At 40.5% G+C, this 144179-nt stretch overlaps 2 protein-coding genes across 9 annotated transcripts; one reads left to right on the top strand and one right to left on the bottom strand.

Annotated features, from left to right (window-relative positions):
* Positions 1-18689: 18689 nt before the first annotated feature.
* On the top strand, positions 18690-54681 carry Cyp3a62 (cytochrome P450, family 3, subfamily a, polypeptide 62). Of its 2 annotated transcripts, XM_087577611.1 has the most exons (14): positions 18690-19016; positions 24979-25072; positions 27571-27623; positions 35875-35974; positions 37631-37744; positions 37943-38031; positions 40948-41096; positions 43907-44034; positions 44586-44652; positions 47255-47415; positions 48249-48323; positions 49590-49816; positions 52811-52973; positions 54394-54681. In XM_087577611.1, the coding sequence occupies exons 1-14, from the start codon at positions 18946-18948 to the stop codon at positions 54469-54471; spliced, it is 1569 nt and encodes a 522-aa protein (XP_087433737.1). In that variant the 5' UTR covers positions 18690-18945; the 3' UTR covers positions 54472-54681.
* LOC148002227 (uncharacterized) lies at positions 44048-98997 on the bottom strand. 7 transcript variants are annotated; one of them, XM_087579672.1, is made up of 7 exons: positions 98495-98997; positions 95697-96303; positions 94577-94660; positions 84833-84896; positions 50415-50571; positions 49757-49809; positions 44048-47430 (listed from the first exon to the last, which is right to left on the bottom strand). In XM_087579672.1, exons 1-2 carry the CDS (start codon positions 98825-98827, stop codon positions 96091-96093), a joined length of 546 nt encoding a protein of 181 aa, XP_087435798.1. In that variant the 5' UTR covers positions 98828-98997; the 3' UTR covers positions 44048-47430; positions 49757-49809; positions 50415-50571; positions 84833-84896; positions 94577-94660; positions 95697-96090. The 7 variants fall into 7 exon arrangements, with proteins under 7 accessions (XP_087435798.1, XP_087435803.1, XP_087435800.1 ...); XM_087579677.1 differs by lacking the exon at positions 95697-96303 and having other exon boundaries at positions 47308-47541; XM_087579674.1 differs by lacking the exons at positions 44048-47430; positions 49757-49809; positions 50415-50571 and having other exon boundaries at positions 84865-84896; positions 96029-96303.
* Between the last annotated feature and the right edge of the window lie 45182 nt (positions 98998-144179).

Genomic DNA, 144179 nt, shown 5'->3' on the forward strand with positions numbered 1-144179 from the left:
ATATGGTGTCACAAAATATAGGAGATGGAATTGCTGGATGTGGAGGGAAAACAGAAGCCACCTGGGTCTAGAAGAGAGAAGAACTTCTTCACACACACACACACACACACACACACACACACACACACACACACACATTTTAAGCTTGCCAGCCTCTACCCTATTCTTTATTTTGCTTGCCAAGAAAACAATTAGACTGTAAAACTGTGACTGAAGCTTGATCTTGGCTCCAATTTTCCAAAGAGCCCTCTTGAACTATCTCCAAAGAAGGATGTCTCAGACTTCTTCACAGCAAGAGGCATGGCTTTGGAAATATCATATAGGGTAAGAGAGCTGTCCAGGACAACAGCTGAGGGGTAAGTGGAAAGACTCATGGTCTCCTTCCTCTTTAATCGGCTGTTTAAACCAGGTCCTTAGGTGACACTAATACTGACACTGGAGGACCCAGGAGGCAGTCTAGTAAAAAAGAAAATGTAAATATTCTTCAAAGGTAATAGGAACAGAAGAAGGAAGAGCAAGGAAAATCTAGGAATGAAAAGTCTAATGCGGCACCTGAAGCTGAATGGCTCCCACAGCTCTCTGTATGCAAATTCTGAGGAGGAGAGAGTTGGGCTCTCAGAACTCCAGACAATCCTGAGAGCTCAGAAGAGACAACTACTTCTGCTCATATTCCTGGCCCAAAAGGAACCCACCTAATACACTCTGTGCTCTCTGGGCACAGGAACCTAGGAGCAGTCAGGGGCAGGACACTTACAGTTTCTCCCTGCTCCCAGAGCTTAAGGCCAGTAGCCCAGAGGGTTGACAACACTAACTTTTCTGCTCCTATCCCACCTGAAACCCGCAGGACACAAACCCAGGATCAGTCTGGAACAGGACCATTCCATGGTCTGCTTGCATCCACAACTGATCCTGTGACACAGCTCCCACAGGGAGAGTGCCATTCTCCAGGAGTGCTGGCACACAAGCTTACAGGAGGGTCAAGTCACTCTCAGAGACAGCAAGACAAGCTAAAACCAGAGACAACCTGATACCTATAGGAAAGTGCAGGAACCTGAGCAACAGAAACCAACACTATTTGGCAATTTCCACCTGGCAGAGCCCAGGTCTCTCAGCAAAGCAAATACTAAATATCCTAACACACCGGAAAAGCAAGATTTGGATTTAGAAATCACATATCATGATGATGATAGAGGACTTAAAGAAGGGCATAAAAAACTCTCTTAAAGAAATACAGGACAACACAGGTAAAAAAATAAACTGGAAACACAAAAATCCTTTAAAGAGTTACATAAAATCACAACCATACAGGTGAAGGAATTGAACAAAACCATGCAGGATTGAAATATGGAAATATTAACAATAAAGAAAGTACAAAGTGAGACAACACCAGAAATAGAAAACCTAAGAAAGAGATCAGGACTGGAAGAAACAGCATCACCAACAGAATACAAGAAATAGAAGAGAAAATCTCAGGGGCAGAAGATACCATAGAAAACATTGACAAAACCATCAAAGAAAATGAAAATGCAAAAAGGTCTAAACTCAAAAATTTCAGGAAATCCATGACACAATGAGAAGATTAAGCCTAAGGATAATAAGGATAGAGGAGAGGAAGTACTCCCAATGTAGAGGACCAGTAAACATCTTCAACAAAATCATAGAAGAAAACTTCCCTAACCTAAAGAAAGAAATGCCCATAAACATACAAGAAGCCTACAGAACTCCAAATAGATTGGACCAGAAAAGAAACTCCTCCCATAACATAATAGTCAAAACACCAAATGCACAAAACAAAGAAAGAATATTAAAAACAGTAAGGGAAAAAGGTCAAGTAACATATAAAGGCAGACCTATCAGAATTACACCAGATATCTCACTAGAGACTATGAAAACAAGAAGATTCTGGACAGATGTTATACAGACCCTACGAGAACAAAAATGCCAGACTAGGCTACTATATCCAGCAAAACTCTCAATTAACATAGATGGAGAAACCAAGTTATTCAATGACAAAACCAAATCTACACAATTTCTTTCCACAAATCCAGCACTACAAAAGAGATTGAAATGTTGAACACAGAAAGGGAAACTACACCCTAGAAAAAAGGAGAGTGGGGTGTTGAAATCTCCTACTATTATTATGTGAGGTGCAATGTATGCTTTGAGCATTAGTAAAGTTTCTATTGTGAATGTAGTTCCCCTTGCATTTTATAACATAGATATTCAGGATTCATCTTGATCGTCTTTTCCTTTGATAAATATGAAGTGTGCTTCCTTATCCTTTTTTTAAAACTTTTGGCTGAAAGTTGAATTTATTTGATATTTCAATGGCTTCTGCAGCTTGTTTTATGGAATAATTTGCTTGGCAAATTGTTTTCCAGCCTTTTATTCTGAGGTAGTATCTGTCTTTGTCACTGAGATGTGTTTCCTGTATGCAGCAAAATGCTGGGTACTCTTTACGTATCCAGTCTGTTGGTCTATGTCTTTTTATCGAGGAATAGAGTCCATTGCTGTTAAGGGATATTAAGGAATAGTGATTGTTGTTTTCTGTTATTTTTTGTTGTTAGAGGTGGAATTATGTTTGTGTGTCTCTCTTCTTTTGGTTTTGTTGCAAGAGGACTAAGGCTGGTTTTCAATAACTACAAAATGTCAGAAAGCCCACATACACTTGGAAGTTGAACAACGTTATCTTCCTTGATAACTTGGTCAAGTAAAACAGAAAGAAAATAAAGACTTTTTAGAATTTAATGAAAATGAAGGCATAACATACCCAAACTTATGGGACACAATAAAAGCAGTGCTAAGAGGAAAACTCATAGCTATGAGTGCCTCAGAAAAGAAACTGGAGAGAGCATACATTTGAAGCTTGCCAACACAGCTAAAAGTTCTAGAACAAAAAGAAACAAATGCACCCAATTGGAGTAGACTGCAGGAAATAATCAAACTCAGGTTTGAAATCAACCTAGTGGGAACAAAAAGAACTATACAAAGAATCAACAAAGTCAGAAGCTGGTTCGTTGAGAAAATCAATATGATAGGTTAAACCCTTACTCAGACTAACCAGATGGCACAGAGACAGTATGCAAATTAACAAAATCAGAAATGAAAAGGGAGACATAACAACAGAATCTGAGAGAATTCAAAATTCTTCAGATGCTATTACAAAAGCCTGTATTAAACAAAACTGGAAAATCTGGATGGAATGGTCAATTTTCTAGACAGATGACACATACCAAAGTTAAATTAGGATCACATAAACCATCTAAACAGTTCCATAAGTCCTAACCAAAAAAATAATAAAAAAGCCCAGGACAAATGGGTTTTGTGCTGAATTCTAACAGACCTTAATAAAAGACCCCATACCAATACTGTCCAAACTATTCCACAAAATAGAAAAAGAAGGAACATTGCCCAATTCCTTCTATGAAGCCACAATTATGCTTATAACTAAAACACACACACACACACACACACACACACACACACACACACACACACACACACAAACTGAACCAAGAAAGAGATCTTTAGACCATTTTCCCTTATGAATATTGATGGAAAACTTCTCAACAAAATTCTTGCAAACCCAATCGAAGAACACATAAAAACAATCATCCATCATGATCAAGAAGGCTTCATCCTTCATCAGGAATTCAAGGCCAATACCTAAATATAGTAGAAGCAGTATATGGCAAACCTGTAGCCAACATGGAAAAAAAGGCAACGAAGAGAACCTTGAAGCAATCCCACTAAAATAAGGGAGTAGACAAGGCTGCCCACTCTCTCACTATTTATTCAATATAGTACTCAAAGTCCTAGTCAAAGCAATCAGACAACAAAAGGAGGTCAAAGGGAAACAAATTGGAAAGGAAGAAGTCAAAATATCACTTTTTGGAAGGTATGGTAGTATTTTTAAGTGACCCCAAAAGTTCCACCTGAGAACTACTTAGCCTGATAAACAACTTCAGCAAAGTGGCTGGGTATAAAATTAACTCAAACTAATTGGTAGCCCTCCTTTACTCAAAGGAAAAACAGGCTGAGAAAGACATTAGGGAAAGGACACCATTTTACAATAGTCACAAATAACATAAAATACCTCTTTGTGACTCTAACCAAGCAAGTGAAAGACCTGTCTGTATGACAAGAACTTCAAGTCTCGGAAGAAAAAAATTGAAGAAAATCTCAGAAGATGGAAAGACCTCCCATGCTCATAGACTGGCAGGATTAATACAGTAAAAATGGCCATCTTGCCAAAAACAATCTACAGATTCAATGCAATCCCCATCAATTTCCAACTCAATTCTTCATAGAGTTAGAAAGAGCAACTTGCAAATTCATTTGGAATAACAAAAGCCCAGAATAGTGGAAACTATCCTAAACAAGAAAAAAACTTCTGGGGAAATCACCATTCCTGACCTCCAGTAATACTACCTCCAGTAGTATTTCAGAGCAATAGTGATGTGAACTGTATGATAATGGTACAGAGACAAGTAGGTAGATTAGTAGAATAGAAGTAAAGACTCAGATGAATCCACACACCTATGGTCACTTGATCTTTGACAAAGGTGTTAAAACTATCCAGTGCAAAAAAAGATAGCCTTTTCAACAAATGGTGCTGGTTCAACTGGAAGTCAGCATGTAGAAGAATGTAAAGCAATCCATTCTTTTTGCTCTGTACAAAGCTTAAGTCCAAGTGGATCAAGGATCTCCACATAATACCAGATATGCTCAAATTAACAGAAGAAAAAGTGGGTAAGTGCCTCAAACACACTGGGGAAACTTTCCTGAATAGAACACCAATGGTGTTCTGATATAAGATCAAGAATTGACAAATGCAACCCCACAAAATTGCAAAGCTTCTGTAAGGCAAAGGACACTGTCATTAGAACAAAATGGCAACCAAGAGACTGGGAAAAGATCTTTACCAATCTAACATCTGATGGAGGGCTAATATCCAAAATATACAAAGAACTCAACGAGTTTGACTTCAGACAGCCAAATAACCCTATTAAAATGAGATTCAGAGCCAAACAAAGAATTCTCAGCTGAGAAATTTTGAATGGCCAAGAAACACCTAAAGAAATGTTCAACACCCTTAGTCATCAGGGAAATGCTAATCAAATCAACCCTGAGATTCCACCTCAGACCAGTCAGAATGGCTAAGATAAAAAGCTCAGGTAACAGCAGATGGTGGAGAGAATGTGGAGAAAGAGGAACACTCCTCCATTATCGGTGGGAGGGTAAGCTGACACAACCACTCTGGAAATCAATCTGGTGATTCCTCAGAGAATTGGACATAGTACTACCTGAGGGGCCAGCCATACCACTCCAAGGGTATATACCCAAAATATGTCCCAACATATAACAAAGACACATCCTCCACTATGTTCATAGCAGCCTTATTTATAATAGCAAGAAGCTGGAAAGAACCCAGATGCTGTTTAAGAGAAGAATAGATGCAGAAAATGTGGTACATCTACACAATGGAGTAAAACTCAGCTATCAAAAACAATGTCTTCATGAAATTCATAGGCAAATGGATGGAACTAGAAAATACTATCCTGAGAGAGGTAACCCAATCACAAAAAGCACACATGATATGCACTCACTGATAAGTGGATATTAGCTCAAAACATACAACCCTTAGATATCATGAAGGTCTAGAAGGATGAACAAAGTGCGGATGCCTCAGTCCTTCTTAAAATGGAGAGCAGAAATATTCATAGGAGAAAATATGGAGACAAAGTTTGGAGCAGAGACTGAAGGAACGCCACTCAGAGCCTGCCCTATCTGGGGATTGAGCCCATATATAAGTCACCGAACCCAATCACTATTCGGGATGCCAAGAAGTGCATGCTGAGAGGAGCCTGATATAGCTGCCTCCTGAGAGGCTTCACTAGAGCATGGCAAATACAGAGGCAAATGCTAGCAGCAAACCATTGAACAGAGAACAGATTTCCCATTGGGGGAGTTAGAGAAAGGCTTTAAGGAGCCGAAAGGGCTTGCAACCCCATAAGAACAATAATATCAACTAACCAAAGCTCCCAGGGACTAAACCACTACCCAAAGAGTACACATGGACAGACACATGGCTCCAGCTGCATATATAGCAGAGGATATCCTTGTTGGGTACCAGTGGGTGAAGCCCTTGTTCCTGACAAGGCTGGAACATCCCACACCCCGTTGTCAGGGAATGTTATAACAAGGAGGATGAAAGCGGTGTTTGGGGGAGTGGGAACATCCTTATAGAAGATTGTGAAGGGGGATGGGATATGGGACTTATGGATGGGAAAACGGAAAAGGAAATGACATTTGAAATGTAAATAAAAAAATCCAAGAAATAAAGGGAAAAAAGAATTCTGAAAATGAGTAGACTTTCTGTATTCTATATGCCAGAGAAACAGAGTATAACTTTATGTGGTGACAGTCAAGGTGGATCGTTGTTGCCATGTCATTCACTTTGAAGATATCTTCAGAAAATAACCTAACATTTTGCCTATCATTTTAAATTCTTAAAAGTGAATATCTTGCTTCATCAACATATACATTTTAGGGGTGGTCTTGTATGTTCCAATAGTTGTGACAAATCTCCTGCCCAAATGTCCATAGTCATCTTGTAATTCATAACATTCAATCATTATAAATTAGTGTTCATACTCCTATTTGTAATCTATAACACTTACTTGAGGAATTGTTGTACTTGACTGAAATAATGTTTTACCCTTTCTGCTTTCATTTAATGTTTATTTTATCAGGTTTTGATATTCTTATGACATATGTCCAAAACCCAGAATTAAATTTTAAATAGTGCGGTCATTAGTCCTTTGGTTACAACTATGAAGTTGTTCAAATTAAGGGTCTTTTCTTTATTGAAATAATATAACGTAGTAGTTTCTTCATGGTTCTTCCATTTGGTTTGTAGCTCCACATCTAAAGTGTAAAGTTATAGTCTGTAGTAACTTAAAAATCACACAAAAGAAATCTTTTCTCTGTGTGGGAGAGCTAGACATAAAAATATTACCTACAGGATTGGAAAATGAAATGTTTTTTTTTTTCTCTAAGAATGGAACAAAGCAAAAGGTAAGTGGAAGGACGGGACGTGAAAGGACATTCAGGATGTTTGCAAAGTTTTTTTTAAAGATTTATTCATTTATTATATATAAGTCCACTGTAACTGTCTTTAGATACACACGAGGTAGAGACCAGGGCATCAGATCTCTTTACAGATGGTTGTGAGCCACCATGGGTTGCTGGGAATTGAACTCAGGACCTCTGGAAGAGCAGACGGTGCTCTTAACCACTGAGCCATCTCTCCAGCCCTGCAAAGTTTATAAGGAATAATGCAATGTATTTTCTACATAAAACATCTATAATAATAATATTCCTCTGTATATACTTAGACAACCTATAGCAAAGTTTTCTATCTGAACTGACGGTTTTCCTCTGAATACTCACAGGCCACCTAACATAAATCCTCTCCTCTCCTGAGGAGCATTTTGTTGAGTCGTTCATCAGGGATGTCCAAGAAACTCACTAAGGACCAGAAATTAAACCACTGTTTGTGATGGAGAGGAGAATCCACAAAGTGTAAGCTTATGAGGAAATACTTTAAGCAATTGCAAGAATTTATAATGCAATTTGAAAAAAGCTAGCATTAACTAAAAGAATAACACAAACTCATTTTTCTGCATTATAATTTCTAAGATAATTCTCATCACCCTATCTATTCTTGTTCTGATTTTTACAATTTTTAAATAAAAATATAAGGCAATTTAATTTCTATTTAAACTCTGATATATTAATAGTTAAATATAAGTATGACACAACAAAGAATATGATATAAAGTCCTTAGCACTAATAAGAGTTCATAATATAGACACAAAATATAAAATATAAAAATTTCTGTCTTTTAGAAAGAATTGTATCTTTTTTCTAAGTTACACAAGCAACTATTTGCTGAAAACTGTTAACAGCAACCCAAACATATCACTTAATAGTGACTTTTTCTGCTAATGGGAAATAACAAAAATTAGTGTGTTAAAACCTGAAAATCTCTTCCACAACTCTGGAACACAGATTCAAACTCAATGTCTCTCAGAGTCCGCTTGTTCATTGAGCTTCTGAGAGTCAAATGTTTGAATTCTCATCATCTCTGATTAATGGATTCTCCATGGTCATACCATGATAGGGTCTTTTCCACCACATCGTTTCCCTCTAAAGATCTTATCCAGACTACCTCAGCAATCTATCTATTCCAAACAGGAATCACAAACTATCCAGACGTAAAAACTTATTGGATCTTTTGGGAAGATACATATCTAATGTCAGTAATAATTGTCCTCAAAATAAGGGAAGTACGAGTCATTGTTAAGATCGGTAAATTTTTCTGTTATTTTCATAAGAAAATCTTCTTCTCTATATATCCAGAAGTTGTACATTGGATGTTTGTGGCAGAGCTCAGCTTAGGGACTGTAACCTACATGCCCCTTTGTCACTTGGGTTGTATAAACAAGTTGAAGAAAAGATTTCTATCACACCAATGAATTCTCTGAGCTAGGGCTGAGGTATTAGGCATATGTATTCCTGTGAAATCCTTCAAAAATTTAACTTAGAAATGTATATTCCCCTGCTCATGTCAACTTCATGTAAAATACTGTTAAATAATAAGAAGGGGTGGACCATACAAACAATATATTTTTTGGAAAAATGGAAGAGTTAAATACATCATGTTGAAAGTAAAGTATAAAAATAAGACAAAGTTTTTTCTATAGATGTATAGAAGAATCAAGATTGTATATTATATGAATAATTCACCATAGAAAAGATAACACAATACCACAATGAGTCAGATTTCAGAATGTAAGGGGCCAATATTGTCTAGGGATTGATATCAAACTGCTTTACTTTTAATTCAAGAATTCACAACACCAGTTTCTCATAAGGGAAACAGGAAATATTTTGGAATATATGAATATGTGATTGATATATTGTTATGAACACATATATGATTGATAAAATTGATATGATTCCTCAAGGATATGGGCAAGTTATGAATGCATAGGCAATGATCAATAATCAATTTGCGATGACAGGGTGTCCCACTAATATATCAGGCATTGAAGAAGACACCAGAAATCAGACACATTAATGGGAAAGTTGTTAAATATAATAGGGGAGAGGGGTATTTTAAGGATATGAGAAGGGTGAGAAGATGGGGAGGAGAATGTAGAAAATGTTTGTCTTAGTCAAGATAGTACAAGCTTTCTAATCATTTATAGGCAAATTAAAGAAAAAAGTAATGTTAAGGCACAGACAGATTATCTCAAGATCTTTAATATACATCACTATGTCTAAGATATTTCTCGTGTCTGTATCTATTTTGTACTGGTTTCCAAAATCTTCGAACTTTAATGAAATTGCAAGAGGTTTTAATTTCTATATTTATGCTGACTTATGAACTCATAGTTATATATCTATATGAAAGAACAAAGGGTAAAATATGAAGCCTTAATGCTTTTATAAATTTCCACATAACATACACAAATATAGAAGAATAATAAAATTATCCCATCCTATAATAACATTGTAAGGGTCATTTTGATTTATAGGACTTTTAACAGCCCATGAATTTTTGTAAACAGTGCCTTGTTCCTGTAATTTTTAAATAAATGAATCAAGTATGAGTGTTTTAAAATAAATATGAGAACTATATTTTCCACAATTCTGCAACAAAAGATATTGAAACATAGGATTTTATTGGGCTTACTAGTGCTGTGGACTTCAACTGGCGATGATTCTAACCATACAAGGTCCAGTAATATAGACCTATTCCATACTGATCCTCTCATCTAACAAACCATTTTCACTCAAGAGTAATTGATTTCTGGCCTTAGAAATTCATTAGAGCCTTTTCCCAGACCCAAATCCAGAGTCACTTATGACCTTCCTTAAGATAATAAGATGATGGTATCTGACAGTCAATATAAATGTGTTTGTTCCTTTCAAAATTGTTCCTAAACACACAGCATGTGTATATTTTATGTGTGTGGCAGTGCTCAGGATAGGAGCTAAATGCAAAACTCACCCTTTTCACTTAGTTTATGCAAATCAGGACAAGGAATGTTCTTCACATACTATAAAACCTATGTCAAATCATGGCTGATCTTTTAGACATATGTGATCATATAAAATGCTTAAAATTTAAATGTGACACCCAGAGTGGGCCTTCCCTTTCTCTGATATTGGGTTGTAAAGTGAATAAATAAATACATTAAAAAATTTAAACGTGCAATCATGGAATTGTGCCCTATTCAGATTTAACTTCATTTACAGTACTCTAAACTAGCATGTGATCTGTGAAGTATAGAAGCTTTTAGGTTGTTTGGGAAAATGCAAGGTTTTAATTAAATACTTTTCAATGAAAGAAACACAAAAATACAGGATAAGGCCGCCTGTGTAGTTACAACAAATGAAAGATTCACCATTGAATAGTAGACATAATAGCATAATAGGTCACAGTTCAGAATTAAATGGGAAAACTAATTTAAGCATTGATCTAAAGTCATTGATTTGGTAATCATGAATTCAGTGTATTATATTTCCAGGAGTAATTCAAAACGAGTTTTTGAATATAGGGATACATTGAAGAAATACTGATTTGCAGCATGCATAATTCTTTAAGAAAGTGTTTTAAGATTCCTCTGGGCCATTGGAAGATAAGACTGGCATAGGAAATAGCTTTAGAAAGTAGGATATCCTACTGATTTATACTTGTTCATTTCTGTCTTTAATATTTTCTGCAGGTTTTCCATCTCAAATTCTATTACACCCTGTGTCTGAATACACTTGTACAATCTCAAGCCATTTTTGCATGTAACTACTAATGTTTGGGCATGTCTTCTCAAGAGAACTTATCCCAGAGGTCTTGCTGACTGTATCCTGGATAAAATCCCAGGTTACGCAGTTAAAGAAGATCCACAGATATATCTGGAAGCTTGTTTTTAATCTTGAATACATGATCTCAGATGTATCAGGGAAGAAAATTTTCTAGAATTCTCAGTAGACTAGAAGAGCCTCACCTAAAAATATATGTGATTAGAGTGATGACTTCACTCACCAACAATATGACAAGTACTTAAGCTCGTAAACATTTTAGCTGTATATATAGCTCATGAAAACTTTCATATCCACATCCCGTGCTTACACTGCAGTGGGCACTTCTATTTTATGATGTTTTCTTGGCTATTTAGCTACTGTATCTTCGAGTCTGGTTTTTTTTTTTTTTGTGTGTGCCATTTGAGTAATCCTTGGTGCCCTTTTTATGGACAAAAGAATCGATACAGGGATGGAAACATGGTGATTGCTGCATTTATTCCTAATTTTGAATTTTCTCTCCTCTTTCATATTGCTTATTATGATGGTGATGATGATAATTCTAGTTTCAAGCTGTAAGTTGTTTTAAAAATTATTCATATTCGGGATTCAGTTTTCATTGTCCTCAAGTCAGTTTGGATGCATATCAATGTAACTTTTATTCCCCCCCCCCCCCAAAAAAGGCTTTCCTCTGTTGTAGAAACATAATTGTTTTTCAAATGTATCCTCATGATTAACCATTTTTTTTTCTCAAGGAAAGAAGAGGTGCTTGCTTTTATCTCATTACACTTTTGACACTCTGAAACTATCTTGCTCTGTTTGACTTTAGCTGTTATTGGTGGACTGTTGTATTTCATAGCACAATCTAGTTGATGTTGATTTAAGAGGAGGAAGGTCAGAATTTGGAGTTGCGAGTAATTTTATTACAATGCTTTCAAAAGACTCACAATTTTTATTTATGTTAGAGAATTTGTAGATTATGCTCTTTTTGCAACATTTCCCCCATTCTTTCTTGTTTCCAAGCATTTGTATACTGGTACAGATGAGATCAGAAAGAAAAGTTGATGCTGATAGTGGTCATTAAGGATTGTTTGTCAGTTTAATTGAACACAATCCACTATATAAACAAACGGAAAGATAGAAATCACATGATCATTTCATTAGATGCTGAGCAAGCATTTGACAAAATTCAGCACTCCTTCATGATAAAAGTCCTGGAAAGAACAGGAATTCAAGGCCCTTATATAAACAGAGTAAAAGCCATATACAGCAAACCAGTAGTTGAAATTAAACTAAATGGAGAGAAACTTGGAGCAATCCCACTAAAATCAGAGACTAGACAAGGCTGCCCATTCTCTCCCTACTTACTCAATATAGTTCTTGAAGTTCTAGCCAGAGCAATCAGACAACAAAAGGAGATCAAAGGGATACAGATTAGAAAAGAAGAAGTCAATATCACTATTTGCAGATGATATGATAGTATATTTAAGTGATCCCAAAAGTTCCACCAGAGAGCTACTAAACCTGATAAACACCTTCAGCAAGGTGGCGGGGTATAAAATTAACTCAAATAAATCAGTAGCCTTCCTCTACACAAAAGAGAAACAAGCCAAGAACGAAATTAGGGAAACGACACCCTTCATAACAGTCTCAAATAATATAAAATACCACGGTGTGATTTTAACCAAATGAGTGAAAGATCTGTATGATAAGAACTTCAAGTCTCTGAAGAAAGAAATTGAAGAAGATCTCAGAACATGGAAAAATATCCCATGCTCATGGATTGGCAGGATTAAAATAGTAAAAATGGCCATTTTATAAAAAGCGATCTACAGATTCAATGCAATCCCCATCAAAATACCAATCCAATTCTTCAAAGAGTTAGACAGAACAATTTGCAAATTGATCTGGAATAACAAAAAACCCAGGATAGCTAAAGCTATCCTCAACAATAAAAGGACTTCAGGGGGAATCACTATCCCTGAACTCAAGCAGTATTACAGAGCAATAGTGATAAAAACTGCATGGTATTGGGACAGAGACAGACAGATAGACCAGTGGAATAGAATTGAAGACCAAGAAATGAACCCACACACCTATGGGCACTTGATTTTTGACAAAGGAGTCGAAACCATCCAATGGAAATAAGATAGCATCTTCAGCAAATGTTGCTGGTTCAACTGGAGGTCAGCATGTAGAAGAATACAGATCAATTCATGCTTATCACCCTGTACAAAGCTTAAGTCCAAGTGGATCAAGGACCTCCACATCAAACCAGATACACTCAAACTAATAGAAGAAAAAGTGGAGAAGAGTCTCGAATACATAGGCACTGGAGAAAATTTCCTGAACAAAACACCAATGGCTTATGCTCTAAGATCAAGAATCGACAAATAGGATCTCATAAAACTGCAAAGCTTCTGTAAGGCAAAGGACACTGTTTGGAGAAAATGGCAACCAACATATTGGAAAAAGATCTTTACCAATCCTACAACTGATAGAGGCCTTATATCCAAAATATACAAAGAACTCAAGAAGTTAGACCGCAGGGAGACAAATAACCCGATTAAAGAATGGGGTTCAGAGGTAAACAAAGAATTCACAGCTGAAGAATGCTGAATGGCTGACAAACACCTAAAGAAAAGTTCAAAATCTTTAGTCATAAGGGAAATGCAAATCAAAAGAACCCTGAGATTTCACCTCACACCAGTGAGAATGGCTAAGATCAAAAACTCAGGTGACAGCAAATGCTGGTGAGGGTGTGGAGAAAAAGGAACATTCCTCCATTGTTGGTGGGATTGCAGACTGGTACAACCATTCTGGAAATCAGTCTGGAGGTTCCTCAGAAAATTGGACATTGAACTGACCGAAGATCCAGCTATACCTCTCTTGGGCATATACTCAAAAGATGCCCAACATATAACAAAGAGACAAGCTCCACTATGTTCATAGCAGCCTTATTTATAATAGCCAGAAGCTGGAAAGAACCCAGATGCCCTTCAGTAGAGGAATGGATACAGAAAATGTGGTATATCTACACAATATCTACTCAGCTATCAAAAACAATGACTTTATGAAATTCATAGGCAAATGGATGGAACTGGAAAATATCAACCTGAGTGAGGTAACCCAATCACCGAAAAGCACACATGGTATGCACTCATTGATAAGTGGCTATTAGCCCAAATGCTTGAATTACCCTAGATGCACAGAACACATGAAAGTCAAGAAGGGTGACCGAAATGCGAATGCTTCACTCCTTCTTTAAAAGGGGAACAAGAATACTCTTGGGAGGTAATACAAAGGCAAAGTTTAGAACAGAGGCAGAAGGAACATCCCTTCAGAGCCTGCCCCACCTTTGGCCCATACATATACAGCCACCAAACTAGATAAGGTGGATGAAGCAAAGAAGTGCAGGTAGACAGGATCCAGATGTAGATCTCTCCTGAGAGACACAGCCAGAATACAGCAAATACATAGGCGAATGCCATCATTAAACCCCTGAACTGAGAATGGGACCCCCGTTGAAGGAATCTGAGAAAGGACTGAAAGAGATTGAAGGGGCTTGAGACCCCATATGAACAACATGCCAACCAACCAGAGCTTCCACGGACTAAGCCACTACCCAAAGACTATACATGGACTGACCCTGGGCTCCAACCTCATAGGTAGCAATGAATAGCCTAGTAAGGGCACCAGTGGAAGGGGAATCTCTTGGTCCTGTCAAGACCGAACCCCCAGTGAATGTGATTGTTGCGGGGAGGGCAGTAATGGGGGGAGGATGGGGAAGGGAACACCCATGCAGAAGGGGAGGGGGAGTGGTTAGGGGGATGTTGGCCAGGAAACTGGGAAAGGGAATAATAATCGAAATGTAAAAAAAGAAACACCCGAGTTAATAAAGATGAAAAAGAAAAGCCAAGTGAAAAACAGAAAATAGTTTTTAACAAAACCATGGAAGAAAAATTCCCCTATCTAAATGAATCAACAAGAGCTGAAAAATGAACTAGAGAACCAATGAACTAATGAATTGAGAAAATGAATTGAGAGACAAACCCTTAGCAAAACGAATGAAAGAGCACAGAGACAATATCGAAATTAACAAAATCAAATTGGAAAAGGAGACAGCTTGTGTTGTTGAGGAAATGGAGAAAGAGGAATACTTCTCCACTGCTGGTGGGATTGCAAACTGGTATCAATCTGGAGAATATTCAGAAAATTGGAAATAGATCTACCTGAATATCCAGCTGTACTTCTTTTGGGAAAATACACAAAAGATGCCCCACCATAACACAGGGGCACATGCTCCACTATGTTCATAGTGGCCTTATCTGTGATAGCCAGAAGCTAGAAACAATCCAGATGTCTCATAATAGAAGAATGGATACAGAAAATGTAGTTCATTTACGTAAAGAAATACTCCTCAGCTATTAAGAATGATAACATTATAAGTTTTGCAGGCAAATGGATGGAAAATATCATCCTGAGTGAGGTAACTCAGACCCAAAAGGACATGAATCGTATGTACTCACTGATAAGTGGATATTAGCCAATAAAAAGTACAGAATAGTTGGGATACACTCCACAGAATTTAAGGTTAACAAGCAGAAAGGTTCAAGTGAAGATGCTTCAATTCCACTTGAGAGAGAGAAGACAACAATCACAGGAAGCAGAGGCAGGAACCTGGGTGGTAGAGGGGACAGAGAGGGGAAAAGGGAAATATGATCTGGTATGGGGGGAGAGACAGGACAAAAAGCCCGAGGACCAGCAGAATGAATAGAAATATGCAACCTTGAGTGTGGAAGGGGGGGCCCTCTAAAAAGCACCAGAAACTTGGGAGGTGACAGACTCTCAGGACTCAAAGGGAGGGACTTCTTCACTTAGATGAAATGGGGAGAGAGAGCCCCTAGAGTCCACCTTCAGTAGAAAGGCAGGGCATCAAGTGGAGGGATAGGGTTACCATCTCACGGTCAAAAACTCTGACCCAGTATTATTCCTGTCTAAAAGAAATGCAGGAACAAAAATGGAGAAGAGACTGAGGGAAACATGATCCAGTGACTGGACAACTTGGGATCCATCTCAAGGGGAGGTTCCATATCCTGACACTATTACTGATACTGTGTTGTGTTTACAGACAAGAGCCTAGCATGGCTGTCCTCTGAGAGTCCCAAGCAGCAGCTGACTGAAAGAGATTCAGATACTTACACTCAACCCTTGGACTATAGTCAGAGAACCCTGTGGTTGAATTAGTGGAAGCCTGGAAGAATCCGGGGAGGAGAGCAAGCCCGTAGTCCAACAGACTCAAGTAACCCAGACTTCTGAGATCTCTCAGACACTGAATTACCTACCAAGCACCATAAAGGTGCAGGTCTGAGGCCCAGGATACATATACAGCCAATTACTGCCTGATCTCAGTGGAAGAAGATGCACCTAACCCTCATGAGACTTGAGACCTCAGGGAGCCGGAAGGCCTTGCATGGGGTGGGACATCCTCTTGGAGACAGGGAAAGGAAGAAGGAATAGGATGAGGAACTGTGAGAGGGTAGAGCGAGTAGGATTAGGGCAACAGTTGGATTGTTTCAGATATATTGCCTGTATTAACTCTGAGAATTCCATATATACATATAGTGTACTTTTACATCTTAACCAAGTTCTTCTCCACATTATACATGGAGGCTTCCCTTTCCCTCGAAGATTAGGGAATAGCATTTTTAATGCGATGTGCTTTTCTTTCTAATGATCTTTCCTATTAAAGTCTAATCACAGTATCAAGGCCCTTTTCCCTAAAATTCCTCATTCCTAAAAGGTCAGCTTCCTTTAAGAATAAACACAACTCCTGTTCCAAGGTAAAAGAAACCAATAAAACAGTGAAAGTGAGATGACTGACATTAACAGTTAGGAACACTTGCAGAGGACCTGAGTTTGGTTCCCTTTATCCAAATTGGGGCTCGTTGTAACAGCATACCATGATTGGAGTCATTTGTGAGCTTAATTCTTACTTTACTGATATCTAAAAGTGAACTTTAATTTTAAAAATTTTTTAGGAAGACAAAACAATAAGCACATCAACATACATGAAGATTTTATGTTGTATGGATAGCTTTAGTTTAAAGTATTATCACCTTGTCTCTACTTGCAAAATAAAATCTGGCTGTTCCTGGACTGTGTTCTCTGCCAGTCTGTGAGTCATCTGTTTACTCCATGTATTCACAGAAAGCCATCAAGTGCAGACAGTGCGTGCAGACAAGAGTACAAAGGTTATTTGGATAAACCTCCAGTGTATTCATCTATGCCTGCAATTCAGTTATTTGTGTTCATGTCTTTTGATATGTTCATGTGTTTAAGATATTACTTTGTAGAACAAACATCACAAAAATCACGCCTCCTTATATAACCCTTGCTAGACTAAGACCTCTTGCTCTGAAACTGTACATGGCCCTGGCTAGGCTTTGGTCTCAAGAAATGACTAGACTCCTTTTACCCAGATGGTCTAGAGGCCTCCCAGTAAGTACAACAGGACAAACTGATATTACACCTCATTATGGGAGGTGTAATCAACAAAATTAAGTGTTTCAGAGTAAAATCTGTTTCTTCCAGAAATATTCTATATATTGATATATGTATGTTTGTATGTCTATTCCATGTGTAACTGTGTGTGTGTGTGTATGTGTGTGTGTATGTGTGTGTGTGTGAGAGAGAGAGAGAATGTGTGTGTGTGTGTGTGTGTGTGTGTGAATGTACATGAATGTGACTCTATGTAAAGACCCAGAGTTATAGTCAAGTATCTTTCTTTGTTTATTCTCCATCTTTATCCCTGCATTTCTTGTAGAAAGGACAAACTTTGAGTCAAAAGTTATATGGTGTCCTTATCACATTCACTCGGGGTTGCCTGGGTACAGAAGGAGAAGGGCAACTTTCTCAAAGCATTTTGCCAATGACTAGAAACATAAAACATAGTAGCGAAAGCCAGATATACCCTGCATAAGCTTATGACCTGGTAACAAAAACACATTAATAAACCAATAATGTTCTTGAAAAGAGAAAAATAAAATTGTTTCCTAGACATAATAAAGGCTTTTCAGGGGACTAATTACCTCTATCTTTTCATGAAGTTAGTGAGGAAGGATTTTATCAGATATAATCTTAAAACCCAGAAGGATGGATTGGAAGGATGAATAAGAATCCTCTCTGAGAGAAAGGACTGGAAGAGCTTGAAGGGGCTCGAGACCCCATATGAACAACAATGCCAAGCAACCAGAGCTTCCAGGGACTAAGCCACTACCCAAAGACTATACATGGACTGACCCTGGGCTCCGACCTCATAGGTAGCAATGAATATCCTAGTAAGAGCACCAGTGGAAGGGGAAGCTCTTGGTCCTGTCAAGACCGAACCCCCAGTGAATGTGATTGTTGCGGGGAGGGCAGTAATGGGGGAGGATGGGGAGGGGAACACCCATAAAGAAGGGGAGTGGGAGGGGTTAGGGGGATGTTGGCCTGGAAACCGGGAAAGGGAATAACATTCGAAATGTAAATAAGAAATATTCAAGTTAATAAAGAAAAAAAGGAAAAAAAAAAGAATCCTCTCTGAGGCAGAGGATATTGTAGGCAGAGGGAAGTGAATGAAAGGTGGAGCTCACTTGGATAAACTTCCAGTATTGCAAAATGAAAACAGCCCTGGGCAAAAGGACAGACTAGAGGAAGTCAACGGCAATAACTTCACTGGAGTTTCTGATAAGAAGCAACAACCTTTGGATCCAATGATAACACAGATCATATTTTCTTCCTTGATATTTATACCAAATGAATCCAAATATCACAGTGGGCACATCCATGATTCTCTGCAAGCTGCTGAGGTGGAGAAGGCACTGAACTCTTGGAACTGTAGGTTTGCCCTGGTAGTGTTTCTACTAAACGTAAAACCAGCCCCACCCCCTTTTCCAGTATTTAAGCACTGAAGGCTCCCTGCCTTGAATCACAGCTGGGCAGGGAGGGAGCTCGGCAAGCTCAGCCATAAAGTTGCAGCACACACAGCTAAGAATAAAGGACAAAGGAGAGACTTGATTAAAGAAAGCAGCAATGGACCTGATCCCAAACATTTCCTTGGAAACCTGGATGCTCCTGGCTACCATCCTCGTGCTCCTGTATCTGTGAGTGAATTGCCAAGGTTCCTCATCTTAGTGATCAGGACTTAGGGGATGTGGATCAGACAATCTTTCCTTTACTTGTTTGAAAAATCCAAAGGGAAAATGAAGGGGACATTAACAATGAGTCAAAAGATGTAAGAAGTTGTTTTTGATATTATGCAAATCCCTCCTAGGGAATAAGTATACATTCCACTTCTACTAAAATTCACATTTTGTCAGTAGGAGGATTGAGTTGACCACGGTTACTTTTTCCTCAGATTAACTACCCAGTGCTCAGTGAAGCAGATTGCAAATAACTGGTCATTGTGTTTGATGGGAGGCTTCCTCTGCAAAGTCTCAGGATTGTTGGTACTGTGGGGATGGGAAGAACTTTTGTGCTGTTTTCACCTCTGTTTTCTCTGATGCAGGAGACATAGAGTGTTGCTCCATGGGCTAGTTTCTGCTCCATTTTCTCACCTCTAGGACCACTGATACAATGCCCCTAGTATATTACATTTAGTCATTTCATTTTTGTGTTTTGCCTGAATGTATGCATGTATGTATACTACATGTGTGCTTGGTGCCCATTGAGGTCAGCAGAGACCATTGTATCCCTCAAAATTGGAGTTACAAATGACTGTGGGCCACCATGTGGATGCTGGAGAATGAATCCTAGTCCTCTATAAGAGCAAGAAGTGCTCTTAAGCACTAAGCCACTCTCTAGTCTCCCTAAATGATGAATTTTTAGAGCAAACAGGACCTGATGTTGATTCTTTCTATTCACCATTTCCTGTCTAATCCCCTAGCCTCAGGATAGGGAGTTACACCTCCCCTGCTATGGATTCTGTTGGCCATCCTCAAATGACAGGCACTCTGAAGCAATTTGGATTTTAAATATTTTCCTTCTAAGTTCCACTGAAAGCATCAGTCAAAACATCTATTTCAGTACGTCCTTCCTTCCCATGTTAGGATGTCTTCATAATGATGTATGGGAAGCAAAAGGTTATCCTGTGTTCCAGGTTAACAAGTGTGGCCACCTAGGACAACTCATTCTCGTGCCTTTGTGAGTTTGCATGCGTACGTGTGTGTGTGTGTGTGTGTGTGTGTGTGTGTGTGTGTGTGTGTGTGTGTACACCTTTGAATAGTAGATGCTCTCCCTCACCAAACACTTCAAATTTGACTCCTGACATCATTTTACATTAGTAAAAGATAAACATGGTAATATGAAAATAGAAATCTCTCAAATGAAAATCAACAAGATAGACAAACCCTTAGCCAGACTAACCAGAGGACACAGAGAGTGCGTCCAAATTAACAAAATCAGAAATGAAAAGAGAGACATAACTACAGATTCAGAGGAAATTCAAAAAATCATCAGATCTTACTATAAAAGCCTATATTCAACAAAACTTGAAAATCTGGAGGAAATGGACAATTTCCTAGACAGATACCAGGTACCGAAGTTAAATCAGGGACAGATAAACCAGTTAAACAACCCCATAACTCCTAAGGAAATAGAAGCAGTCATTAAAGGTCTCCCAACCAAAAAGAGCCCAGGTCCAGACGGGTTTAGTGCAGAATTCTATCAGACCTTCATAGAAGACCTCATACCAATACTATCCAAACTATTCCACAAAATTGAAACAGATGGAGCACTACCGAATTCCTTCTATGAAGCCACAATTACTCTTATACCTAAACCACACAAAGACCCAACAAAGAAAGAGAACTTCAGACCAATTTCGCTTATGAATAATGACGCAAAAATACTCAATAAAATTCTGGCAAACCGAATCCGAGAGCACATCAAAACAATCATCCACCATGATCAAGTAGGCTTCATGCCAGGCATGCAGGGATGGTTTAATATACGGAAAACCATCAATGTGATCCATTATATAAACAAACTGAAAGAACAAAACCACATGATCATTTCATTAGATGCTGAGAAAGCATTTGACAAAAATTCAACACCCCTTCATGATAAAAGTCCTGGAAAGAATAGGAATTCAAGGCCCATACCTAAACATAGTAAAAGCCATATACAGCAAACCAGTTGCTAACATTAAACTAAATGGAGAGAAACTTGAAGCAATCCCACTAAAATCAGGGACTAGACAAGGCTGCCCTCTCTCTCCCTACTTATTCAATATAGTTCCTGAAGTTCTAGCCAGAGCAATCAGACAACAAAAGGAGGTCAAGGGGATACAGATCGGAAAAGAGGAAGTCAAAATATCACTATTTGCAGATGATATGATAGTATATTTAAGTGATCCCAAAAGTTCCACCAGAGAACTACTAAAGCTGATAAACCACTTCAGGAAAGAGGCTGGGTATAAAATTAGCTCAAATAAATCAGTAGCCTTCCTATACCCAAAAGAGAAACAAGCCGAGAAAGAAATTAGGGAAACGGCACCCTTCATAATAGACCCAAATAATATAAAGTACCTCGGTGTGACTTTAACCAAGCAAGTAAACGATCTGTACAATAAGAACTTCAAGCCTCTGAAGAAAGAAATTGAAGAAGACCTCAGAAGATGGAAAGATCTCCCATGCTCATGGATTGGCAGGATTAATATAGTAAAAATGGCCATTTTACCAAAAGCGATCTACAGATTCAATGCAATCCCCATCAAAATACCAATCCAATTCTTCAAAGAGTTAGACAGAACAATTTGCAAATTGATCTGGAATAACAAAAAACCCAGGATAGCTAAAACTATCCTCAACAATAAAAGGACTTCCGGGGGAATCACTATCCCTGAACTCAAGCAGTATTACAGAGCAATAGTGATAAAAACTGCATGGTATTGGTACAGAGACAGACAGATAGACCAATGGAACAGAATTGAAGACCCAGAAATGAACCCACACACCTATGGGCACTTGATTTTTGACAAAGGAGCCCAAACCATCAAATGGAAAAAAGATAGCATTTTCAGCAAATGGTGCTGGTTCAACTGGAGGTCAGCATGTAGAAGAATGCAGATCGATCCATGCTTATCACCCTGTACAAAGCTTAAGTCCAAGTGGATCAAGGACCTCCACATCAAACCAGATACACTCAAACTAATAGAAGAAAAACTAGGGAAGCATCTGGAACACATGGGCACTGGAAAAAATTTCCTGAACAAAACACCAATGGCTTATGCTCTAAGATCAAGAATCGACAAATGGGATCTCATAAAACTGCAAAGCTTCTGTAAGGTAAGGACACTGTGGTTAGGACAAAATGGCAACCAACAGATTGGGAAAAGATATTTACCAATCCTACAACAGATAGAGGCCTTATATCCAAAATATACAAAGAACTCAAGAAGTTAGACCGCAGGGAGACAAATAACCCGATTAAAGAATGGGGTTCAGAGCTAAACAAAGAATTCACAGCTGAGGAATGCCGAATGGCTGAGAAACACCTAAAGAAATGTTCAACATCTTTAGTCATAAGGGAAATGCAAATCAAAACAACCCTGAGATTTCACCTCATACCAGTGAGAATGGCTAAGATCAAAAACTCAGGTGACAGCAGATGCTGGCGAGGATGCAGAGAAAGAGGAACACTCCTGCATTGTTGGTGGGATTGCAGACTGGTACAACCATTCTGGAAATCAGTCTGGAGGTTCCTCAGAAAATTGGACATTGAACTACCTGAGGATCCAGCTATACCTCTCTTGGGCATATACCCAAAAGATGCCCCAACATATAAAAAAGACACGTGCTCCACTATGTTCATCGCAGCCTTATTTATAGTAGCCAGAAGCTGGAAAGAACCCAGATGCCCTTCAACAGAGGAATGGATACAGAGAATGTGATACATCTACACAATGGAATATTACTCAGCTATCAAAAACAATGACTTTATGAAATTCGTAGGCAAATGGTTGGAACTGGCAAATATCATCCTGAGTGAGGTAACCCAACCACAGAAAAACACACATGGTATGCACTCATTGATAAGTGGCTATTAGCCCAAATGCTTGAATTACCCTAGATGCCTAGAACACATGAAACTCAAGACGGATGATCAAAATGTGAATGCTTCACTCCTTCTTTAAAAGGGGAACAAGAATACCCTTGGCAGGGAATAGAGAGGCAAAGATTAAAACAGACACAGGAGGAACACCCATTCAGAGCCTGCCCCACATGTGGCCCATACATATACAGCCACCCAATTAGACAAGATGAATGAAGCAAAGAAGTGCAGGCCGACAGGAGCCAGATGTAGATCTCTCCTGAGAGACACAGCCAGAATACTGCAAATACAGAGGCGAATGCCAGCAGCAAACCACTGAACTGAGAATAGGACCCCCATTGAAGGAATCAGAGAAAGAACTGGAAGAGCTTGAAGGGGCTCGAGACCCCATATGAACAACAATGCCAAGCAACCAGAGCTTCCAGGGACTAAGCCACTACCTAAAGACTATACATGGACTGACCCTGGACTCTGACCTCATAGGTAGCAATGAATATCCTAGTAAGAGCACCAGTGGAAGGGGAAGCCCTGAGTCCTGCTAAGACTGAACCCCCAGTGAACTAGATTGTTGGGGGGAGGGCGGCAACGGGGGGAGGATGGGGAGGGGAACACCCATAAAGAAGGAGAGGGGGAGGGATTGGGGGGATGTTTGCCCATAAACCGGGAAAGGGAATAACACTCGAAATGTAAATAAGAAATACTCAAGTTAATAAAAAAAAAAGAAATCTCTCAAATATGGTTTTATTCTTTGAAGGAAAGGCTAAGTATTCACGGTGTTGTGGCAACATCTTCTCCATTTGATCATGTTTTACAGTTAATTTATAAGGTTCCATTTCATTCTATTTGGTCTTAAAACTTTTATGAGATAATATTACAGTCTTCTTTCAGAGGGTTAAAGTTAAAGTCAGGATTTGTGACAGCAGCTGTGGATAAAATGACTTCACTGGTTTGTAAGTGTCAGGGATATAAGCCTAATGCATAAGAAAATACTTAGGCTGGGTTGTATTCATGTTTTGAAATAAACTTGCTCAGCAGGTTTTTTTTTAATTCGACAGGTTTTTCTGGACCTGTTCATAGGTCCTGTGAACCTCTCAGAATAGGTGGATAAGAAAGAGAATGGGGGCTGGAGAGATGGCTCAGTGGTTAAGAGCACCGACTGCTCTTCCCAAGGTCCTGAGTTCAAATCCCAGCAACCACATGGTGGCTCACAACCATCTGAAATGAGTCTGATGCCCTCTTCTGGTGTGTCTGAAGATAGCGACAGTGTAATCATAATATATAATAAATAAATAAAATATTAAAAAAAAGAATAAATAAATCTTAAAAAAAAAAAAGAAAGAGAATGGGCCAGTGATGATGTAAATTCTAGACAACTACAAGTCAGGATAGCAGTTCTCAACCTGTGGATCTTGACCCTTTCACGGATGAAACATATCAAATGTCCTGCATATTCAATAGTTACATTGGGTTGATAACAATAACAAATTACAGTTATAAAGTAATGGTTAAGGGTCATCATAACACAATGAACTGTATTAAAGGGTTGCAGCTTTAGGAAGGTTGAGAACCACTAAGTTATGTGTAAATAAGAAAATATTCCTTTCCTCTCAGGGAAGAACTCTCAGCTACACTTGTGTGTTGCAGCTCCCATTAAAGATCACTACAAGGGCAGAATCACTGGTATCCAATCAGTTTCCTAAATGGCATTACATAAAAGTATTCTAGCCTGAATCTCACATTAACAGTGAAGTTGTAGGACATTTGTGAATAATTTACTGTGAAACTTACAGCCAAAAAAAAATCATCTACTTTTTTAGGGTTTAGGGATTCTCTCAGAGAATGTGAAGATAAAAATGGAGATCAAAAGTAATTATTATAGTTGTCACTCTTGATATTTTTGGCTTACATGATTATACTCTCTCCAGCTCGAATGTAAAGTTCCTGGGTCTGTGTCTGGTAAGCCCACATTACACACAGTGACAATCCCTAAGAGCTCAACCTCTTACCTTACAGGTATGGAACCTCCACACATGGAAATTTTAAGAAATTAGGGATTTCTGGACCTAAACCACTGCCTTTTGTGGGAAATATTCTTGCATACCGCCATGTAAGTATTACTTGAGCTCCTTACCAGTCTTGTTGTGATTGCCAAAAGTGGCTTAGGTTCTCCACTTAGAAAGACCAGACTTTGGTTTCTCAGATCTTGTGTTTTATTTTGTCTTACTGGTTGGGATTCTTCGTTGAGAGATATCAGGGCTAGAGTTGGAGGAAGAGACCGTAGAGGAATGCTGCTTTATGCCTCTCTTAGGATCTCATTGGCTACCTTTCTTATACAGTTCAGAAGTACCTGCCCATGAGTTAGTGAGCCTGGTCTCTTACATCAACTAACCACCAAGGCCAATCTGATCTCGAAAACTACTACTGCTCGATGGAGACTCCCTTCTTATCCTATTGGCTTTGTCAAGTTGGAACAGTAAAACAAACTGGGACAGGAAGTAAAAGGTTAAAGAAAATGCTTAATTTGTGTCTCAGGGTTTTATTGCTATGAACAGACAATGATCATAACAACTTCTATAAAGTAAAATATTTAATTAAGGCTGGCTTACAGTTCGGAGGCTTATTCTATTATTACCATGGCAAGAAGCATGTCATCATGCAAGCAGGCATGGTGCTGGAGAGGTAGCTAAGAGTTCTACATCTGGATCTGCAGGCAACAGGAATTGACTAGCATACTGCATGGCTTGAGCATCTGAGACCTCAAAGCCCACCCCAGGGACCACTTTCTACAAGGCCACACCTCCTAGTGGCACTCCCTATGGGCTTATGGGGACATGTTTTTCAAACCACCATAATTTGTAGTGTTTCATGTGGTTGTGGTATCTCTTTTCTGTCTGTGCTCAGAAGAATACATGATAAAAGAATTCCCTGTCATTCTTTGCTTACCCATTTTCTCACTCAGCAATATACCTGAGACTCACACATACTCTAGATTAAAAGAGGTCCTGAGTTTGTTCCATCTCCCAATTCCTCTTGTGTTCTAGGAAGCTTATGAGGTAAATAGAAAGGACTGTAAATATGGAGACACACAATGATGCCTGTCCCTGGGATTCTCCTTCATATTCACTTAGTCCCTGTTTCCTATTGTGCCTATGAAATGAATGACTCAGAGACTGTAGGTTAGTGGGGTCCTCTGTCTGCTCCAGGCAAAGGGTCAGGCCACTCGGGGAGGCAAGACTGGGGAAGTTGACCATGTTTACCCCACACCACCACTGGGTGGGTGTCAGGCTGTGGGAAGCCACGGACATAGCTCCTGAGGTGGGGAAGCACAGTCTGAGAGTGGATCACAGCTGGACTTGGCTCAGGGGTCCCCGGGCCTGCAAGGAGGCTAGGGATATTGGTTCTCACGTTCTTGGGAATCCAGGCATCATTGGGATGATGTGGAAGAGCTGAGAACAGAGTGAAGGCACACAGGGTTGGATGCACCCCAGTGCTGAGGGGAAAGAGGGGGAGAAGCTCTGGCTAGGTCTGTGGAGGGAGTCTTTGGCTGAACTGCAGTAGGCTTCAGCTTGGTGGCTGCCATGGCTAGGGACGCAGAGAGGGTTTCATCAGAAGATTAAACAGTGGTGGCTCTGTAGGCAAAGGCCTTCCACGTGGCTACCTACAGTGGATCCTGATGAAAGAGGCAGTCGATGGTTTCAAGGCTTTTATTGTCATGGCAGAAAGTGAATGAATAAAACCTTACTCCACTTCTCTGGGTGGGCCCGAGACCTTTTGCAGGGATGAGTGTCTGGAAAAGGAAATTCATTGGCTAATTCTCCAGGCCTTTAGGTACCTCATTATAATAGATCTGTTTTCAGCCTAGGTGACCTGTGGTCACATCCTCTATCTGTGAAAGAAATTGGGGCATTGCCCTTTACATGACTGATGGCCATAAATCTATGGAGGGATGTGGATTGGTGACCAGCCTGGTTTCCTGCATGGGAGTCAGGCAAAGCACCTACCATCCCTTGGTATCTTCATGGCTAAAGCCTCCTCAACCAGGAACCAGTGTCTTTTACTTTCCCACAAGAGTCCTTGAGCATTTAGGAATGACATGTAGGGGAAGCAAACACTTTAGACATGGTATTCACTTGTTCATAGACAAAAGTGGCCATGCTTATACGATGTTGAGAGAAAACTCTGAAAAAAAATGTCAAGGTTCTCATTTCAGGCATCTTCTGTATTCTCTTCTACCGATTCATATATGCAAGAATAAGGGCATTCTTCTTATTGCCACTAATAGATAAAATCATGAGTTAGTAAATTTAATTTAGGAAAATTCGAATCATGTGTGCCCCAATTAGATTGGAGCAATCTACTTAAAACAGTTGTCAAAAGAGGAAGATACATCATCTGTCATCTGGTAAATGTGTCTGCTACCACTTGACTTCGATCCTTAGAACCTACAAGGTAGAAGGACAGAATTGACTAACAAATGTCATCCTCTATTCTACACACACACACACACACACACACACACACACACACACAACATACACACACACACACACACACACACACACAAAGTAGATGTAAAAATAATAACAATGTGTTTTCTTTTCCCAGGGATTTTGGGAGTTTGATAGACACTGCCATAAAAAATATGGGGATATATGGGGGTAAGTATTCTGGAAACATCCAGGGGTTTACTTGAAATGATGATATATCTCAGTTTCTGAATGTCAACTGTAGGTGATAATCTCTTTTTTATTGAATATTTTTTTCTTTTCTTTTTTTTTTTTTAGTATGTAATGTTAAGATTTTATTTATTTTTTTTTCCCTTAGGATCATTTATTTAAAAAAAAGTAAAATAATCACAAGCTGGATGCAGAAACACATCAATACATCATCCGTCTTAGTCCAGTAGATTCCATTCAAGACATGAAGGGATGATTCAATATGTGGAAATCCATTGATATAATTCAGTATATAAAAACTGAAAGAAGTCACATGATTATATCATTAGATGCTGAAAAATATCGGGAAAATTCCATCATTTCTTTTTTTTTTTTAAAAGACACCTTCACACTCTTTACTCCCTTTACCTAATGCGTCCTAAATGCACAAACAACCTAAAGAATCCAATTAAAAGAATCGAAGTTTACAACACGGCGGGACAGCGAGACCGCCATGGTTCTATATCATGACACAGTGAGTGAAGGGTTAATTTGGAATTTCTGCTCCATAAACTGTTCCCAAATGGTTTGCTGCACCCATAAGAGATAAATACACAATAGTGCCGCTGCTGATCCATAGCGTGGCTTCTTTTCTTTTCTTTTCTTCTCTTTTCTTTTTTTTTTAAAGCTGAGCACAACTATTATCATTTTGTAATTAAAAGCATAAAATATATCTAACACCCAGTCCCACACTACATCAGTTATACAGAATATTTAGTTATCCATTCCATTATTATCCATTATTTAAGAAAGGCCTAAAATCTATATTATATCTTGCTAGCTTGTACACTATCTGATAACTATCCAATAAAATATGTATTTTCAGAGTTAAACAGCCTGATAGGCTATGAAACTAGAATCAGTCTTCAACCCCATCAGAAATCTGAGAACGACCAAATATCTATACACACAGGAAGCCTAACATGGCTTCCAGAACTGAGAGGTTGTAGAGACAAATCTCCACTAGTGCAGTCGCCTGTTAGGAACATGTGAGTGCAAGTCTTCAGTCTTCGGGCCCAAAATCAACTGACAGACTCTTGAAATGGAGATTTTGAAGGGCTAATCACCCTGTCTTGGCAGAGTTTATCAGTCAAATATTCTGCATAATTTGTCCTTTTCTGGACAGTATAGTCTGCAGATGAAACAGGCAGTTTTGTCAAGTGGCTGCCTAGCCACAAATTATTTCCTCACCTGAAGGTAGAGATGTTCACATTCTTCGTTAAATCCACCAAAGGGGAACAGTTAGGAGCAGATATGTCTCAAAAAAAGATAAATAACTTTAAATCTCATACTTTGTGGATTTCTGACGTTTGTGAAAACCATCTATGTATATGAGATTATCTGGACTGTTGTCTTTATATCTTTTTTTTTTCAGTTACTACTGTACTTTATTGTGTTCAACCAAATCACCATGTTACAAAAATAGCAAGCTGCCATAATGAAAAATAAGGCTCCTCTATCCAGCACCAGATGGCATCATTTTACTTTCAAGCCTAGAAATTGCACACTTGTATATAAACCAACCGAAGATGAGGATTGAGAGTTCATCTTGGTGGATTTTTCCTTTGATGAATATGAAGTGTCCTTCCTTATCTTTTTTGATGACTTTTAATTGAAAATTGATTTTATTTGATATTAGAATGGCTACTCCAGCTTGCTTCTTCTGACCATTTGCTTGGAAAGTTGTTTTCCAGCCTTTCACTCTGAGGTAGTGTCTGTCTTTGTCTCTGAGGTGTGTTTCCTGTAGGCAGCAGAATGCAGGGTCCTCATTGCGTATCCAGTTTGTTAATCTATGTCTTTTTATTGGGGAGTTGAGGCCATTGATGTTGAGAGATATTAAGGAATAGTGATTATTGCTTCCTGTTATGTTCATATTTGGATGTGAGGTTATGTTTGTGTGCTTTTCTTCTCTTTGTTTTGTTGCCAAGACGATTAGTTTCTTGCTTCTTCTAGGGTATAGCTTGCCTCCTTATGTTGGGCTTTACCCTTTATTATCCTTTGTAGTGCTGGATTTGTAGAAAGATATTGTGTAAATTTGGTTTTGTCATGGAATATCTTGGTTTCTCCATCTATGTTAATTGAGAGTTTTGCAGGATACAGTAACCTGGGCTGGCATTTGTGTTCTCTTAGGGTCTGTATGACATCTGTCCAGGATCTTCTGGCCTTCATAGTTTCTGGTGAAAAGTCTGGTGTGATTCTGATAGGTCTGCCTTTATATGTTACTTGACCTTTTTCCCTTACTGCTTTTAATATTCTTTCTTTATTTTGTGCGTTTGGTGTTTTGACTACTATGTGACGGGAGGTGTTTCTTTTCTGGTCCAATCTATTTGGAGTTCTGTAGGCTTCTTGTATGCCTATGGGTATCTCTTTTTTTAGGTTAGGGAAGTTTTCTTCTATGATTTTGTTGAAGATATTTACTGGTCCTTTGAGCTGGGAGTCTTCACTCTCTTCTATACCTATTATCCTTAGGTTTGATCTTCTCATTGAGTCCTGGATTTCCTGTATGTTTTGGACCAGTAGCTTTTTCTGCTTTACATTATCTTTGACAGTTGAGTCAATGATTTCTATGGAATCTTCTGCTCCCGAGATTCTCTCTTCCATCTCTTGTATTCTGTTGGTGAAGCTTGTATCTACAGCTCCTTGTCTTTTCTTTTGATTTTCTATGTCCAGGGTTGTTTCCATGTGTTCTTTCTTGATTGCTTCTATTTCCATTTTTAATTCCTTCAACTGTTTGATTGTGTTTTCCTGGAATTCTTTCAGGGATTTTTGTGTCTCCTCTCTATGGGTTTCTACTTGTTTATTTATGTTTTCCTGGAATTCTTTCAGGCATTTTTGCGATTCCTCTCTGTAGGCTTCTACTTGTTCTCTAAGGGAGTTCTCCACGTCTTTCTTGAAGTCCTCCAGCATCATGATCAAATACGATTTTGAAACTAGATCTTGCTTTTCTGGTGTGTTTGGATATTCCATGTTTATTTTGGTGGGAGAATTGGGCTCTGATGATGCCATGTAGTCTTGGTTTCTGTTGCTTGGGTTCCTGCACTTGCCTCTCGCCATCAGATTATCTCTAGTGTTACTTTGTTCTGCTATTTCTGACAGTGGCTAGACTGTCCTATAAGCCTGTGTGTCAGGAGTGCTGTAGACCTGTTTTCCTGTTTTCTTTCAGCCAGTTATGGGGACAGAGTGTTCTGCTTTCGGGCGTGTAGTTTTTCCTCTCTACAGGTCTTCAGCTATTCCTGTGGGCCTGTGTCTTGAGTTCACCAGGCAGGTTTCTTGCAGGGGAAAAGTTGGTCCTACCTGTGGTTCCAAGGCTCAAGTTTGCTCGTGGGGTACTGCCTAAGTCCTCTCCGCAGTGGCAGCAATCGGGAAGATCTGCGCCGCTCTTTCCGGGAGCCTCCGTGCAGCAGGGTTCCAGATGGCGTTTGGTGTTTTCCTCTGGCGTCTGGATGTGCACAGAGTGCAGTCTCTTCTGGTTTCCCAGGCGTGTCTGCCTCTCTAAGGGTTTAGCTCTCCCTCCCACGGGATTTGGGTGCAGAGAACTGTTTATCCGGTCTGTTTCCTTCAGGTTCCGGCGGTGTCTCAGGCGCAGGGGTCCTGCCGCTCCTGGGCCCTCCCCTACGGGAACCCAGAGGCCTTATACAGTTGCCTCTTGGGCCAGGGATGTGGGCAGGGGTGGGCAGTGTTGGTGGTCTCCGCTCTGCAGCCTCAGGAGTGCCCACCTGACCAGGTGGTGAGGTCTCTCTCCCACGGGGTTTGGTAGCAGAGAGCTTTTTTATTGAATATTTTTTATTTACATTTCGAATGTTATCCCCTTCACCCAACCCAACAATACATCCTTGCCTACCTCCCTGCACTGACATTCCCCTACACTGGGAGATCCTGCCTTGGCAGAACCAAAGGTTTCTCCTCTCTCTGGTGCCAAACAAGTCCATCCTCTGCTACGGATACAACTGGAGACATGGGTTTGTCCATGTCTACTCCTTGGATGGTGGTTTAGTTCCTGGGAGCTCTGATTGATTGGTAGTGTTGTTCTTATGGGGATGCAAATTCCTTCAGCTTATTCGATCCTTTCTCTAACTCCTGCACTGGGGAACCTGTTCTCAGTTCAAAGGTTGGTTGCAAGCATTCACCTCTGTATTTGTCATGCTCAGGCAGAGAGCCTCTCAGGAGAAAGCCATATCAGGCTCCTGTTAGCATGCACTTCTTGGCATAAGCAATATTGTCTGGGGTTGAAGGCAGTATGTATATAGGCTGGATCCCCAGGTGGGGAAGGCTCTGAATTCCTTCAGTCTCTGCTCCAGACTTTGTCTCCATATATATTCCTATGAATATTTTTGTTTTCCCTTCTAAGAAGGACTGAAGCATCAGCACTTTGGTCATCCTTTTTGAGCTTCATGTGGTCTCTAGATTGTATCTTGGGTAATCTGAGATTTGGGGCTAATATCCACTTAGGAGTGAGTACATACCATGTGTGACTTTTTTGTGATTGGGGTACCTCACTCAGGATGATGTGTTCTAGTTCAATCCATTTGCCTATGATTTTCAAGAAGTCATTGTTTTTAATAGCTGAGTAGCACTTCACTGTGTAGATGTATCACATTTTCTCTATCCATTCCTCTGTTGAAGGGCATCTGGGTTCTTTCCACCTTCTGGCTATTATAAATAAGGCTGCTATGCACATTATGGAGCATGTGTCCTTGTTATATTTTGGAGCATCTTTTGGGTATATGCCCAGGAGTGGTATAACTGTATCCTTAGGTAGTTCTATGTCTAATTTTCTGATGAACCTCCAGAATGATTTCCAGAGTGGTTGTACCAGCTTGCAATCCCACCAAAAATGGAGGAACATTTCTCTTTCTCCACATCCTCACCAGCATCTGTTGTCACCTGAAATTTTTTACCTTAGCTATTCTGATTGATGTGAGGTGGAATCTCAGGGTTGTTTTGATTTTCATTTCCCTGATGACTAAGGATGTTAAACATTTCTTTGGATACTTCTCAGTTATTCAATATTCCTAAGCTGAGAATTCTTTGTTTAGCTCTGCACCCCATTTTTAATGGAGTTATTGATTCTCTGGAGTCTAACTTCTTGCCTTCTCTGTATATATTGGATATTAGTCCTCTATTGGATGTAGGGTTGGCAAAGATCTTTTCACAATCTGTTGGCTGCTACTTTGTTCAGTGCAGGGCCCTTTGAATTACAGAAGCTTTGCAATTTTATCAGGTCCCATGTGTTGATTCTTGATCTCAGAGCATAAGCCATTTGGTGTTATGTTCAGAAAAGGTACCCCAGTGCCCATGTGTCCAAGGCTCTTCCCCACTTTTTTCTATTAATTTGAGTACATTTGGTTTATGTGGAGGTCCTTGATCGACTTGAATGTGAGCTTTGTACCAGGTTATAAATATGGATCAATTTGCATTCTTCTACATGGTGACCTCCAGTTGAACCAGCACCATTTGTTGAAAATGCTCTCTTTTTTTCACTGAATGGTTTTAACTCCTTTGTCAAAGATCAAGTGACCGTAGGTGTGTGGGTTCATTTCTGGATCTTTAGTTCTATTCCGTTGATCTATCTGCCTGTCTCTGTACCAATACCATACAGTTTTTATCACTCTTGTTCTGTAATACAGCTTGAGGTCAGGGATGGTGATTCCCCCAGAAGTTCTTTTGTTGTTGAGGATAGTTTTCCTTATCCTGAGTTTTTTGTTATTCCAAATGAATTTGCAAATATTTCTTTCTAACTGTATGAAGAATTGAGTTGGAATTTTGATGAGGATTGCATTGAATCTGTACTTTTGGCAAGATGGTCATTTTGACAATACGAATCCTACCAATCCATGAGCATGAGAGATCTTTCCATTTTCTGAGATCAATTTCTTTCATCAGAAACTTGAAGTTCTTGTCATACAGATCTTTCATTTGCTTGGTTAGAGTCACACCAAGGTATTTTATGTTATTTGTGACTATTGTGAAGGGTGTGGTTTACCTAATTTCTGTCTCAGGCTGTTTATCCTATGAGTAGAGGAAGGCTACTGATTTGAGTTAATTTGATTCCCAGCCACTTTACTGAAGTTGTTTATTAGGCTTAGAAATGCTCTGTTGGAACTATTGGGGTCACTAAAGTATACTATCATATCATCTGCAAATAGTCATATTCTGACTTCTTCATTTCTAATTTGTATCCTTTTCACCTCCTTTTTTGTTTACTGGTTAGAACTTTGAGTACTATATTGAATAGGTAGGGAGCAAGTGGGCAGTCTTTTCTAGCCCTTGATTTTATTGGGATTGCTTCATGTTAATAGTGTTAGAAACATCAGAAATTCAAGGTCCATACTTTCTTGCATTCTCTTGGGTATATTCCCTCCCCCTTGTGTTGGCATTTCTATCTATTATCCTTTGTAGGGCTGGAATCATGGAAAAATATTGTGTAAATTTGATTTTGTCATGGAATATCTTGGTTTCTCCATCTATGTTAACTGAGAGTTTTGCTAGGTATAGAAGCCTGGGTTGGCATTTCTGTTCTCTTAGTGTCTGTATGACATCTGTCCAGAATCTTCTGGCTTTATTAGTCTCTGGTGAGAAGTGTGGAGTGTTCCCTTACTGCTTTTAATAATATTTCTTCATTTTGTGTGTTTGGTGTTTTGATTATTACGTGACTGGAGGAATTTCTTTTCTGGTGCAATCTATTTGGAGTTCTGTAGGCTTCTTGTATGTTTATGGGCATCTCTTTCTTTAGGTTAGGGACATTTTCTTCTATAATTTTGTTGAATATATTTACTGGCCCTTTAAGTTGGTAGTCTTCACTCTCTTCTATACCTATTATCCTTAGGTTTGATCTTCTCATTCTGTCCTGGATTTACTGGATGTTTTGGGTTAGGAGCTTTTTGCATTTTACATTTTCTTTTATGGTTATGTCAATGTTTTCTGTGGTATATTCTGCCCCTGAGATTCTCTCTTTTATCTTTTTTGTTCTTTTGGTGATGCTTGCCTCTATGACTCCTGATCTCTTTCCTAGGGTTTCTATCTCCATGGTTCTCCCTTTGTGCTTTCTTTATTTTTTATTTCTTTTTTAAATCCTGGATTGTTTTGTATAATTCCTTCACCAATTTGGTTGTGTTTTCCTGTAATTCTTTAAGGGATTTCTGTGTTTCCTATTTAAGGGCTTCTACTTGTTTATCTGTGTTGTCCTGTATTTTTTAAGAGAGTTATTTATGTCCTTCTTTAAGTCCTCTATCATTATCATGAGATATGATTTTAAATCCAAATCTTTCTTTTCAGGTGTGTTGGAATATCCAATATTTGCTTTTGTGGGAGAACTGGGCTCTGATGATGCCAAGTAGTCTTGTTTTCTGTTGCTAAGATTCCTATGCTTGCCTCTAACCATCTGGTTGTCTCTAATGTTAGCTGGTCTTGCTGTCTCTGACAGCAGCTTGAACCTCCTGTAAGCTTGTGTGTTAGCACTCCTAGAGACTAGTGGGACCTGGATACAGAGTGCTATGTTTTAGGCCGGAAACCAGAAGGATCCTGTCCAAGACTGCTCCTTGGTTTCTGTGTCCAGAGGGCTCTAGGAGGGTTCCTCTTGGGCCAGGAATTGAGCATAAGTGGTGGTCTTCCCTGAGTTCTCAGGATTGTCTGCACCTCTGAGAGTCCAGCTAGCTCTCTCTCCCATGGGATTCGGGTATAGAGAGCTGTGGGTATAGATCAGCTCACAATAATCTCTTAAAATGAAGTTATGGTTATAAGTATTTTATAGGCTTTTACTACCACTAGTCTCATATGTCTCCAGATATTGTGGTTCACAGACTGAATTAGTTGAAGAAAGTTGCTTATTTGAGTTACACTAGATGATCCAATGATGGATCACCTGATTTTTCTGCCTGGTGTCTGTCTCTTCAATTCAATATTCATGTATGCACCACCAAGATTTAACAAACGTTCTCATTTATTTCTAATTATGATCTCATTGTAGAACTACTTTGTGTTTATCCCTCACTGCTTGAGCTACATTTACTTCTTTTATAAGACTTATTTGATATAGAGTCAGAATTTCTAATTTGAACTAGAAACTCATATAGTTGTGTATTGTAAAATTTAGATTGAGTCTTGTAACATCTGAACCAACATCTGAGTTCCTGGGCATGCTTCCAGCTACAAAATCTAGTTAGTTGGTTAAATTCTTTCTGCTTTCCAAATACAGGTTTTATGAGGGACGACAACCTATTTTGGCTATAACAGATCCAGATATAATAAAAACAGTGCTGGTAAAGGAATGTTATTCTACCTTCACAAACCGTCGGGTAGGCACCCTTTTTAAAAATTATTTCAACATTTATTCATATGTTTACACATTAGTAGGTGCTTGGGGAGTGTGTATGTATGTATGTGTGTGTGTAGGGGGAGGGTGTTCGATGTGTTGTGTATGCACACATGTGTTTGGATGTGCATAGCAGGAAACCAAAGAAAGATGTCAGGTACCCTGTTATTTACTTGCTCATTCCTTTAAGATGGAGTCTCTCACTGAACTTGGAGTTAAACTTGCAGCCAGAAGCCCCCAGCATATTGCTGTCTCTGCCCAACACAGATGGAGGTTACAGGCATACCTGGTCATGCCCAGCCTTTGAAGCTTGTGCTTGGAATTTGATCATACACAGCAAACACTTTAATCACTGAGCCATCTCTCCAGTGTCATGTTTATGCACTAGCTAGTAAAGGAAGTTTTCATTTGTCCTCTCCTATTTTATCCAATGGTAATAAACTTAGTGTGTATCTGTGACAGATAATTAATAGAATCCATACATATTATTCAGTTGTCATCTATTTTATTTGCCTTGATTGTGTACGTATATGTGTGTAATGACATAGCGAATTAATACATGTATATTTATCCCTAATAACCAATAGCTAAGACACATAATTATTGCTTCAACATGGATAAGGCTTCCTCTTGCTATTCTGATAAAGTATCCCTGTATAGTTTCTGTCTTCATTTACTACCTTTATCAGCATATTTTATTGTGCAAAATCATGGGTTTTCTTACATTTCTTACTGTATATAATATACTTTTTTCAATTATTTATTAAGTTGTTTTAATTATTTACATTCCAAATGTTTTCCCCCATCTTGTTCTCCCTCTCAGAGTTCTTCATCCCACCTCCTCCCCTTTGATCCCAACACACACACACACACACACACACACACACACACACACCTCTCCATATACTCTCCCACTGAGGCCAAACAAGGCAGTCCTCTGCTACATATGTGCAGGGTGCCACATATGAGCCCATGTATGCTCTTTGGTTGGTGGCTTAGTCTCTGACAACTCTGATGCATGAGTTAGTTGAAACTGTTGTTCTCTCTATGTGGTTGTAATCCCTTTCAGCTCCTTCAACTTTCCCTTAACTCTCCCATAGGAATAGCTGACCTCATCCCAATTATTGGCTGCAAGTACCTGCATCTGTCTCAGTCAGCTGCTCATAAAGCCTCTCAGAGGACAGATATGCCAGTCAATGTCTGAAAGCATAATATGGTATCAGTAATATTATCAGGGTATAGAGCCTATACAAAGGATAGATCCCAAGTTGGACTGGTCGCTAGATCGCCAGTCTTTACAAGGCTACTTGTTTAAACAAGTTACTATATACTTGACACAGAGTGAAAGGATGTTCCAAGTACTGTTGCTCTATAGTCCTCGTGAAACAGTGGTTCTCCATTTGTTGGAGCGTCTGTAGAAAAAGAAGGCTAGATGATAAAGTCCTAAAGCCACATGCACTGGCTGTGTGCCACCTCCAAACTGGCATAGAGCTAGACATTTGAGACAAATATTCATTGAACATATAGCATTCATTAACTATACAGTCATAAATATTTTTAAATAAATGATACCCGTTTTTTTTCACCTATGGAGTTTCAAACTTGCATATGGTAACATCTCTTTTACTTGGGATTCTAGAGCTTTGGTCCAGCGGGAATTTTGAAAAAAGCTATCACCTTATCTGAGGATGAAGAATGGAAGAGATTAAGAACATTGCTATCTCCCACCTTCACCAGTGGGAAGCTCAAGGAGGTAATGAATAAGATTTTCATTGGAGACATGAAGAACACATCTGGGGGAGAATGAGGATCACAGCCCTTTTTAAGTCCTTGTCCTCTGAGGTGAAACCTCCTAACAATGGCCTTTTGGGTTAATGTGACTTCTTGCTCCTCCCTTGTGAAGGCTGTGCCCCCTCTTCTCACTACAGATGATAATTTGTTTTGCATGTAGATGTTCCCCATCATTAACCAGTATGCAGATTTGCTGGTGAAAAACGTGAAACATGAAGCAGAAAAAGGCAATCCTATCACCATGAAAGAGTAAGTACCAGTACGGTTGGTGGGTGCTAGGCTGTTGCATTAGTTAATTCCCTGTTGCTGTGACAAAACACTCCAACAAAAGCAACTGGGGGAAAGGACGTTATTTTGGTTTCCGTTTCCAGTGGGATAAAGTCCCTCATGGCTGGAAGACATGTTGGCAGGAATAGGAGGCTACCTCTTCACACTACATCTAACACTCGAGAAACAGGTATCACAGCCTGTAAAGACTCAAGATCTAGCTGTAGCAGCCTACTTCCTCTAGAGAGGTTCCACTTCCTAAAGTTCAAAACCTTCCGAAAGAGTAGCATGGGCTCCAAACCAAGGGTTCAAACATCTGAGCCTATGGATGATATTTTATATTCAATTATCACCATAACTGCCTGCTGGGATTCTGAACTTCACATTGTTCAGTCACCTTAAGAACTAAATAGAAGTAAGTTGTTGGTGTTACAATTGGTGACAGCAACTCTGGCTTCTACTGGGACTGAGACCAGAGGAAAGTTGAGACTTTCCTACAACGTATTATGACTGTAGTAGGCCATCCAAGAAAAAGGGCATCTCCCAGGAAAAAGTAGGGTGATATCTTAGTTGGGTGTTATGGCTTTGAAGAAACACCACAACCATAGTAACTCTTATAAAGGAAAATGTTTAATTGGAGGTAGTTTCCAGTTTCGGCTGTTTAGACCGTTATCATCATGGTGGGTAGCATGGCAACGTACAGGCACACATGGTGATGGAGAAGGAGCTTGGAGTTCTATATCGTGATCATAAGGCAGCAGAAAATGACTGTCCCACTTCACATGGCTTGAGCATATGTAAGGCTTCTTGACTGCATACATAAGACTGCTTGTGCCTATATAAGTCCACCTCTACAGTGACACACTTCCTCTAACAAGACCACTCCCACTAATAGTGCTACGCTATATGGACCAAACATTCACACAAATGAGTCTATAGGGACCATACCTATGCAAACCATCACAGGTGGCTATATATAAAATTATGCCACTTCTTAATATTAGAGCTGCGATTAATCTACTAATTGTTACTTTGGAGATTCTAGAAAACAAACTAGTTTAAAAAGAAGGATCATGTTTTCAAACACTTGTTAGAGTAGATTCCATGAAAATAAACAGCAAAGAAAGCATTCATCTCATACTAGGACATTGTGTGTGCACCAGGGAAGTGAAAATGTAGAGAGCTTAGAGCAATTTATATCTCATTGGTTTATGAAGAATATCAGTGAACCAGTGAATTTTCTCTAGGATCAGCAAGATGGCTATGTTTGTAATGGTGCTTATCACCAAGACTGAGAACCTGTCTTTGATCCCCAGAATCCACAAGGGGAAGGAGAGAATTGATCCCCACAAGTTCTCCTCTACATGCATATCAAGGGACAGGTGTAGCCACTCAATACAAACACTCCACAGAAGAGGTACACATACATGCAATATGCATCAGAGTCAATAAATGAAAGTGTAAGGATCCTGCTATTTCTCTTTTATCCCACTTTTAAAGAGGGAAGTCCTTGTAAGGCTGTGGGCTTTGTAATCAGATCATTTTCATTGAGTTATTCAGAAATACTGATTTAATATTCAACCCTCCTAGCAAATGAGGAATGTGTGGGTAGATAAGTATAGGTTTTCTCTGGTGCGCATGGAGATATCTTTTTTGTGTCTTACCAGGAATGATATTAGGTTTTACAACTTACAGTAATATTTCTGCCGTCTGCATAATGTAAGCCCCAAGGGTGGGGGAAGAGCAGATCTATCAGTACCTTGAGAATGGCATGTGATCTAGGGAATTAGTAACAATCCTTGGGTGTTATACTGAAGATGAGTAGGCTTTGAGCACACATACCCATGATACAAAAGTACCTGATACATTATTCTTTTTTCTTAGTCTCCTAGGAACAAACAAGCACTCTACACCACACTGGTGAGGCACGGCACCTCAACATTATTGTCCTCCCTCCACACTTCACTCTCACTGAAGCAGTTTGACTCATTATAGGTTTCACTTTTTCTGTGAATCCATGTCTCTTGATGTCTATTCTAATCCCATATCTATCTCTGTGATAGAATACACTGAATATAAAACAAAAGTTTTAAGGAAAAGAGTTCGCAATATCTCACAGTTCCAGGTTCCAGTCAATCATTACAGGGACGTTAAGGTGGGAACTTGAGGCTCCTAATCACATCCACAGTCAAGATCAGAGCTAAATGAATACATACACACTTGAGCTCAATTTGTCTTTTCTATTCTTATGCACTCAGGCACCCAAACCAAGGCGAAGGTGCTGCTCAAAGTTAACTGGCTCTTTTCACATTAATTGCAACATACCTCACAGACAAGCCCACAAGCCACCTTGTTGCAACCACTCACTGAGAATCTCTTCTCAAATGAATGAAGATTGTGTGAAGTTAACAACTAAACTAACCCGTATAGTATCTGTGACACAACCTAGCATGAGAATAGTGTTAAAACTGTCAAATGGAGGGGGGGGCTGGAGAGATGGCTCAGTGGTTAAGAGCACTGACTGCTCCTCCAGAGGTCCTGAATTCAAATCCCAACAACCACATGGTGGCTCACAACCATCTGTAATGAGATCTGACACCGTCTTCTGGTGTGTCTGAAGACAGCTACAGTGTACTTATATATAAGTAAATAAATCTTTTTTTTTTTAAAAAAAGAGCAAGGGAAGAGTAGAGATTAAATAAATATACTTTAACAAACAAAGAAAACCTGTCAAATGATAAAATACACACAAAAACGTGTGATGGAGGCCTCGGTTGACCACAGCAGGGTTTCTGACAATGTTTGCCTTTTCTTCGCTTGTGAATTAGTCCCATTGGATCCATTATGTTAGAAGGAATAAGAGGAAGTACAGATGCTAATTTCCAATTCTCTCTTTAGCATCTTTGGGGCCTATAGCATGGATGTGATCACAGGCACATCATTTGGAGTAAACGTGGATTCCCTCAACAACCCACAGAATCCCTTTGTACAAAAAGTGAAGAAACTCTTAAAATTTAATTTCTTGGACCCATTCTTTCTCTCAGTGAGTAAGTGAACTAATATCCTTATGAATTCTTCCATTTTATTTTCCAATAGTTTTATACATTTTACAATGGCTTTTAATCCTTTTATTTCCCCCATTCCTCTGTCTCATCCTTCTGTTCTCCTACTGGTACCATTCTTACATTTGGTGAGCTTTATTTCACACGTATGAGCCACATCAGTGAGCCGACTCATGCTTTACATGATTTTAAAGATATTCAAAATTGTCCATGCTGTCAGCTATGGAATCTCCTTTCACCTCAGCAGCCCTGTACATTTATCTTCCCACTGCCTACCTTCTGCCTACTTGAGCAAAAAGTCTAGTTTCTAATTTCCTATAAATAGATTTGTGTAATTTGTCACCTCTTACGTCAACTTTCATAATTGACATATTTCTAAAAGTCCCTTATAGTCTGGAGGGATGGGCCAGGAATTAAAGTTTGTGTATGTCAAGGGTGTTTCAGTATGTCCTTTCTTTTCATGACTGAATTTGTCATCGACAGACATTTGGAATTTTTCAAAATTTTAACAATACTGTTGCTCTAAATATTTATATACAAGACTGAATGATAGTTTCATTTCTTTTCTACATTTACTCAAATGGAAATGACCTATTGCACAATGATGCTTAATATAAATACTTACTTGGGCACTTGCTGCTCTTCCAGAGCACCCAAGTTCATCTCTAGGATTCACATCAGATGATGTACAATCATTTATAACTCCAGCTGCAGAAGATCCAGTACCGCTAGCATTCAAGGGCACCTTCACTCTCGTGCATAAAACCAAAGGCAGATACACACAACTACATTTAATTAAAAATTATAAAAATAATTTCCAAAAATATATGATACATTTATCTAATTTTGGAAGTACATTTAATCTCCATATAGTGTTGGTTCTTCTCAAAGGATGTTTTACATCTATAAACCCTATTTGCTCATTTTAATTTGTATCGGTATGCCTCATTACACAGCAGAGCATCCTTGAGGTAAATTCTACTTAGACACAGCAGTATAATTGTTCTTAAATTATTTATTATATTTTAGTAGTTGCTTGACATGGTGTACTGTAATTTTGTGAGCATTTTGTAACCATACTGGCTGGTTTTGTGTGTCAACTTGACACAAGCTGGAGTTGTCACAGAAAAGGCGCCTCAGTTGTGGAAATGCCTTCATGAGACCCAGCTGTAAGGCATTTTCTCAACTAGTGATCAACAAGGGAGGACACAGCTCACTGTGGGTCGTGCCATCCCTGGGCTGGTGATCTTGGGTTCTATAAGAAATCAAGCTGAGGAAGCCAGGGGAAGTAAGCTAGAAAGTAACACCCCTCCATGGCCTCTGAATCAGTTTCTGCTTCCTGAACTGCTTGAGTTCCAGTCCTGACTTTCTTCAGTGATGAATAGCAATGTGGAAGTGTAAGTTGAATAAACCCTTTCCTCCCAAACTTGCTTCTTGGTCATGATATTTGTGCAGGAATAGAAATCCTAAGACAGCAACCATATTTAAAAGTAATGTTAGTTTGCAGTTTTGTATATCTGTGATATGTCAGTTTGACCAAGGAATTACAGCACTGTAAACTTAGAGAATTTTGGAGATGTTCTACTTCTCTTCTGATTTTAGAAGTTTATGGGAACGGATTCTGGTGTATGTATGGATTCTCTGTGAATAGTTGGCCGAATTCACCACTGAAATTTTCTGCTCTTAGCCTATTCTTGTGTCCCCTCCACCTCCCTACACCTGTCAGTTGCAAATTTCCATTCATTCTCATGACCAGCTGGCCATCTCTCCTGTCCCTCCCAACAACTGATCCTAGACCTCCCATCCTCCCATTCCCTTCCCAATCCAATTCCCCTTTTCAATCTGCCTCTAATGACTATTTTATTCCCCCTTCTAAGTGAAATTCAAACATCCCTGCTTCTGCCTTCCCTCTTGTTTAACTTCTTTGCATCTGTGGAGTGTAACATAGGTAGCTTGTATTTTATGGCTAATATCCACTTATAGGTAAGTACATACCATGAGCGTCCTTTTGGAACTGGGTTACTTTATTCAGGATGATATTCTCAAGTTTCCTCTGTGCAACTGCAAATTTCATGATGTCTTTGTTGTTAATAGCTGAATAGTATTCTCTTGTGTAGATATGTAACATTTTCTTTATCCATCCTTCAGTTGAGGAACATCTAGATTGTTTGCAGTTTGTGGCTATTATTAATAAGGCTACTATGGACACACCTGAACAAGTGTCTTGTGGGAGAGTGGAACATCTTGCCCAGGAGTGGTATAGCTGGGTCTTGAGGTAGACATATTTCCACCTTGTTTGAGACAGGTGCTTACTGGCTTCAAATTTCACCAAGTAGGCTGGGCTATGTGACCATCAATCTTCCAGGAAATAATTGTTTCCATGTCTCATATTGCCATTGCTGAGACCCTGCACTTGTCTTTTACCTTAAATTTTGGGAACTGAACTCAGATCCTCAAATTTGCAATGCAAGTACATTACCCATCTGTCCATACCTAAAAGCTCTTTCTTGAACACTGTTCATTGCAACATTTGATTAAAGCTTGATTTATTCTAACAGACCTTAGTCTAACAAGTAAAAGGTGACAGCAAGTGATGCTGACATCACTGATCTGTTGGGAACATACACTGACTTGCCCTTTTCCAGCCAATGGTCTGGAACCTGAGCAGTATCACAGAAGGAATGCATCTTGGTTGAAATCTTAATGACCTTTCTTGTACTGAGTGAAGAATAAATGTAATCATTCCAGGTAAATTTTGTATTTTCATCATGATTTCTTTATTTTTCCCCCTCTAGTACTCTTTCCATTCCTTACCCCAGTTTTTGAAGCATTTGACATAACTGTGTTTCCAAAAGATGTTATGAAGTTTTTTAGGACTTCTGTAGAACGAATGAAAGAGAACCGCATGCAAGAGAAAGTAAAGGTAATAACTGGTCACACATGATATTCATTTATTGACAGAGTTAATGTGAATGTACAATTGTTCCATATAATTTTTAAAAAATAGACAAGGTTAATAACATGGGATTTTTATATTTTGAAAAAAATAAAGCATTGGGAATATAGATATGAAATAAACCAAGGAGAATTTATTTTAAAATAAATGATATATATTATGACTGACATGACATGAAATAAATTTTTTGAGATGAAAACTTCACATGCCAAAATATCCCATGCATACAATTTCTGAGGATGTAAATGAGGAGGATTTTGAAAAACATTATGGACATATTTCAACTCAGGCCTATGTACATGATTGGCAAACACACCATCCTTGAAATAGTGGTCCAAGTTGTCATGAGTATATCACAACCCTATCTGAGAGTTGCATATTGGGAAGAGAGTTTATGGCTTTAACATTGGATCAGGAGATCCCAATGCTGCAACCATTATTCATTTCTTCGAGGATTAAGGTCTGTGGTCTTAGTACATACAACTCACATTGCACCTTCCAAAAACTTTTTCTTTCAGCAAAGATTAGATTTTCTTCAACTGATGATAAACTCCCAAAGTTCTGGAGATAAAGAGTCTCACCAAGGTAAGCAAAGCTGGGTCATATATACTGACGTGCAACCACAGACAGATATTGTTCCTGAAATATTCAAGAGGCTTTCCGTGTAGATTAACAAGTCTGTAAATTACAGAATAACGTTTTGAAATATTATATATACAGCCAGAGGTAATTTCTAGAAGCATAGTATTGTTACTGTGTTTAAAACCTGAAAGGCAGTCATAGCATGTGCTTCAAGCCTGGAAGTCATCAGTGGCTGCTATATCTTATACCACAGAACAAAATCTCATCCTCATCTAGATCCTCTGAGGCAGAGGCTGTGCCTGGAGATTTGCATCTAGACATCCAGTGAGCAGGAACAGCCTGACAGTGGCGATGGTCCCTGGTAACACCCGGTGCTAGTCTACCCAGCCTTTGATTTACAATGAAGCTTTGATTTCCTGTCCAGTTGACAAGGAATGTGTGGAGAAAGCCATGGTACTAATACCATACCCCATTCCTTTCCAGGTTTCCCATACTGAGTTTTCCATTATGGATGGATTATCACAATTTCTGTGATAGTTGAAGAATAATGGCTTTTTAATTCCACTAGTTCCTATGCAGCTATATTCCCGTTATGAAGGAGACACAGATGCCTGCCCTTTTGTTTTCTTTTTTCCTTTCTTTCCACTTCCATTTCTTTGTTTCTTCTTTCCTCACTCTCTTCCTTCTCTTATCCTCCAACTTCTTCCACATATTTTTCTCTCTTCAACATAATCATACATTAATCCTGTTCATTTATAATCGTAATTTATTTTGACACACAGAAAAAATTACATTTGTCTACTGTAAAATCCCTTTCATTTGAACTCCTAAATGCTTTCTTAAGCCAATGGAGTGTTGATTTATTAGCTACGTAGGCTTGCATCTCTACTTAGCTAGCACACCAGAGAATAGGGTTCTGAAGCTCTTGCCTTCATATTCTATGTTCAAGTATTGGTTATTTTCTTTTTGCTTTGAGAAGATACATGACAATCAGAAACCTAAAGGAAGGAGGGTTTTATTTGACTTGTGGCTCCAGCTGATTGTTCTTTCATTTTGGGGAACTTAACAACACATGGGGATAGGCATGGTCACAGAAACTTCATAGAGTGCCCAGGAAGTATGGCCAGGCTACCAAACCTCAAGTCCCATCCCAGTGACCCACTTCCTCCAAGGAGGCTACAACCTTCACAAGCATCACCACTCTCAGGGAACCAAGCGTTCACACAGATGAGATCAACTTGATATTCAACCCACTACAATAACACAAAGTTCATGTTCACTAAGACAAATAATCTGATTGGCCTTCTTCCCACCAAGAACAGCACAGGTGTCATGATCAACAAACCAAAGCTCTGTAAACTCTTCCAACATTCATTTTCAGTTTTGAATTTATAAGTTTGGAGCAGGTCATATATTTCTAAAGGTCTTACACTACTTATTACTAAGTGCTTAACAGTTCATTGCTTAACTGAGCTGAGCTTCTGTGCAGATTAAGACCCAGGAGGGAGGACCACACTTGTCAGGAACAGTGTGATCCATATGAAGCATAGCTAGAGGAGTGGGATATTAGTAAAGATGACATTCAGCCATGAATGAGTAGCATTGCTAACTTTATTCTATGGACATATTTTTTTTTGTATGTGTGTGTGTGTTCCATGCACAATGTTTGTTCCTTCTACTAACTTTTTCTTTCCTCTGCTACTTTAGTGCATTTATTGGACGAGGCCAGTCACCATCCCTGTAGCTTCTTATTTAGAATAATTAATATTTAGCATCATTCATTTGGGAAGAAAAGAATTTCATGGTTGAGAACAGTTACTCCACAAGACCTTCAATTTGAATTCCCCCAGCAGCCACATAAAAAGTCAAACATAGGTGGACATCACTGTAACCCCAGCATTTGAGAGCAGAGATAGGAGAATCCTAAGGAATTTTACCTAACCAGTACAGCTGAAGCGTCCAGGTCTATAAAAGGCCATATTGCAAAGAAACAATACAGAGAAAGACATACGAAGTCACAGTGGTATGGAAATGTGAACATTGACCAGTTAAGTTTCTAAAGAGCAGCTCTGCAAGACATCCTGTTCTTGCTCCCACATCATGTATCACATGAATACACCACACTCACACACATCATACTGACACATACTACACTCATGCACGTACACACCACACTTACACACACACACACACACACACAGGATAGATCACACACAAACACACATAGTGAATATATCACACGTACACAAACACTCACATGGTTAAAATAGGCTGTTCCTCATGTAAACCATGATTTATACACAGCTCCCTCACCTAAAATGTATGGCCTGGTGTGATGAGATGGCTCAACAGGTAAAGACACTTGCTGCCAATCTCAAGACCTGAGTTCAAACTCCAAGACCCAAATAGTAGGGGGAAAAAATCTCACACTTGAGCAAGATTTTCTTTGTCTTCCAAACACAAACTGACTTGTAGCTTTGTCCTGCTAGAATCTACACACACACACACACACACACACACACACACACACACACACACACCCATCCACCCATCCATCCATCAATGTACAAATAAATGTAACAAAATATACTCCCTTTCCCTTCAGGTTTAACTGATGTGGAGATTGTGGCTCAGTCCATTTTCTTTATTTTTGCCGGCTATGAGACCACTAGCAGTGCTCTTTCCTTTGCTTTGTATTTGCTGGCCACACACCCTGATCTCCAGAAGAAACTGCAGGATGAAATTGATGCAGCTCTGCCCAATAAGGTGAGGGGATGGGACCTGGAGAGGGCAATACGAAGAAGTGTTGATTTGAATGGCTTCTTAGCACATCCAGTGAGAAATTTTCAACAAAAAATGGCAGTTCCTTCACCATCTTTATTCAAGAAGGTTCTGAAGAGAAAAATTAATGAGAAACAGGCATCAAATGCTATTTTTAGCAAAACATATTTGTAGACAAATTTTGGGATAGATTTTTCCAATATCTGTCACCAAAATACTACAGTGAAACATCCACAAGCCACAGTGGCAAGGAATTGTGAGCACTGGTTAGTTACATGTCTGGACAGTCAACTCTTTTGATGTCATGCACTGTATTGTTGCTTGCTGTTGGCTGACTGTGACTGGCCTTGGCTCAGCTGAGCTAGGCAGATTAATTTGGTGTAACTCCACATATCTATCTACACTAATAAGTGGGCCCTGACTCATACTCTTAATTCTACATTATGTTCTGTCCAAAATTCCATTATGTATTAGGCACTTTGGCCTTTAGAACTCTGCTTAAACAGGTTGACTATAGTGTGAGGCTGCCTGGTCTGTGAGGCGGTATACCTGGCTTATCATTCTCTTCAATGTTCACAGGCAAGCCAGCAGGCTAAATCAGCAATAGATAATGAGGCTGGGTGAGGGATCCTGTTCTCATTGTGACTCTTACCAGGGTCAAAACTGAACGTGTTGATACTAATGACTTACATGTGTCTTTTATCATGTTTAGTATAGAAGCGTCTACTAACACCTCCTCAAATTACTTAATTTTTATTTTTGAAGTTCAACTGTGTTGCATGCTTTCACTTAATGTTGAATGTTTTTAATTGAAATAGAACTACGGCAGTTTTCCTTCTTCACCTGTTTCCCTCCAGCCTGAGCCTCAAACCTCTTCCCTCACTTTCAAACTGGTAATTCCTTTTGATTGCTCTTGTTACATAAATATATGCATATGTTTGTGTGTATATGTATGTAAACATGCATACACACCGAGAGATACACACAACATGATGAGTCCATTTTTGTTATTTGGATATATATTTTTTTCAAGGCTGACCACTCTATGATGATAGACAACCAATAAGAAGGCTCACCTCTGAGAGAAGCTAATTATTCCTCTTACACTAGTCATTCATTGCCTGAAGTTCCTCTGTCTAGGAGTGTGACCAAGTGAAATTATCTCCTTCCGCATTAACATGTCCATTAATATTGCCACTGTTCTGGTCTTGCTTATGCACCCATTTCTTAGATGGACCATTTCACAGCAGATTTTCACCTCTTCTTCCCCATGTTCCCAAAGCTATAAATTCAGGAGCTATAATGTGACTATATCTATTGGTGCTCGGCTCCAAATGATCCATTGATCTCTATATTGTGTTCAGATGCATTTTCTTGTAATGGTCTCCATTTGATGTAAAGGGGAGTTTCCTTGATGAGCAATAATAACTATTTTCTAAATAGCTTAAATATTTCTAAATCTCATATATAATAACATGCAAGATATACTAAGTAAGATCCTAAATAAGATCCTATATAAGACAAGGATTTGCTTAAAGGCTGGAAAGGTGACTCATCAGTTAAGAGCTCGGATGTACTTTCAGAGGATCTGAGTTCCATTCCTAACACCCATATTATGAGGCTCACAACCACCTGTGGCTACAGTTCTAGCGGTTCTGAGACCCTCTTCTGTCCCTCCAAAGCACATGACCTCTCATGCACAAATCTATAACAGATTGATACACATAAATGAAACTAAAGTCTTTTTTCTCATCTGTATTTTATAGACTTTCATATAAATGTATAGGTTCTTTGTGGAAACTAACACTGAGGCATATTGTTGTACAATTGTCATTATCTATTAGTACAAATTATTAACATGAGCATGAGATAGTAGTACATGATAATGTTGACAGCTCCAGGCTGTGGTTTGGGGATTATCCTAATAATTGCTTCTCAATGGGATATTGAACAGGTCAAAGGATATGAGTTATTAAAATGCTATGTAAATGCTAAGTGGATTTATCAATAGGATTTATGCTGCGATACTACAAACAAAATACCACAGTAGTACTCCATAGATGAAAAATAATTCAAATTCATTTATGAAACTCTTTCCCTCCCCTACCTCTCTCTCCTTCCTTCTCTTCCCCCCCCCCCCTTCCTTCCCACCCTTCCAGGCACCTGTGACCTATGATGTCCTGGTAGAGATGGAGTACTTGGACATGGTGTTAAATGAAACTCTCAGATTATTTCCAGTTGGTGGAAGACTCGAGAGGGTCTGTAAGAAAGATGTTGAAATCAATGGGGTTTTTATACCCAAAGGGACTGTGGTGATGGTACCAACCTTTGCTCTTCACAAAGACCCAAAGTGCTGGCCAGAGCCTGAGGAATTTTGTCCTGAAAGGTACAAGGATGTGGGAAAGAGAAATTACCATGAGCCAGACTAGGTCTGGCATGATATGTTGTAGAAATAACAGTCTATCTGTTTGTCTGCTTGCCTGCCTACCTGCCTGCCTGCTTGTCTGTCTATGTGAACTTTTAAGAAAGCATAGCATCTGCCATAACTTTCTTGGCACTATCTTTTTTGTGTATTGTACTTTTCATTCATCTCAGGTTTTTCTTGCCATTCCCATTAGCCAACCCCATCACCTTTAGAGAGCATTTGAGTCTGTCATTTCACTAGAGTTTGCCTTCTGTATATTCTGCTATGGATGTAATGGGTTTTGCTCTGTATCTGGAGGCCTTCTGCACTTATAGTTAGAGCAACCCTGCTGAGGATAGAGGAGCCCATGGGTCCTCACATTCTTTTCTGTAGCTGTCATCCTACCAGCTTCCTTACTGAATTACATAACATTATGCCAACTACTTGTCTAGAAGCCTTTATACATGGTTCAATTTTGGAGCTAATGTTGGACTTCTCTCTGAGTCTTATGAGACTCAAAATTTACCACTCTGGTAAGCAAGTCAGATAAGCTATGACGTGGGTATGAACTGAGACCTACCTGTGTACTTTCTGCTACCAGAGTCCATGTCTTAGTGGTTGTGGCATGCCAATTGCCACCATGATATTTACCAAGGAAGTCAATTGACATTAATCCATACCAGATGACTTCTGTGTTCCCTCAAGTCTCAGCAACTCCACCTCCTGTAGCATTGTGACTGTAAGAGGACAAACAACCAATTATATCTATGTTGGATTTCTTTAAAGTGAAACAGATATTACACGCACACTTTGTATGAAGAACCACTCCAAACACTGGGAAAATCTAAATATTAAAATAAGTCTAATATAAAACAGTTTGACAAATACACAAGAGTAATCTACACATCTTAAAATGGAACTCTATGTGTCCAGCAACCATTCACCAATGTCAGCCATTCCATGCACACACACCTTCCACATTCTTTCTCTCTCTATGTCCATGTGGGGTGTGCATGTGTGTGTGTGTGTGTGTGTGTGTGTGTGTGTGCGCGCGCGTGTGTGTGTAAGACCCATGTTTGTGTAAAACATACTATCCATAAATATTTCACAAGTTTCTTGGAAATAAAAATACTAGGTTAAAATATATAGCTATATTACAATTATCCCCTTCTCAAATCATTATTCTTCTCTTAAATACTTATGTAGAGTCAAATTCAATTAAAATGTGTCTACTCTTCTAGAATTTTATACCCAAAGAAACATATAAAGAAAACTTGCATAACAACATTATAAAGTGGAGTGACACTGTATATTTTGTTAAAATGTTTGACTAAAATACTCAATAAAAAAGGAAGGGAAGTAGGAAGAACCAAAATGAAGAGGAAGAAGCAGAAGCAGAATTAAACAAAGAATGGAGGGAGGAGAATAAGGAAAAAGAAAAGAGAGGAGAGGGAAGGCAAGAAGAAATGGAGGAGGGAGAATGAATGGAGGGAACTGGGAGGAAGAGAGAAAATATCTGGGAAAAAAGAAAAACAGGAAATGTAGTTGAAAGGAAAGGAATAATTGAGAGGAGAAGAGATAATCATAGATCTAAAGGTAACAAAATTTCAATGATTGTGTTATATCCTCTGAGCCCAATGGGCAAGTGAACAATAGAAGTATTAATTAAGGCCAGGACTTGCTCTCCTTTCATTGGTCTTGTTTCTTGTGTGCCAGAATACTAACATATCACTGTGCTAAATGCACTTTTGTTATTTGAAAGTAAACTTTTTAAAACTAGGTATGGTGACCAATTCCTTTAATCCCAGCATTTGGGAGTCAAAAGCAGATAGATCTCAGTTAGTTTGACTTGTTCTACACAGAGTGTCAGACCAGCTGAGGCTACATACTACAATCTTGGGTCAAAAATGGTAGATAGATAGATAGATAGATAGATAGATAGATAGATAGATAGATAGATAGACTATCTCCATTGTAAAGGGAAAGAGAGAGGCCTGTAGCCAACAACTACCATAGTATATCACATACTCCTAGGCTTCGGTAACATCACAAAGGATGGGGTGGACAGGCTGGAGGGTTAGTAAATACGCTATAAAATGTCTCCCAGACTATTCATGGTCATTTTCATCATAACTGCAAAGCACTTCTGACAACCTGTAAATGACTTACACACATTAAAAAAATTGAATCATGAAAGTAAGAGGATGACTATTTTGGAAGAATAGATCAAAAGTAATGGGGTCATTGTGTGCTGTATACAACTCGAAAAAAACCTGCTGAAAATCCCCAGCGAGACTTTTTTATACTTTTAGCATTTTTTATTCACTTTACATCCCAATCACTGCATCTCTCTCTGTCTGCCATCACACAGTCTCTGCCTCTTTCCCCAACCCCTTATCCTATGAGGGGGTTGAAGCCATCCCTTGGGCATCTCCTTAACCTGACACATCAAGTCTCTGCATGGCTAGGCCCATCCTTTCCTGCTAAATCCAGACAAGGCAGCACAGGTAGAACAGATTCCACAGACAAGCAAGGATGGGCCCTACTCCAGTTGTTGGGGGACTCACATGAAGACCAAGTTGCATATTTGTTACATATGTGTGGGCATGCCTATGACCACTCTGAGTGTTCTTTGGTTGGTGTTTCAGTCTCTGAGAGACCCATGGTTCCAGGTTCATTGAGTCTGTTGTTCTTCCTGTGGTATTTCTATCTCTTTTAACCCCTCAATTATCCTCCCAACTCTTCCATAAGACTCCCCAAACTATGTCCAATGTTTGGCTGTGGGTCTCTCCATCTGTTTTAGTTAGCTGCCAAGGGGAGTCTCTCAGGGGACAGGTACTCCAGAAAGATTCAATGAACAACCTAAGCAAGCATTCTGTCTATGAATACTTGTAGGTATCTAAGAGATATCAAACAAGTTGCTCTTGTAGGGATTGTACTTTATTAACTCACCTTCATCTACTCCTGTGGGGCCAGGTTCAGAAAGAAGAATCAGGACAGCATCAATCCTTACATATACCTGCCCTTTGGTAATGGACCCAGGAACTGTATTGGCATGAGGTTTGCTCTCATGAACATGAAAATTGCTCTTGTCAGAGTCCTGCAGAACTTCTCCTTTGGACCTTGTAAAGAAACTCAGGTCAGTGTGATGTCTCAGTAAGTTACATATAGTTTGGTATTTTTTGAGACACAAATAAGTTCATTTATTTCAATATTCCCTATTTCCCATTATTAAATTTGTTTCTATAGTCATCTGGGAATTACATTCTTGATATGTCCAGAAACCGTGCCAGGAAAACAATGCTCATTGCATTGGCTCAGATCCACTTGAATAATTGTCACACTCAGCAACTCTCACTATCTTCTTCATTTCCAGACAGGCATGCAGCTATCAGTTACCGCTTCTTCTCTGGATGAGCCACTTTCAAGGAGCAAAAATATTGTCTCTCTCCATGTGATTAAAGTTCATGTTTCAGCCTGGTGTAGTAGTATATATCAGCTTGCTAGCACTGAAGAGGTTGAGACAGGAAGTCTGTCACGTTGTTCTCAGTCTGAATAACAAAGTGAGATCTACTGAATCCCAGTTCATGCATCTCAGACAATGGCAATTGGTTAACAGGATAGAAGAGCTGGCTGGCCCAAGCACACACCTGCACTGTTGTTATGGTCCATATCAGCTCACACACCTACACTTATTGTATAAATTCTTTGGACATAATCAGATTGTTTCAGTCTTCTAAAGGTTCTATATGATAAAGTCACATTATCACTGTACAAAATACTTTACATTTATAGTTGCCCAGCAATAACCATTCATAGGGCAAATAAAATTGACATTGGACCTCTAAGACTTATCTGTGACATGTTGACAAGAGGTCTGAGTTCCATAGGCAAGCTGAGAGCTCTCCAATATTCTGCCTTCATCAGTGCAGTCATTGGGGTTAAGAGAGGGCCTTATCCAGTCTTCATTCTGGGCCTTTTATTTAACAAGGGTGTCATTTGGTCCTACAGAATGTCTAGCAATATTATTAAACATGTGGTCCAGTCATTCCTTCTGGTGAATATACATATTGTATAAGAATTCAGATTCAATTTTGCTGTTTTTTTTATATGTTTCTCAGTCTAAGCCTCTCTCTCACCCTTTGGAAAGACATTGTCTGGTAGTTTAATTGGGAGCATCTATATGCAGAGAAGCGTATTCTTGCTTGCTTTTTAATTTATTCTATGAGCCAAGTAACTTCTTCTGTGACTTCTATTGAGGGTTAAGTTCTTCAGTTTAGGAGCTGTATCCTTTGCTTTAAAAAAAGGGTATAACAATTTTCTAAATTCAAAGGCTAGAGAGTGGTTCATTCAGGAAATGTCTGCATTATAAGCATGAAGACCTGATTTTATCCTCAGAGCCCAAAGATTTATAAAATTGTACAGCTCCTATGACACCTGATGAAAATGTTTTCATGTGTTTATACAGCAAATTCATCCTTAATGAATCTCTTTCTTGCTTCTGTGTTTGGTGACACTTCATTATTTGGCCCTCACTGTGCTTTATGTAACTGTTGCAGATTCCTTTAAAACTAAGAAAGAAAGGATTTTTTCAACCAGAAAAACCCATCATTCTAAGGGCTGTATCAAGAGATTGAACCATGAGTGGAGCTTGATATTATGCCTACTCTAGCACCATGACACATGGCATCAGAAACCAAATTATTTGTGAAGAAAATGCAGCGATGAAGACGGGATTGATTCTCTTCATGTATGGTGGACTCTGGGCCTTCATCAAGATGCTCACCTCCTCTAGCCACCAAAGTTCAGCAATCACATGCTTCCCAAAATAGAAAAAAGCAAGAGTATTTTGTGTTCATGTTTTTATTTCTGTTTGTTTTACTTTAGATTTTGGTTGGACTGGGTTGACTGGTTTGTTGGTTTGAAAACAATGTAACCCCAGGCTGGGTTCACACTCACTATATAACAATAGATATCCTGGAGCCCTTTATATTAATTTCCAAATGCCGAGATTGTGGTCCTGGACTACTCAGCCCAGCTAAACTGTTAGCTCAAAGAATGAGCAATTGTTTTTGTTAAATAACATTGGTGCTCTTGTTTGTTTGGATCGTTTTGCCCAATTAGAATTCATGGGCTGAAAACATGGCTCCTTGTAGAAAGCCCTCATTGTGTAAGTGTGAGAAATGGAATTCAGAGTCCCTGAACAAAGTTAAAAGATGAACAGGCTTGAAGGTCACACACAATCCCAATACTGGAGAGACATGGAAAGAGTATCCCTGTGCAAACTGACTAGCTAAAATAATCTGATTAACTAACTACCAATCAATTAATAATCTCCATGCCTCAATAAAGTGGTGAGAGATGTAGGGGGACTTTGTCAACTTTGAACTTCCACAAGCACCCTGCACATATGTGTTTGTACTTTCACACACACATGTGTCCCCACACAGGTATACATGCATACAACAAGCACACACACACACACACACACACACACACACACACACACACACGCAAATGCAAATTAATTAGCCAAGAGATCATGACTTGTAAAATTTAAATGAAATATGCAAATTGTTGAGAGCAATGTTTTCCTTGTCCTACTGAAAGCAATCCATTCAGCCAGTGGGAGTCAGGTTAGGCTTCTCGTGAGCCACATGAGAACACATGAGCTATTAATTTAAAAAAGATGAACTAGCACACTGAGTACAATTCTTATGTCATCAGGGGCATGGATCAGGAGGATATAAAGGAGAGCATTGAGCACTCATCTATTAACCTCCATTTTGTCCTATTTCTGACTCATTGGATTTATTTATTTATTTATTTATTTATTCATTCATTTATTCATTTATTTATGTATGTATTTTTACACTTCAGATTTTATTCCCCTCCCAGTCCACCCTCCTACTATTCCACATCACATGCCCCCTCCCCCCACAAACCCTCCGTCTCCATGAAGATGTCCCCACCCAAGCAACCCCAGACCTCTAAACTCCCTGGGACCTCCAGTCTCTTGAAGGTTAGGTAAATCTTCTCTGACTGAACATAGACCCAGTAGTCTTCTGCTGTACTTGTGTTGAGGGCCTCATATCAGCTGGTTTATGATGCACTGTCTGAGAGAACTTGGAGGTCCAGTTAATTGGGGATACTGGTCCTCTTACAGGGTCACTCTCTTCAGCTTCCTCCAACTTTTCCTGAATTCAACCACAGGGATCAACAGCTTCTATTGATTGTTTGGGTACAAATATCTACATCTGACTTTTTCAGTTGTTTGTTGAGTCTTTGGGTGGACAGTCATGATAGGTCCCATTTTGTGAGCAATCCATAACCTCAGTAATGGTGTCAGGCCTTGGGCCATCCCCTTGAGCTAAACCCCACTTTGGGCCTGTCCCTGGACCTTCTTTTCCTCAGGCTCTTCTTCATTTCCATCCAGAAGTTCTTTCAGACAGGAACAATTATGGGTCAGAGGTTTGGTTGTGGGATAGCAACCCCATTCTTTACTTGATGCCCTGTCTTTCTGCTGGAGGTGGGCTCTATAAGTTCCTTCTCCCCACTGTAGGGCATTTCATCTAGGGTCCCTCCTTTTGAGTCCTGAGAGTATATCATCTCCCAGGTCTCTGATATATTCTAGAGGGTCCTCCCAACCACCTACCTCATGAGGTCACATATTTCCATTCTTTCTTCTGTTCCTCAGAGCTCAGTCCTTTTCCCCACCCAATACCAGATCATGTTTGCATCTCCCCACCATTACCATCCTCTTTCCTTCCAAACTGCCTTCCTCCCTTTCCTCCGTGGTTGCTTTCTGCTCCTTATTTGTGCTGTACCTTGCAGAGCTGAGCCTGCTGAGCTCCCTTCCCTGCCCAGCTGCGAATCAAGGCATTGAGACTTCACTGCTTAAATACTGGAAAGGGAGCAGGACTGGCTTAACATTCAGTAGATTCATCACCATGCCCCACCTACAGTTCCAAGAGTATAATGTATTCTCCACCTCAGTTGGCAGAGAATCATGGATGTGCCCACTTTGATATTAGATATTTGAATACATTTGGTATACATATCAATGAAAAGCCACAACTCGTGTTATCATTGGATGCAAAGTTGTTGCTTCTTATCAGAATCTCAGGTGAAGTTATTGCCTGTGACTTCCTCTAGTCTGTCCTTTTGCCCAAGTCTGCTTTTATTTTGTAATACTGGAAATTCATCCAAGTGAGCTCTGCCCACAAGTACTATTTTCATTCACTTCCTTCTGCCTACAATATCCTCTGCCTCAGAGAGGACTCTTACTCATCCTTCAAATCCATACTTTAAAATTTCATCTGGTAGAATCCTTCCTCACTAACCTCATGAAAAGATAGAAGTACTCAGTCCCCTGGACAGCCTTTATTATGTCTAGAAAACAATTCTATTTTTATTACCAGAGCATAAGCTTATGCAGTGCACAGTCTTTTCTATTGCTACTATGTTTTATGTTCCTAGCCTTTATCAGAATGCTTTAAGAAAGTTGGTCTTCATCTTCTGTACCCAGGCAGGATACTCAGTGGATGGGATAAGGACACCATACAACTTTTGACCCAAAATTTGTCCTTTCTCCAAGAAATGCAGGGACAAAGATGGAGTAGATTTTGAGGAAATGGCCAAGCAATAAATTTTAAGGTAACACAGCATTAAGCTTGCTGTCATGATAACTGCCAGCTGCTTCTAACTACACTTACCACTAGAAAAAGGAGTTCAATGCCAACAGTCAATACATGAAACGTTTGCAGCTTGGTCAGAAAAAAATGTATATAAAGTTGGGGCCAAAACAGTATGATTATTAAAAGATGAGTGCCATTTTAAAAAAAAAGGTGAAGTGGTTTTGATTTGTATTTCCTTGGTGACTAAAGATGTTGAATATTTATTTCTTGATATTTTGGCCATTCTCATTTCATCGTTGGAAAGTATCCATTTAGTTTTTGTGCTTGGTAGTTGCAGGTAAACTTGACACAAAGTAAAGTCATTTCAGAAGGGAAAACTTCATTTGAGAAAATGTGCATACCAGATTGGCTTGTGGGCAAGACTTTAGTGAATTTTCTTAATCAGTGATTGACGTGGGAGGATCCAGCAGTTTTGGGTGGTGTTATATCTAGGTTGGTGGTCCTAGACCTTATAAATAGACAGGCTGAACAAGTTTTGGGTAGCTGCAGGAAAGCAGTGCTCCTCCATGGCATCTGCACAGTTCATGCCCTGCTTGTGTTCCTGGCCTGTTTTCCTTCAGTGATAGAATATGCTATGGAAGTGTGGCAGTTTGAATGAGAATGGCCTGCATAGAAGGTTTGAATATTTGGCCAACCATTGGTACAACTGTTTGGGAAGGATTAGAAGGAATGATCTTATGGAGAAGGTGTGTCACTGGATGTTTATTTTGAGGTTTCAAAAGTCCATGCCACTCCAATTGGTTCTCTCTCTCTCTCTCTCTCTCTCTCTCTCTCTCTCTCTCTCTCTCTCGATTGCAGTGTACCCCACATAGAATCAAAGGAAGCCTGTCCAAGTTGGTTTTCGATGGGTCAATAAAGTTATCAATGGCCAATGGCTAGGCAAGGAGAGAGAGAGAGACAGGACTTAAGATTCACAGGAAGTGACTGAGCAAGGAGGAAGAGGGGAGTCCACAATGCCACAGAAAAAGAGATAGACTACACTAGAAAGGTAAAGGAGGGAGAGACAGCAGACAGGATACAGGGAGAAAATGGTACTTGGAGGGCTGCACAGCAGGGTCCAGGGAAGCAAAAACAAAATATCAATTTTGTAAGTGTTAACTCAGTAATATCAAAGGAAAGTATGTGTTAGCCATGTGGAGTTAAGAAATGGCCCAGCCATTGAGCTTCTTAGGGCATATTAAAAAGTAAAGCTCTCTCTCTCTCTCTCTCTCTCTCTCTCTCTCTCTCTCTCTCTCTGTGTGTGTGTGTGTGTGTGTGTGTGTGTGTGTGTGTGTGTTTCATTCGTGGATCCAAAACATTTAGGTGGGTGACAAAAAGCACATGGGCACCCACCATGGAGTTTAGAGCAGATTATCTACCACTTCAGATGGTGCTCAATTTGTTAGGCTTGTACTCACTTTTACATTTTAATTAGAGATTACAGAGTGGAAGACACATGCTGTGATGTGAGATTTGGAGATGAGAATTGGTTTTTCAACCAAACCAAGCTGAGTCACGTGGTTCCTCCTCAATCCTCACAGATTTGGAACTAAAACAAAAGGCATACATAATTCTGGGATTCATGGTGTGAACTGTGCCACAGTTAAGTCTCCAAGTTGGCCCAGACAAAGCTGGCTGGCAGGGACCCAGGCCCTTCTCAAAGGCCTATGACTGCCTCAGAGGGTTTGAAACTCAGAGGTGCTGGGAGCCATTGCTACTCAAACAGACAGGCTCCTTGTAAGAGATAGAGAGAGGGGCAGACAATAGAGGCTGCTCTCCTCCAACAAGCAGATAATAAAAAAATAGAGATGAATAAAATTTGATTTAATTGTTTGTAAGGATAAAAGGAAGTATAATGATAATTATTTAAGTGTTTTTAATATACACAGAAAGAAATTCAAGCCTTTGATCTCAAATGTAGGAAACAAAGGCATGGAGATATAATAGAATAAATGAGAACAATGCATTAAAATAAATCTGAAAAAGTCTATGCCAGGGCAGCACTCGGAATCTTTCTACTTTAGTCTGTATAGAATTTCTGGGATTGCTTAGATTGGTATGGCAAACTAATAGCCTAAATTAGGCTCACATAGAAATATAGAAAGAATTTTAATTAAAGGTAAATATATAGAACAGGATGTTAATTCAAGTTAAATAATGAGAAAGAGATATTAATCTCCATAGAAGAGAGAATTCAAGTATACATAAATGAATAAATAAATTGAGGCATTTGATCTTAAATTGTAGGTCAAGAGAAGGAGATAGGGAGAATAACCTTATCTCAGACAAATAGTAGAAACTTAGGCCTTGATCTTATATAAGAACAAGGTAGCAGATAATTATGAAACACTGTCTCAACAGATAATTGTATTTGTTTAGGTTATGATATTTTAAAAAATCCTCTGGAAGAGAAGTCTAGCTACGAAATTGACTCAATCTATATCTTTGAGTATTTCAAGCTACCGGACCAAGGACATTTTATTGTGAGAGAGAGGCTCTGTATTGTGTTAATAGGAAAGAAGAAAAGGCTTTAGACCCCTTCCAGAGTGATAAGAAATAGATATGACAGGAGAAGACCCCCTGAAGTTCTTGGCTACAGAAAAGAAAAATTCAAAGAAAACAAACAGTACAAGTAACTTGATTTGCTGATTCCTATATATGGGAACATCTTTGTAAGTGGCTTAGACATAAAAATGTCTCTAGCCATTGAACTACCTGAGGATCCAGCTATACCTCTCTTGCGCATATACCCAAAAGATGCCCCAACATATAACAAAGACACATGCTCCACTATGTTCATCGCAGCCTTATTTATAATAGCCAGAAGCTGGAAAGAACCCAGATGCCCTTCAACAAAGGAATAGATACAGAAAATGTGGTACATCTACACAATGAAATATTACTCAGCCACCAAAAACAACGACTTTATGAAATTCATAGGCAAATGGGTGGAACTGGAAAATATCATCCTGAGTGAGGTAACGCAATCACAGAAAAACACACATGGTATGCACTCATTGATAAGTGGCTATTAGCCTAAATGCTTGAATTACCCTAGATGCACAGAACACATGAATTTCAAGAAGGATGACCAAAATGTGAATGCTTCACTCCTTCTTTAAAAGGGGAACAAGAATACCCTTGGCAGGGAATAGCCTAGTAAGAGCACCAATGGAAGGGGAAGCCCTTGGTCCTGTCAAGACTGAACCCCCAGTGAACGTGATTGTTTGGGGGAGGGTGGTAATGGGGGTAGGATGGGGAGGGGAACACCCATAGAGAAGGGGAGGGGGAGGGGGAGGGGGGATGTTGGCCCAGAAACCGGGAAGGAAAATAACAATCAAAATGTAAATAAGAAATACTCAAGTTAATAAAGATAAAAAAGTAAAAAAAGAAAAGAATTATGAGAAAATATAATCAAACACATGAAAGAAACAAATAGGTCCAAGACCTAAAAATTAGAATATAAGCAAGAAAAAAGCACAAACAGAGGCAACCCTGGAACTAGATAATCTGGGAAAGAGAACAAGAACTGCAGACACAGGCATCATTAACAGATACAGAAAAGAAATACAGAACCTCAGGTGTAGAAGATACCATAAAAGAAGTTGTTACATTGGTCAAAGAAAATGCCAAATCTAAAATATTACTAACTAAAAACTTTGAAGACATTTGGGACACTGTGAATAGACCAACTTAAGAATAATAGAAAAAGAACAGTGTGAGGATTCCCAGTAAAAATGACCAGAAAACACCTTCAACAAAATGATGGAAGAAAATGCCCCTAGTCTAAAGAAAGAGATGACTATAAACTGACAACCACCAAATAGATTGGACCAGAAAAGAAAATTGTCCTGCCACTATATATATATGTATATATATATATATGTATATGTATATTAAAAGTTGCAAGTGTAAAAGGCCAAAAAACATATAAAGACAGGTCTATCAAAATTACACCTGACTTCAGAACAGAGACTGTAAAAGGCAAAAGATCCTGGACAGATGCCTTGCAGATCTTAAGAGGCCACAGATGTTAGTACAGACTGCTATATCCATCAAAATTCTCAATCACCATAGATGAAGAAACCACAATATTCCATGACGAAGTGAAATCTAAACAAGTTTTTTGTGTACTAAATCATTATCTATTTTTAATTAGAAATTTTAAAGGATATTCTTTTATTTCCCTTTCAAATGTTATTCCCTTTCCAGGTTTCCTATCCATAAACCCCTATCCCATCCACCCTCCCCCTTCTTCTATGAAGGTGGTTACCCCTTCTAGCCTCCTGGCCCTGACATTCCCCTAACTGGGGGTTCGAGCCTCAGCAGGACCAAGGGTTTCTTCTCCCATTGATGCCAAACAAGGCCATCCTATGGCACATATGCAACTGGAGATATGGGTCTGTCCACGTGTACTCTATAGGTCGTGCTTTAGTCCCTGGGAGCTCTTGTTGGTTGGTATTGTTGTTCTTATAGGGTTGCAAACCCCTTCAGCTGCTTCAATCCTTTCTCTAACTTCTGCAATGTGGATTTCATTCTCAGTTCAACGCTTGTTTGTGAGCATTCACCTCTGTATTTGTCATGCTCTGGCACAGCCTCTCAGGAGAAAGCTATATAAGGCTCCTGTCAGCATGTACTTCTTGGTATCCCCAGTAGTGACTGGGTTTGTTGGCTGTATGTATATGAACTGGAACCCCAGGTGGGATAGGCTCTGAATGGTCATTCCATCAGTCTCTGCTCCAAACATAGTCTCTAAATCTCCTCCTTTGAATATTTTTAACTCCTTTAAGAAGGACTGAAGCATCAGCACTTTGGTTGTCCTTCTTCTTGAGCTTCATGTGGTCTGTGGATTGTATCTGGTGTAATCCGAGCTGTTGGACTAATATCAATGAGTGCATAACATGTGTGTTGTTGTTGTTGTTGTTGTTTTTGGTGGTGATGGTGGTGATGATGGTGATGGTGGTGGTGGTGGTGGTGGTGGTGGTGATGATGGTGGTGGTGGTGGTGGTGTGTGTGTGTGTGTGTGTGTGTGTGTGTGTGTGTGAGAGAGAGAGAGAGAGAGAGAGAGAGAGAGAGAGAGAGAGAGAGAGAGAGAGAGAGAGAGAGAGAGAAGGTTATTTGACTCAGGAGGTTATTTTTTAGTTCCATCCATTTGCCTTTGAATTTCATGAAGTCGTTGTTTTTAATAGCTGAGTAGTACTCCATTGTGTAAATCTACCACATTTTCTGTATCCATTCCTCTGTTGAAGGGCATCTGGGTTCTTTCCTGCTTCTGGCTATTATAAATAAGGCTGCGATGAACATAGTGGAGCACGTGTGCTTGCAATATGTTGGAGAATTTTGGGTATATGCCCAGGAGTGATATAGCTGGGTTGTCAGGTAGTACTATGTCCAATATGCTGAAGGAAACTCCAGAAAGGTTTCCAGAGTGGTTGTACTAGCTTGCAATCCCAAAAACAATGGAGAAGTGTTCTTCTTTCTGCACATCTTTGACAGCATCTGTTGTCACCTGAATTTTTTATCTTAGACATTCTGACAGGTATGAGGTGGAATCTCAGGGTTGTTTTGGTTTGCATCTCCCGGATGACTAAGAATGTTGAACACTTCTTTAGGTACTTCTCAGCCATTCAATGTATTCCTCGGCTGAGAATACTTTGTTTAGTTCTGCACCCCAATTTTATGGGATATTTTTATTTACATTTGGAATGTTATTCCCTTTCCTTGTTTCCAGTCCATAAGCCCCCATTCCACCTCCTCCCCTTCTTCTATAAGTGTGTTCCCACTCCCCACCCATACTCCCTTCCCTTCTCCCCATCCTGACATTTCCCAACACTGGGGGGTGGTGGGTCTGGACTTGGCAGGACCATTTCCTTGTCCTTCCATTGATGCCCAACAAGGCCATCCTCTGATCCATATGCAGCTGGATTCCTGTGTCTGTCTATGTGTAACTCTTTGAGTGGTGGTTTAGTTCCTGGAAGCTCTGGTTGTTTGTTATTGTTGTTCTTAATGGGTTGCAAGCCCCTTCAGCTCCTTCAATCCTTTCTCTAATTCCTCCAACCAGAACCCCATATTCAGTTCAATGGTTTGCTGCTAGCATTCACCTTTGGATTTGTCGTTCTCTGGCTGAGCCTTTCAGGGGATACCTGTATCAGGCTCCTGACGGAATGCACTTCTTGGCTTCATCAGTATTGTCTAGGTTTGGTGGCTGTAAAGATGTGGGCTGGATCCCCTGGTGGGGCAGGCTCTGAAAGGCTATTCCTATAGTCTCTGCTGCAAACAGAGACTCCATATTCCCTCCTATGAATGTTTGTGTTCCCCCTTTCAAGAAGGTCTGAAGCATCTGCACTTTAGTCATCCTTCTTGAGCTTCATGTGATCTGAGGACTACATTTTTGGTAATTCAAACTTTTGTGCTAATATCCATTTATCAGTGAGTGCATACCATGATCGCTTTTTTGTGATTGGGTTACCTCACTCAGGATGATATTTTCTAGTTCCATCCATTTGCCTATGAATTTCATGATGTCATTGTTTTTGATAGCTGAGTAGTACTCCATTGCGTAGATGTTTCACAATTTTTGTATCCATTCCTCTGTTGAGGGCTCTTTCCACCTTCTGGCTATTACAAATAAGGCAGTTATGAACACAGTGGAACATGTGTCTGTATTTTTTGTTGAAGTGTCATTTGGATATATGACCAGGAGTTTCATAGCTGGGTCCTCAGGTTCAGTTTTCTGAGGAACCTCCAGACTGATTTTCAGAGTGCTTATACCAGCTTGCAATCCCGCCAAAAATGGAGGAATGTTCCTCTTTTTTCACATCATTGCTAGCATCTATTGTCACCTGAGTTTTTGATCTTAGCCATTCTGACTGGTATGAGGTGGAATCTTAGGGTTGTTTTGATTGGCATTTCCCTAATGACTAAGGATGTCGAGCATTAATTTAGGTACTCCTCAGCCATTCCATATTCCTCAGCTGAAAATTCTTTGTTTTACTCTCTACCCAATTTTTTAATAGGGTTATTTGATTCTCTGGGGTCTAACTTCTTGAGTTCTTTGTATATGTTGCATAATAGCCCTCTATCAGGTGTAGGATTTGTAAAGATCTTTTTTCAATCTATTGAGTGCTGTTTTGTCCTAATGACAGTGTCTTTTGACACACATAAGTTTTGCAGTTTTATAAGGTCCCATTTATCAACTCTTGGTCTTAGACCATAAGTCATTGCTGTTCTGTTTAGGAAGTATCCTATCCCAGACTGCCCCTGGGTTTCTGTGTCTTGAGGGCCTCACACGTGTCCCTTGGAGCAGAAGTTGTGGGTTTACCTTTGATGCCAGGTGTGCCAGAGCTCTTAGAGAATGGCTTTCAGCTCTGGGTGAGGCAGAGACCAGAATGATCCTATCCCTGACAACTCTTATATTCTTGTGCCCAGAGTGCTCTAGGAGGGTTCATCTTGAGCCAGGAATGTTAGCAGAAGTGGTGGTCTCCACTACTCACAGGATTTTCCACACTTATGACCATTATCTTTTTACTAATAGAGCCATACATAGGATACTAGAAGGAAAATTTCAACCCAAAGAGAGTAACTACACTGAAGAAAACACATGAAATTAATTACCTCACAGCAACAATCAAAAGAAGAAAGGCACACACATACATTATCACCTCCAACAATAAAAAGGAACTAACAATCATTGTTCATTAATACCATTTGCCACACCCACTCCAGTGGAGTCTGTGTGACTTGAAGCTCTTCTGCTTCGTTTCTATTCAGAACAGAGGCATGTGCCTGGAATGGCTTGGCCTCCTTGAGGGCCCTGGCCGTCTCCCTCCAAAAAGATGATGACTAGGGTCTATGCTTGTGGTGGAGGTGCCTTCTGCGTTCTAGCCTTGGTGATCTTGGCAACTTTAAGCCTGTCAACAATATCTGATTTTAAGAATATAGCAGTGTGGGAAGATGGTCATGTACCTTTAGATGTCTCAGGAACTGAAAGTTCAGAGACGGAAACGTCTCACACCACCATGATCCTGATGAACTCACGGCTGCGATGAATTCAACTGCTGCACCCACTAGTTCCCAGCAAATAGGAGAGAAATTAATTGCAGCTACTAAGAAGATGACTGCTCCAAAAAAGTCTCTCCCCACTTTTGGGAAAGTTTTGTTTACCATGATTCAGAATAGTAGTGACTCTTCCAGAAAAATCATGGATAAGTTCCAACAAGTTGAACAAACTTATCAAGAGTTAACTAGAAGGAAAAGAGAAGCTAACATTGAGGAAGAAATGAAAGAAATTATAGAATGGTTACAAAAGTTTCCATATTATCTTGAGGGACCATAAACATAGAGTCTAAACTTTATTAAAATGAAGGTAAATGTTGAACGTATATCTGGTGCCCACCAGTCTGGCAGTATAACTACAATTTTCTAAACTATTGTCTGAGGCTGAGAACTGTTTCCTGAACTGTACATTCAGCTTTCCTCTTTGTAAGGGACACTTGGTGGGGTGATGAATAAGAGCTGGATGATTGCCAATTATGATGTATCTGTTCTAACTGCTTAAATCTGTGCCAAGAAGTAAAGTTTTTTTGCAACAGCACATACCTTGAGTTTCTGTCTGTCTGTTGCGCTGAATCCATTCCCTACCTGAAATCCAAGCCTTGGTCCCTCTGCTGATACACTCCCCTGAACGGTCTGCAGCACCTCTCGACATCAATTGATTCAGTTCACCGATAAAAAGACACAGGCTAACAAACTGGATATGTAAACAGGATGTATCATTTTGCTGCACACACACACACACACACACACACACACACACACACACACACACAACCATAGCAACCATCATAAACACTAGCTCAGGGCTGAAGAAAGATTTTCCAAACAAAGGGATCCAAGAAACAAGCTCATTCTAATAGCTAATAAAATAGACTTTTAACCAAAAGTAACCCAAAGAAATGAAAAAGAACATCTCATATTTATCAAAGGGAAAATCCACCAGAATGAAGTCTCAATTCTAAACATCTATTCCTCAAATGCAAGGGAACCCACATTTGAAAAAAAAACTTTACTATCTCAAATCACATAACAGATCATTGAAACAGAAACTTAACAAGGAAACAACGAAACTAACAGATATGAGCCACATGGATTTAACAGAAGATACCTACAAAATCTTTCACCCAAAGACAAAGGAATATACCTTTTTTCAGCATCTCACAGAACATTCTCCAAAACTGACCATATAATTAGTCACAAAGCAATACTCAACAGATACAAGAAGATTAAAATAACCCTTGCATTCTATAAAATCACCATGTATTAAGGCTGGAATTCAAGAAAAACAGAAAGAAGAGAAAGCCACAATACTCATAGAAACTGAACAACTCTGCTCAATGATCCCTTGGTCAGGGAAGGAAGAAAGAGAAAGAAAGGAAGAAAGAAAGAAAGAAAGAAAGAGTAATTTAGGAAGGAAAGAAAAATGAATGAATTAATGACTTTGTAGAATAATATTTCCAGTTCCATCGGTTTGCCTGCAAAACTCACAGTGTCCTGATTCTTAATGGCTTAGTAGTATTCCACTGTGTAAATGAGCCACATTTCTTTGTATCCATTCTTCTGTTGTGGGACATCTTGTTTTTTCCAGCTTCTGGCTATCACAAATAAAGTTGCTATGAACATAGTGGAACACATGCTCCTGTGGCATGGTGGGCATCCTTTGGGTATATTCCCAAGAGTGGTATTGCTGGGCCTTTAGATAGATGTAGTTCCAACTTTCTGAGGAACCTCCAGACTGATTTCCAGAGTGGTTGTGACAGTTTGCAACTCCACCAACAATGGAGGAGTGTTCCTCTTTTGCCACATGTTATCACCTGAAGTTTTGATCTTAGCCATTCTTATTGGTGTATGGAGGAATCTCAGGGTCATTTTGATTTGCATTACTCTGATCACTAAGGACTTTGAATATTTCTTTAGGTGCTTCTCAGCCATTTGAGATTTCTCCATTGTGAATTCTCAGTTTAGTTCTATACCCCATTTTTGATTGGGTTGTTTGGGTTTGTTTTTGTTTGTTTGTTTGTTTGTTTTGGTGGTTAGCTTCTGGAGTTCTTTATTTATTTTTGTATATTAGCCATCTATCAGATGTGGGGTTAGTGAAGGTTTTTTCCCAGTCTGTAAGTTGCCAATTTGTCTTTTTCCTTACAGAGGCTTTCCAGTTTCAGGAGGTACCATTTATCAATTCTTTTTTTTTTATGAACTTGAGTATTTCTTATATACATCTCGAGTGTTATTCCCTTTCCCGGTTTCCGGGCAAACATCCCCCTCCCCCTCCCCTTCCTTATGGTTGTTCCCCTCCCCATCCTCCCCCCATTGTCGCCCTCCCCCCAACAGTCTAGTTCACTGGGGGTTCAGTCTTAGCAGGACCCAGGGCTTCCCCTTCCACTGGAGCTCTTACTAGGATATTCATTGCTATCTATGAGGTCAGAGTCCAGGGTCAGTCCATGTATAGTCTTTAGGTAGTGGCTTAGTCCCTGGAAGATCTGGTTGCTTGGCATTGTTGTACATATGGGGTCTCAAGCCCCTTCAAGCTCTTCCAGTTCTTTCTCTGATTCCTTCAACAAGGGTCCTATTCTCAGTGGTTTGCTGCTGGCATTCGCCTCTGTATTTGCTGTATTCTGACTGTGTCTCTCAGGAGCAATCTACATCTGGCTCCTGTCAGTCTGCACTTCTTTGCTTCATCCATCTTGTCTAATTGGGTGGCTGTATATGTATGGGCCACATGTGGGGCAGGCTCTGAATGGGTGTTCCTTCAGTCTCTGTTTTAATCTTTGCCTCTCTATTCCCTGCCAAGGGTATTCTTGTTCCCCTTTTAAAGAAGGAGTGAAGCATTCACATTTTTTTTTAATTTAGAGAATACTTTATTAGTTTTTGTAATCAAACCCACGTATATAAGACCTTACATATTTAATACAGTGTGTTACCCCTGTACAAATGGAAAAAACTTAAGTTCAACATTTCTAGACCAATATGGCTGTTAATTTCTGTACAGTGCCAACTCAACACAGTAAACGGGGATACTTTTTTCCAAAGTTGACAGCACAGCTAAAGTTTCAAAAAATTCAAATTATATATCTGTATATATATATATTTATATTTATATAAAAAGACCAATAATAGCAGTGTGTTATGCATCAACAGCAGCAACAGCTTTTCCAGGTTCTGCAGTCATCTGAACAAAACTGTAGAGACATCCAGCACACTCCATTAAAAAAAAAAAGTAAAAAAACAAAACCCGAGAAAACAGCACAGTTCTGTTACTCTTGTGGTACCTGGCACCATTTTTTTTTAAATTAGCTTCTCAATCATCATCTGGAAAGAAAACATTCTGAGCAACATCATTAAAAACAGCTCTGATAAAGCACGGTCACTACTACGTATCATAAAGCAGGTACAAGCTATTTTACATCCACAGAGGTATGATACAGTACTGTCCTACATCTATAATACTAGAGGATACAATTTAAAAGGCATTATTTGAGACTTGATTCTACTTTTCCAGCAGAGGGCCCAAAGGATGGTGTGACACAGCTTTGTAAAGAAACATACTCTAGACAGGATTTCCTTTCACTAGTGGCACACTTCTAAGGATTCATTCTCTCCATGAATGTCAGCTAAAACCGTTATTAAAAAAAATGAAATATCCCTAGAACAAAACCGTATAACCACCGGATTCACATGAAGATGACCTAGTGGAGACAAGCTGGACCTCACCTTACCAACAAGCTATCAAATCTGTTATGTTTAAACAGTGAGACCTCCAAGGAAGGAGATGCCAAGTAGTGCTTCAAAGCTTCGGACCACAATCAAACACAGCATCCTTTTCAACAGAAGCAGAAGCTCATCTGAATATGCTCAAGGATGCTGACATCAATATTTCATCATCTCCTCACTTCTCCAGGAAGAGGGGGAGATCAGTTACTACTGTACTTTATTGTGTTCAACCAAATCACCATGTTACAAAAATAGCAAGCTGCCATAATAAAAAATAAGGCTCCTCTATCCAGCACCAGATAGCATCATTTTACTTTCAAGCCTAGAAATTGCACACTTGTATATAAACCAATCGAAGATGAGGATTGAGAGTTCATCTTGGTGGATTTTTCCTTTGATGAATATGAAGTGTCCTTCCTTATCTTTTTTGATGACTTTTAATTGAAAATTGATTTTATTTGATATTAGAATGGCTACTCCAGCTTGCTTCTTCTGACCATTTGCTTGGAAAGTTGTTTTCCAGCCTTTCACTCTGAGGTAGTGTCTGTCTTTGTCTCTGAGGTGTGTTTCCTGTAGGCAGCAGAATGCAGGGTCCTCATTGCGTATCCAGTTTGTTAATCTATGTCTTTTTATTGGGGAGTTGAGGCCATTGATGTTGAGAGATATTAAGGAATAGTGATTATTGCTTCCTGTTATATTCATATTTGGATGTGAGGTTATGTTTGTGTGCTTTCATTCTCTTTGTTTTGTTGCCAAGACGATTAGTTTCTTGCTTCTTCTAGGGTATAGCTTGCCTCCTTATGTTGGGCTTTACCCTTTATTATCCTTTGTAGGGCTGGATTTGTAGAAAGATATTGTGTAAATTTGTTTTTGTCATGGAATATCTTGGTTTCTCCATCTATGTTAATTGAGAGTTTTGCAGGATACAGTAACCTGGGCTGGCATTTGTGTTCTCTTAGGGTCTGTATGACATCTGTCCAGGATCTTCTGGCCTTCATAGTTTCTGGCGAAAAGTCTGGTGTGATTCTGATAGGTCTGCCTTTATATGTTACTTGACCTTTTTCCCTTACTGCTTTTAATATTCTTTCTTTATTTTGTGCGTTTGGTGTTTTGACAATTATGTGACGGGAGGTGTTTCTTTTCTGGTCCAATCTATTTGGAGTTCTGTAGGCTTCTTGTATGCCTATGGGTATCTCTTTTTTTAGGTTAGGGAAGTTTTCTTCTATGATTTTGTTGAAGATATTTACTGGTCCTTTGAGCTGGGAGTCTTCACTCTCTTCTATACCTATTATCCTTAGGTTTGATCTTCTCATTGAGTCCTGGATTTCCTGTATGTTTTGGACCAGTAGCTTTTTCCGCTTTACATTATCTTTGACAGTTGAGTCAATGATTTCTATGGAATCTTCTGCTCCTGAGATTCTCTCTTCCATCTCTTGTATTCTGTTGGTGAAGCTTGTATCTACAGCTCCTTGTCTTTTCTTTTGATTTTCTATGTCCAGGGTTGTTTCCATGTGTTCTTTCTTGATTGCTTCTATTTCCATTTTTAATTCCTTCAACTGTTTGATTGTGTTTTCCTGGAATTCTTTCAGGGATTTTTGCGATTCCTCTCTGTAGGCTTCTACTTGTTCTCTAAGGGAGTTCTTTATGTCTTTCTTGAAGTCCTCCAGCATCATGATCAAATATGATTTTGAAACTAGATCTTGCTTTTCTGGTGTGTTTGGATATTCCGTGTTTGCTTTGGTGGGAGAATTGGGCTCCGATGATGCCATGTAGTCTTGGTTTCTGTTGCTTGGGTTCCTGCGCTTGCCTCTCGCCATCAGATTATCTCTAGTGTTACTTTGTTCTGCTATTTCTGACCGTGGCTAGACTGTCCTATAAGCCTGTGTGTCAGGAGTGCTGTAGACCTGTTTTTCTGTTTTCTTTCAGCCAGTTATGGGGACAGAGTGTTCTGCTTTCGGGCGTGTAGTTTTTCCTCTCTACAGGTCTTCAGCTGTTCCTGTGGGCCTGTGTCTTGAGTTCACCAGGCAGGTTTCTTGCAGGGGAAAAGTTGGTCCTACCTGTGGTTCCAAGGCTCAAGTTTGCTCGTGGGGTACTGCCTAAGTCCTCTCCGTGGCGGCAGCAACCGGGAAGATCTGCGCCGCTCTTTCCGGGAGCCTCCGTACACCAGGGTTCCAGATGACGTTTGGTGTTTTCCTCTGGCGTCTGGATGTGCACAGAGTGCAGTCTCTTCTGGTTTCCCAGGCGTGTCTGCCTCTCTGAAGGTTTAGCTCTCCCTCCCACGGGATTTGGGTGCAGAGAACTGTTTATCCAGTCTGTTTCCTTCAGGTTCCGGCGGTGTCTCAGGCGCAGGGATCCTGCCGCTCCTGGGCCCTCCCCTACGGGAACCCAGAGGCCTTATACAGTTGCCTCTTGGGCCAGGGATGTGGGCAGGGGTGGGCAGTGTTGGTGGTTTCCTCCGCTCTGAGCCTCAGGAGTGCCCACCTGATCAGGTGGTGAGGTCTCTCTCCCACGGGGTTTGGGAGCAGAGAGCTGCTGCGGGCCAGGATCCGCGGGTGTGGGACTTCCGGTTGAAGCATTCACATTTTGATCATCCGTCTTCAGTTTCATTTGTTCTAGGCATCTAGGGTAATTCAAGCATTTGGGCTAATAGCCACTTATCAATGAGTGCATACCATGTGTGTTTTTCTGTGATTGGGTTACCTCACTCAGGATGATATTTTCCAGTTCCACCCATTTGCCTATGAATTTCATAAAGTCATTGTTTTTGATAGCTGAGTAATATTCCATTGTGTAGATGTACCACATTTTCTGTATCCATTCCTCTGTTGAAGGGCATCTGGGTTCTTTCCAGCTTCTGGCTATAAATAAGGCTGCAATGAACATAGTGGAGCACGTGTCTTTTTATATGTTGGGGCATCTTTTGGGTATATGCCCAAGAGAGGTATAGCTGGATCCTCAGGTAGTTCAATGTCCAATTTTCTGAGGAACCTCCAGACTGATTTCCAGAATGGTTGTACCAGTCTGCAACCCCACCAACAATGGAGGAGTGTTCCTCTTTCTCCGCATCCTTCCAGCATCTGCTGTCACCTGAGTTTTTGATCTTAGCCATTCTCACTGGTGTGAGGTGAAATCTCAGGGTTGTTTTGATTTGCATTTCCCTTATGACTAAAGATGTTGAACATTTCTTTAGGTGTTTCTCAGCCATTTGGCATTCCTCAGCTGTGAATTCTTTGTTTAGCTCTGAACCCATTTTTTAATAGGGTTATTTGTCTCCCTGCGGTCTAACTTCTTGAGTTCTTTGTATACTTTGGATATAAGGCCTCTATTTGTTGTAGGATTGGTAAAGATCTTTTCCCAATCTGTTGGTTGCCATTTTGTCCTAACCACAGTGTCCTTTGCCTTACAGAAGCTTTGCAGTTTTATGAGATCCCATTTGTCGATTCTTGATCTTAGAGCATAAGCCATTGGTGTTTTGTTCAGGAATTTTTTTTCCAGTGCCCATGTGTTCCAGATACTACCCTAGTTTTTCTTCTATTAGTTTGAGTGTATCTGGTTTGATGTGGAGGTCATTGATCCACTTAGACTTAAGCTTTGTACAGGGTGATAAGCACGGATCGATCTGCATTCTTCTACATGTTGACCTCCAGCTGAACCAGCACCATTTGCTGAAAATGCTATCTTTTTTCCATTTGATGGTTGTGGCTCCTTTGTCAAAAATCAAGTGCCCATAGGTGTGTGGGTTCATTTCTGGGTCTTCAATTCTGTTCCATTGGTCTATCTGTCTGTCTCTGTACCAATACCATGCAGTTTTTATCACTATTGCTCTGTAATACTGCTTGAGTTCAGGGATAGTGATTCCCCCTGAAGTCCTTTTATTGTTAAGGATAGTTTTAGCTATCCTGGGTTTTTTGTTATTCCAGATGAATTTGCAAATTGTTCTGTCTAACTCTTTGAAGAATTGGATTGGTATTTTGATGGGGATTGCATTGAATCTGTAGATCGCTTTTGGTAAAATGGCCATTTTTACTATATTAATCCTGCCAATCTATGAGCATGGGAGATCTTTCCATCTTCTGAGGTCTTCTTCAATTTCTTTCTTCAGAGTCTTGAAGTTCTTATTGTACAGATCTTTTACTTTCTTGGTTAAAGTCACACCGAGGTACTTTATATTATTTGGGTCTATTATGAAGGGTGTCGTTTCCCTAATTTCTTTCTCGGCTTGTTTCTCTTCTGTGTAGAGGAAGGCTACTGATTTATTTGAGTTAATTTTATACCCAGCCACTTTGCTGAAGTTGTTTATCAGCTTGAGTAGTTCTCTGGTGGAACTTTTGGGATCACTTAAATATACTATCATATCATCTGCAAATAGGGATATTTTGACTTCTTCTTTTCTGATCTGTATCCCCTTGACCTCCTCTTGTTGTCTGATTGCTCTGGCTAGAACTTCAAGCACTATATTGAATAAGTAGGAAGAGAGTGGGCAGCCTTGTTTAGTCCCTGATTTTAGTGGGATTGCTTCAAGTTTCTCTCCATTTAGTTTAATGTTAGCAACTGGTTTGCTGTATATGGCTTTCACTATGTTTAGGTATGGGCATTGAATTCCTATTCTTTCCAGGACTTTTATCATGAAGGGGTGTTGAATTTTGTCAAATGCTTTCTCAGCATCTAATGAAATGATCATGTGGTTTTGTTCTTTCAGTTTGTTTATATAATGGATCACGTTGATGGTTTTCCTTATATTAAACCACCCCTGCATGCCTGGGATGAAGCCTACTTGATCATGGTGGATGATAGTTTTGATGTGCTCTTGGATTCGGTTTGCCAGAAATTTATTGAGTATTTTTGCGTCGATATTCATAAGATAAATTGGTCTGAAGTTCTCTTTCTTTGTTGGGTCTTTGTGTGGTTTAGGTATAAGAGTAATTGTGGCTTCATAGAAGGAATTTGGTAGTGCTCCATCTGTTTCAATTTTGTGGAATAGTTTGGATAATATTGGTATGAGGTCTTCTATGAAGGTTTGATAGAATTCTGCACTAAACCCGTCTGGACCTGGGCTCTTTTTGGTTGGGAGACCTTTAATGACTGCTTCTATTTCCTTAGGAGTTATGGGGTTGTTTAACTGGTTTATCTGTTCCTGATTTAACTTCGGTACCTGGTATCTGTCTAGGAAATTGTCCATTTCCTGAAGATTTTCAAGTTTTGTTGAATATAAGCTTTTATAGTAAGATCTGATGATTTTTTGAATTTCCTCTGAATCTGTAGTTATGTCTCCCTTTTCATTTCTGATTTTGTTAATTTGGACACACTCTCTGTGTCCTCTCGTTAGTCTGGCTAAGGGTTTATCTATCTTGTTGATTTTCTCAAAGAACCAACTTTTGGTTCTGTTGATTCTTTCTATGGTCCTTTTTGTTTCTACTTGGTTGATTTCAGCTCTGAGTTTGATTATTTCCTGCCTTCTACTCCTCCTGGGTGTATTTGCTTCTTTTTGTTCTAGAGCTTTTAGGTGTGCTGTCAAGCTGCTGACATATGCTCTTTCCTGATTCTTTCTGCAGGCACTCAGCGCTGTGAGTTTTCCTCTTAGCAGAGCTTTCATTGTGTCCCATAAATTTGGGTATGTTGTACCTTCATTTTCATTAAATTCTAAAAAGTCTTTAATTTCTTTCTTTCTTTCTTCCTTGACCAGGTTATCATTGAGTAGAGCATTGTTCAATTTCCACGTATATGTGGACATTCTTCCCTTATTGTTATTGAAGACCAGTTTTAGGCCGTGGTGGTCCGATAGCACGCATGGGATTATTTCTATCCTTCTGTAGCTGTTGAGGCCCGTTTTTTGACCAATTATATGGTCAATTTTGGAGAAAGTACCGTGAGGAGCTGAGAAGAAGGTATATCCTTTTGCTTTAGGATAGAATGTTCTATAAATATCTGATAAGTCCATTTGGGTCATGACTTCTCTTAGTCTGTTTACGTCTCTGTTTAATTTCTGTTTCCATGATCTGTCCAGTGATGAGAGTGGGGTGTTGAAATCTCCTACTATTATTGTGTGAGGTGCAATGTGTGTTTTGAGCTTTAGTAAGGTTTCTTTTACGTATGTAGGTGCCCTTGTATTTGGGGCATAGATATTTAGGATTGAGAGTTCATCTTGGTGGATTTTTCCTTTAATGAATATGAAGTGTCCTTCCTTATCTTTTTTGATGACTTTTAGTTGAAAATTGATTTTATTTGATATTAGAATGGCTATTCCAGCTTGCTTCTTCCGACCATTTGCTTGGAAAGTTGTTTTCCAGCCTTTCACTCTGAGTTAGTGTCTGTCTTTGTCTCTGAGGTGTGTTTCCTGTAAGCATCAGAATGCAGGGTCCTCATTGCGTATCCAGTTTGTTAATCTATTTCTTTTTATTGGGGAGTTGAGGCCATTGATGTTGAGGGATATTAAGGAATAGTGATTATTGCTTCCTGTTATATTCATATTTGGATATGAGGTTATGTTTGTGTGCTTTCATTCTCTTTGTTTTGTTGCCAAGACGATTAGTTTCTTGCTTCTTCTAGGGTATAGCTTGCCTCCTTATGTTGGGCTTTACCATTTATTATCCTTTGTAGTGCTGGATTTGTAGAAAGATATTATTTAAATTTGGTTTTGTCATGGAATATCTTGGTTTCTCCATCTATGTTAATTGAGAGTTTTGCAGGAGACAGTAACCTGGGCTGGCATTTGTGTTCTCTTAGGGTCTGTATGACATCTGTCCAGGATGTCTGGCTTTCATAGTTTCTTGGGAAAAGTCTGGTGTGATTCTGATAGGTCTGCCTTTATATGTTACTTGACCTTTTTCCCTTACTGCTTTTAATATTCTTTCTTTATTTTGTGCGTTTGGTGTTTTGACTATTATGTGACAGGAGGTGTTTCTTTTCTGGTCCAATCTATCTGGAGTTCTGTAGGCTTCTTGTATGCCTCTGCGTATCTCTTTTTTTAGGTTAGGGAAGTTTTCTTCTATGATTTTGTTGAAGATATTTACTGGTCCTTTGATCTCGGAGTCTTCACTCTCTTCTATACCTATTATCCTTAAAACCTAAGGATAATTGAGTCCTGGATTTCCTGTATGTTTTGGACCAGTAGCTTTTTCCACTTTACATTATCTTTGACAGTTGAGTCGATGATTTCTATGGAATCTTCTGCTCCTGAGATTCTCTCTTCCATCTCTTGTATTCTGTTGGTGAAGCTTGTATCTACAGCTCCTTGACTCTTCTTTTGGTTTTCTATATCCATGGTTGTTTCCATGTGTTCTTTCTTGATTGCTTCTATTTCCATTTTTAATTCCTTCAACTGTTTGTGTTTTCCTGGAATTTTTTCAGGAATTTTTGTGACTCCTCTCTATGGGCTTCTACTTGTTTATTTATATTTTCCTGGAATTCTTTTAGGGATTTTTGCGATTCCTCTCTGTAGGCTTCTACTTGTTCTCTAAGGGAGTTCTTGATGTCTTCCTTGAAGTCCTCCAGCATCATGATCAAATATGATTTTGAAACTAGATCTTGCTTTTCTGGTGTGTTTAGATATTCCGTGTTTGCTTTTGTGGGAGAATTGGGTTCTGATGATGCCATGTAGTCTTGGTTTCTGTTGCTTGGGTTCCTGCGCTTGCCTCTCGCCATCAGATTATCTCTAGTGTTACTGTGTTCTGCTATTTCTGACAGTGGTTAGACTGTCCTATAAGCCTGTGTTTCAGGAGTGCTGTAGACCTGTTTTCCTGTTTTCTTTCAGCCAGTTATGGGGACAGAGTGTTCTGCTTTCGCGCGTGTAGTTTTTCCTATCTACAGGTCTTCAGCTGTTCCTGTGGGCCTGTGTCTTGGAGCACAAAAATTGGTTTTACCTGTGGTCCCGAGGCTCAAGTTTGGTCGTGGGGTGTTGCTTATGAGCTCTCCATGGCCGCAGCAACCAGGAAGATCTGCGCCGCCCTTTCCGGGAGCTTCCGTGCACCAGGGTTCCAGATGGTGTTTGGTGTTTTCCTCTGGAATCAGTAATGTGTGCAGAGCGCAGTCTCTTCTGATTTCCCATGCGTGTCTGCCTCTCTGAAGGTTTACCTCTCCCTCCCACGGGATTTGGGTGCAGAGAACTGTTTATCTGGTCGGTCCCTTCAGGTTCTGGCAGTGTTCAGACGCAGGGGACCTGCTGCTCCTGGGCCCTCCTCTACGGGAACCCAGAGGCCGTATACAGTTTCCTCTTGGGCCAGGGATGTGGGCAGGGGTGGGCAGTGTTGGTGGTTTCTTCTGCTCTGCAGCTTCAGGAGTGCCCACCTGACCAGGTGGTAAGGGCTCTCTCCCACGGGGTTTGGGAGCAGAGAGCTGCTGCCTACTTTTAAATTCTTAATAAAAGACAATGGCAAATATTTAATTCCATAAAAGTACATAACGTAAGTAGATGAATTTGTATGATTGTCAAAAAAATGAGTTTATTTACTGGAGATGTAGTAACCATCTATAGTACTATATACAATGCATGTAAGACTGAGGTGTATATAAAGGACATGCTGTCTTCTCCAAACTAAGTAAAAAAACTAAGCAAAGAAAGAAATGCAACATTCATGGCAGGAAGGCAGAAAAACATCTTCTTAGTGTATAAATTCTGAATTGTGATTATACATGGGAACTGGCAAGATGCATGGTCAGATAAGGCAAAAGTGAGACTCTTAATGTTTGGTCACAGGAAGTAACCAAAAGAGGTTGCTCTGAATGAAATGGCAGCAGTTCTCACTAAATGCTAGAAATGTCAGGAAACTGGGTGGCAAGTTGTGGATGGAATTTCTACATGGACATATAATAGACTCCATATATTGTGAGGGATTCATCAAGGGGGAATTTTGTACAACTAATACCTCTATTCTTGGGGTACTTTGAAATGCACCTCTTAGGATTCCAAGAGAAACACTTCTTATAATCTTGTTTAAATTGCCATTGACTATAATCTTAACCTTAGAAGACAATGTGACCTTGATAACCAAAGGGAAAGTCCGTTCCTCTTCTATAAAAGTCTGGCCACCGAATAAGGGGGAAAAGTACTTATTGATGTCCTAGTTACAAAATCCTATTAAGCTTAGCTTCTCTTTCTAAGAGGAAATAAATGGGTCAGATGCAATCCACATAGAGTTGCTTGTTTGATTTGCATGTCTTTCCCAATTATAAATGAGCCAAGGAAACTGAAAAGAAAGGAAAAACTGAATTCTGAGGTGACAATGTAAATCTATTCCTTCTGTAGGGGATCACATTGTCATTCTATCTAAAAATATACCCATATATTGATTAACTTTGTGATGACATCCCAGTCATAACTATTACAGGGATTTCCTCACTATGATGTAACACACCAATTACATGCTTCCATATATATATATATATGTATATATATGTATATATGTACATATATATATATGTGTGTGTGTATTTACTTTATATCCTGATCAAAGCCCCCTCACTCCTCTTCTTCCAACCCCACCCTTCCAGTTCCGCCCCCATTCCTCCATGCCTTCTCCTCAGAAAAGCAGGGAGCCCTGAAACCGTACACCACCTTGGGACATCTTTTCTCAGTGGGAGTAAGTACTTGTACAAATGTTCGACATCCTTATTCTTCAGTGAAATGCAAATCAAATCAACCCTGAGACTTTATCTTATACATGTCAGTGTAGTTAAGTAACAGCATTTGCAAGCAGAAATGTAGAACAAGGGGGTACTCATCCTTCATTGCTGGTGGGACTGCACACTTGGCCAACCACTCTGGAAATCACTTTGGGAGTTTCTCAGAAAAAATGGGAATAGTTCTGCCTCAAGACTCAGCTATACCAGTCCTGGGTGTATACCCAAAAGGTGCCCAACTGTACTGCAGGAATACCTGCTCAACTATGTATGTAGAAGCTTCATTTGTAATAGCCAGAAACTAGGAACAACCTAGATGTCCCTAAACTGAAGAATGGATAATGAAAATGTGATACATCTATGCAATGAATTAGTATTCAGGTATTAAAAACCAGAGACATCATCAGTTCTGCAGACAAATGGGTGAAACTTGGGAATATCATTCTGCATAAGTTAACTCAGAGCAAAAGAGACAGGTACGGTATGTATGTACTGACTTATAAGTGGTCTCCAGCCATGAAGTTCAGGATGACCATGGTGGGAATTATAGGCTATTAATGTATTTTAGGTGCCTATATTCATAACTTTCTTTGTTGTCTTGCTGTAGATTAAACACCTTTATGATACACCCATTGCCTAGGAACCAGGACACTGTCTTAAACAAATCTATTTTACTAGATTGTACTCATTACTATTGGGTTCAGAATTAACTGTTTTTATTTTTAATATAAAGTAGCCTGCAGAAATCATGAGTCTGAACACTGGATTCTAACCTAACAATGCTGCTTTGCATTTGTGCAAACCTTAGGAAATGAAGCTTTCCTTGAAAATTGGATTGTTATGGAGAACTCAAAGTTTATATATGATGGAAATTCCTATTTGCGATATAATCCCTGATGTCTGTGCCAAATGTAGAGCTGTACTTGCAACAATGCTCTCAATTCTTTCCCTCTATAATGGAATACTTCCCCTCTAACTATAAGCTAGGATATATGTTTCATTTCTCACATCACATGTAGTAGGGTTTATGTTGTTGCAAAAGTACAGTAATTCAAATGTCTCTTTTATGTCTTCTTGTAGTTCAAAAGGACAAATTCTGTTACTGGTTTTTGAATCTAAGTGTCAGACCTTACATAAAAGCCTTTCATTCCTATAACCGCCCAACTCACTGCCAGGTATTAGCTTATATCCAACTGTCTAGTTTTATGTTTCTGATGAAACTATAGTTATAAACAGATGTGAGCTCTCATATGAATGCTAAATACTGAACCTGGGTTTATAAACAGTGGTATTAGCTACAGTTTTATCTCTCCAGCCCCTTTAAATCATTCTTGGGAGGCAGGCAGTGCTGTGTTTCTTCAGAGAAGTCCCCCTGTTCCTCTGGTTTGGGCAGGCCTCCTGGGAAACAGGCTGTGGGTAGAGAAGCACCCTTTCAGAGGTAAAGAGGCCTCTGAGTATGGGAAAAACTCTGCAATGGGGGACTTGAAGGAGGAGCAACCTTTGGGATGTAAATAAATAAAAATAATAAAATGAAATAAAAACATCTTTCTAATATAAAATATTTAAACTGGCAACTCTTTTCATATGTTCTTCTTATGTGGTTACTTTATTTGCTTTTTAAATTTCATCCATTTAAAAATGTTTGTACTATGTTTTTGTGTACACACCTGTGCATACACATGTGCGTGGCAATGAGAGGACAACTTATTGCTGTCTATTATCTACTTTCTCTATGTGAGCTCTAGGTAAAAAAAATCCGGAGAGTCATTTGGTTCCAGTGATTTCATTGGCTCATATTCAGGTTTAAAATTATTTAAGTATGTGCTGGTGTGTACTGTGTAAATGCCACAGCCCAAGAGTAAAAAGAAGAGAAAAATGTGTAGAATAAGATGGGTCTTCCAGAGATTGAACCCAGATCAGCAGGCTCAGCAACAACCAACTTTACCTAAAGAGACAATTCTCTGGCATTCATTTGTAGTTCTGGAAGTGTGCCATGAGCAAATGTTTACTCTTCAGAATAAACTAACAAATTAAAAAGAAGAACATCTTTTTTGTTTACAGGTAGGATTTCTTATTCATATTATCTTGTTTTCCTCCATCCTTAGATGATAATATACTTATAATACAATCTGGAAAGACAATATATTACTAATTTAATGTTTCTACTAATCTTATTTGAACATTAGTCAGGTGGCTCAATGTGAAATGCCTGTGGTGTGCAGTGCTGGCAACCTGAATGTGATCATATTATGAAAATGTTCAAAGTTGACCCCACAAGGTTGTTGTCCAGTTCACACATACATAATGGCCTAAAACCCAATAATCACATTACACACCTATACAACAGAAATGTTTTTTAAATAAATCTCATTGCTGTTGCCTTTTCTACTTTCTCTAGATAATTCCCTTAGAAGGCATACTTCAAGATAAATTGGCAAATGGTAACCAATGGGAACATAAAGTAGCATGGAAGATACATATATGTATGTATGTATGTATGTATGTACGTATGTACGTATGTATGTATTCCGACCAATAAAGTTATGTTTCGAGATACACAGTTGATTACTGATTATCCTACTTGATTACATCTCTACCAGATAAATGAAAATACCATGTAGGATATAGTTATGAGATATTTAATGTTTCTTATATTCTGTTCTACTAATATTAATGTTGTTAAAATGTTGTGACAAAACAGGATATATTGGGGTTGGGTACATCTTCTATACTTCAACTTGTATTCAGGATGTTGATACATTAGAATCAAGACTCAAATATAGCTTTGATAATTGATGATGTCCATGCCAGCCTTTCCATTCCCTTTTCTCCTCTCTCCCCACATACTCATGGCCAGCTTCTACTCCTCTACCTCTCTCCCCGCCACACTACTACCCTCTTTACTCCCCTCCATATCCCCTGAATAACTCTATTCTATATTATGCTGTGCCAGCATGTGGCTGGTCCCTCAGGGGAAAGGGATGCCTCAACATGGGTGTGCAAAGGCACCCTCTTCCCCCACATTTCTGTAGAACACAATCCCACCTCTCTATCTTTTTATAAACATATCACTAACATTTGGGAAGATTTGGTAAATGCTGCCCTGCTAGAGGAAATATATCACTTGGGGTGGACTTGAGTGTTTACATATGTACCATTTCTTTTTTTATGTGGAAATAATATCTTTATTCAATGCAGACATAGGACTCTCATATGTGATATGTAGAAAGTAACATGAAACAAGACGGATTCATGTACTATAGATGCAAAAGGAGTAAATACTTTTTGTTATGTCACTGAAATTTGAACCAAATAGTTCCAAAGCCATATATTTCCAAGTGAAGTATTATTACTACAATTAAACTGTCCATTCCTGAGGCCTTATTGCTTATATATAGACTTCTGTGTTGTTTCCACTATTCCTTATTCATTTAAAAATATGTGTACACCATTTCTTTTTAAAGATTTATTTAGGGGGCTGGAGAGACGCCTCAGTGGTTAAGAGCACAAACTACACTTCCAGAGGTCCTGGGTTCAATTCCCAGCATACATGAAATAAATACATATCCTGTCTATCCTATCCTATTCAGGACAGGGGGGTAGGGAGTTAAGGAGAGAGAGAGAGAGAGAGAGAGAGAGAGAGAGAGAGAGAGAGAGAGAGAGAATATGAAGTAGAGAAGTAGAGCCTGACCATGAGCACATGGGGAGAGGCAGGGGGAAGGGAAGAGAAAGAGCAAGAGGGCAAGAAGGCCAGGAAGCAAGAGAGAGCAAAAGTAGGGCAAGCAGCCCCTTTTATAGTGTCAGGCATACCTGGCTGTTGCCAGGTAACTGGAGGGGTGATGCTTAAACAAAATGCTGACAGATACTATAAATTGAGGATAGATTTTTTTCTGAATTCAAGCCTTACATCTTCCTTTATGCTATGTGAACCAATTCCTGATGAAGAAAAACACTGTAGCTAAGTCTTTTTGTACCTCAACACCTGATTTACATATAGTAATGAATGCTTATACAAGATATACGTTCATGAGTAAAAATTTGTATCTCAATTTGTTTTAATTTTAAATACACAAATAAATCTTTTTTAAAAAGATGGTTGTGAGCTCCCATGTGGTTGCTGGAAATTAAACTCAGGACCTCTGAAAGAGCAGTGTATGCTCTTAACTGCTGAACCACCTCTTCAGGCCCATGTACACTATTTCTAGTTTTCAACCTCTGCTTCATGCTACAGGTTAAGGATGTAAACTCTGGGCTTTCAGGTTTAGACGCCATGTGTGACACTTGTTGACACTTTTATGCTGATCCCATATCCCTCTGGAGCATAAACCAAATGAGGTTTTAGTAAATTGCCTTAAATATTTTTATCACAGCAACAGAAAAGGTGCTAAAAGATACCCATATACTTTTACACCTGGATGAGTTATTTCATGTAATTAAAGAGAATTGTGAAATCTAAAAGGGTTACTTTACTGTTTGAATTCATACAGCTTTTGTCCATGAGTTTGAAGTAAAAAAAAATCAGAGGGACAAGGTAACAAATAGATTGTGGCACTTGTCACATTTCTTCTCCAAAATAAATGATATTGTGTTACTGTAAGTATATAGGGTAAAAATTTTACCAAATTCTTTATCCTCATAGATTCCCTTCTGTATGAGTTCTCTATGGTCCTCAAAGTCTACTGTGATATGCAAAGGCTTTACCAGATTACACAGTAACAGTTTTATTCTTGAATAAATATACAAGGAAGTGCAAAAATTTTTAACACATTGACTATGTTTATGGGGTTGCACTGAACCATGACTTTTTCTATTGTTTCTAATACGACTGCTACAGACAAGGACTTTAACATATTGCTTATTCATAGGGTTTCTCTCCAGGATGTGTTCTTTTTATGGTTTCATAGATAACAGTGTTGTAAAAAGGCTTTATCACATTAATTAAATTTATAAAAATTCTCTCCAGTAATTTTTCTGTTATGTATTCAAAGAGGACTGTGATATATAAATGTGGGAACAAGCAAAAGAAACTTGTCCTAAGTACTGGCTTCTTGTTATCAGCTTATATTTAACCATAGAGACAAACAAACAAACAAACAAACAAACAAACAAACAAATAAAACTTTGTTTTAGTTCCCAGATTCTTGGGGAGCTGGAGAATTCCTAATAGCTGGGGAGCTTTAATTATTCATCTTCTTTTCAAAATGTGATGATTGTTCTTAAGCAGGGCCTCTGTTATTCATGATTTATTCCTCAAAATATAATGCCTATTTCTAACCACAATGAACAAATGACTATGACTGGTTAGACTGTAACACCTACATTCTGTATCAGTTGACATAGATCAACTACATAAGAAAAGCCCCTAACCATAAATCTTGAAATTGGGGAAAATGTAGCTCTAACTTGGCACAAATGTTTGTTCTTTTCAAGCTTTAAAGCTCTATGTCCTTTTGGCTGGTGGGCTGCGGTGGTGGTGGGTTGTCCCAGTTTAGCTTTGGAGTATTTTTTTTTGTCCTGATATATCAATAATAGCTTGATTACAATAATTTTGTCATTTGCATTGACCCAGTGTTTGGATGTGTTGGATCTCAGTGGACCCCATAACATAAAGGCTTTACCAATTTGCTTATATCCATAGAACTCATCTTCAGTACTAATATTTCCATAATAGTGTAGACCATAGAAATGTGTTATTGGTTGTGCAGGAGGAAAAGTGAAACAGCTTGAGAACTCAAAGAATATAGCCCACTGCTTGACAAAGCCAGGAGGGTTGTAGCTCAGAGAGGCAGATGCCTGAGGACTACATGTTCTGAGGACTTCATGTCATTAAGGAGAATTGTTGTGCTTGTTAACTTTGCGGTCTTCACCTCCATCCTTCTTAATTTACGAATTGTATGAAATTTAATGCAGCCCCTCACTGGACAGTATCGATGTCACTCACCATAATAGTTCTTGACCTTTTTCAAACCTTGCTCCTGGAGCAGGTTAGTGATTCATCCTCCACACTAAGAAAGAGATGAATAGATGAAGATTGTTAGCCATCCACCCTTAGAAAGAATTTGGAGAAGCAGATTTTTAGTAAGATCATATTAAGAATTTTTTTAGTGGCTCTGATGTAGAAAATTGTATGGAATAATTTGGAGTTAAGAATAGCACACCACCAGGGACTAAGCCACTACCTAAATACTATACATGGACTGACCCTGGACTCTGACCCCATAGGTAGCAATGAATATCCTAGTAAGAGCACCAGTGGAAGGGGAAGCCCTGGGTCCTGCTAAGACTGAACCCCCAGTGAACTAGACTATGGGGGGAGGGTGGCAATGGGGGGAGGGTTGGGAGGGGAACACCCATAAGGAAGGGGAGGGGGGAGGGGGATGGGAAATAACGGGAAAGGGAATAACACTTGAAATGTATATAAGAAATACTCAAGTTAATAAAAAAAAAGAATAGCACACCATCTATATTCTAATTTTTTATTATGGTGGATTTTAATGAAAACATTTCCCACTTCCTTTCCTCCCTCCAATTTCCTCCATATATCCAATCACTCACTGCTCCCTCTCCCAGTCCATCTCCTCACTGTCCCTACCCATATTCACCTCTCCTTTTTCCTCAAAGATGGTGGAGCCTGTTGTGGTAAAATTTAAAAAATATGGTTTCTTTTATCCCACACTAGATCTGGCACCATAGTGCCCAATGACATCTGTGGGATATTTTCCTCTCAGTCAGCAAAGCGTCTTACCTGCTATGCTCCATTCCATATCACACTGCCAATGGCTTCTCTCTGAGCCTGACAACAATCTCTCTACCCTTCCAGTTCCCAGGGCAGGGTGCCACCATACCAGACATACATCCCAATTCCAGGGTGGCCCAGTGTCTCCAGCACCACTGTCTCTTAAACTCAATTAAATTGCCACATGGAAGATCACACAACACAATAACCTCTGACCTAATTGATAAGATATAATTTGCTCATCTAGACATACAAAGCTCTGTACACATCCAACCCTTAAGAATATTCATAACAGCCTGTAAATGTGCAGAGAGGAATCTTAACATCCACCTCCATGTTCTCTCAGCTGCTCTCTCTCCTCTCGCTCCAGTCTCCTCCTCTTCTAAAATTTTTCTCCTGCCCATCCTTCCTTCTCATCCAATGACAAGCCTCATTCTATTCTGTGCCTGCCTTCACCTGCATAATGACATCATCCTACAGGAGCTCACCTCCTCATATATCCCACCACCATGACACAAGTCTCTGCAGGGATAGGTCCATTCTTTCCCACTTACCCAGACAAAGCGATCCACTTAGGAGAACAGATATCACAAATAGGCAACAGCCTTAGATATAGCCCCTACTCCAGTTGTTGGGGGACTCATATGATGACTGAACTGCTTATCTGCTACATACACGTGAGGGACTGTCAAGCCATCTAGGAGAGGTCAATGCTAGAAGCTGACTACTGTGAAGGCGTCCCAACATTTGTGCATGGCTTATGATGGGTGAGCTCTGACAGGCAAGGTTCCAAGACACTAAGGAATTCTTTAGGTGTTGTCTCATTCAGGATCTATATGCAAGGTTTACTCCTTGATATAAAAAAATATAAGTCTTGGAAAGACAGATAAAGAAAACAGTTACAAACCTTGGGTAAAAGATTGACATCAAAAGAAGAATTTGAATTGACTAGGAGACAATAGGGTTAGGGTAGTGCTTAGTGTTGGGTTCTGGGTCAGGGTCAGAGTTAAAGAGGAGAAAAAAATTAACACTATAAATGTTTGGAAAGGGTATAAAGAATTGGATTAATTTTTATTTACCTAAAATAATGTAACATTCATATGCATTTGTATTTTAATGAAGTTATATCAGTTTAGCTGAGAGATTGCTATCAAGAGCTATATAGACTATGTAATAAAACTCTAGTACTAGGGAAAAGAAACTTCCTTTAGATTTGTGAATCATGGTCACCATAGAGGCTACCAAACAATATAAGCTGTTGCCATTGCTCTTGATTGCATTCCAGAGTTTAAATGTCAGTTTATTGTTCAAGACATCTGGAACTTGAGACACTGACCTGAAGGATCAGAGCTGGGTATGAGGTAGTAACCTCCACCACACTATCTTTTATAGTGTGAGACATGCTATGTCAGTTTGCAAAGGACTGGAATATGTCCTTTATGTCCAGTTATGGAATGGCCCAGATCAATATTAGCAGCAACTGTCAGATCTATGCAGCTCTGTTGTTTATAATCCAGAAAAATGACTACCATGAGAAAATATCCCTAAAATTGCTTCAGTGGCATCCACGTCTTGCTGCTAACCCACAGTATTCCAATTGTCTTAAGATACACTCACCAGGAGGATAGCAGTGCCTGGTACTGGAAAGCTAGCCAAATTCTAAGATCTAGTGAGTCCATGGATCTTTGTGAAGAACTTACTACCACAATTTTACTATACCAGCATTTTTTTGAAACTGCAATGTAACACTTTTCTTTATGCCCACAGATAAGTATGGCTCTTGTCACTAAATGAAGATACTTCTCTTTACTTAACAGAACAGAGACCATTACAGAAAACCACAACTGTTCATTATGCAGAAAAAATGATTGTGAGGTGGCTCTCTCCATTGTCTACAACACAACCCCTATACCTAAGATCAAGTAGATGGTACAGAAAATGGGAATGGAAAGATTTTCTGGAGCCATACCATCAGGAAATTTCCTATGGGACTTTGTCTCCTAAAAAAGACAGGGAAGCTTCACCTATGACAACTCACTAGCTGGCAAAATACAAAGAGCTATAGAATTAGAGGCGAGACATGCTAACATGAAATGTCAAGTCATAGAGCTTCGTCAGTTAAAGAAAAAGGAGCATATGCCAAATTAAAATCTTGAGGACAATATTAATAGATTTTCCCAGGTATAAGAATCCTAATTGTCCATCCAATACTAACTGCTCATCCAGAAATCATATACATATCAGTAGCATGAACAGACTAATAAAGATGTATTAATATATTTAAGCACACACACAATTTTCAGACATGTTATTAAAGGTAGGATATTATTCATAAGATAGGAGTAATTTACACCTAGAGGGGAGTGCCAACATAGAGTGTGTGAATGTTCTTCTGAATTTCAGTTACAGAAAACTAAGAGGGGGACAATTGCCTGGGGTTGTTGCTGCATCATTAAACTTCATATCTACCTATGATTACTTTAAAAATGTTCACTTGCAGTGCAGATGGTCACACACCTACGGAGTTTCATTATTCTCACTAGCACAAAGACTGACGCTTTAGTCTGTTGGAAAAACTCTGAAACATATATGGAATGGCCCAGATCAATATTGCAACTGAGAGAGAATATGTTTTCATTTTTCAAGAAACTGCAAATCAACCTATGCTGATTCCAAGCAGAAATATCAGATTCTTTAGTCATAACATTTGAAAAAGTTAATAACAAATGAAATGGAGTTAATATCAACCCTGTTCAACTTGATGTTCAGTGAACGACGGGATAGTTGTTCAAAGAGACAGGCATGATAGTAATGGCTTATAATGCAGTATTACTGGCTGGTAATATGAGAAACTATTAAGCACTTAAGCTCAAGATATTCTGACAGTGAGAAGTGGGTACACACAGTCCTGCTCAGCTTAGAGTGGCTTTAGTGGCTTTAATTATGGTAGGAACTTTGTTGTCTGAAAGAGAGGGTAACAATACCCATTGAGATTTTATCAAAAATACACCATTTTTACATATAAATACTTGGATTGATCTAACCTAACCTGTACATTACAGAGTTGTTGAGTATCTGTAATCAAGGATATTCAACTATTGAATTGGGCAACTCCATGAGTAAAAATAAATAAATAAATAAATAAATAAATAAATAAATAAATAAATAAAGTTATTTGGGGAACTCAAACTGGTAAGGCTACCTTTGCAGGGGTGGAGTGCTAAAAAATAGCAAACAAAACAAAACAAAACAAAACAAAACAAACCCAACCAATCAAAGCAAGTAAAGTCTTTTACATTTGTAGTCCTGAAGAACCTGTGGGCTAGTGTACTGATTTGGATGTGTTACTGGTTTCTTTGTGTTAATAGGGAATTAGCTGTTTTTTGGTTGAAAGGTAGATTAGGTAATTAATATATACATATATATGTATGTATATATATATACATATATATAGTTTTTAGAAATGAAAAATGCTCCACGATGTTTCTGAGAAATACTTTTGTATATCTGGTAGCAATCTTTGTGTTTACTCTCTCAGAGTACAAAGTGGGCTGAGCCCAGACTGTCACTGAGGATATTGTTGGATGTACTGCCATCTGTGGGGCTCACTTTGGGCTTAACTTTATGTATTTCAGGGAATATGAATGACTTAGAAAAATATGGATTACAACTTTCCTGGTTGTTATAAAAACTACATTGGGATGCCTTGAAATTAATAACAGTATGCCTTTTAACTATGCAATTCAAAAAAATTGAGGAAACAGTTTATCCTGTACAAGTGATTGGAAAGTAAGTTATTAAAACATCTCAAAACATATAAGTGGCACTAAAGAAGTACCTCACTGCCTCCCTGCACAATTGGAGGAGAAAGAACCACCTTGTCATTAATCCCTCATTGGGTTAAATGTAAGCTAAATACTTTACAGAATCTATCATGGGGTCATGGTTGGACCCTATCAAAAATTTCATTCTCTACTCAATTAAGATGTGGAAACAAATTATTGTATATCATGTTCATTGTCTAGAAAAATACCTTTTCACTTTTAGAAGAGATGACACCATTCCACTCCATGATGGTGTTATTAGAATATATAAGGACCAACATTTATCACTCTCTGGTGGATGACTGTGAGCTCAAATATGTTAGAACAGATGTTCCTAAATATTCCAACATCGCTGAAAGTTCAATAAAAAGGCTTTGAAACCAACTAAGTGAAGGTGATAGCAATCTCTAGAGAGGAAATGACTGAATCACTTAAAGATAACTAGGGAAACAAATACAATTGGAAGACATCAATAAATTCCTTAAAGAAAGCCAGAAAAACACAAACAAGTGGGGGAGGCAAATAAATCCGATAAATGAAGCCAAGAGAAAGCAAACCAATAGTAGAATAAAAGAAAACTGTTCAATATCTAAAATAGAAGCAATAAAGAAAACACAATTGAGGGAATACTAAAAATAAGAATTTAAGACTACAAAGATGATCTACAGAGGCAAAATTCATCAAGACAATACAGAGATGTAAGACAGAATCTCAGGAATTGAATATACAATAGAAAGAATTAATAGATCAGACAAAGAAAATGTTAAATCTTAAAATATCCTGACACAAAATATCCAGAAAATCTGGGACACCATGAAAATAAGCAACAAGAATAATAGCAATAGAGAAAGGAGAATACTAGATCAATGACTCAGAAAGAATTTTCATCAAAATCATAGATGAAACATTTTTTAACCTAAAGAAGGAGATACCAACAAAGTACAACAGACATCCAAATGCCAAATAGATTGAACCATTAAATGAAGTCTCTTTCCTGTATAATAATCAAAACATACAGGACAGAGAAAGAATATTACAAGCTTCAAAATTCAAAGACTAAGTAACATATTATGGAAGAAGTATTAAAATTAGAGTTGACTTCTCAATGCACACTCTAAATGCTGGATGGTCTTGAATACATGTGCTGCAGAAACTACAGATGACCAGATTACTATACTGATAAAATTTTCAATTACCATAAATGGAGAAAATAAGATAGTCAAACTTAAACAATATCTCTACACAAATTAAGCCCTATACAAGGTGCTAGAAGGAAAAATCCAAGGCAATTAACAACACAAATGAAAACACAGTGAATAATCTCACAAAATCTACAGAAGAAAGGAAACACACACACACACACACACACACACACACACACACACACTACAATACCACAACCTCCACCAGCAGCAGCAGCAGCAGCAACAACAACAACAACAACAAACTACCAGGAGTTAACAGTCACTGTTCATTGATTTCTCTCAATATCAATGACCTCAATCCATCAACAAAAAGACACAGGATAAAAGAATGGATGCCAAAACAGAATCTATCCTTCTATTCCATATATGAAATACAGCTTTACATTTAGAATCGGCATTACTTTAATGTAAAGGGTTGGAAACAGATATTTCAACCAATGGACCCAAGTATCAAGCTGATGTAGAGCTTTTAATATCTAACAAAATAGATTTTAAACAAAAAGTAACCAAAAGAATTGGAGAAGGTCACTGAATAGTCATCAAAGGAAAAAAATTAACAAAGATGGCATTTCAATTTTTAACATCTACCCCCCAAACACATGATCATCAAGTTTTGTAAAAGAAACAGTTTAAGGGGTTGGGGATTTAGCTCAGCGGAAGAGCGCTTGCCTAGGAAGCGCAAGGCCCTGGGTTCGATCCCCAGCTCCGAAAAAAAGAAAAGAAAAAAAAAAGAAACAGTTTAAAAGCTAAAATCACATAATAACTCAAACACAATTATACTTGGAGACTTTAACACCCAGCTCTCACTAATAGGCAGGTCCGCCAGGCAAAAACCAAACAGAGAGCTACTCCAGCTTACTGACAATGTAAACAAAATTAATCCAGCTGATATTTACAGAACATTCTACCCCAATATAAAAGAATATACTTTCTTCTCAGCACCTTATGAAACTTTCCCCAAAACTGACCATGTATTCAGAAAAAAAGTGCAAGTCTCAATAGATAAAAGAAAATTGAAATTATACCCTGCATCCAGTCAATCTACTAAGGATTTAAGCTGGATAACAACAAAGGTAGAAAGAACTCAAAGCTTACAAAGTCATGCCAACTGCACACTTGACTACTGAGTTGGTTTGTATATGCTTGTCTCATATACAAATATGGAAATATTTGGAGGTGTGGCCTTGCTGGAGTAGGTGTGGCCTTGCTGGAGTAGGTTCGTCACTGTGGGTGTGGGCTTTAAGACCCTTGTCTTAGCTGACTGGAAGCCAGTGTTCTGCTAGCAGCCTTCAGATGAAGATGAAGAACTCCCACCACCTCCTGCACCATGCCTGCCTGGAAGCCATGTTCCTGCCATGAGAATAATGGACTGAACCTCTGAACCTGTGAGCCAGCCACAATTAAATGCTTTCCTTATAAGAGTTGCCTTGGTCATGGTGTCTGTTCACAACAGTTAAACCCTAAGACAACTACTGAACGAAAAACAGGCTAAGACAGAAATGAAGGAAGACATTCATTAAAGACTTTACAGAATTCAGTGAAAATTAATATAAAACATAGTCAATCATCTGGAACACAATGAAAATGGAAGTGGTGCTAAGAAGATAGTTCATAGCATAGAATGCCTACGTAAAAACTGGAGAGCTCCAATCCTAACAACTTAACAGCACACCTGAAAGGCTAGAACAGAAGAAAGCTAAGTAATCACTCGAAAAATGAGTAGACATCAAAAAATTATCAAATGATGGTTTCAATCAATAAGATAGAAAGAGAAGGATACAAAGAATTAATGACAATAGAGTTGGTTCTTGGAGAAAATCAACAAGATAAGCAAGCCTTTTAAAACTAAGAGATAAAGAATATCCTCGTTAATAAAATCTGAAATGAAAATGGGGACCTAGAAACTGACAATGAGGAAATCCAAAGAATGATAAAGACATACTTTTAAAACCTGTATTCCACCAAATTTCAAAAGAAATGGATCATTTCCTCAATAGGTTCCACTTACAAAAGTTAAATCAAAATAAGATAACAGCTTACATGGAGCTATAACACTCTGACAAAAAGAGGTTATTACACATCTTCCAGGTAAGCCACATGATTTAAGCCAGAATCCAACTGGAATTTAAAAGATTAATGAAAATACACCTCAATGTATTCAACAATATACAAACAAAAGAATCATTAATCTGTAGTAGGAAATAATAAAAAAGGAACACCATCTCAAGCTAGTGCTGGCACCTGCACGGACTATGTTACCAGCAGGTGTTCTCACCTTGGTCAGCCAGACTTGGCAGACTCTCTGGCCCTGAGCTCTTGAAATGTCTTCCCCCAATTCGATAAGTTCCCTTGGTGGGTCACTGTTATGTGAACCCCGTACATCAGTTGCCCATTTCACAGTTTGCTATCACAAATCCCTTTAATCCCTTATAATCAAAACCCTTGAGGCTTGTAATTTATCAATCAGACTTATATCAGTAAATTCTCACCACACAAAAACCTCCACACATTAAACTCAGATCCAATTAATATTGGAATAAAGAGCCCACCTAGAGAAGAGAAATTATCCTGTAATTATCTATCTCTTATAAAATATTCATAGCTACCTATGGCTATTTAAAACATTGATCTGGGTCATCCTTCTCTTCCTTCATCTTTTTCCTTCTCCTGCCCCCCTCCTCTCCCTTCTCCATACTCTCTGTCCCATCTCTAAAATTCTCAACCCACCTTTCTTTTTCACTGCCCCATCAAAGCCCTTGCCTCTTGTGCCCGCCCTCACCTGCTATCAGAGAGCAATTTACATTATCCAAATCATTTTATGAAGCCATGGTTACTCTAATATCAAAACACTATAAAACCTCAACAAAGAAAGAGAATTACAGACCAATTTCCTTTACAACCATAATATTACAATAATATTCAATAAAACAAATTAAGTACAAGAGAAAACACATGCAAAGATCATCCATAATGATCAATCAAGTAGGCTTCATATCAAAGAGGTAGGGATGGTTCAACATATGAATGTAGGTATGTGTAACCAACAATGTGAATAAAGGATAAGAAGAAACAAATTATCATCTCATTAGATGAAAAAATTTTCTCTGATATATCCAACACCCCTTTATGATAAATTTCTTGGAGTCATTGATGACTCAAAAGTCATACCTAAACATAATAATGACACTTGATAGCAAGCCCATAGCCAACCTTAAATTTAATCATGAAAAACTCAAAACAATTACACTAATTCAGAAACATGACAAAGTTGTCCATTCTCTCCATATCTATTGAATATAGTATTTGAATGTTTAACTAGAGCAATAAAACAACTGAGGGAGATCGAGGAAGAAGTCAAATTATCTTTATTTGCAGATGATATGATAGTATACATAAGTGAACCAAAAACACCACAAGGCAATTCTTACAGTAAACACTTTGAGCAAGGTTGTTGTATACATGATCAACTAAAAATAAACAAATAAAAATCAATAAATTTCCTATATACAATAACAAACTGAGAATAAAGCGGTAAGACAAAACACTTCACATTAGCCTCACATAATGTATGTAGGAGTAACTCTAAAATAGCACGTGAATGGCTTGTATGACAAGAACATCAGTGTTTGGAAAAAGAAATTAAAGAAGATATTAGATGACTGAATATCTGTCATGCTAAATAATGTGTAGTATTAACATAATAAAATAACATACACTAAGCAGTCATTAGATTTAAAACAGTCACTTTCAAAATTCCAACACAACAGAAATTGAAAAGACAATACTCCGTTTCATAGGGGAAAAACAAAGAAACATACAAAAAAAAAAAAAAACAGGATAACTAAAACAATCCTGCACAGTATAAGATTTCCCATAGGTAGGACCATTTTTTTTTTTTTATTTTGAGGTATCTTACATACCTGAATGGATCTTCAACAAATGGTTCTGGTCAGATTGGACGGTTGCAGGTCAGACAGTTCCGTATGTTTCAAGTCTGTGCAGATCTAAGATTTCAACACAAAACCAGATACACTGAACTGAATAAAAGAAAAAAAATGAACAACTTTCAACTCAATGGCACAGGCTACAACTTTATTCCAGTATTTTTTATCACTTATTAATCATTTCATCCAGTTACATCTCAAATGATATCCCCCTGCTTGTTTACCCTCAAAAACCCCCTATCCCACATTAGCCCTCTCCACATCCCCTTTGCCTCTATGAGGCTATAAGGATATTGCCCGACCCACCCAACTTTTCCTGCCCTACTGCTCCAGCATCCCCTGTGCTAGGGAATAAAACCTCCATAAGATCAAGGGTCTCCCCTCCCACTGATCTCAGAAGAGACTATCCTCTGCTACACGTGCATCTGGAGTCATGGGTCCCTCCCGGTGCAGTCCTTGGTTGATGGTCAAGTCCCTGTTAACATTGGATGGTCCGACCAGCAGACATTGTTCTTCCAATGGGGTTGCAATCCCCCTCTGCTCTTTCAGTCCTTCCACCAGCCCCTCCCCCGGGGGGGTCCCCTAGCTCAGTCTGATGGTTGGCTCCAAGCACCCACATCAGCATTGGTCAGTTGCTAGCAGCACCTCCCAAGGAACAGCTACACCAGGTTTCTGTCAGCAAGCACCTCTTGACAACAGCAAAGGTGTCGGGGTTTGGGGTCTGCAGACAGGATGGATCCCCAGGTGGGTCTTGCCCTTCCTTCAGTCCCTGCTCCATTTTTTTCCTTCCTGTTTTTCCTTTGCACAGGAACATTTCTGGCTTAAAAACTTTGAGAGGTCTGAGTGGTCCCATCCCTCACCTGGGGACGGTGCCTGTCTACTGAAGTGACCTCTGCGGTTCTACGTCCCTTCAGTGTGCCCTGCGGCTCCTGTCATTCCCATTGGCTCCTGGGAACCTCTGGCTTCTCTGGCATCTGGGACCCCTGGATGGCTGTCCCCAGTTCCTCATCCCCCACTGATACACACTTTTATTTCCCGATCCTCTGTACATCTCTCCTATCCCATCCATTTCCTCTCCCTCCTCTCTCCCTCCTACCTTCCTCTCCCTCCATTCTGTAAATTTTCTAGTCCCTTCTCAGTGCAGGACTGAAGCATCCAGAGAGCTTTTGCTTCTGTGCTCTCTTCAACTGTTGTGTCCATGTCTTCTAGGGTATTTTCTACACCCGAGATTCTTCCGCATCTTGTATCCTTCTGTTAATGCTTTCATCTGTGACTCTTGCTCTGCCTAGGTTTCCCATCTTTAGGGTGGCCTCTGTGTTTGCTTTCATGTCTCTGTTTTCAGCTTTAGATCCTGGATGGTTTTGTTCGGTTCCTTTGCCCATGTGAATGTGTTTTCCTGTAAGTCTTTAAGGCCTTCTGCTTATTTACCTGCGTCCTCCTGCATTTCTTTAAGGGATTATTTACGTCCTCCTTAAAGTCTTCCGTCTTCCTCATGAGATGAGGGCGTCGATCTGAGTCTTGCTTTTCCAGTGCGTCGGGGCATCCAGGGTTTGCAGTGTTCGGAAAACTGGGCTCTGACGTTGCCAATAGCGTTGGTTTCTGTCGCTTACGTTCTTGTGCTTGCCTCTCGCCATCCAGTTATCGCCGGTGTTAACTCGCCTCGATGGGCCAGTGACAGGGGGCTCAGTGACTCGGTCTGTGACCTGGTGGGTGAGCGACAGGGTGGGTGAGTGAAGCGGTGGGTGAGTAACCCAATGGGTGAATGACGCGGGGTCAGTGATGCGGTGGGTCAGTGACACAGTGAGTCAGTGACATGGTGGGTGAGTGACGCGGTGGGTCAGTGTTGTGGTGGGTCAGTGACTGAGTGGGTCAGTGAGTGGTGACGCAGCCATTTAATTTAAGGATGTGGTTAGTGTAATAAAAAAGTCAGCAAGGTCATTAACCTAGGAAGCAAATGTCTGGGGTCAAGGCCACCAGAGACAGAGATAGGAGAGCTTCTCTCAGGTTCATTTCAAAATGATTGCAGGTGTGACTGCTCTAGAATCCATATCCCTCCCCAGTAGACATGAGACGCCTTGGAGTACTGTAATCGGGGATCCCGGAGAGGAGGAAGTGACGTCATTAGGGTGGAGATGGGCAGGTCCTCCTGTGACCTCAGCCTTGAACCCCTTCAGCGATGACGTCATGCCCAGGCCACACCCATTCCTGCCAGTGACCACAGAAGCTGTCTTCAGGATCTACACTGGGGGCGGGGTCAATGACGTAATCAAAACGGACCTCAATTACTTTCTGTGTCATGCAGCTTGGGAGGCGGGGCTTCCTAGTCAGGCCAGGAGACCTCTTACCTCTGGGGTCCACTTATTGAGCACAAGCCTCACAAGCGGGTATGCAGATTTTATGCAAATGAGGCAAAGACAATGAATTAAGTCCCAGGAGCTTCCTGTCAAGGGTGAATATGCAAATGATGCTAATGAAGCGATGAGGTTGACACATTCCCTAAAAATGCAAATGAGTCCCATTACTGAGGCCGCTCCTGAATATGCAAATCAGCTCGTGGGCTGAGTATCGGGGATATGCAAATGAGCCTGATATCAGGCTGTGTGAATATGTAAATGAGGCATTGACATCCGGACGAACCCTGTACATGCAAATGAATATTCATAAACACCAGTTATATACAGATTTATACAAATGAACCAATGACTTAGACTCAGATTTATACAAATCAAGGCAGGGGACCTGAAACCCATATATGCAAATTAATCTTGTGAATATTCAGTTATTCTAACTAGGGGTGGGTCTGAGGCCTTATACGTAAATAAGGTCCTTATATGAATATTCATGAGTCCTAACCCTGAAGCCATTTGCCCCCATGGGGGCGGGAACATGCAAATGTATCATTTATATTCATCAAATGCAAATGAGGTTCCCTGACTAATCCAGGTCAGCTGTGATCCAGGGGTCTTGGCTGGATTGGGTCATGGGGTCACAGCCAGGAGGAGGACATGGAAGTAGGGGTCAAAGAAGGAGAGCAGAGTCCGGAAGGGTGAGGTCAGAGGTCATGCATGGTGGGCGAGGCTGGCAGGTGAAGTCATCTGTTGGCAAAAGGCCCAGTTGACAGTATGAAGGTTGGAGGTGGTGCTGGCAAATGATAGGAATGATGTGGGCGTGGCCAGGGCACGAGTGATTGCTAGGTGCTTAACTTCTGACACGGATCTTTTAATGACTGACAGCAGTGGGCAAGGAAACACTTGAGGGATGTCTCAAGCCGGTGGGACCACGCAAAGGCCTGCATGAATATTCAGAACCCGCTATTGAAGGGAAGGGGTGGGGCTGTGATGAGGGTGGGGAAAGTTTTGAGCTGGAAGCAATGATGTCACTGGGCACAGAGGATTGACAGTCACTGTGATGTCTGGGGCGGGGTTGGGCAGCGAGTGATTGACAGGCAAATGAAGGCTGACTCAGATCCTTTAATGACTGACAGTGGGGACGCGGCTACACTTGACGGACAGTTCCCATTGGCAGAGTCTCTGGGTGTTGATAGAGCAATGGTGACCCCTGCAGCCATCACTCAGGCAGGTGTGGGATCTCATGGGGTCGAGAGGCGGGGCCTATGGCGTCACTAGCAGCGGAGGCGGAGCCTCGGTGTGCGTTTGAGGTCACAAGACCCGGTCCATCACACACACACACACACACACACACACGCCCGCTGTTCTCATCATTCATGAATAATTGAAGCGAAGGGGGCGGGGCAAGGGCGGGGAGTCATTGCCTCAGCCGGTCCCTGTCAACCTGAGTGACACACACAGGATTCCAAGACAGAGCCCACTGAGGGTCAGGAACCTCCACTTTCGCCCTGCGGTGGAAACCGCCTCCGAGGCCTTCACTGCGCACCTGAGCTTCTGATCCCTGGTGTAGCCGCGGTGTTACGCCATCATCGAGCAACCGAGTCCTAGCGCGTTGAAAGCCGCGGCCTCGGTCCCATCGTGGGGCGCCAGTGCCAGGAGCGCATCCGTCTTTAACAGTGTCCGGGGCCGAGTGGCGTTGTCGCGCTTGTGAAGCCATCACGCCTAGCCCGGATAGGTCCTCTTGGGTTGTGGGTGATCCCTGGCGTCCTTGTCGCTCCTGTGACGCCATCAACCAGCGACGGCTCCCGTTACCGCGTTCGGTTCTAAGTGTGACCCCCGCGGCTTTTCCTGATTCCCTCGGTCGTGCTCGTGACGCCATCACGGCGCGCCTGGATCTGTCCTCTTAGCTGTTGTTCCCGCATCTCTCCACTCCCTTTCTGATTCCCGTAGTTGCCCTCGGTGACGTCCTCAGGCCGCGCCGGGAACCCTAGGCTCCGCGTATGCGGAGCTCGTTTGTAACGGTCCTGTTCGCTGCAGTCGCGGCCTGGTGACGTCTTCACGCCGCGCCGGGCCATTTTCCGCGTCCATCTTTTAACTGTTTCCCGTCCCAGGAGCTGTAGTCGCGTTCGGTGACGCCTTCACTCCGCGCCTCGATCTCACCCCCATCGGCCACTGTTCCCGTATCGGTCCTCTTTTCCTGATTCCTCCGGTCGCGCTGGTGACGCCATCACTTTTTGCCGGAAGTCCCCCGCTCCACTGTCGCCGCGGGCGTTTTGAAGCCGTGGCAACATCGTGCGCGTCCATCGCGGTTTCCCGCGTCCGTCTCTTCGTCCTGGTGCCGACCCCGCCTCCGGGTCCGCCATGGAGCCCCGGAAGCTGTCGCCCATTCCGCTCCGGCCGCGCTTTCAGATGAAGGCGGACAAGCTCTTCTTGCGCTGGCTCAGCCATCCCGGCACGCAACGAACGCTGCGGGCGGGGCTGCGGCGCATCCAGGGACCCACAGTAACCCCGGACGCAGACGTCCTAGCCACAACACCCAACATTGCTCCGGACAGCCATTACCGCGGTCGTCGTCGCCATTTCTAGACTTCCGACCCAAAGTGAACCCACTACGGTCGACACCGCGACCCCCGATTCCACCGCCATTACTAAACTTCTGACCCAGGGGAGGCGTGGCAGGGGCGGGTGGGCGTGTTCCCAGCGAGTATGACATCTCTGGGGGTGGGACTGCAGCGGGAATGAGAATGGGGGTCTTGGTCAGGGCCAGTGTGATGTTTCTGGGGGCATGGTAGGGGCTGCAGAGTGAAGCTCTCTGACACCACCAACCCCTACAACCCCGCCCCAGGTCCAGCCCATAGGGGAAGAGCCTCCGTCGCCAGCCCCAACCGCAGGCCGAAAATTACCTGCCTTCTACTTACCATTCGGGCATCCGGGGCGGGGCAGTCTTTGAGGTAGGCGGGGTAAGGGAGTGGGCGTGGCTGGCGGCGTAGCTTGGGAAATGGTCTTTAGTCAGCCTGTACTCTGGGTGTGAGAACATGGAAGCCTAGGGGCAGGGTCGTGCATGGGGCGTGGCTTAGTTTGTGGGCGGGGCTGGGGCCAGTGGTGGGCCTGGGTAGGACAGAGCTATAGTCAGTGATTTCTGTGGTTTTGGGGCGTGGTTAGGCATGGAGGTGGGACATTAGGTGTGTGGGCGTGGCTGGGACAGTGGTGGACGGGACTGAGACTTAGGACATAAGCTAGTGTATTCTAAGGTACAGGGCAAAGCTAGAGGACTAGTGGGCGGGATTTGGGGCCTGTGGGTGGGGTCTCAGGTATATGGGCTGGGCTGGGACATTGATGGGCGTGGCTCTGAGAATTAGTCACTGATTTGTGGGTGACTATGGAGACTAATGAGCTGAGTTTTCTTATGTGGGTGTGGTTTTGGCGTGTGGGCGGATTAAGCAACACCTCAGGGTCAGGGCTGGGAATGGTGGTGGATGTGGCTTTGCCTCATGGGCGTGGTCAGGCTCGCAGATCCTAATCACTGACTTTGTTCTAAGTCCTACTTTGGCCCTGCCCTGCCCAAACCCTCTGTGGCTCCGCCTCTCTAGCCCCGCCCCCAGGCTTGCCTCGGCCTGCTATACTGGAAGGCCCCACTGTTTGTCGCTGTGGGAGTCAGGGGATGGGAGGCTCTGTGAGCACACCGGACTGGGTCTGTGGAGGACATGAACACAGCATAGGGCGGGTTGGTGGGTGTGGCCTGGGCGACGATGACATCATAGGCATGCCCCTGGTCTTTACTAAGTAAGGATGGTATCATTGGGAGGCGGGGTCGGGACAGAAGGGACGGGGCCTGGGCTGTGTGGTGGAACTTAGATGTTGGTGATGTCATAGCCAAACCCCAATGCGGGTTTGAACCTGACCTGATTACATCGTTGAAAAGTTGTGTAACTAAATGATGATGTCACATATAGGGATGTGGCTTGACTGATGGGCGGGGCCTGGGCGACAATAATGTCATATTCACACCTCAACTGAAAACCAAAGGGTTTACATAGGGGAGGGACAACATCATTGCAGGCCGTTGTCTGGGCAAGAGGGGGCATGACCAGGGTGGTGACGTCACAGCCCTGTCCTCAGCATTCTGCTTACGTCACAAGGAGCCCTTCCGCTTTGAGCGCTTCCTGGGCGGCCCAGGGGGCAGTGTCCTCTGCCCATAAGACCTTGCGCCCCTCATTCAGCTGGGCACGACCGGTGGGGTTGAACACGCCCACTGCAGGGGGAATCTGACACGCACACTCGGGGGTGGGGACAGGCACGTCCTGTTTCCTTCTCCTGTCCTGGTTCTCCGGCAGATGTGGTTTTATGTTGGCCACGCCACTGGGCCATGCCCCCGACCCTAAGCCATGCCCCTGTCACTCACACAGAGGACACGCCTCTACCCCAAAACCCCCATATGTCCTGTGGGTTGTGGCCATGCCCCCTTCACCCAGGCTACGCCCCTGTGGTTGAGGTCTCTCCCTAGGGATCCTGCACCCTCCTGGGGTGTTCCTGGGCACAGTGGGCATTGCCTGGGTTATGATGTCACTGCTGATGGCCCCGCTCACGTAGAGCGAAGCCGTCCCTGGAGGGCGGGAAGATGTGACTGGCAGGGCGGGAAGATGGGGCTGGTGGACTTCAGATGTCCTGAGGTTCTTGCTGTCGGAGGAGGACAAGACCACGCCCAACAGTTTGGCGGGGCCCTGGTGGGCGGAGACAGGTGTTGGCAGGACCAGGTGTTGGCAGGGCCAGGTGTGGGCAGGGCCAGTGTGGAGCGGGACTGGGGTGTCCTGTGACCTCGCAGGCCACACTGCCTCTGTATTGAGAGACAGCCACACCCCTGAGCTGCCATTGCTCCACCCACAGTTATCCCTGACCTCGCCCCACTGTGGTCTGTGGTGTCATTGTTTATACTGTGGTCTTGACCTGGCCCCTTCCTTGTGACCCCTACTGTGACCCCAGCCCTGCACTGATCCCAACCCCACCCCTCACCTAACTGACCCCGCCCCTAACAGCAGTGACCTTGTGGTGATATCGCTCCCAACCCCGCCCTGGCCCTGCCATGACCCTCCGCCACCGTGACCTTGCTGGGCCCCTGACCCCGCTGTGACCCCGTCATGACCCCCACCCCACAGCCCTCCCCGCAGTACGGAGTGTTGGTCTGTTGCTTGGACCTATGTTCTGTGCACCCGCCCGTGCTCACAAATCCCTTTCTACTCGGCATTTCCAGATGTGCGCAAAAGCATCAGAAAAGCAGGGAGGGGCTGGAGAGATGGCTCAGCCGTTAAAGGCTAGGCTCACAACCAAATATATAAGAAAAGCAGGGAGAATCCACAGTAAAATGTTAATCTCTGGTCGCATGGAGGTTTACTTTAGCCTTTTGGGGTTTCTGCTTGCACTGTGTCCACTCATTTTCTCTGTGAAGCATAGACTCCTCATCCTGTTTAATCCTCAGCACAAGCAGTGCCAAAAAGTCTACACAAGAATCATGTCTGCGGTGTGTTATAATTTCATCCGAATTCCTGTGGATTTAGGGGGGAAAGGTATCAGACACGCGTTTCTGCAGAGATCACACGAGGATCTGCAAAGTGTTCAGTGTTGCGGAGGAATCACGTCTTCCCAGGCTGAGGTTTTCTCGTTACACAGCTGTGAAGGCTTCCTCTGAGCCACACCCCAACTTATCCCGGGAAAGGCAGGGCAAAGTGAGAGCGAGCAGATCTTGGGAGCTGCAGTAAAAACATCTGAATATGACAAAGAAATCAGATCAGAAGTCCAAAGAGCAGTTTCCAACCTGGACATCACCAGTGTGAAGAATAGCGTGGAGAGGAGGCAGCGGCTCCACACGTGGACTACGGGACCTCCTCACTTGGAAAGATGAACCACGTCTCGGTAAATGGTGGGCAGCTATGGATCCAGCAAACATCTCTCTGTGAACATCCCCAGAAGTCATTTTGCTTTTTTTTTTTTTTTGCATTTTTCTTTTTGGCATTTTTCATGTATCGATTTAAGTTTGAGTGTGTGGTGGCTGCAGATACTAGGCCACCATGGAATTGGGATGTATATGTCTGGCATGGTGGTAGCCTGCCTTGGGAACTGGATGGGTAAAGAGATTGTTGCTAGGCACAGAGAGAAGCCATCAGCAGTGTTATATGGGATGGAGCAAAGCGGGTGAGAAGCTTTGCTGACCAAGATAAAGGTATCTACCAGATATCTTAGGGCACTGCGTGGCCGGACCTAGTGCTAGGTAAAAGACAGCCCCCCCCCCTTTTTTTAAATAATTTTACAGCAACAGGTGGCGAACCAATGTGGTGGGTGAGAATCCACTAGGAATCCTAAGAGTTGAGAGAAAGTTTTATTTTCTAAGAGGGGGCCAGCGTCATATTGAATCACATGATGGCCCAAAAGCAGGAACCTTAAAGAAACAGCCTAGTAGGTCCCCTGCTGTGATAAGTAATGGCAGCTCAGAGAGTTTTTAAAGAAAGTTGTTTAGAAAGTCTTTCAGGATACTCATATTCCTTCTAACGTGGGCTATATGGGAATGCGGGTTGAAATCCTAGTTAGACAAGCTACTTCCTAGTGACAGGTATTTATTATTAGAAGCTGATTGTTTTTAAGAAGAAGAGAGTACAGAGATTACCTAAATCACATGGGGATTTTCACCCATGGTTTGGAACTGAGAAAGGGAAAATGAAAATTAGACACTGACTCCAAGTAGAGAATTGTGATATTTACAAGTTGTTAAGGTTAAATAAAAACCTGAGGCTCAGGGTAGAGAGCTTGATAGATTGATATATTTTGGGCTTAAGTCCTGGTTTGATAAGTTGCTTATTGGTATTAGAATTGATAGTACAGTACGTATATAATGTATTTTATGATTTACTCTGCTAAAGGCCATATGGCTCGTTGATGCCAGCTAGCGAGGGTTTGTGGTTATTTTTGATATTTACCAAAACAAGAAGCTCAGATTCTCTTTATGTGGGCTCTATGGGAATTTTGGGTTACTTTCTTGATCAGACAATTTAGAAAAGCCTGACAGGCTCTTTGTTTAAGACTATTGTTTAGATTACTTCCTTCTTTAAAATTTTTAATCTTCATAATGGGTGTGACTTTGAGTTTATTACTCTGGGAGAGAGTGCATGATACAAGCTTTTCTGGTTACAGATTAAGGAACACAGTATTTTGGGAGAAAGGTTTTGTCTTTGTGTTTTTAAAAAGTGTGATTAGGCTCTGGAAACCTCACAGAGTCATACTGATCAGATTTGAGGAAGGGAGACCGCTTGAAGAACTAGATTCAAGAGAATCAAACAAAAAGATATCTAGATTCTAAACTTTTGTCTTGAGAATTATACTTTCCAGAATGTACCTGCTTGGATTCCTGATCTCAAGGACTTTCAGCTGGTCCAGTAAAGATACATATCAGGCTACAACATTTGCTCCATTTTCCCTACACCCTATCCCACAAGGATATCTCAACACCCATGTACAGCTTGAAGGAGTTGTAGAAAAGTCGCCCCAATTCCCTGGACTTTTGGGGGGTGCGCTGAAAGTGGTATTCCAAGGTTGTTTTTATGACAAACTTAGAAATGGTTAAAATTTAACAGGGAGAAATTAGCTAGATTGATTTGTACAGTCATAATCTCATTTGGTAACTAAGCTAAAATCATATCTTTACTTTGGTATAGAATTTATTTGTATTTTTTTTTAAAGTACAAGGTGTAGAGCCAGTCCTTCTATCGATGCCATTACAAACTTCTGAGTTGATTACATGTGAGCTAAGGGCCAAATAGCAAATTCTTGGCTCTGAGTTTGATAGAATACTTTCAGGATAAGATATAGTTAATAGACAACCGTCCAGATTACCTTATGTAGAGGGATGGTTTTCAAAAATGTCAGAAATCCACAAAATATGAGATTTAAAGTTATTTATCTTTTGTTGAGACAAATCTGCTCCTAACAGTTCCCGTTTGGCAGATTCAATGAAGAAATTGAACATCTCTACCCCCAGGTGAGGCAATACTTTGTGGCTAGGCAGCCACTGGGCAGAAACTGCCTGCTTCATCTGTAGACTGATACTGTCCAAAAAGGGACACTTTATGCAAAATAGTTGTTGACTGATAATTTTGCCAAGTCAGAATTATCAGCCCTTCGAAGTTTCTGCATTTCAAGAGTCTGTCAGTTGATTTTGGGCCAGAGGGCTGAAGACTTGTGCTCATATGTTGCTAACAGAGGACTGTGCTAGTCCAGATTTGTCTCTACAACCTCTCAGTTCTGGAACTTGGGTTAAGCTTCTTACATTTATAGATATTTGGTCATTCTCAGATTCCTGATGTGGTTGAAGACTGATTAGTCTCAAGGCTGTTTATCTCTAAAAATACATATTTTATTAGTTATCAGATAGTGTACAAGCTAGCCAGGATATAACAGATTTTAAGCCTTTCTTAAGCTGGAATGGATAACTAAATATTCTGTTTAACTGATAAAATGTTGGACTGGGTGTTAAATATATTTTATGCTTTTAATTGCAAAAGGATAATAGTTGTACTCAGCTTATATTTGAGAGAAAAGTTTTTTTAATTAGACAAAAAGGGTGAAATGTGGGATGATTTCATTATGCAGGTGAAGGCAGGTACAAGATAGAGAAAGTTTGAAAAGAAAAGTTTGAGGGAGGAGAAGCAGTGGAGAGAACATGGAGGCGGATATTAAGATTCCTCTCTGCACATTTACAAGTTGTTATGAATATTCTTAAGGGATGAATGTGTACAGGGCTTAGTATGTTTAGGTGGGCAGTTATATCTTATCAATTGGATCTTTCTTGTGGTGATTTGATTTTGGGAGAGTGTGTGGCAGAGACAGAGACACTGGGCCACCACGGAATTGGGATGTGTGTTTCTAGCAAGATATCTAGCAGATACCTTGGGGCACTGCAGTGCTGGACCTAGTAGGGATAAAAGACAGCCCTCTTTTATAATTTTACAACAGAGTGTGGCATAGTCCATGGCAGGGAGCCATGATAGGGCAGCTGCCGCTGGGACCAGAGCAGGTTACAGAGCCAAGGGGGTCTAGCTACTGCTGGGACCTCTAGAGTCCTGATTTTACTGGGTTGCTGGAACCAGACAGATCCCAGCTGTCAGAGAGACAGCTGGGAGAGGGCAGCTAGCAATGGGGGTGGAGAGACCACTGTGGCCAGAGAGTAGCTTGGGTAGCCTGGCATGGTGCCACACTAGAATCACCCACTGCTTAGATGAATATATCCTGCTAAGACCATGTGTCTTGACGATGCCAGCCAGTGGGGGGTTTGGGGATGTACCGCAACTTCTATATGTGTGGAAAGACCAAAAAAAAAGTAATATTGGTTATTTAATGTAGTGGGAAATAATAAAAAGGGCACAACACTACTGACTGGTAGGCCTGGCCTGTTCTCATCTCAGCAGACTCTGACTCAAAGCTTTGAAATCTCTCCACCCAACTCACTATGTTCCCAGGTTGGGTCGCTGCCACACCAGCCCCATGCATCCAAATTCATATGACTAGCTGGGGTGCACTTCTTGCAAACCCATGCTTTGCCATTGTAGCTTAATCTCTGGTACCCAGCTGAGTTGCCCTGTGAAGGAGAATCCTACACAATCTTACTTCAGAATCAACAGGGAACACAATCACTGAGCACAGCAACTCTCATCCTAATTTGTAAGTCATTCTAAGTTAAATCAACTGGAGGTGTGTTGCAGTAAAATTATAAAAAATAAAATGCTGTCTTTTACCCCCACTAGGTCTGCCACCATAGTGCCCCCAAGATATCTGATAGATATCTTAATCTTAGTCAGCAAAACCTGTCACCTGCTTTGCTCCATCTCATATCACACTGCCGATGGCCTCTCTCTGAGCCTAGCAGCAATCTCTCTACCCATCCAGTTCCCAAAACAGGCAGCCTCCATGCGGGAAATATACATCTCAATTACATGGCAGCTTAGTGTCTCAGCCACCACATACTTTCTCAGACTTAATTTGCCATAAGAAAGAACATACAACACAATTGATAAGATATAATTGCCCACCTAAACATACAAAGCCCTGTACACATCCATCCCTTAATATTCATAATGACATGTAAAGGTACAGAGTGGAATCTTAGCACCAGCTTCCATGTTCTGTGGCTTCTCTGCAGTCTTCTCCAGTCTCCCTCCTTTCCATTCCGGTATTCTCTTCCCTCCAACTTTCCTCCTGCCCATCCTTCCTTCTTGTCCAATGACAGGCCTCATTCTATCTTAAACCTGCCTCACTTATACGACATCATTCCAAAATACTCCCAGCTACTGCCCCCTGGTCCCAGCAGGAGATACCCTCTCACAGCTCTCTGCTGATGCTCTGTTTATGTTCCCAGCATCTGCCCCTTGTTGGTTATAGAATCAGCTCCCTGGAACCTGTTAAAATAAAAACTACAGATGCTTGTAATATAGCAATTAGATTTATCTAAGTAATTTATCTCAGTAAATTTACATTCCACAAAATGTCCACACAATAAACTCAGAGCCAATTGATAATGATATAAACCATCCACCTAGATAAGATAAATTGACTTATAGAAATCCATCCCTATAACCAGTCATTAAAAACCTCCCAACCAAAAAAATCCAGATGCTTTTAATGCAGAATTGTACCATAAAAGAAAAACGAAGGAACACTACCTAATTCATTCTGTGAAGGCACAGTTACTCTGATACCTAAAGCACACAAAGATCCAAAGAATAAAGACAATTCATGACATATACCTAAACATATTTCATGCCTGCAAGCTCATTTCTCTTAAAGTAGGCATAAATTCCAGCATGGTGAACCTGATGTGTCCTTGTGAGTCGCCATTGCTTATTTACAACGTGTGAGATAAACTCAATTTTTTGGCTTTGATCAAGTGGTTAACAACTATTTATTTAAACATTTGTATTGTCAGTTTCTCTTGTTTTTTTTTTTGTTTTTTGTTTTTGTTTTTTGCTTGTTTTACTCAACCATAATTTTGTGGAGATTTGGGCTGGAAAATGTCTTTAAGCACCAAGTCTAAGTTACCTCATGAGACTATAAACTTTATATTGCTTCTAGGTTATCAGGGCACAGGTAAAGATGAATATAGGAGCATCCATTCACACCTTATTACTATTAATGTCATGCTCATGGAACTGAATAGAGGGATCAGCCCCTAAGAGCATTGGCTTATCATGCACAGGGCCTGCCGCTAATTTTCAGTACCTAAGAGACAGCTAAAAATTGTCTGTATCTTTAATCATAGAGGAGTAGGCACTCTCTTTTGGTCTATTCAGACACTAGGTATGCACTGAATACACAGTGCATACCTAAATCAACCTTACCTAAATTAAGCCAATTTCATTTTTTAAATTGACAAATACAAGAAGAAAATAATTTTTACAACAGGTAATCAAATCAAATAGTATTTGCCCTTTCACCAATTACAGGATTGGTGCTATAGAAGGCTAGAAGAATGGATGAGATGTCCTGGACCAGAGAATATAGGCAGTTCTGCGCAATCTGATATAGGTTCTAGAAGCCAAATTTGGGTACACAACAGGAACAGTACTACTAACACTCCAGTCTTTATATTGAAAGGGATGAAGATGTTCCATGACTACTGTGTCTCCTATCACTTGAAGATGATGAAGTCCCTTCTAGATGTTTGTTGAAGGAGTCAATACTTTTCAAACCTTCTGTGAATGGACTTTCCACATTGCTTATTTTTTATTATTAACACAGTTCCCTTTTTAATTTTATTTTTATTTTTCATTGGACTTTTTTGTTTACATTTCAAATGTTATTCCCTTTCCCAGTTTCCCAGATGTAAGTCCCATGTCCTACCTCTCCCCTTCTTCTATAAAGGTGTTCCCCTCTCTATCCACTCCCTCAAACTGCCCACCTCTGACATTCCCCTAACCTTGGCAGGACCAAGGGCTTCCCCATCGATTGGTGCACAGCAAGGCCTTCCTCTGCTACATATGCAGTTGGAGATATGGGTCAGTCCCATTGGTAGTGGTTTAATCCCTGGGAGCTCTGGGTGGTTGGCATTGTCTTCTTAATGGGTTGCAAGCCCCTTCAGCTCTTTCAATCCTTTCTCCAATGGGGGTCCCGTTCTCAGTTCAGTGGTTTGCTGCTAGTGTTCACTTCTGTATTTGACATACTCTGTGTCTCTCAGGAGTCATCTATATCTGGTTCCTGTCAGCACGCACTTCTTACTTTCATTAATCTTATCTGGTTTGGTGGAGATTATATATATATTTGTTGCTCCAAACTCTCTGCCTCCATATCCCCTCCTATGAATTTTTGTCCCCCCTTTTAAGAGGGAGTGAAACATCTGCACTTTAGTCATCCTTCGTGAGCTTCATGTGGTCTGTATATTGTATTTTGGGAGACTTGAGGTTTTAGGCTAATATGCACTTATCAGTGAGTACATACCATGTGTGTTTTTCTGGGATTGGGTTACCTGACTCAGGATGATATTTTCTAGTTCATTCCATTTGCCTATGAATTTCATGAAGTCATTGTTTTTGATAGCTGAGTAGTACTCCATTGTGTAGATGTACTACATTTTTTGAATCCATTCTTCTGTTGAAGGGTATCTGGGTTCTTTCCAGCTTCTGGCTATTATAAATGAGGCTTCTATGAACATAGTGGAGCATGTGTCTTTGTTGTATGTTGGAGCATCTTTTGGGTATATCCCCAGGAGAGGTAGAGCTGGTTCCTCAGGTACTATGTTCAATTTTCTGAGGAACCTCCAGACTAATTTCCAGAATGGTTGTACCAGTTTGCTATCCCACCAACAATGGAGGAGTGTTCCTCTTTCTCCACATCCTCACCAACATCTGCTATCACCTGAGTTTTTGATCTTAACCATTCTGACTGGTGTGAGGTGGAATCTCAGGGTTGTTTTGATTCACATTTCCCTGATGACTAAGGATGTTGAACATTGCTTCTCAGCCAAGAATGTTTTGTTTAGCTCTGTACTCCATTTTTAATAGGGTTATTTGACTCTCTGGAGTCTAACTAATTGGGTTCTTTTTATATTTTGGATATTAGCCCTCTATCAGACGTAGGATTGATAAAGATCTTTCCCCAGTCTGTTGGTTGGTGTTTTGTCCTAATGACAGTGTCCTTTGCCTTACAGAAGCTTTGCAGTTTTATGAGGTCCTATATGTCAATTCTTGATCTTAGAGCATAAGCCATTGGTGTTTTGTTCAGGAAATTTTCCGCTAGTGCCCATGTGTTCAAAACTCTTCCCCACTTTTTCTTCTATTAGTTTGAGTGTATCTGGTTTGATGTGGAGGTCCTTGATCCACTTGGACTTAAGCTTTGTACAGGATGATAAAAATGGATTGATTTGCATTCTTCTACATGCTGACCTTCAGTTGAATCAGCACTATTTGTTGAAAATTGTATCTTTTTTCTGTTGGATGGTTTTAGCCCCTTTGTCAAAGATAAAATGACCATAGGTGTGTGGGTTCATTTCTGGATCTTCAATTCTATTGCACTGATTGATCTGCCTGTCTCTGTACAAATACCATACAGTTTTTATGACAATTGATCTCTAATACTGCCTGAGGTCAGAGATGGTGATTCCCCCAGAAGTTCTTTAATTGTTTTTTTTTTAATTTTTTTATTATTATTTTTTTTATTAACTTGAGTATTTCTTTTTTTTTTTGATTTTTTTTTATTAACTTGAGTATTTCTTATATACATTTCGAGTGTTATTCCCTTTCCCAGTTTCCGGGCAAACATCCCCCTCCCCCCTCCCCTTCCTTATGGGTGTTCCCCTCCCAACCCTCCCCCCATTGCCGCCCTCCCCCCATAGACTAGTTCACTGGGGGTTCAGTCTTAGCAGGACCCAGGGCTTCCCCTTCCACTGGTGCTCTTACTAGGATATTCATTGCTACCTATGGGGTCAGAGTCCAGGGTCAGTCCATGTATAGTCTTTAGGTAGTGGCTTAGTCCCTGGAAGCTCTGGTTGCTTGGCATTGTTGTACATATGGGGTCTCGAGCCCCTTCAAGCTCTTCCAGTTCTTTCTCTGATTCCTTCAACAGGGGACCTATTCTCAGTTCAGTGGTTTGCTGCTGGCATTCGCCTCTGTATTTGCTGTATTCTGGCTGTGTCTCTCAGGAGCGATCTACATCCGGCTCCTGTCGGTCTGCACTTCTTTGCTTCATCCATCTTGTCTAATTGGGTGGCTGTATATGTATGGACCACATGTGGGGCAGGCTCTGAATGGGTGTTCCTTCAGTCTCTGTTTTAATCTTTGCCTCTCCCTTCGCTGCCAAGGGTATTCTTTTTCCTCATTTAAAGAAGGAGTGAAGCATTCACATTTTGATCATCCGTCTTGAGTTTCATTTGTTCTAGGGATCTAGGGTAATTCAAGCATTTGGGCTAATAGCCACTTATCAATGAGTGCATACCATGTATGTCTTTCTGTGATTGGGTTAGCTCACTCAGGATGATATTTTCCAGTTCCAACCATTTGCCTACGAATTTCATAAACTCGTTGTTTTTGATAGCTGAGTAATATTCCATTGTGTAGATGTACCACATTTTCTGTATCCATTCCTCTGTTGAAGGGCATCTGGGTTCTTTCCATTTTCTGGCTATTATAAATAAGGCTGCGATGAACATAGTGGAGCACGTGTCTCTTTTATATGTTGAGGCATCTTTTGGGTATATGCCCAAGAGAGGTATAGCTGGATCCTCAGGCAGTTCAATGTCCAATTTTCTGAGGAACCTCCAGACTGATTTCCAGAATGGTTTTACCAGTCTGCAATCCCACCAACAATGGAGGAGTGTTCCTCTTTCTCCACATCCTCGCCAGCATCTGCTGTCACCTGAGTTTTTGATCTTAGCCAATCGCACTGGTGTGAGGTGAAATCTCAGGGTTGTTTTGATTTGCATTTCCCTTATGACTAAAGATGTTGAACATTTCTTTAGGTGTTTCTCCGCCATTCGGCATTCCTCAGCTGTGAATTCTTTGTTTAGCTATGAACCCCATTTTTTAATAGGGTTATTTGTTTCCCTGCGGTCTAACTTCTTGAGTTCTTTGTATATTTTGGATATAAGGCCTCTATCTGTTGTAGGATTGGTAAAGATCTTTTCCCAATCTGTTGGTTGCCGTTTTGTCCTAACCACAGTGTCCTTTGCCTTACAGAAGCTTTGCAGTTTTATGAGATCCCATTTGTCGATTCTTGATCTTAGAGCATAAGCCATTGGTGTTTTGTTCAGGAAATTTTTTCCAGTGCCCATGTGTTCCAGATGCTTCCCTAGTTTTTCTTCTATTAGTTTGAGTGTGTCTGGTTTGATGTGGAGGTCCTTGATCCACTTGGACTTAAGCTTTGTACAGGGTGATAAGGATGGATCGATCTGCATTCTTCTACATGTTGCCCTCCAGTTGAACCAGCACCATTTGCTGAAAATGCTATCTTTTTTCCATTGGATGGTTTTGGCTCCTTTGTCAAAAATCAAGTGACCATAGGTGTGTGGGTTCATTTCTGGGTCTTCAATTCTATTCCATTGGTCTATCTGTCTGTCTCTGTACCAATACCATGCAGTTTTTATCACTATTGCTCTGTAATACTGCTTGAGTTCAGGGATAGTGATTCCCCCTGAAGTCCTCTTATTGTTGAGGATAGCTTTAGCTATCCTGGGTTTTTTGTTATTCCAGATGAATTTGCAAATTGTTCTGTCTAACTCTTTGAAGAATTGGATTGGTATTTTGATGGGGATTGCATTGAATCTGTAGATTGCTTTTGGTAAAATGGCCATTTTTACTATATTAATCCTGCCAATCCATGAGCATGGGAGATCTTTCCATCTTCTGAGGTCTTCTTCAATTTCTTTCCTCAGTGTCTTGAAGTTCTTATTGTACAGATCTTTTACTTGCTTGGTTAAAGTCACACCGAGGTACTTTATATTATTTGGGTCTATTATGAAGGGTGTCGTTTCCCTAATTTCTTTCTCGGCTTGTTTCTCTTTTGTATAGAGGAAGGCAACTGATTTATTTGAGTTAATTTTATACCCAGCCACTTTGCTGAAGTTGTTTATCAGCTTTAGTAGTTCTCTGGTGGAACTTTTGGGATCACTTAAATATACTATCATGTCATCTGCAAATAGTGATATTTTGACCTCTTCTTTTCCGATCTGTATCCCCTTGATCTCCTTTTGTTGTCTGATTGCTCTGGCTAGAACTTCAAGAACTATATTGAATAAGTAGGGAGAGAGTGGGCAGCCTTGTCTAGTCCCTGATTTTAGTGGGATTGCTTCAAGTTTCTCTCCATTTAGTTTAATGTTAGCAACTGGTTTGCTGTATATGGCTTTTACTATGTTTAGGTATGGGCCTTGAATTCCTATTCTTTCCAGGACTTTTATCATGAAGGGGTGTTGAATTTTGTCAAATGCTTTCTCAGCATCTAATGAAATGATCATGTGGTTCTGTTCTTTCAGTTTGTTTATATAATGGATCACGTTGATGGTTTTCCGTATATTAAACCATCCCTGCATGCCTGGGATGAAGCCTACTTGATCATGGTGGATGATTGTTTTGATGTGCTCTTGAATTCGGTTTGCCAGAATTTTATTGAGTATTTTTGCGTCGATATTCATAAGGGAAATTGGTCTGAAGTTCTCTTTCTTTGTTGTGTCTTTGTGTGGTTTAGGTATAAGAGTAATTGTGGCTTCGTAGAAGGAATTCGGTAGGGCTCCATCTGTTTCAATTTTGTGGAATAGTTTGGATAATATTGGTATGAGGTCTTCTATGAAGGTTTGATAGAATTCTGCACTAAACCCGTCTGGACCTGGGCTCTTTTTGGTTGGGAGACCTTTAATGACTGCTTCTATTTCCTTAGGAGTTATGGGGTTGTTTAACTGGTTTATCTGTTCCTGATTTAACTTCGATACCTGGTATCTGTCTAGGAAATTGTCCATTTCCTGAAGATTTTCAAATTTTGTTGAATATAGGTTTTTATAGTAAGATCTGATGATTTTTTGAATTTCCTCCGAATCTGTAGTTATGTCTCCCTTTTCATTTCTGATTTTGTTAATTTGGACACACTCTCTGTGTCCTCTCGTTAGTCTGGCTAAGGGTTTATCTATCTTGTTGATTTTCTCAAAGAACCAACTTTTGGTTCTGTTGATTCTTTCTATGGTCCTTTTTGTTTCTACTTGGTTGATTTCAGCTCTGAGTTTGATTAGAGTATTTCTTATATACATTTCAAGTGTTATTCCCTTTCCCGGTTTCCGGGCAAACATCCCCCTCCCCCCTCCCCTTCTTTATGGGTGTCCCCCCCAACCCTCCCCCCATTGCCGCCCTCCCCCCATAGTCTAGTTCACTGGGGGTTCAGTCTTAGCAGGACCCAGGGCTTCCCCTTCCACTGGTGCTCTTACTAGGATATTCATTGCTACCTATGGGGTCAGAGTCCAGGGTCAGTCCATGTATAGTATTTAGGTAGTGGCTTAGTCCCTGGAAGCTCTGGTTGCTTGACATTGTTGTGCTTTTGGGGTCTCGAGCCCCTTCAAGCTCTTCCAGTTCTTTCTCTGATTCCTTCAACGGGGGACCTATTCTCAGTTCAGTGGTTTGCTGCTGGCATTCGCCTCTGTATTTGCTGTATTCTGGCTGTGTCTCTCAGGAGCGATCTACATCCGGCTCCTGTCGGTCTGCAAGAAGTTCTTTAATTGTTGAGTATAGTTTTTGTTATCCTGGGTTTTTTGTTATTCCAAATGAACTTGCAATTTCTCTTTCTATCTCTCTGAAGAATTGTGTTGGAATTTTGATGAGGATTGCATTGAATCTGTAGATTGCTTTTGGAAAAAATGGCCATTTTTACTATATTAATTCTGCCAGTCCATGAGCATAGGAGGTCTTTCCACCTTCTGAGATTTTCTTCAATTTCTTTCTTCAGAGACTTGAAATTCTTTTTATACAGATCTTTCACTTGCTTGTTAAAGTCACACCAAGGTATTTTATATTATTTGGAACTATTGTGAAGGGTGTCATTTCCCTAATTTCTTTCTCAGCCTGTTTATCCTTTGAGTAGAGGAAGGCTACTGATTTGTTTGAGTTAATTTAATACCCAGCCACTTTGCTGAAGTTGTTTATCAGGCTTAGTAGTTCTCTGGTGGGACTTTTGGGGTCATTTAAGTACACTATTATATCATCTACAAATAATGATATTATGACTTCTTCGTTTCCAATTTGTATTCCTTTCACCACCTCTTATTGCTCTGGCTAGTACTCCGAGTACTATATTGAATAAGTAGGGGGAGAGTGGGCAGCCTTGTCTAGTCCCTGATTTTAGTGGGATTGCTTCAAGTTTCTCTCCATTTAGTTTTGATATTAGCTACTTGTTTGCTGTATATTTCTGTTACAATGTTTAGGTATGGGCCTTGAATTCCCGATCTTTCCAGGACTTTTATCATGAAGGGGTGTTGAATTTTGTCAAATGCTTTCTCAGAATGTAATGAAATGAACATGTGGTTTTATCTTTGAATTTGTTTATGCAGGGGATTATGTTGATGGTTTTCCGTATATTAAACCATCCCTGCATGCCTGGGATGAAGCCTACTTGATCATGATGGATGATTGTTTTGATGTGTTCTTGGATTCAGTTTGCAAGAATTTTATTGAGTATTTTTGCATCGAAATTCATAAGGGAAATTGGTCTGAAGTTCTCTTTCTTGGTTGGGTCTTGGTGTGGTTTAGATATAAGAGTAATTGTAGCTTCATAGAAGGAATTAGGTAGTACTCTGTGTGTTTCTATTTTGTGGAATAGTTTGGATAGTATTGGTAAGAGGTCTTCTATGAAGTTCTGCTAGAATTCTGCACTAAACTCATCTGGACCTGGGCTTTTTTTGGTTGGGAGACTTTTTATAACTACTTCTGTTTCTTTAGGAGTTATGGGGTTGTTTAGATGGTTTATTTCTTCCTGATTTAACTTTGGAACCTGGTGTAGAAAATTGTCCATTTCCTCCAGATTTTCAAGTTTTGTTGAATATAGGCTTTTGTAGTATGGTCTGATGATTTTTTTTTTAATTTCCTCAGATTTTGTTATGTCTCTCTTTTCATTTCTGATTTTATTAATTTGGATACACTCTCTGTGACCTCTGATTAGTCTGGCTTGGGTGTATTTGTTACTTTTTGTTCTAGAGTTTTTAGGTGTGCTGCCAAGCTACAAGTGTATACTCTCTCCTGTTTCTTTTTGCAGGCACTCTTTTGCAGAGCAATGAGTTTTCCTCTTAGCACAGCTTTGATTGTGTCCCATAAGTTTGGATATGTTGAACTTCTTTTTCATTAAATTTTAAGACATCTTTAATTTCATTCTTTATTTTTTCCTTGACCAAGTTGTCATTGAGTGGAGCATTGTTCAACTTCAATGTGTATGTTGGCTTTCTGTCATTATTGTTATTGAAGACCACCATTAGTCCATTGTGATCTGACAGGATGCATGGGATTATTTCTGTTTTCCTGTATCTGTTGAGGCTTGTTTTGTGACCAATTATATGGTCAGTTTTGGAGAAGGTGCCATGAGGTGCTAAGAAGAAGGTATATCTTTTTGTTTTAGGATGAAATGTTCTCTAAATACCTGTTAAATTCATTTGGTTCATAACTTCTGTTAGTTTCTCTATGTATCTGTTTAATTTTTTCCATGATCTGTCCATTGATGAGAGTTGGGTGTTGAAATCTCCTACTATTATTGTGTGAGGTACAATGTGTGATTTGAGCTTTATTAAGGTTTCTTTTATGAATATAGGTGCCCTTACATTTGGAGCATAGATATTTAGGATTGAGGGTTCATCTTGGTGGATTTTTCCTTTGATAAATATGAAGTGTCCTTCCTTATCTTCTTTAATGACTTTTGGTTGAAAGTCGATTTTATTTGAAATTAGGATGGCTAGTCCAGTTTTTTTTTCAGACCATTTGCTTGGAAAGTTGTTTTCCAGCCTTTCACTCTGAGGTAGTGTCTGTTTTTGCCTCTGAGGTGTGTTTCCTGTATTCAGTTAATTACTGGATCCTCTTTACGTATCCATTTCTTTTTGGGGGGAATTGAGTTCACTGTTGTTAAGAGATATTAAGGAATAAAGATTGTCACTTCCTGTTATTTTCATTGTTAGAGGTGGAATTACGTGTGTGTGTGTGTGTCTCTTTTCTTCTGGTTTTGTTTGCAAGGAGATTACTTTCTTGCTTTTGTACAGTGTAGTTTCCCTCCTTTTGTTGGAGTTTTCCATCTAATCCTTTGTAGGGATGGATTTGTAGAAAGATATTGTGTAAATTTGGTTTTGTCATGCAGTATCTTGATTTCTCCATCTATGTTAATTGAGAGTTTTGCTGGCTATAGTAGCCTGGGCTGGTGTTTGTGTTTTCTTATGGTCTGTGTGACATCTGCCCAGGATCTTCTGGCCTTCTTAGTCTCTGTTGAGATATCTCGTGTAATTCTTATAGGTCTGCTTTTATATGTCACTTGACCTTTTTCCCTTACTGCTTTTAATATTCTTTCTTTGTGCATTTGGTGTTTTAACTATTATGTGAAGGGAGGCATTTCTCTTCTCGTCCAATCTATTTGGAGTTCTCTAGGTTTCTTGTATGTTTATGGGCATCTCTTTCTTTAGGTTAGGGACATTTTCTTCTATAATTTTGTTGAAGATATTTACTGGCCCTTTAAATTGGGGTTTCTTCATTCTCTTTCCTTAGGTTTGATCTTCTTACTGTGTCTTGGATTTCCTGGATGTTTTGGGCTAGGAGCTTTTTGCGTTTTACATTATCTTTGGTGGTTGTGTCAATGTATTCTATGGTATCTTCTGCCCCTGAAATTCACTCTTCTATCTCTTGTATTCTGTTGGTGATGCTTGCATCTATGACTCCTGACCTCTTCCCTAGGTTTTCTATCTCCAGGGGTTGTCTCCCTTTGTTCTTTCTTTATTGTTTCTGTTTCTATTTTTAAATCCTGGATGGTTTTGTTCAATTCTTTCGCCTGTTTGGTTGTGTTTTCCTGTAATTCTTTCAAGGATTTTTGTGTTTCCTCTTTAAGGTCTTCCAGTTGTTTACTTGTGTTGTCCTGAATTTTTTAAGGGAGTTATTTATGTACTTCTTAAAGCCCTCCATCATCATAAAATGTGATTTCAAATTTTTTTTAAAGATTTATTTATTGGGGTTGGGGATTTAGCTCAGTGGTAGAGCGTTTGCCTAGCAAGTGCGGTTCGGTCCTCAGCTCCGGGAAAAAAAAAAGATTATTTATTATATATAAGTGCACCATCTGTAGCTGTCTTCAGACACACCAGAAGAGGGCATCAGATCTCATTACAGATGGTTGTGAACCACCATGTGGTTGCTGGGATTTGAACTCAGGACCTCTGGCAGAGCAATCAGTGCTCATAACCACTGAGCCATCTCTTCAGCCTGATTTTAAGTCTAAATCTTGCTTTTCTGGTGTGTTTTGATATCCAATATTTTCTTTGGTGGGAGAACTGGGGTCTGATGATGCCAAGTAGTCTTGGTTTCTGTTGCTTAGATTCCTACGCTTGCCTTTTGCCATCAGGTTGTCTCTTGTGTTAGCTTGTCTTGCTGTTTCTGACAGTGGCTTGATCCTCCTATTGACCTCTGTGTCATTACTCCTGTAGAACTGTTTTCCTATTTTCTTTCAGCTGTTTCTGGGAACAGGTACTCTGCTCTCAGGTGTATAGGTGCTCCTGGTAACTGTCTTTCAATTCTCGTGCATTCAGGAATCAGAAGAGTCCTGCCCCTGACTGCTCCTAGGTCTCTGCGCCCAGAGGGGGCACAAATGGTACTAGGTGATTGCCTCTTGGTTCGGGAATGTGGGCAAAGGGTTGTCTCTGATTTCTCAGGAGGGATCCACACTTCTGAGGGTCCAGCTCTCCTCCCTCGGGATTTGGTTGCAGAGAGCTGTTTGACTGGTTCAATTCCGTTCTGGGCGCAGACCAGAGCTGTAGGTTCCTGCGGCTGACTGTTCCTGTATTCCTGTGTCCAGAAGCACTATGCAGTTTCCTCTTGGACCAGAGATGTGGGCAGAGGTGGGCAGAAGTGGCAGTCTGCCCTGTGGTCTCAAGATGGTCCTCACTTCTGGGTGTTCAGCTCTCTTCCCCATGGGATTTAGATGCAGGGAGCTGTGAAATGGGCAGGATGGGTCATCTTTAAAATATAGGACAATATTTGTAATAACAATTCCAATGTTCTATGCTCTATTCTAATACTATCACCTGTTATTTCCGTAGCTGAATATGCTAGTGATTATCTAGCCTCTACAGACTCTGAGGAGCAACAGTCTGGATCAGCCTTTTCCATTCAGTTATGAGGCTTTAAAATGATGCAAGTGGGATGTGAGAACACAGTATCTTAAGCACACCTTGCCATTTCCAATCATGGCGATCCTTCAACAATTCCTTGTCACTACCCATGACAATAGGCACCAGACTAGAAAGCACTGTGAAGTCAAAGAAGAAGGTCCTCAGTGTTCCTTTTCATTCAGAAACCTTAAATGATTGCCCAGTTACTGCAAGCAGAACTGCCCGGTGAGGCAGCTCACGTCTGACCCATGCAGACCTGAGGACATCTCCTCTCAAGCTTTGCTGGATTCACTCGAATTCTGTGAGCTTTGCCTTTTGAACAAGTTCAAAGTTCTTGGGAGAGAGAACAGCTCTCAAAGTATACTGATTAACTGCTTCTTGCCAGGAGTCATCATTGACAAGTACATTTGCTGCCCTTTCAAGGGGTGGTTGCCCATTTCCCATTTCTTGTTCCATTACCTTAATGACTAAATATCCAGAAATGTGGAGAAAGGCCAGCAAGCCTCAGCTCAGATGTTATGCTTTAACCACAGACCACTGGTTTCTCAGACTCCATGACCTCGGACTCCCTTCGGTGTTCCCCAACCAAGTTATGACACCATACTCCAGTGGGAGATGTACTTGCAGGGTTGCCAGCCTCCACAGCCTTTGACCCCCCCTTCAAAGTCCCCCAAACTAGATTATAGCACCCAACCCCAATGGAGAAAGCACTTGACCAGCAGAAACCCAAGGGACTTTGCACCTCCAGGACTTCTTAGACTGACTCAGCACAAGTTCATGGGCCCCAAACCCTATGAAGATAAGATATTCAAAAAACCTGATGCTCATGTTGCAGAAAGGTAACAGAAACTCAAATTTCTTACAAACACTTCAGCTAATAAGAGGGCCCTAGACCCAGAAAGGGAACAGACAGGGAACAAGAAATGTACAGTTACACTTTCATTTCTAGAGCATCCATCTTTCTAAAAGAAGCTAGGGCATTCATCATGCATGGTAAAATCTCATGATACCTGGCCAACTGTCCTAGAGATTGCAGGCTATTTGCCACCTCCCTCAGGTCCTACAGGCCATTAACAATATGATCAATGATCCGGGGAATCTTCTTTAGTAGTCACAAGGGATCTAGCACATTTGCTACCTACCAAACTTTGCATATATTCTCAGGCAACTGAGCACATTGACATATATTCAGTGGTCTATCACACAGTCATCATCTTCCCAAAAGATTCTGGGAACATCTCAGTTTGCCCAGTGTGCACCTAAACATTTCTATTCTCTCTCAGTTTCTTTGAGAATATCTCCATGTGTGCCAAGCACTAAATGAACATTGCCACATGCCCCAAAGCCTCTTTGTCATTCTTCACCAACACAAGCAAGTCCAACCTTTTCCCACATTTGCAAACAAAGGTGTCATTCATCTAATGGAATCTAGAACCCTTAGCATATTCCACAAGTATATTGGGACAATACAAACACAGAGTACCTTGGGCCATTTGCCATATGGAAGTGAGGACATAGGATCTTCTCAATCTGCTTCAGCAACTCTAGGAATGTTGCCACTATTGCCTCCAGAATATGGTAGGCATTCATCTTCTAATCAAGCAAGTGCAGCAACTTTCCCATCTGGTCATCTAGCACTTTGCAATCATCCCAGTGGCTTCTACAACTCTCCATCTCAGTCCAGGCAATAATGAATACATCACAGTGCTTTGAAGATCCTCATAATCCTCTGGGACTTTGCTTCTCAGAACATCTCAAGCATCTTCTAATTCTGATCCTTATCTATCTACACGGAACTGTATGTCAGTCCACATCTACACAAGGTTCTACCCAACATTCTAAATCTATCTAAAGGATTTTAAGTTCTTCTTTACAAGGTATATGAACACAGTCCACCTCTACACATTGCACAGTGGAAAACTCATGTTTCCCAGTGTGTCAGGGAAATTTGCACCCTACTCAAAAAAAGGCAGAAAGTTTGAAATCTGACCAAGGATCTCTGAGAATTTCTACAACTGCACAAAGGCCCTGTAGATCCTTTGACATCTTTAGTCGTCAGGGAAATGCAAATCAAAACAACTCTGAGATTCCACCCCACACCAGTCAGAATGATTAAGATAAAAAATTCAGGCGACAGTGGATGCTGGCAAGGATGTGGAGAAAGAGGAACACTCCTTCATTGTTGGTGGGACTGAAAACTGGTACAACCACTCTAGAAATCAGTCTGGAGTTTCCTCAGAAAATTGGACATTACACTACCTGAGGACCCAGCTGTACATCTCCTGGGCATATACCCAAAAGATTCTCCAACATACAACAAAGACACATGCTCCACTATGTTCATAGCAGCCTTATTTGTAATAGCCAGAAGCTGGAAAGAACCCAGATACCCTTCAGCAGAAGAATGGATTCAAAAAATGTGGTACATCTACACAATGGAGCTATCAAAATGACTTCATGAAATTCATAGGCAAATGGAATGAACTAGAAGATACTATGCTGAGTGAGGTAACCCAATCACAGAAAAACACACATGGTATGCACTCACTGATAAGTGGATATTAGCCCAAATGCTCGAATTACCCAAGATGCACAGACCACATGAAACTCAAGAAAGTTGACCAAAATGTAAATGCTTCACTTCTTCTTTAAAAGGGGAACAAAAATACCCATAGGAGGGGATAGCAAGGCCAAGTTTAGAACAGAGACTAAAGGAATGGCCATTTAGAACCTGCCCCACATGTGGCTCATACACATACTGCCACCAAAACTAAATAAGATGGATGAATCAAAGAAGTGCAAGCTGACAGGAACCATATATAGAGCTCTCCTGAGAGCCAGAATATGTCAAATACATAGGCGAATGCCAGTAGCAAACCACTGAACTGAGAATGGGATCTCCGTTGAAGGAATAAGAGAAAGGAAGAGCTTGAAGGGGTTCAAGACCCCATATGAACAACAATGCCAACCAAACAGAGCTTCCAGGGACTAAGCCACTACCAAAAGACTATACATGGAGTGACCCTGGGCTCCAACCTCATAGGTAACAATGAATTGCCTTGTGGGGGCACCAGTGGAAGGGGAAGCCCTTGATCCTGCCAAGGCTGGATCCCCAGTGTACAGGATTGTTGGGGGAGCAGTAATGGGGGGATGGATGGGGAGGGGAACACCCATATAGAAGGGGAGGGATTAGGGGCTGATGGACTAGAAACTGGGAAAGGGAAATGTAAATAAGAAATACCCAATTTAATAAAAATGGAAGAAAAAAGTTTAAAAAAAAAAAGAGAAAAATGGTTTCAAACATATTCCCTCACTGGGAGATTGCTCTAAACATTCTAAATGGAGAAAAACAAGAGCAAGACATGCTTCTTTAGACCAAAGAGATCTGAAACCTATGTCATCAGAAGATTAGGGCTGGGAATTCTGTCATTCTTCAGAAATTGTGGTAAAAGCTTGCAGATGTGACAAAATGGGCACAAAACTTAAAAGTGAGATGAACCAAAGCCTCATCACTTTTAATTCTTACAAAGGAACCTGTGGATCCTCATCATCTCATGAGGCCTCAGAAATCCGCTACTTCCCCAAGGCTTTCATAGACTATCCAAATCTACCAAAACCACATCAAAAAAGGTCTCATCTGACCAAATGGATACCCAAGCTTCCCATTTGGAGCATGAGTGTTACAAGCCATCCTCTTTGTCAAAAAGAGGAGTCAGCCATTCTTCATCTTCCAAAAAAGAAAAAAAGAAAAAAGAAAAGAAACTGAAAGTTACGTTTCCAAGAGGGCATAGCATCCTCCATATCTATAGAAGAGGGTATGCATATGGCTCCCTCTCATGAACAGAACCTCAGGTATTCCACCTTTCCTTATGGGATTCCCAGACATACTCCTTCTACCAGGAGAAAACAGGAATCCCTATGATATCCAAGGATCTCTGAACACTTCTTCTGCTGTCCAAAAAGGCAATGCATCATCTCCAGATGGAGACAGTCCCCATGTAGGTGTCAAACATTCATCATCATCCCACAAGGATATTAGCCCCCATGTTTCTACTAGTGAGGGCTCAAAACATGCCAAACATTAATGCCAAACAAGCCCACAGCTTTGGTTTGTATTCTATGGAGATTTATACCTCCACCAGTTCCAAAAGAGAGAGAGCACCGTTACCCGTTACCAAATGAAAATTCAGACATACCATATCTCAAGCACAGGATGGGCAACCTTCCCTCTCATGAAGAGAAACAGTGATCCAGTATGAATTTGGGTACCCCCTTTGTGTCCCTTCTATTCAAGAAGGCAAGAAATATTTACATATTTTCTCCAGTGCAATCTTAAAAGGATCTCCCTCAAATGGGAGTTATAGTTCCATCCTTTCCCCTAAATGAGCTATCAGGCCCTAGAAAACTTACCAAAGTAGACTCACACTTCTCAATTCTTACCAATGGGACATTGGATATACCCTGCCTGTTTCAGGCAGCCTCAGAATGTTTCAGGTGGGAAGAGATGACCTCTCAAATGTCATATCTAAGAAACTAGGTCTTGGAGATGTTTGTTATGATAAAAGATAATCTAGAAATGTGTCCTCTAATCAAGTGGGTCAGGCATTTAAGTCCTGTCCTAGGAAATCTCCAAATTACCCCTTCTCCCCAAGGAGGCATCAGAGATTCCCAGCTTGCCATCTGGAACCTCTAAGGCAGCCCCATCTCAAGAGGCTTGCCTGGGCACTATGCTTTCTTACCGTGGAATTTTCAGTTCTTATTTTTTTAAGTCCAAAAGCCATCCTCACATTTTCCAAAGTTGTGCCCCATTTGAACATCAGGAGTTTAGAACTTTTTCTTCTCAGCAACTATCAATCAAATTTAAAACTTCAACTCCTAGATACCTGAGATGCACATTGGGGCATCAGATAGGACCTTCTGACTAAAAGCAAGACAAGTCTTCCCCTTCTGATTGAGATTACATCACAATATGTAGCCAGAAGTGGATGCTATACAATTTGCTTTTCATGGAAAATAGCATGTACTTCTTCTGAGTAGTGTGGAACTAGACCTACTAGATTTGATGGTGACAAATTAACTCCTTTGATGTAAGATGCACTAAGTGCATCTTATTCTCATCCTCTGACATCATGACATATACTCAAACAACAGGACCCTGGTGCATGGGATTGTAGAACCTAAAAGCAGACAGGAAAGCTGTATATACCTTAAAGTTGTTAAGAAGAAATGAGAAAGCCCATATCATGTTCAGAAGTAGGAAGCTGATTTATCAGAACACTGAGATGGGAAGTGCCTCCTAGAATGTTGGAGATTCAGTTAGATACTGCTAACTGGCATGCATAATACAGGTGTCCTATGTTCCTATGAAGACAGTATAAGAAACTATTCAGGCCTTCTCTACTGTCCAAGTTGACTCTTGATCATACCCAGATGCAAGAGTCTTTGACATTTCTGCCCAACAAAGTATGAGACATTCTACCTCTTAATTGTGAATACATCAACATTCATATTCTGTACAAAGATCTTCAAATTGTTTCTTACACAGATACCTCAGATTTATTCCCTCAGAATCAGGAAGGCTCTCACTTTTCCCTGTCAACGATGGTGCTGAGGGTGCCTGGAAGAGAATGGGGGACAAGAGACGTGAAGAAGGACGCCAAGACAAGAGTCTGATCAAGGCGACAATTTTATTTTTCCCAAGGCTGAATTTATACCATAACAGGGGTAACAGAGAAAAGGGGGAAGTATGAAACATTTACACAGGCCGAGGACACAGTATTCGTGTGGTCAGGGAATTGGCTGATGTTGACAAGATGTTAGAAAGGTCACAGGTTTGTCGTATCTATTGGTCAGCGGGATGTTGGTTTTTCAGAAAGGTTACAAGTCAGCACATTGGGTATCTTGACGTCAGATGTATTTCTCAGCAAGGTCAGAACTTTATCATATTATTATTCATCCTGACCACCAGATTTGTATTAGTCTTCTGCAGCTGGCTGGGGATTTTCCATAAACCCAGTCATACTTAATGCTAACCATAATAATATCAACAATGGAGGGTTTCAAGGGCATCGCTCCCAACATTTCCCCCTTCCTTATAGTCAAATGAAAAGGTGGCCAAATGGCCATGCTGTCCTAGTATGAGCCCCTCAGGAACTGTGTCTGTCTTAGGTTGTAGTGATATTTGTCACATGGCCAAGAGAATCTTGTGGCCAGGGTTCATCATGGGATAAGGCAATAGCTAATGGCAGCCCTTCTGTCTTAGGCCCTTTATTTGGGAGTATATCACTCTCTTACCCATCATTGACTGTCCAGCTCAGCACGCAGGAGTGATGATTCGTTGACATTTCAGCAAAGGCATCAGGACAGCAGGCAGAAAAGAATGTTGGCCTCATTTGGCTGAAGGACAAAAATGTCCTTGCCTGGGCTGGGAGGAGATGTGTAGGTGAGCTTGGTCCTCACCAAAGGCATCCTCCATAGCTAGCCTATGATAATATACCTGAATAGGTCTTGATGTCATATTATCTACCTGTTGTTTAACAATTAAATGTCAAAGGGCCAAAAGATATAAGCAAATGAAGGCCTGCTAAGGGCCCCAAGAGAGGGAAGCAGTGTGGTCAACCAAGGGGAGGTGGAGAACCAGTTTTGATACCAGTTCTTCACTTTTTCTCTTTCTCGTTTTCTCTTTTCTAAGCCTTCTCTGACTTTTTTCATCCTCTTTTTAACCATATTCTAACACATAGGAAGTATCCAAACACTGCCTTTCTCTTACAAACCAGAATTCAGTGTGATTACTCAAAGTCAGGAAATTAAAGGTAAAAAGTCAATCAGAAAGAAGTACACTTGTTAGCATGTATGATTTATGTAAAAGGGTTGCCAGACAATTATTCTTTCTGAATAAACTCTGACCCTCAGAGACTGTGTGGGTCGAAATTAAAAGTCAGATACACTTAAAACTCTGCTCCATTTTGGATAGATGTGGAAGTTTAAAAAATTGAATGAATTTATATGATTGTAAATGTTTACCATGAAATATCACAGAAGGGATGCCACTAGGCAGAGAAGGACAATTTTAACTGATATTAAACATCTTAAATAATTTGGGACAGGGCCTCTGGGAACAGGAAGATAGGGGCACTCAAGCTGCAGGTCCCCTTCAGACCTGATACCGCCCGAACCTGAAGGGACCCATTCAAACACCTCCCTGCACCCAAATCGCATGGGAGGGAGAGCTAAACCTTCAGAGGGGCAGACATGCATGGGAATCCAGAAGAGACTACACTCTGCCAACATTTGTGACTCTAGAGGATAACACCTAGTGCCATCTGGGACCCCTGTGCACAGGGACCTGAGAAAAGGCAGGGCAGGCCCTTCTGGTTGCTGCCCTCACGGAGAGCTGAAATGCCACCCTCGAGGAGCGGCTTCAGGCCTGACACCAGAGGTAAGACCAACTTTTCTGCTCCAAGTGACCTGCCTGGTGGGCTCAGAACAAACTCCCACAGGAACACCTGAAGACCAGTAGAAAGGAAAGAAAGCAGAATACTCTGTTCCCATAACTGGATGAAAGAAAACATGAAAACAGTTCTACAGCACTCCTGACACACAGGCCTATAGGACAGTCTAGCCAATGTCAGAAATAGCAGAACAAGGTAACACCAGAGACAACCTGATGGAAAGAGGCAAGCACAGGAACCCAAGCAACAGAAACCAAGACTACATGGCATCATTGGAGCCCAATTCTCCCACCAAAGCAAACATTGAATATCCAAACACACCAGAAAAGCAAGATCTAGATTTAAAATCACATTTGATCATGATGATGGATGACTTCAAGAAAGACATAAAGAACTCCCATAGAGAAATGCAGGAAAACATAAAAAAGTAGAAGCCTACAGAGAGGAATCACTGAAAAGAATTACAGGAAAACACAATCAAACAGGTAAATGAATTAAAAGTGGAAATAGAAGCAATAAAGAAACACAAAGGGAGAAAACTCTGGATATAGAAAACCAAAGGAAGAGACAAGGAGCCATAGATGCAAGCATCACCAGAGAATACAAGACATAGAAGACAGAATCTCAGGAGCAGAAGATTCCATAGAAATTATTGACACAACAGTTAAAGATAATGTAAAACAGAAAAAGCTACTGGCCCAAAACATACAGGAAATCCAGGACACAATGAGAAGATCAAACCTAAGGATAACGGGTATAGAAGAGAGTTAAGATTTCCAGCTCAAAGGACCAGTAAATATCTTCAACAAAATCATAGATGAAAATTTCCCTACCCTAAAGAAAGAGATGCCCACAAACATACAAGAAGCCTACAGAACTCCAAATAGATTGGACCAGAAAAGAAATGGCTCTGGTCACATTATAGTGAAAACACGAAATGCACAAAACAAAGAAAGAATATTAAAAGCGGTAAGGGAAAAAGGTCAAGTAACATATAAAGGCAGACCTATCAGAATTACACCAGAGTTCTCACCAGAGACTATGAAAGTCAGAAGAACCTGGACAGATGACATAGAGACTCTAAGAGAACACAAATGCCAGCCCAGGTTACTGTATCCAGCAAAACTCTCAACATAGACGGAGAAAACAAGATATTCCATGACAAAACCAAATTTACACACTATCTTTCTACAAATCCAGTGATACAAAGGACAATAAATGGTAAAGCCCAACACAAGGAGGCAAGCTACACCCTAGAGAAAGCAAGAAACTAATCGTCTTGGAACAAAACAGAGAGAAGACAAGCACGCAAACATAATTTCAAATCCAAACACGAATATAAGAGGAAGCAACAATCACTATTCCTTAATATCTCTCAACATCAATGGACTCAATTCCCCAATAAAAAGACACAGATTAACAAACTGGATACAAAATGAGGACCCAGTATTCTGCTGCCTACAGGAAACACACCTCAGAGACAAAGACAGACACTACCTCAGAGTAAAATAACTTTCCAGGCAATAGTCTGAAGAAGCAAGCTGGAGTAGCCATTCTAATATCGATTAAAATCAATTTTCAACAAAAAGTCATCAAAAAAGATAAGGAAGGACACTTCATATTCATCAAAGGAAAAATCCACCAAGATGAACTCTCAATCCTAAATACCTATGATCCAAATACACCTACATACATAAAAGAAACCTTACTAAAGTTCAAAGCACACATTGCCTCTCACACAATAATAGTAGACGATTTCAACACTCCACTCTCATCAATGGACAGATCATGGAAACAGAAATTAAACAGAGACATATACTAAGAGAAGTCATGAACCAAATGGACTTAACAGATTTTTATAGAACATTCTACCCTAAAACAAAAGGATATACCTTCTTCTCACCACCTCATGGTACTTTCTCCGAAATTGACCATTAATCAGTCATAAAACAGGCCCCAACAGATACAGAAAGATAGAAATAATCCCATGTGTCCTATCAGACCACCACAGGTTAAAGCTGGTCTTCAATAACAATAAGGAAAAAAATGTCCACATGTACATGGAAGTTGAACAATGCTCTACTCAGTGATAACCTGCTCAAAGAAGAAATAAAGAAAGAAATTAAAGACTTCTTACAATATGATGAAAATGAAGGTACAACATACCCAACCTTATGGGACACAATGAAAGCTGTGCTAAGAGAAATACTCATAGGTCTGAGTGCCAGCAGAAAGAAACAGGAGAGAGAATTTATCAGCACCTTGACAGCACACTTAAAAGCTCTAGAACAAAAAGAAGCAAATACACCCAGGAGGAATAAAGGGAAGGAAATAATCAAACTCAGAGCTGAAATCAAACCAAGTAGAAACAAAAAGGACTGTACACAGAATCAACAGAACCAAAAGCTGGTTATTTGAGAAAATCAGCAAGATAGATAAATCCTTAGCCTGACTAACCAGAGGACACAGAGAGTCTGTCCAAATTAACAGAATCAGAAATGAAAAGGGAGACATAACAGCAGAATCAGAGGAAATTAAAAAAATCATCATATCCTACTACAAAAACCTATATTCAACAAAACTTGAAAATCTGCAGGAAATGGACAATTTCCTAGACAGATACCAGGTACCGAAGTTAAATCAGGAACAGATAAACCATTTAAATAACCTCATAACTCCTAAAGAAATAGAAGTAGTCATTAAAGGTCTCCCAACCAAAAAGAGCCCAGGTCCAGACCGGTTCAGTGCAGTATTCTATCAGCCCTTCATAGAAGACCTCATACCAATACTATCCAAAATATTCCACAAAATTGAAACAGATGGAGCGCTACCGAATTCCTTCTATGAAGCAACAATTACTCTTATACCTAAACCACTCCAAGACCCAACCAAGAAAGAGAACTTCAGACCAATTTCCCTTACGAATATCGACGCAAAAATACTCAATAATTCTGGCAAACCGAATCCAAGAGCACATCAAAACAATCATCATGATCAAGTAGACTTCATTCCAGGGATGCAGGGATGGTATAATATACCGAAAACTATCAACATAATCCACTATATACGCAAACTGAAAGATAAAACCACACGATCATGTTATTAGATGGGGAGAAAACATTTGACAAAATTCAACATCCCATCCTGATAAAAGTCCTGGAAAGAATAGGAATTCAAGACCCATAACTAAACACAGTAAAAACCGTATACAGGAAACCAGTAGTTAATATTAAACTGTAAGGAGAAAAACTTGAAGCAATACCAATAAAATCAGAAACTAGACAAGGCAGCCCACTCTCTCCCTACTTATTCAATATAGTCCTCAAAGTTCTAGCCAGAGCAGTCAGACAAAAAAAGGAGATCAAAGGGATACAGATTGGAAACGAAGAAGTCAAAATACCACGATTTGCAGATGATATGATAGTATATTTAAGTGACCCCAAAAGGTCCACCAGAGAGCTACAAAACCTGATAAACACCATCAGAAAAAGTGGCTGTGTATTAAATTAACTCAAATAAATCAGTAGCCTTCCTCTACACAAAAGAGAAGCCTAGAGAGAAATTAGGGAAATGACAACCTTCATTGTAGTGGCAAATAATATAAAATACCTTGGTGTAACTTTAACGAAGCAAGTGAAAGATATGTATGATAAGAACTTTAAGCCTCTGAAGAAAGAAATTGAAGAAGATCTCAGAAGATTGAAAGATCTCCCATGCTCATGGATTGGCAGGATTAATATAATAGAAATGGCCATTTTACCAAAAGTGATGTTCAAATTCAGTGCAATCCCCATCAAAAGACCAGTCCAATCTTTCAGAGAGTTAGATAGAACAATTTGCAAATTCATCTGGAATAAAAATTATCTAGGATAGCTAAAACTATCCTCAAAAATAAAAGGACTTCCAGGGAAATAAAGCTCCCTGGACTCAAGCAGTATTTCAGAGCAATAGTGATAAAAACAGCATGGTATTGGTACAGAGACAGGCAGATACACCAGTGGAATAGAACAGAGGACCCAAAAATGAACCTGCACTCCTATGGTCACTTGATTTTTGACAATGGAGCCAAAACCATCCAATGGAAAAAAGAAAGCATTTTCAGCAAATGGTGCTGCTTCAACTGGAGGTCAACATGTAGAAGAATGCAGATTGATCCATGCTTATCACCCTGTACAAAGCTTAAGTCCAAGTGGATCAAGGACCTCCACATCAAACCAGATACACTAAAACTAATAGAAGAAAAAGTGGGGAAGCATCTCGAACACATGGGCACTGGAAAAAATTTCCTGAACAGAACACCAATGGCTTATGCTCTAAGATCAAGAATCGACAAATGGGATCTCATAAAACTGCAAAGATTCTGTAAGGCAAAGTACACAGTTGTTAGGACAAAATGACAGCCAAGAGATTGCGAAAAGAACTTTACCAATCCTACAACAGATAGAGGGCTTTTATTCAACATATACAAAGAACTGAAGAAGTTAGACTGCAGGGAGAAAAATAACCCTATTAAAAATAGGGTCAGCTAAATAGCTAAAAAAGAATTCACAGCTGAGGAATGCCGAATGCCTGAGAAACACCTAAAGAAATGTTCAACGTCTTTAGTCATAAGGGAAATGCAAATGAAAACAACCCCAAGATTTCAACTCATATCAGTGAGAATGGCTAAGATCAAAAACTCAAAGACAGGAAATGCTGGCAAGGATGTGGAGAAAGAGGAACACTCCTCCATTGTTGGTGGAATAGCAGACTGCTACAACCATTCTGCAAATCACTCTGGAGTTCCTCAGAAAATTGGACATTAAACTACCTGAGGACCCAGCTATACCTCTCTTGGGCATATACCCAAAAGATGCCCCAACATATAACAAAGACACATGCTCCACTATGTCCATAGCAGCCTTATTTATAATAGCAAGAAGCTGGGAATAACCTGGATGCCCTTCAACAGAGGAATGGATGCAGAAAATGTAGTACATCTACACAATGGAATATTACTCAGCTATCAAAAACAATGACTTTATGAAATTCATAGGCAAATGGATGGAACTGGGAAATATCATCCTGAGTGAGGTAACCCAATCACAGAAAAACACACATGGTATGTACTTATTGATAAGTGGCTATTAGCCCAAATGTTTGAATTACCCTAGATGCATAGAACACATGAAACTCAAGAAGGATGACCAAAATGCGAATGCTTCACTCCTTCTTTAAAAGGGGGACAAGAATACCCTTGGGAGGGAATAGGGAGGCAATGTTTAGAGCAGAGGTAGAAGAACACCCATTCAGAGCCTGCTCCTCATGTGGGCCATACATATATACCCACCAAACTAGATAAGATGGATGAAGCAAAGAAGTGTGGGCCAACAGGAATCGAATGGAGATCTCTCCTGAGAGACACACCCAGAATATAGCAAACACATAGGCGAATGCCAGCAGTAATCCACTGAACTGAGAACGGGACCCCCATTGAAGGAATCAGAGAAAGGACTGGAAGAGCTTGAAGGGGCTCAAGACTCCATATGAACAACAATGCCAACCAACCAGAGCTTCCAGGGACTAATCCACTACCCAAAGACTATACATGGACTGACCCTGGGCTCCAACCTCATAGGTAGCAATGAATAGCCAAGTAAGAGCACCAGTGGAAGGGGAAGACCTTGGTCCTGCCAAGACTGACGCCACAGTGAACAATATTATCGGGGGAGGGTGGTAATGGGGGGAGGATGGGGAGGGGAAGCCCATATAGAAGGGGAGAGAGAGGGGTTAGGGGGATGTTGGCTGGGAAACTGGGAAGGGGAATAACAATCGAAATGCAAATAAGAAATACTCAAGTTAATAAAGATAAAAAACCAAACAAAATGAAATTAAATAAACCAGTAGCCTTCCTATACACAAAAGAGAAACAAGCTGAGAAAGAAATTAGGGAAACGACACCCTTCATTATAGTCCCAAATAATATAAAATACCTCGGTGTGACTTTAACAAAGCAAGTAAAAGATCTATACAATAAGAACTTCAAGCCTCTGAAGAAAGAGATTGAAGAAGACCTCAGAAGATGGGAAGATCTCCCATGCTCATGGATTGGCAGGATTAATATAGTAAAAATGGCCATTTAACCAAAAGCGATCTACAGATTCAATGCAATCCCCATCAAAATACCAATCCAATTCTTCAGAGAGTTAGATAGAACAATTTGCAAATTCATCTGGAATAACAAAAAACCCAGGATAGCTAAAACTAGCCTCAACAATAAAAGGACTTCTGGGGGGAATCACTATCCCTGAACTCAAGCAGTATTACAGAGCAATAGTGATAAAAATTGCATGGTGTTGGTACAGAGACAGACAGATAGACCAGTGGAATAGATTTGAAGACCCAGAAATGAACCCACACACCTATGGTCACTTGATTTTTGACAAATGAGCCAAAACCATCCAATGGAAAAAAAGAAAGCATTTTCAGCAAATGGTGCTGCTTCAACTGGAGGTCAGTATGTAGAAGAATGCAGATTGACCCATGCTGATCACCCTGTACAAAGCTTAAGTCCAAGTGGATCAAAGACCTCTACATCAAACCAGATACACTCAAACTAATAGAAGAAAAAGTGGGGAAGCCTCTTGAACACATGGGCACTGGAGAAAATTTCCAGAACAAAACACCAATGGCTTATGCTCTAAGATCAAGAATTGACAAATGGGATCTCATAAAACTGCAAAGCTTCTGTAAGGCAAAGGACACTGTTAGGAGAAAACGGCAACCAACAGATTGGGCAAAGATCTTTATCAATCCTACAACTGGTAGAGGGCTCATGTCCAAAATATACAAAGAACTCACAAAGTTAGATGGCAGGGAGATAAATAACCCTATTAAAATTGGGGTTCTGAGCTAAACAAAGAATTCAGAGCTAAGGAATACTGTATGGCTGAGAAGCACCTAAAGAAATGTTCAACCTCTTTAGTCAAAACAGAAATGCAAATCAAAACAACCCTGAGACTCCACCTCCCACCAGCCAGAATGGTTAAGATCAAAAAGTCCTGCAACAGCAGATGCTGGTGAGGATGTGGAGAATGATGAACACTCCTCCATTGTTGTTGGGATTGTGGACTGGCACAACCATTCTGGAAATCACTCTGGAGTTTCCTCAGAAAATTGGAAATTGAACTACCTGAGGACTGAGATATACCTCTCTTGGGCATACACTGAAAAGATGCCCCAACATATAACAAAGCCACGTGCTCCACTATGTTCTTGGTTGCCTTATTTATAATAGCCAGTAGCTGAAAACAATCTAGATGCCCTTCAGCGGAGTAATGGATACAGAAAATGTGGTACATCTACACAATGGAATACTACTCAACTATCAAAAACAATGACTTATGAAACATAGGCAAATGGATGGAATTGGAAAATATCATCCTTTAAAACAATCATCTGCCATGATCAAGTAGGCTTCATCCCAGGCATGTAGGGATGGTTTAATATATGGAAAACCATCAACGTAATCCATTACATAAACAAACTGAAAGAACAAAACCACATGATCATTTCATTAGATGCTGAGAAAGCATTTGACAAAATTCAACACCCCTTCATGATAAAGGTCCTGGAAAGAATAGGAATTCAAGACCCATACCTAAGCATAGTAAAATCCATATACAGCAAACCAGTAGCTAACATTAAACTAAATGGAGAGAAACTTGAAGCAATCCCACTAAAATCAGGGACTAGACGAGGCTGCCCACTCTCTCCCTACTTATTCAATATAGTTCTTGAAGTTCTAGCCAGAGCAATCAGACAACAAAAGGAGATCAAGGGGATACAGATTGGAAAAGAAGTCAAAATATCACAATTTGCAGATGATATGATAGTATATTTAAGTGATCTCAAAAGTTCCACCAGAGAACTACTAAACCTGATAAACACCTTCGCCAAAGTGGCTGAGTATAAAATTAATTCAAATAAATCAGTAGCCTTCCTATACCCAAAAGAGAAACAAGCTGAGAAAGAAATTAGGGAAACGACACCCTTCATTATAGTCCCAAATAATATAAAATACCTCGGTGTGACTTTAACAAAGCAAGTAAAAGATCTATACAATAAGAACTTCAAGCCTCTGAGGAAAGAATTGAAGAAGACCTCGGAAGATGGAAAGATCTCCCATGCTCATGGATTGGCAGGATTAATATAGTAAAAATGGCCATTTAACCAAAAGCGATCTACAGATTCAATGCAATCCCCATCAAAATACCAATCCAATTCTTTAGAGTGTTAGACAGGACAATTTGCAAATTCATCTGGAATAACAAAAAAAAAAAAAACCCAGGGTAGCTAAACCTATCCTCAACAATAAAAGGACTTCTGGGGGGAATCACTATCCCTGAACTCAAGCAGTATTACAGAGCAATAGTGATAAAAATTGCATGGTGTTGGTACAGAGACAGACAGATAGACCAGTGGAATAGATTTGAAGACCCAGAAATGAACCCACACACCTATGGTCACTTGATTTTTGACAAATGAGCCAAAACCATCCAATGGAAAAAAAGAAAGCATTTTCAGCAAATGGTGCTGCTTCAACTGGAGGTCAGTATGTAGAAGAATGCAGATTGACCCATGCTTATCACCCTGTACAAAGCTTAAGTCCAAGTGGATCAAAGACCTCTACATCAAACCAGATACACTCAAACTAATAGAAGAAAAAGTGGGGAAGCCTCTTGAACACATGGGCACTGGAGAAAATTTCCAGAACAAAACACCAATGGCTTATGCTCTAAGATCAAGAATTGACAAATGGGATCTCATAAAACTGCAAAGCTTCTGTAAGGCAAAGGACACTGTTGTTAGGACAAAATGACAACCAACAGATTTGGAAAAGATCTTTACGAATCCTACTATATGCTCATATCCAAAATATACAAAGAACTCACAAAGTTAGACTGCAGGGAGACAAATAACCCTATTGAAAATGGGGTTCAGAACTAAACAAAGAATTCACAGATGAGGAATGCCGAATGGCTGAGTAACACCTAGAGAAATGTTTTACATCTTTAGTCCTAAGGGAAATGCAAATCAAAACAACCCTGAGATTTCACCTCACACCAGTGAGAATGGCTAAGATCAAAAACTCAGGTGACAGCAAATGCTGGCAAGGATGTGGAGAAAGAGGAACAGTCCTCCATTGTTGGTGGGATTGCAGACTGGTATAACCATTCTGGAAATCAGTCTGGAGGTTCTTTAGAAAATTGGATATTGAACTTCGTGAGGACCCACCTATCCCTCTCTTGAGCATATACCCAAAAGATGCCCCAACATATAACAAGGACACGTGCTTCTCTGTGTTCAAGCAGCCTAATTTATAATAGCCAGGAGCTGGAAAGACCCCAGATGCCCTTCAGCAGAGGAATGGATACAGAAAATGAAGTACATCTACACAATGGAATATTACTCAGCTATCAAAAACAATGACTTTATGAAATTCATAGGCAAATGGATGGAACTGGAAAATTTCATCCTGAGTGAGGTAACCCAATCACAGAAAAACACACATGGTATGTACTTATTGATAAGTGGCTATTAGCCCAAATGCTTGAATTACCCTAGATGAACACATGAAACTCAAGAAGGATGACCAAAATGCGAATGCTTCACTCCTTCTTCAAAAGGGGAACAAGAATACCCTTGGGAGGGAATAGGGAGGCAGAGTTTAGAACAGAGACAGAAGGAACACCCATTCAGAGCTTGCCCCACATGTGGCCCATATATTATATATATATGTATATACTGTCACCAAACTAGATAAGATGGATTAAGCAAAGAAGTGCAGACCGACAGGAACTGGATGTAAATCTCTCCTGAGAGACACAGCCAGAATACAGCAAATTCATAGCCAAATGCCAGCAGCAAACCACTGAACTGAGAACATGACCCGCATTGAAAGAATCAGAGAAAAGACTGAAAGAAATTGAAGGGGCTCAAGTCCCCGTATGAACAACAATGCCAACTAACCAGAGCTTCCAGGGACTAAGCCACTACCCAAAGACTATATATGGACTGACCCTGGGCTCCAACCTCATAGGTAGCAATGAATAGCCTAGTAAGAGCACCAGTGTAAGGGGAAGCCATTGGTCCTGTCAAGACTGAACCCCCAGTGAACAGGATTGTTGGGGGGATGGTGATAATTGGGGGAGAATGGGGAGGGGAAGCCCATATAGAAGGGGAAGGTAGTGGTTAGGGGGATGTTGGCCCTGAACCCGGGAAGGGAATAACAAAATGTAAATAAGAAATACTCAAGTTAATAAAGATTAAAAAAGAAATAAAAAATGCTATGTTTAACTTGGAAAAAAAAAAGAAAATATCATCCTGGGTGAGGTAACCCAATCACAGAAAAACACAAATGGTATGTACTCATTGATAAGTGAATATTAGTCCAAATGCTCGAATTACCTTAGATGCACAGAATGCATTAAACTGAAGAAGGAGTGTATGTGAATGCTTCACTCCTTCTTTAAAAGGGGAACAATAATACCCTTGTGAGGGATTAGGGAGGCAATGTTTAGAACAGAGGCTGAAGGAACACCCATTCAGAGCCTGCCCCACATGTGGCCCATACATATACAGCCACCAAACTAGATAAGATGGATGAAGCAAAGTAGTGCAGGCTGACAGGAACTGGATGTAGACCTCTCCTGAAAGACATAGCCAGAATATGGCAAATACATAGGTGAATGCCAGCAGCAAACCACTGAACTGAGAACGGGACCCCCATTGAAAGATTCAGAGAAAGGACTAAAAGCTTGAAGGGGCTTGAGACCTCATAAGAACAATGCCAACCAACCAGAGCTTCCAGGGACTAAGCCACTACCCAAAGACTATAGATAGACTGACCCTGGGCTCCAACTGCATAGGTAGCAGTGAATAGCCTAGTAAAGGCACAAGTGGAAGGAGAAGCCCTTGGTCCTACCAAGACTGAACCCCAGGGGAGGGTGGTAATGGGGGGAGAATGGGGAGGGGAACACCCACAGAGAGAGGTAGGGGTTAGAGGCATGATGGCCTGGAAACTGGGTAAGGGAATAACAATTGAAATGTAAATAAGAAATACCCAATTTAATAAACATGGAGAAAAAATAATTTGGAGAAACCTCAACATTGAATTATAGCCATCAGAAAAAAATAAAGACATAAATAGGTATCTCATGCATGTTATGTCAGAAATAAGCAAACTCCCAACTCAGTACAGTGCAGTATTTAAAATGAAAATTAAATAATATGTTGATACATAGAAGAAAAAATAACATGTTGATTGACATTGCTGAAATTCTCAAAATAAATCCAATAGACAATTCAATTTGGGTTCCTGCAGCAATCATAATTGCATTTTCCAAAAAGCCAAACCCTATGAAAGGTATCGAATTGTGGAAGAATCCATATCTCAACTGTCCTTCAGTGGGTGGTAGAGCCTCCAGTTCTTGTGTGATGGCAATGAACTCGAAGCGGTGCAGTTCTTTGAGCAAGCAGCTCCTCTTGGTGGAATGCTGGCTGTAGATGAAGTTGCATGTGCCCTGCACCGTGTTCAGCACCTCCATGTGCACGTTCTTGGGGTGAGTGCCCAGAAGCCAGGGAGTAGGAATGTACAGGCTCTTTTAACAATTTTATGGTAAATATAATCTCTGTATCGGCATCTTATTGAAACATTCTAAGACCCCAAGTATATCCATGGGTCCAATCCTGGTTTTGACCCATAGAGGTAAATTTAATATTTAGGGGGATGCACCATCCCCTTGTTTTAGAATTAGAACCTTCCCAACGGGAATCTGGGACATGCATATTAGCAGGACGGGGGGGGGAGGGGATTATTGTAAGTCAAACAACGCAGTGTATTAGGTGATAGGATTCTTAAGAACAGAGGAAAGGGGCCAGGCAAGAAAGCTAGGGGGTGGCCTGGAGAGAGCTGGTGGAACAACCAGATTAGGTGACAAATAGCATTTAGTCACACAGCTAAATGAGGAAGCTTTCTTGGGACAAAACGACTAGTGCAAAAAAGAGTGCAAACTTTGTGCCTGTAAAACAGAAAGGCGAGCAGAGGGGCAGCTGGAGTCTGTTACCGGCTATCTCTCTGGACTTAGATTCTCCCTTAAGGAGTACCTCCCTTTAGTGTCAGCTTGGTGGCTCTGCCTCTCAAGAGACCCAGCCTCCAAATGTCACTAGGCTTCCAGTAATAACTAATAACAAAAGGATGGAGAGATAGTTAGGACCTGGGGTGCTAGAAGCCAAGTGGCTGATAAAAGAATTGTATGGCTCATCCACTTTAGGGGTGGGGGAGTTTCTTCCAGACCGTCAGACATGCTGAAGGACTTGAGCCAAGAGATCAGGAGAAAAAAGCATCTGAGTATTGAAGGAGGCTCGCCCAGGGGGGTGTGATCCTATTGAAGCCTCAGGTATCAGAAAGTAAGCTGTAGTCAGAGATAACTGGCCTGCCAGGGGCTATAAGGACTCTTTCCACTGTCATTCCTAAGGCAGGGGTCACAATTGAGTTGTGTTTCCTGCCTCTTACATCCAATAAAGAGATTGCTAACACTGGAGTACTGATCTTTAATAGAAGTATAGCCCTCCCCGTGCCTCTGAATTCCAGGACTTCAGTAGCAGTCCTCGCCAAGCTGTCTCACTGGGCTAGAGGGCCATGGAAAAGAAAACATTGATCCTGACCTTGGCCACAGCCTCCAATTGGAGTAGGCTGAAGAACACATGCCAAAACTTTCTCCTGTTATCATCATAGAGTAAACATAGTCAAAGCCTGTTCCGAATTTACAAAGTTACTCGCAGTCTGCTGCAGACTCTTTCTGAAACTACTTTAGGGGCACCCCTGCCCCCCAACCTGGGGCATTTTGACCACAGAGGCAGGAACTGACTGCTGTGGGGATAGGATCAGAGGCACTCACTATGTCAATGATGACTAACGGGGAAGGTGACTTAATGCTGGAGACCAACTCCTCTCTTGGAATAGGGCCAGCAGATAAGGCAGCCTCCTTTAAAGAACTTTTCTTAATGAACGCTCTCCTTCTGTGAGCAAATGTTGAAGGTCTGGTCACTGAAGGCACTGACTCGAATTTTTTCAGGGCCAAAGGTCTCATAATAGTCTTTAAAACAATCACTAACTCTGTGCTGTCTTTTTGCTGTCAAAGCATCAGCCCCGGCCAGTCTCATCAGCTTGAAACTCCTCTTACATCAACTTGGCCTGAGCTGCGCCACTGCCTGCGCACAGCCTGCAGCATGCTTGCTAGCAGGCCCACTTGCCTGCCACCCTTAGCCCCAAACTTCCTCACTATGTGCTGTCCCTTCCTTAGAAGCTGTGAATGTCTAAGCACTAGGGAGATCCTTTCTTCAGGATCCAAGGCAAAGCTTTCAGGTTCTGCTAATTCCTGCTTCAGACAGGGTCACTCGATAACCTGGAGTCCTTCATACAAGTGTGATGAACTGTTAACAGCAGCTAGACTGGACAAGGGGAGCAAAGGAAGGGGCATCTCTCCTCGGGGAGGAGGCTCAAGAGAGAAAGACAAAACTCGCTGGCAGAAAACAATTTCTCTCAAGCAAATCATTCTCAAGTTAAGCACCAAGAGGACCAAGTAAAACTCTTTGTCAAACAAAACAGTTCCATGATTTCGAACACAGTCGTCACTCCAAGATTTCAAACACATTTGTCAGTCCAAGTCCAAAAATGAAACAAAAGCCAAAAAGACATGACAATACCACAGAAAACAAACTAGACAAACAAGACCAAGACAAGGCATCCTATACAGATGCCTGATACTTTCAATACCTGCCCCAAACTGCAGCTTAACCTTAGCTGCTTCCGGGATGAGGTGGACCATCTGATCCCACCTCCCAATGGGATTCTAGAGTTTCCTCTAGATTCCTTTCTCCTAGAGCATCCTCTAGGGCCTGTGGCCTATGGCAACTAGTATATATATCTGTCACAGCCGTAAGCCCCTCACGGGACCCACATCAACCACCAAGGGGACTCGAATCCCCCTCTGAAGGGACTCGAACCCTTCAGACCACAGATGCAGACAACACAAGACAACATGAAACAAAGATGAGACAACATGACACAGAGACAAAACAGAAGGTAACACAGAACACAAAATCACAGATTTGCTCGAGCTTACCTCCAATCTCACTAATTGTGGTCTAGGGGGAGCGCAGTTCCCAGCTGATGCACCAAAATGTTGTAAGATCCCATAGTGGCCTTACCTCAGGAGTGCCACCCACAGAGCACAGATTGACAAGGTGACCATTGCAATAGCATGAGGGTATAAGATTTTTAATCCACATACATGGGGTTGTTCATCCACACAGGGAGAGGCAACCTTGAACCCAAAAAGCATACAACTTTTATTCATTACAGAGGGCAGACTTCAGCAACAAGATTAGCTGGCCCATAAAACAATCACTAACTCTGGACTATCTTTTGTATCAATAGTACCCTGCTGGGGGAACTATTGATAAAGTTCATAGACAAATACTTCCTGTAAAGTATAAGAATTTCCTTAAATATTTTTTCTTAACCCTATTCTTCACATCCTGAGTGACTCCCTGAGTCCTGTCACAAAAGGTGACTGTAGAATGCTTGTCCCATCACTCACCACTGAGTTCTGCCTCATCCGGGGAGAAACACACCAAGCCTCTGAACCAAGGTAGGGCGGTCCATGGTCCAAAGGCTCTGTGGGGGAGCAAAGGCTCTGAGGGGGAGCAAAGGCTCCGACAAAGAAGAAAGACAGGGCTGTCTATTCACAGGGGATGACGTTCTCCTCCAGGAGACCTCCAAACAGCCCCACATTGGGCACCATTTGTCAATGATGGTGCTGAGGGTGCCTAGAAGAGAAAGGGGGACAAGAGATGTGAAGAAGGACACCAAGACAAGAGTCTGATCGAGGCGACAATTTTATTTTTTCCCAAGGCTGAATTTATACCATAACAGGGGTAACAGAGGAAAGGGGGAAGTATGAAACATTTACACAGGCCAAGGACACAGTATTCGTGTGGTCAGGGAATTGGCTGATGTTGACAGGATGTTAGAAATGTCACAGATTTGTCATATCTATTGGTCAGCAGGATGTTGGTTTTTCAGAAAGGTTACAGGTCAGCACATTGGGTATCTTGACTTCAGAGGTATTTCTCAGCAAGGTCAGAACTTTATCATATTATTATTCATTCTGACCACCAGATTTGTACTAGTCTTCTGCAGCTAGCTGGGGATTTTCCATAAACCCAGTCATACTTAACGCTAACCATAATAATAACATCAACAATGGAGGGTTTCAAGGCATCGCTCCCAACATTTCCCATTGTCTAAGTGAGCTCAAATCCTTCTCATAGGCTCAAGGGGTTGTCAGGTATATTCTGTCTAAACAAGGAAGTCAAATGAATACATGTCATTCTCAGCTAGCATGCAGACCTACTGCTTCAGAGCCATAGATTTTACAAACTACTGTATGGTCCAAGGGGGTTTCTGATGTCTGAACCAGGGATCCTCATATCTTCCCCATTAGCCATAGTGACCTTAATCTAGCCTGTCTAGAAAGAATGTGCTTCACAACTTTCACAAATTTTTCAGATGTACCCCCCCTCACACACACATCAAATGTGACAAACTCTCCAGTGTTCAAGGGGGTGTCACGCGCCCAACGTCTCGCCAGTAAGAACGATGCGCGGCAACAGGATTCTTCTTCGAACAAGCCTTTACTGGAGGCGCCCTACATCTCCCCCTTTTTTGTTTAATAAAATGACTGGTCTAGATCTGGGTGTCACCTCAATCTTGTCATTGCTCCTGTCTTAGGTTGTTCTCATCCAAACTCAGCCTTACCCGTCGTAGAGTTACCCTGTCGCCACCGGGCCCCATGTCTTAGGTTGGTCCGAGCTTGAGGAAAGTTGCCCGTCTCTGGATACAATGACTCCACATGACAGTGACAAAAATGATCTAGGGCGAACTCTTGATCTTTCAAAGAGGCCAGCCATATGTTGGGAGAAGCACCCTTTTTAATGGTGGTCATAGCCTGGTAAACAACCACTTTGTGTCTGGCATGTTCTCTTTTTAAATGGCCAATAAGCCAGAGACCTATTCCGCATCCCAGGAGGACAATAGCTTCCCAGGCAAACATGCCTGTCCACTCCTTAAAAAGGGAGAAAGCATTGGTAATCCATGAGGTAAAATCTTCAACTATGATGGGATCCAACCTAGTGCTGTTGAGAACAGCAATCTGCATCAGCAATTGTCTTGATAGTTGCTCTGCTTTCATGGACCAGTTTCCTTTCAGGTAATTCGAGATTTCTTTGCTCTATTGAGAATGCTGAGAAAAGTTAGCTCACAAAGGAATAATGCATAAACTTCTAAGGGTGGAAATGCAAGACAGCTGCATCATATGACACAGTGCTTCAATTTGTTTTTGAACTAAATCTATCCTTTGATTAGCTAATAGAAAGCCAGATGCCAAATGGGTATTAAATTCTTCTTGTATCTCTAGCGCCACTGCAGTTCTTTCTACAATCTGACAGTCTCAGCCATCTGTATTTGATTGGTCATAGTGATTGCAGCTGTGGTAGCTGCAGCAGCAGACAGCACAATGGCTGATATTATGACTGCCGTAATTCCAAAATCTCTTTTGGCTCTCAGCAAATTAAGAATAGAAAAGCTATCTGGGTTTGCCTCCACTGGGATTGGCACAAAGGAGGGAATCTTAACCATCACTGCGGTGTCATTGGTGCCATCCCAGCATTCAGCTAAATAGCAGACTACATCAGAGCTATTACAATTTAAAACACCACTGCTGACATTAGTGCTTATCAGAAAGAAAAAAGGTGATCTAACACATACTGAAGTACTAGTGGCAGTATTATTTGCCAAGAGGTTATTATATTGAATATTGGTCAACCTGGTATCATTTTTTCTGGTAGCTGAAACATTATACAGCACAAAGTTCTTACCCATCAACCTAGCAAAGGGGGTCAGGGATGTATATGCCCCTTGCTCATTGGACAGCACCCATTGAAAGAAAAAGGTTGGCAAAACAGTAGACTTGCTATGAACTGGCATGGGTACTGGCCAGGATCTGGCAATAGCCCACAGAGTGAGCGAATTAACCTGTATTACCATTCCCAGTAGTAATAGTAGGGTTCGTAGTCTCATCTTCAGGAAGAGCAGAAGGCAAGTCAAGCGCTTGGGTACCCAAATTGGATTTCCTTGATTCTGCGGAAAAACACAAATTGCTCCCCTAGATCTCGAAATCATGGGATCTGGGCCACGCCATTCATCAGTTAAGACATCCTTCCACTTTACTTCTGCATTAGTTATAGGTGTAGTAGTAGCTTGGCAATCTGTGGCAGAGCAGCCATGCACATCCAAAATTAAGAAATGTAGAGTAAAAAGAGCTAAAGAA

The sequence above is a fragment of the Rattus norvegicus genome, chromosome 12 (assembly GCF_021556685.1).
Source record: "Rattus norvegicus strain SHRSP/BbbUtx chromosome 12, alternate assembly SHRSP_T2T, whole genome shotgun sequence".
Taxonomy (NCBI): Eukaryota; Metazoa; Chordata; class Mammalia; order Rodentia; family Muridae; genus Rattus; species Rattus norvegicus.

Coding starts and splice junctions, on each gene's coding strand:
- Cyp3a62 (XM_087577611.1), top strand. CDS start 18,946: ATGGACCTGATCCCAAACATTTCCTTGGAAACCTGGATGCTCCTGGCT. Junction 19,017..24,978: donor ATCCTCGTGCTCCTGTATCT/GTGAGTGAATTG, acceptor CTTACCTTACAG/GTATGGAACCTCCACACATG. Junction 49,817..52,810: donor GAGGAATTTTGTCCTGAAAG/GTACAAGGATGT, acceptor CTGTGGGGCCAG/GTTCAGAAAGAAGAATCAGG.
- LOC148002227 (XM_087579672.1), bottom strand. CDS start 98,827: ATGGCGTCACGAGCACGACCGAGGGAATCAGGAAAAGCCGCGGGGGTC. Junction 96,304..98,494: donor ACCAGGGATCAGAAGCTCAG/GTGCGCAGTGAA, acceptor CTCACCCACCAG/GTCACAGACCGAGTCACTGA.